Genomic DNA, 127655 nt, shown 5'->3' with positions numbered 1-127655 from the left:
GAGCTCGAAAGTCCATCATGTTGGTAGTCTTTGTGGTTAGACAACAGTACTCTGTTTCCCACTGCAAGTTATGTAGGTCACCTCCTGCGAGCTCTATATCCCACTGGAAAACTAGCTATTTTACATTAGGGGCATAAAGCTGCCAGTTGTGCCGCTACAGAAAGACTTCAGCATCTGAAATATGTTACCCCTCTGGGATTAAATATTGCTATTCTGGCCCATAAATCTTACAATGAAATTCCCCATTTAGGGAAAAGCAGAGAAAATTTTGCGGCAGATTAAGGGAGTTCTGATGTTTTGAAAAGCCCTTTACAGCTTCTCAGTGGTTTGGGATGTCAGATGTTGTACGAAGAGCAGAAATCAGTGGGCAGAATCTGAGGAAGTGGTGAGAGGTGCAATGATAAATATATACCATTGTTTCCCATTTTTTTCCCCAAAAGGTCTGTACATATGGTCTATGTTTTTGCTTTTTTTGTTGTAGTAAATTTTCTGAGTGCTTCTGAGATTTTTTAAGAAAAAGTTGTCTGAGTTCTTGCTAATTGATATCTTTAGTGTTATTGGTATGAGGCTAAATAACCACAAACAGAAATTGAACGTGGTATGAAAGTTGAGGGAGCTGCTTTGGTTTTGGTGGGTTTTTTGCTTCCCATCTGTAACGGCAGCTGCAGAAAAAGACAGACACATGAGTAAATCCTGGCAAATTGAAAAAGAGCAGCCTCTGAAAGCAGCCTGGCAAACTTCTGTAAATCACCACCACCCTTTAGAATAAAGCAGGCTTTTCTACAGCTTAGTTATATCACTGAAGCAATTTAATATTTGTGTTGAAAAGAAAAACGGTAATCTTTACACATTTTGCACTGGTAGGCATTACAGATTTGCCTTAATTTGGAACAATATTTGCAAAACTTACTTTTCAAACTGTTTTACTCCAAAACATGGTAGGTAATTAAATAAAATCAGTATTTTCTTAAGAGAAATGTGAACCTTGTCTAAGACCTTTTTTAAATGGGCAGTATTTTCATAACACAACATTTATTTTGCATAGTACTGAGGAAATTTGATCCAACAGAGTCAGTTGTTAATGCTGTCAACCCTAGCAGCGTTGAGTCGGGTTCTGAAATGAAAGAGTAAGGCATAGAGGTTCTATAAAAGATACCTGAAAATTAGCTTGTCAGCTAGCAAAGCCCTTCCGTGGACTTTGGGTAGATTTCTGTAATTCTGCTGGTTGCTGCAGGCCAGGCATACACTTGCCTCTATATGTAACTGTGAAGGCTGTGAGAGTTTGCAGCAATTGCTATTAATTACAACAGCTGGAGAGAAGTTATCTCCCCCAGCTTGCTGATAGCAAAGCCTTCCTTATCCACCTCCATCTGACAGGTTTGAGAACATGCTTCTGCAGATGATAAATCACCATAAAATAGAGAGTTTCCTTTTTTCCAGAAAACTCTGATTCCTGTTTAATGCCACCTACATTCCTCTTCTAATATGTAAAAATACCTCTAACAGTTATCATCCTGTTCAGGTCAATGAAGTTTGAGGGGTAAACGCAAAGAGATGCTTAAGCTTCAGAAGGTCAGTGAGGTAGCAAGGAGTTGTGCAGTTAAAAAAATCTTAGATTTTGAACAAAAGGAGCTCTTGACACATTTTTATTTTGCATGAGCAGCATGGGTTTGTAGTCACAGATACTCTGTGAAATCAAGTCTCTGTGGTCTTTTTTTTTTACAGAAAAAAAAGAAAGGAAGAAGTCAAAGAGTGAAAAATGAGTTATGCACCATCCCACTTTCTTTATTAGCATGGAGGAAGAAGAAGGAGAAGAGAAAGGCAATCGTGGCCTGAAGCATCAGCTAGCTCTTCCTGGGGTTAGGAGTGGTTGGATGGTGCAGAGGTTTATTTAACTGTCTATGTCTTTATACAGTCCCATTCCTATGGCATTTGAGGTCCAGATTCTCCAGAAGATGTAGGTGGTATACTGTGAATACCTTATAGATTACATGCTTCGCTGTGTGTGGCTCATGGGTACTATATTTCCTAGAGACTGACCATAAGACAAAATTTATATGCATGTGGCAATATCTGACACCACAGCACTGGTTTGTGTCCTGATTTAACGGAGAAAAACACAGAATGCAAACATCTTTCTTGGAGCAAAGATTTCCTGCAAGTTCATCTTGACGCTTCCAATCACAGTGACACATTCTGATATTCATTCACCTCCCTAAAAACACAGCAGCAGCGCAGCCAGAAAGAAAATAATTTACATCACAGAGCACACAGAGAACCTGGATAGAAGGTAGGGCGAGAGGTGACATTTTTATTTCATTTCACATGTTATAAAGCACAGAAATTTGTTATTAAGTAGATGATGTATCTGAATCCCACACTCCATATGAGTAGTAGGTAAAGAAATCTTACCAACACCTGGCAAGAAAAAGACAACCATCACAAGCATATTTTGACATTGTACACAATTTGTCAAATTTTTAATGGCAGCTATATATTAATAAGGAAAAAAAATGCAGTTTCCCTCTGTAGCAAGTGTCTTAAGCTAAAATCACACCATTTTGAGAACCTGCTTCATGTCCAGTTTTTAAATTTATACAAAATAGGAAAGAGCTGCATGAAATTAAAGCTTACCACTTAACAATGCATAGCAGAAGTCTTTTTGCTTTTAGTACCAAAAATACTTCAGCTCATTCTTACTGATAATTCCCCACCTCTATTTGTGCCAACATTAACAAATAGAAAGTCGTATTGATTGTAATGTACCACACAGGATAGGTTTGGTTTAGACTGAAATTCTCCCCTAAAAACAGAAAAGAAAAACCCAGTCGGTGTGCTATTTAACTTTCTTTTTTGTGTGTGTGCGCAGGGATTAGGACGGTTAGAAAAGGGGTCTTAGTGGCATAGAGGGTGTTTTGGATTAAACCCAAGATCTAATCCCATGGCTGTAGCAATAGTATTTTGAAAAATCATTTTTCAGCTGCTATGGTAAATGTTTCTAAAAACAGAGGAGAGGTTTACAGTCTGTTACAACAATGAATCAAAATAACTCTGCTCATTTTCCATGCTAAGTCTCAAGAGCCTTGGTAAGCACCACGCTGGCTCATTCGAAACAGGAGAAAGATTGACAGTGTAATGCAACCAAAAACCTGAAAGAGAGAACAGGTAGATTAATTATCCATTAAATTAAGACTCACCTACTCCTCAGAGTTCCACTCACCAGAGCTGGGTCTGCTTAACAAATAAACTGTCCATGGGTCCAGCACAAGTGCACCATAGAAACTTAGGGCCTGATCCTAAAATCTGTGAAGAAAAACATATGCTTGAAGTTAAGCACATGATTAGTACATTGGTGAACACTGAAATCTGGTCCGTGCTGGAATTCTTATGACGCGAATATTAAACCATCCCTCCAAATATCTGCAAGTGAGGGATCACAATTTGCCAGTCCAGTGCGTATTTCTTCTGCCATTGGTAGCAAGTCCATAGTAGCCCTGATCTTATCAGTGACAAAGACATAGCACACCTTATTAACTCCAGGTTATATATACTATAAAACATACACGATGCATTCACATGTATTCGTTTTGCATGCACATATGCAGTCTATACAAATATGACATACAAAAAGGGGAAATTAATACAAATAAGAATATAAAAACTGTAGAAGTATTCACCAGGGAAACGCAAAGATGAAAGATGAATTCTGTGGCTAGCAGACATTAAAAGATCTTCTGGGAACTTTAAAAGAGCTGTCCTTACCCTTGATCAGTTAAAAACACTGGTGGAAGTATTGGCATTAATGCAGAAAACATTGTCTAACAGGTATTTTCTTCTGTGATTAGTACAGAGGTATTATCAAATGAGATAATACCAAATGTGGCAGTCAATTCCTGTGATAATGATGAAACACTTTCCAGTTGAACAGTAGCTCAGGATGAAGTTAGACAGCTGTATCTAGAGCTAGGCTTTTTTTTGTTCTTTTTTTTTTCTTTTTGTTCTTTTTGTTCTTTTTTTTTTTTTTTTTTCTTATTTTATCATTGGGTTCAGATATCTTGTAGCTGTTTTAAAAATTGTCTAAACTGTCTAACAGTTCATGTTAACTTTCTGTAAACCTTAGAACTGTGGTGATGCTCCATGAATAGCTCCAAGTGAGACTGGAAGATCTCTGACATTTTTAAGGGCTTCTAGTTGATGAACATATAAATAAGCATCAAAGGGTAGATTTTGATGGGATTTTTAAGTCAGACTAATAACTTTGCAGCTGATAAAATGAACTGAAATTGGAAATGATAAATGTCTGGAAAAAAAGGATGATTTTGATTGCATTTTGTGCAGACCACAGGAATGAGAGTCATGTGGCAGTAAGAGGGCGAGGGAGGAGGTGGCTGTGGTAAATAAGCTCTGACTTTAATACAAATAAAATGTTTTCTGCAACTTATTTGAAAAGTAAGGGGTTTGCAGTTCACATCTATTCCAGACTGTGATTGATGCGAAGCTAGTTGTTCAACTCCTCCTCTGCTTCAGTTCCTGCATCCATTAGGTGTAACTGGTAGCAATGCCTAATGTGAAGCACTCTGAAATCTCAGGTAAATAGGATTATACTCTCAAATTGCAAACGCTGTCTCTATGTGATTGAACAAAATGAGACTCAATGAGCCCGTGTGGTCTGCAAGAAGATAGATGTCTAAATGGACATTGCCTCCTCTATGATGTTGTCTCTTCACTGAAACCTTAGTTCATGACTGTGAATATGTGCTTTTATAGATGTCTGAATTCAGTGTCTCAGCAGGGTAAAGGCAGTGTGCCCAATTACTCAGGGTGATGTCTCTAAGCATCCTAACGTTTAATTTGGACTGGCTTTCAGCTGAAAGTTTAAATCTCAATGATTTTTTTTTTTTAAAATCCTGGTAAGTCACCATCCTTTCTCCAAAATATTTTGTTTTCCTGCCTCAAATTTATAGTCTATGTTTCCCCTTTATCAGAAAGAATAAATTTTGGTGGTTTTTTCCTTTTCTTTCTTCTTTTATATATGTTTTCTTTGTGTGTCAAGTCTCAACTAGAAAATTCTAATAGGATATTAAGGTTCTTATAATTTAAAGACAGAATAATAAAAATAAAATTAAAGTATCCCTTAGGACATTTCTTTTTTAACCTTTGTAAACTAATGCCATACCTTGTATCATAGGAAAAACTCAAAGCTAATATGTCAAACAAGATAAATTCAGCCTTGTCAGAAGATCTTCCACTTTCTTGTAACTTTTTGAGATGAAATGTCCAGTGCTTGAGTCAAAACTGGGAGAAGTCAAAGGGCAAGGATGCTCTCCATTTTTCATAGGGTTTGGAGGAAAAAAAATCCCAAATGAAGTTTGCTTCCAATGGGAAACACTTTGCGAAATGTGACCTGCTGCTCTCCTAATTATATGATATGAAAAACTTGAAGTAACTTATGCAAGATATTTGCATTAATACTTAGACATATAGGCTCATTAATTCGATCTGTTGTCATCCAAGACAAAAAAAAAAAGGTAGCAAGTAAGGGCAGGTTCTTGAAGTCCATGGTGTTACTTATGTCTATAAGCTGTATCCAGTGCTTGAGAGGTGAAGTATCTCCCAAATTGTGTTCAACCAGGTAGAAGTCAGCCCGTGGTCAGTAGCTAACTGGCCTGACTGACTCTGCTGTGGAGTAATGCCTTATTGTGCAAAAATTGTGCCTGTGTTGACAGATCTTATCTGCACGACGACAGCAGACATTTGTCTGAAAAGGTTGGTTTTTATCAGCAAGCTGCAAAATAACTCAACATTTGAACAACCAGGAACAGGAAAAATCCCTATAAACATCTTTGCACCTTAACAATGCGTTTGATTCTGGCAGGTCTGAAACATCTGGGAGCTGTCTGAGTCTTTGCACTATGAAATCCAGCTGAGGGTTTTAAGGTGCGCTAGAAGTGGCTAACTACGAGTCACCTGTCAGCCGCCTCGTAAATCTGTTAGAAAGCAGAATGTGCATAGACTGGCTGGTATTCTCTATTTTTATGCATGGAATAATATAGCAGCAGGTGACTTTAATATAAGACAAGTACTTTGTGCACATTATACAGTGTAAACTCATCAAGCAGCTATTTTGATACTGGCAAGACTTCTGAGCAAGCCAGTTTTGAGGAGGAAAATAGAAGACAAGATGCATTCCATTTTCTTTGATTCCTCAAGATGCAAGAAAGCATCCAGCCTTTCCGCTACTAAAGCATTCAGAAGACCCATTAGGAATCATACTAGAGCTGAATGTTACGTGCTTCACCACTTAGGTTAGGTTGTCAAATTAAATAGCCTCTAGCTTCGTGATCCCTGTGTTTCCACTCCCACCCATTGCTTTTTGCCAAACTGTCTTTTCCAAATAGTTGCAGCAGACAAGCTTGGGGAAACGTCAGGCAAAGAAAGGGAGTATTTAAGAACAGAAAAATCTGAGAAATTCTAACTTTTAAACAACAGTTCCTACATTGTTATTACCTATATACAATATTGTAAATCAGAGGGGGGGATGTAGTGAGGCAAGATGTATTCAGTAGCTTATCATGAACTTATACTAAATAAGAAATCTTCATTACAGCATGGGAAATAGTAGTTTCCTCAAAATAAACTTTTACTTTTGTGGAAAAACCCCACTATCTGATAAATATTGATGAACTATATTTTCACTGAGAAGCGGTATGAAGAAGGCAAAGAGTAAATCCAGACATCAGTCAATCACTTTCATCTTTGTTGCAAATATGGACAAGGTACCAGTCTTTGTGGTTACAATTACAAGCTGCTGAGAACTGGACTAAGAGCAACAAACTCCTTTTGCATTTGTCATGAAACAGCTATAATTTTATGTGAAGGGGTGACCTGGTTTTGAGCCAAGTGGCCAGCTGGAAAATATACAGCCAGTTTTAGGAGCTGTATAAATCACTATGTTGACTCCTTATGAAGAAACAAAGCTGAAAGTGTTCAGATCTCTTTGAAACATTGCAAGAATCAAATTGCAGATATATCAAACCCAATGGAGGACAGTCCTATTCTATTCTATTCTATTCTATTCTATTCTATTCTATTCTATTCTATTCTATTCTATTCTATTCTAAATTTTATTTTATTCTTTTTTATGTCCTGTCCTGCCCTGCCCTTAATGTGGTAATAAATAAAAATGTGACTATGCGGTCATGAGATGTTACTCTCTGATACTCTTCTCAAGAAGTACATAGAGTCAGTAAAGGAATATGATTATGTAATGGTCTGTAATTTTTAGCTAAATAAAACAAAGTAAGTTTAACCGCTAAGAAAATGTTGCCCTCAAATCAGAGGAGTTTTACCTTGGACAGAATTCCAGATGAATTCCAGAACAGCATAGGTGTATCCTGGATTTTAAATATACTGAGCTCAGATATTGACCATTATGGAGTAAAGGGATTAGGACCTTGAGCTTCGTTCAAAGTATGTGAGGAATCAGAGTTGTACCCAAATTGTCGCTGAAGAAATGGGCTACAATATTTTGCACGAACATTTCCTAAATTATGAAGGCTTTTAGACTAAATAGATAGCCGTTGCTGCTGTTGAAGTGAGAAATACAAAGGCACAAGTAACTGTGATTACTTGAAAGAGAAACAGAACACACGGTTCCACAGAAATGGCCTAGATGTCACCTTCTTTTTTTCTAGGCTAACAAAGATATATCTCAATAATCATAATCATTACACTTCTATTCAAAATACCAGATCCAACGTATAATTAGAATAAGATGCAACAGCAAAATCTGGTCTTAGTCTCTAATACTGTGAAAGTTTGTTGGTCAACCCCAGATATATAAATACAGAATTAACAAAATTGGATTTTCAATACCGATGCTGAAGCAGGACAAAATTTGAATCAACGCTAACGCCAGTTTCACAGTGTTTGTTGTGGAGCTGGATATACTGATAGACAGATTTAATTTCAGTGATTACTCTTAGCCTCTTAGAGCCTGGAGACACATTTTTTGGTGCACAATGAAATTATTCTTGTGACATCTTTTGCAACAGTATCTTATTGTTCAAACAAGATTTGAATATGAAATGGATATATTTTTTTAACTCTACAAATTTGTGACAACTGTTTCTTTACAACAAATGTTTTGTTCCTCTGGGAGAATCTCCCAGTTAGTGGTGGCCTTTTGTAAGAATGCTTTTTAAAATGAGGCTTCTTACATCTTTGGCTGAGAACTGAAAAAAATAACCCATAGCATCTTATTGTTGCCTTGAATCTTGAGGCTGTACTTACTTCTGCAATTAGATCAGCTTTTTTTCCAGTTACTTTTCTAAATCCATTTATGGTGATGCAGAAGGTAATATGACCAATAATGGAAGATTTAGAAGACTCCCATAGAATAACTTTAATCCAATCTCAATAGTGTGTAATAAAATTCTATCCTTTAGTAAAGAGTTATCAGATCTCAGAAAATAACCTTTACAACCCTACTTTCCAGTTCTAAATAAAGTAGACCTTGTTCTGATAAAACTATTATTAGGATTTTCCTTTCTGGGAAATAAATGAATTCAAATACCCCTTTTGAAAGCTAGACATCTAACTGCTGCATGTACTTCAGTGAATTGGGTCTCCTTTCCTACTACGGACTGAAACCTCTTCAGAGCAACAACTGACTCCACTCTGCGTGTGCAGCCTGAAGCTTACAGTCAGAGTCCAGCTACTACTAAGCTCTAAATAAGTGCATTGACTCACACACTCTGACTTAGCCTGGGTTTGTGGTTTGATAGATTTCCCAAAAGCTTCGAGAATTTAGTCTGAGATTTTTTGCGTGCTTAATGCACAAGCAAGAGTGTGGGAATACACTTTTTTTTCCCCTACTTCTCCCTCATCAATAGTAAAAGACTTCATCTGTGAAATTTTCTAATGTAGACCAGCGTGCAACAGTGGAGCCACAGAGGTAGAAGTCAGTGAACGTAAGTAGTCATGGACTGAGCAGTTCTGGGATCAGTCCTACGGCTTGCATGTAAGCCCTCATCTCCATCTCAGCTTCCTTGATGTTCTGCTGAAGACCTTATCCCAATGTGGGCTACGGGCAGTATCCGTCAGTCCACCCCATGCAGCAGATGTGCTGCAGTCAGCAATGTCCTTACTCATTAAGAGCAAGAAGGGACAGCAATTGCCTCACTTTTGTACTTACTGGAACATGAACGTTATGGAAAGGTTTTTTTTTGTTTGGCTGGTTTTTTCCATGTCTTTTATTTCTTCCTTTCCACATAAGAGATGGACTTAGTTCCATTCAGACCAGTTGACCTTTAAGCTCTCAACAGGTCTGTTTCATGAATCACAATAAATACGTTAGCTAATTGCATTGGAAGCAAGAATGGGAAAAACTGGACTTTCTTATTCAGTGTCCTGTGAGTGCTGTGTGATTCCTGCCCCAAGGGGAAAAACAAAGACATGATTGGATTAGATTATGAGGACTAGGGTCTGAAAAGCTATCTCAAATAAGCCTTAACTGAGATTAGGTACTGAGGTCCAGTATTGCAATATTGAAATGCCTCTCCCCAAGTGCCATTTAAACTCCAAAGATGTGCATACCTACACCTGCATCTCTGCACCTATCCTATGTCAATGCAGTTGTGATGAGACTAAGTATTGTAGTTAAGCCAAAATCTATGTAGGATGTCAGAGTTTCTGCTCCAAAGCTTGCTCTTGTAGGTGTTCTTGAAGGAGTGCTGTGCTATGGTATTTTCTGGCTCCTTGTGGTGGTTTCCTCTTTCTTTAAAAAAAACAGACAACATAAACATGTTTAGGAGGGAATATACCCTTTCAATATAGCATACTTGTGACTCTGCCACTTGCCCAGGAAACGTGGAATCAGGCTTTGATTACATTTATTGGTTAAGGGAGTTCAAACTAACACCTCTCATCGCCTAGTAAATGGGCTTAACTAAATCACTGTTGGGGAAAATGGGAAAAACTGCGCTTCTGTGAGAAAAAGGATTTAAGAATTGTCATTTCTGAACAAGGGCATAGCAAGAAGCATGGCCTTAGCTTAGTTAGCAGAATGGCCTAGGCTTGGTCCTTGGGTTTTAATGTATTTTATTCAAAGACAGTTTTAATGGGATGCTCCTCAGGTGCTCAGAACCTGGCACAGGGTTCTGGACTCAGCTCTGGGAGCAGGTACTTCACAGCAGGTCACCTGGACACAAAGTCCCTGTGTTATTGTCAGCTTTGGAGTTCTTTCCTTTCACATGATGTTTTTTTAATTGTGCTTAGTTACTGGCCATTTTTAGAGAGCTTTCTCTAAAAGCAGTGGAAGTGAGCCTTGAATGGGCTCTCCTAATGGAACAAAGTCTTAAATCAATGTGAAATGCTCTCAGAAAGAGGTTGTCCATACACATCCTTTCTTCTTTGTGGGTGGCTCCAGAGAATAATGATCCTATTTCTTATACAGAGGCAAAAGGGCAAGACAGGGGAAAAAAAGTTGACCCAACTGTAAGCATCACTGTAAGCAGCTCAGGGGGATGAGGGTAATGCAAACACAGTTCCATAAGATGGAAGTCGCTTTATTAAAAGCATCTGGCACGCAGAGAAATGGGGTATTTTGGCACCATCAGAAACTTTATCAAGACTTAGCCATGTAAGGCTGCATTGATTGTTATTTATAGCATCGGCTTAGAGGGGGTATGGAAATTATACCAGGAACCTCATTAGTATCAGCGTGAGAGCTGTGGCCGATCTCGTTGCTCTAGCGATTGTATTCATTCCATAGCACAGATACAGCAAGCAGCCAGGGACAAATCTTCTCAGTGCCTTTCAGCCTTATTATGGAGGAAACATGTAAAAATGGAGAGCAACTACAATACTGACCAAGCAACACCTTTCAGGGACTGTTGCCTGTCTTTTCCAGAGTCACAGGCATATACTGACATCCCACCTGCATTCCTCTCCAGTGGAAAGCAGATTTCTGCTTTCTTCAGAAATTAAGCCATTGGAAAGGGGAAAGTTTCTAGAGATAAAGCTTTAAAAATCTGTGATTGTTTTCTTCAGAGGAGAGTATACTATAAACTGAAACAGTCAAGGAATGACATATGCCATTAGCAGATGTGCAAGTTATCTACTGCAAGCATTCAGTGTGGCGAAATCTGGCATGAAATGGTTTTAATTGTGAACGTCTTATCACTTTGGGAACTTTTCAGTCTTGCAGGCACTTATTTTCTTTGACTAGGTCACTTGATACCGAGCCAGGTCAAAGAGATGGCTGATTCATTGTTTAAACCAAGGTGCTGCCAATCACTAATATTACCTTTATAATACGAATACCACTATAGGTGTCACAGCTCTGACTTATCCCTCATTTTCAGACAGTATATATATGCTACAGTGTCATTTTGAATGTTTGGTGTGCTCATGGGGTTTGCTTCAAAAAACCCTTATTTGGGTCGGAGCAGCTGGTGTGTCTGTCACACTAGCTCCTGTCAAGGGAAAAGCTGAAAGAGGCTTGGTTTTCAAAGGGTTTGAAGTACTGGTATGTATATTTGAGGACTTTGGTACTTAGCATGTTTGCAGACTGTATCACCAGAGAATTACAGAGGGGGCAGACTGAACTTGAGGAGTCTCAGTCTGTATAAAGAGCAGAGCTGCAAAAATGTTATTGAAAAGAAAAATCATGGCTTGAAGTGTAGAATTTTCCCTATGTGCTTGCTACTGCTTATTGTCTGCATTTAATAACATATCCAGATTTTCTAAATTCAAACTCCTATGCAATCTGACTTTAATCTACTAGTTTTATATCAGGTAGATGAGTGGAAAAAGACATACAACAGCACTATATTTTGAAATTCTGCATTCCTGTGGGAGTCTGTTAATTTTCAAAGGTTACAGTTCAGGTTCTAACTGAACAACTGGGATAGAAGTTAGCAGTCTGAGAGTTTTAAGTATTATGCCTTAGCTGAATTTGTTTTAAATTTTTTTTTTTTTTAATCAAGGTTGCATTCTGTATTGGCCTTAATTGTTTCATTTACGAGATTCTTTATTGATAGTAGTGAACTGAGCAATAAAGAGCATATGAAATACAGCCATGTCAGTAATTGAAACATCTGATTTGACTTGTCTCTCCAGTTTGGTGCAGTCATTCTTAATTTCTTTACCTCTGAACTTTTCTTCTCTGTGGATTAATTACCCAGCAAAACTTATCCTGACAGTCTCACTCATATCTGGATTTACATTATGTTCAACCAGTGCATCCATCCAAATTTTTTCCCTCAGGCTGAATGTCAGTTTAGTACCTTTTCTTGTCTTATACTTTGGATATTACTGGAAAATCTGAAATGTCTAGGCCTTGGATATGCTATTTTCAGGTGGGATTTTTATAAGCAAATTTGTTTTCTCCTTTTTAATAACATTCTAATCTGATTTACCCTTTGCAACAATTTCCTTCGAGTCCTTAGAAGAGCTAATTAGATCTCTACAACATATGTACATCTGAATTGGCACTTTAAAGTTTATTCTTCTTAATTCTTTCCCCTTACTGTTAAAAATCAGGTAGAGAAACATCACATATTTTCAAATGACTAAACGGTATCATTTTTCTCACTGCCAGTGCAGAGATCCTTCTGCGTCATTAATGTACGACATTGCTTCCTCTCTTGGACGTTATTACATTTGCAGACAAACCTGAGGATTCCTAGGAGGCATTTTTACTGAGAAATTACCTGCAACATACATTTATCTGTAACTAACACTGGAAGAATGTCTTTTATTTCCTGATAATGCTACTTCATTTAAGATTAGGCTTCTGCAATCAGAAACTTCCAAACCCCAAAAGACCTTTTTAACTTATTCTCTTGAAAGCTGTCAATGGGTGATTGAAGTTATGTCATCTTGTGTTTTCTGGGCCACAACTGTTGAAAAGGGAATCACCCTGTTATTCTCAAATGAGCTATTAAATAATGATAGAGGATTGCATGGTTTCTGGTAACTGCACTTGAAGTGGAGCAGACAGACATTAAACATCCTGTGCCTCCCATTTATATAAACATTGGTTTGGAAATCATTAGGTTCAGTGGTCTTCAAAATCCTCAGTAACCACCTGGCTACCATTCGGAATTAGATGTACAAGCCTAACTTCAGGATATGAGTGACTACCTGGGAGATGTGGGTTCAGGATCATGCCCAGGCTATGACCAACACCTGAGTTGGTGTGACAGCTGGCAGCCAAAGGGATGCTCTTCACACATCACTTGATAAAGGCAGAGGGAGGGGAGCAGAACATCAAAGGGGCCAATAGCAAGGACATTGTATTTATACCTTGCAAGTCATCACTCCTTTCAGTTCCTTAAGAATTTATCTGGAATACAGAACCGCAAAAGAGAGGTGTCTGCTTTCCTAGAAGGAAATTGTTTCCTACCTGAATGCTTCTAAGGCCTCTGTGTTGCATATTTTGGATTGGTTAAGGATACTCACTGTGCCTAGTACCTGTACCTAAGTTAGAAAAAGCATTATTCTCCACTGACCCTGTGGGAAATGAGAGCTTCCTAAGGTAGGTGCCAACGGCTGAGATATGAATATCTCCCTTTCTGTAACTTGTTGTTAGGTTCCCATTCGAGTGTGGTCAGGGAGAGAGCAGCATTATACTTTAACTTTGGAGTCCATAAGTAGGACTTAGGGTTATAAAAGAATTTTAAGTATTACGTAGAGATTCCCAGAGATAATGACAGCCAAGGAGAGAATTTGATAAAGGAGGTAGGGGAGGAAATGCTATTAGGCAAATTGGAAATCTGGGGTAATGTGGTGAAAAGGAACAGTCTGAAGAATAGAGGAGTGTCTGGCAAATGTTATATAACTGAAATTATTCTGGCCAGCTTTGGGTAGAGAAGAGCCAAAACCCAGAGCAGGCTCTGGTAAGGACCACCCAGAAAGAAGAACTGGAATGGAAAAAACTTGTGAAGCACTTTCCAACTGTCCCAAATTCCTTTGTCAGTAATGTGAAGTGCTTTTTACCGATTGCCTTGGATGGGGCTGGAGGTGGTGAGGTAGTGTCTACGCTTCAGCACGTACCTAGCAGCATTCGCGCATGTGCAAGCCGAACTGGAGGAGAGGAAAGATGAGTCCCCAGTACTTCTCCAGAGAAAAAAAGAAGAAATTCTATTTAATTACTGAATTTTGCCCAGTTTGCCTACCAGCACTAAGAACACTCGGCTCATTGTCTCCAGAAAAGACGTTACCAGTGGAGCAGCTGTGGTGTTTCAGTGAAGCATCTAAAATTAAATCACATGAAGCTGTCTAATTTCTTATTTTTCCATTCCAGTAAAGCCTGTTTTCTGGTTCAAAAACATCTTGAGTGCCCTCAGCTTTTCATGACCTACATTCCATGCATTAGATAGTCTCGCCCAGCCCCCCACCAGTGACAGACACCCAAGGACAAAATGTCAATAATATTTTCCCAGAAATAGAGATGATGCATGTCTGAGTCAGGGACAGAGAAACCAAAGGGTGTATAAACAATACGGGTGCAGAAAGATGAAAATGATGCAAGAGCATCTGCTGGAATTTGTTGTCTTCATAATTTTACATGAACACTCAGTATATTCACTATCAAAGTGGTGTTAGTTGCCTTTCAAAGACTTGGAGGTGAAATAATTATTGTTTCTCCGTTTTAAAGATATTGTTAAATTAGGCATCTGATTTTTTCTGTAATTCTCTACTGTGTAAATTGATCTGGGCAATTGTTTTTAACCTGTATACCGCAAATGTGTGATGATGCAATTCTAATTTTTTACCTGGATACTTATTAATGAAATCTATTAGCATGACATATGAGTGTTTTAACTATATATTAGGTATATATTCTTGAAACACGTCTAAGCAGTGTTATTACCAAAGTTGTGAAGCAGAGGCACAGAGGGATTTAAAGACAAACCAGAACAACCAAACATAGTAGCTTGAAGCTGATGAGAGCTAGAAAATATGTAGCCCCTTAACTGTCTAAGCCCCCTTTTCTGTCTTGATCCATATGATTAAGATCTCACACTTTGGAACATTTAGCTTTCTTGATAGTATGAGATTAAAGATTGTGATCCGAATAGGGGGAGTGGTGTGGTGGTTAATCTGTTGTTTTAACAGAACAAGAACCCAGATGATGAACTTTAGAGGGTACAGAAAGAACAAAGGTCTTTATAACCAAGTATCCTGTATTTTTAAGTGGCCAGTAACATCTTATAAAGAAAGAGAGTAAGAACAGGGCAAGTAATCAGTGATGTGTAGTCCTTGTATTATTTTCCCAGCAAAATATTCCCTTGTGACTTGAGGAATTTGAGCTTCAGGTTGTATTTGCATTTCTGTGTGCAATAATATTCCTAAAAAGACTTGCTTTTCATTAATTTATCTCGTTACTATAAGAGGATCAGTCTACATACTCCCTGGTTTAATATATTCCCCCTACACATCTGCAGAGTATTCTCAAAGACAAGATGCTAGATTACACAACCGGAGCTGGTTCTCCCTTTGGGATGATGCCTTCCATTCAGCCTTAAATTGCTTGGCTTCTTTTGTTAGATTGACTCATGGTTGCACAGTTGTAGAGTCTTCATTCTTGGAGGTTTTCAAGACCAGGCTGGACAAAATTACAGGTGGCTTGATCGAGCATTGGTGAACATCCTGCTTTCAGAGGGAGGCTGGACAAGATGACCTCCAGACATCCTTTCCAGACAACATTTCTACGATTCTGTGATAACTGATGTGGTTGAGGGCGTCTGAAATAGAAATTTCATTTCTTGTGGTGAGGCTTTTGTAACACTTAGGACAGTGATTGGAAAATGTGGATGAATCCAGTGTAATAGTATTTGTCTCTGTAGTCCCATTCACATTAAGGAGAAGTGATTATAGACTGAGCTATAGTTCATCTACTTGTATTAGCAAATCAGTTGCACAGACTTCAGCAGAATATGCTGGATGGCTTCAGTGGTTAGATGGAAAAGTGTTTAATCGGAATTGCAAAGTGGCAACGCTCCAGCCAGTGGTTTGCTCTGACTCTGCTACAGAGGGCCTTTATGCCTCCATTTCTGTGTCCAAAAAAATCAGTGTTCAGATTCTGTAATATGCTTTGTAAATATTCTGGTTGTCACAATAATAAATTGTTTTTCTGTTTTGATGGTAAGTCTGTGGTCTGTGGATGTTTTGGATAAGCCAAGTAAATTGAGATACCAAATTCTGTTACATACACAGACAAGAAATTTGATGATCTGAACCTATCCCATAGGTCTCAGACTTAGTTTCCTAAGAGGACTTTGATGCCTTTAGACACCAGCATTTTTAGTTCATTGACCTCTCAATGCAAAGAATAAGTGTGTATGAAGTACATAGGCTCCCTTTGAACAGCAGGGGAAAATTAGGCATCTTGGAAAATACATAACACATGTATTAAGCAGGGAGAAGATTAATGCTAACCAATAGGAAAAACTAAGAATGGGGTTTTTATATGTTATGAATACTATCCCTCTCCAGAGCATAGGCTCTGGATTCAAGCCTACAGAATGGTGTATCCATTCATTTCAGAGCCTAGGGTCTTCTGTGGCTAGACATTTACATCTGTTTTTTGAAAGAATAACGCTCATGCTTTTCTTTAAAAATAGGAGTCTTGAAGACGAAAACGGTACCCTTGTTTTATATAATAGTCTTATGCTTTAAGTACTTACCACGGAAAGCACTGGTCCAGAGAGGCACTGAACGTAGGGCTTTCAACCATATTGTTCATTCCAGTGCCCTGGCCCCCTGGGCTACACTGTGGAGAACTGGAGCTCTCCCTTTCCTTTGCTGCCATGCCAAAAGGAATCCAAGGTCCAGCAGGGAACAAGGGCAGAAGGGGTATGCAACTTGTGGCTAGCGTGGAGGGGAAGTCTTGGATTTTGGTCCATTCTAGCACAGCTGAAATTTGCACTGAAAATTATTTGTACAGAATATGTGAAGAAAAGTTTTACTAAATATGCAAACAGTATTCTGTCTTTTTCAGGATTAGGATTTTCTTGAGATTAGGAATCTCTCTAAATTAGCTGCTTGGACCTCTTTGGGCACAACGGGAGGAACGGTTTGTTCCTGTACCCTAGATGGGTGCAGGGTAGAGAGCATCTAGGCAGAGATTTTTGGGCATCGGTACCTTTATTCCACCAAAATCCTCTCTTCGTGCTCTAAGTTCCTCACTGACTGTAGCTCTTCCTGGCCTCCTTAAATCTACGCTGTTTAAACTAGCGCTGAACCCAGCTCTAGCCTACAGCCTTCCTACAAAGTCATGTAGGAAGTCATGTAGGCTCCTCAAATGTATAGTACTGCTTTAATAAGCAGCCTGCAGGCTTTTAAGTTTGTGGATGATTTCCTCCTCTGATAATTGTTCTCAGATTTCCTCCATTTGGGGAAGGTGAAAAGGCTTTTCGAAGAAAAACCCAAACCAATGGTGCTTGATCAGAATCCTAGCAAGTGATTGAAACCTTTCTGTTGAGCCTTGCAGTACGAAGCCTTGGAGAGCAAAGACTGCGTTAAGCTGCTTTAGCTCAAGATAAACTTCAACCTTTCTGCTGTAGACAAGAGGAAGAATTTAATTCCATGGAGCTGAGTTTTCTGTTTGATGCTGAATGAAAAGGAAAGATTTGCTGGCACTGGTGGACACAAAGTAAAACTGTATAAAGTTAGAAGCCAAGCTAAACAGTGGAAAAAGCAGTGACTGACTCTTCTTAAGCTCAGTTGTAGGTGAAATAGCACCTTAGGTTTTCCAATCAAAAAGTCATAAATTTCTGGTTTTTTTTTTCTTTAATATAAAAAGTTCAAGTATCCAGAATGGTTTCTAATTTTCTACTTTTCTCACAAATAAATAACTGAACACTGAACTGAACTCTGGGCAGCATAAATTCTGGTACCCAGAATAAAATTCCTTATACCAGGAACACAGAGAATGAAATCTGATGTGATGGGAAAAAAGAAATGCACAATTAACAATTTGTATTTTAGGAAATTATATGTGTAGGCACATGTGGAATCTTTTAATATGCCACAGATAAATTTAGAGACCAAAATCAGGCACTCAAATCTTAGAAAATAATTCTTTGCGCACAAGCATTTTCCTTCCATTGACATCATGCAACGTTTTTCACAGCCCCACTACATCATTATGGTACCAAATGAATCGACAAAGGCCTATTTATTATTTTTCCACTGACTTCTGAGTTTTGGACTATGTACTATTCAAAGTCTTTCATTATTGATTGTGTTTTAGGCCATGTCCTAGCTGGAGGTTACTGTCATTATGAGTTAGGTGACCGGATTGTGTGAATGCTCTTTGTCTGGTTCAGTGCAACATCAGACAGGTCTGAGCATCTTTCAGCAAGAAGTCACCAGAATTCAAACTGATGTGGAGGAGGAAATTTTAGGCACTTCATCTGGTGATGATGCAGCCATTGGGACAGTTAAATCCATCAGAGGAACAATAATCAACTTCGCTGCAGAGAGGGCATTGCCATCTTAAACTACCATACCCATTTCTGACCAGGCCTGATTTCCTATTTCTTTTCTTGTAAAAGAAATAGAGATATTTCATCATATGTCATTGCTAACTCAGCAGGGTGCCATCAAGCAGTTAAATAATTTATAGCAGAAGTAAATTGACATAATTTATAGAGACCAGCTTAGAGGAGAAAAATGCACAGAAATTACCAACGGGTTTCCCAGCTACTATCTGGCAACAGCAAATGAGGACACTTAGGAAGCTGGGTATCCGTTACAGACTGAAAATAGTATGTTATGACTCCCAACTTGTCACTTTGTGTCTCACCTTCTCCAACACGTTCCTATGACTGCAGTGATTCTCCTGGGCTTCTTATTCCATGTAATTCAGCCAGCCCCAGTTCCCATCCTCCAGCAAATGTTTAAATCTTTGTTCACTCATTTTCAGAGCATCATTCCCTTCACTGATCTGTCTTTTGTCCCCTCTCACACCCTTAGCAGACCATTTCTCCTCTCTGTTTCCTCACATCCAAGTTAATGTTTCATCTGCATTTGCATCAGCTAGTTTTCTGTACCGAAATGTTATGCCCCAAAAAGGGAGGAATCTGGAAGAGACAGGTACTCTATTTCTCATTCTGAAAGCCCAGCACCACAGGAGATGCGAGAAGCTTAAGACTGTCCAGTGAGGACAGAATTGGTGCTGTTTAGCTTTTAAAACAGAAGCTGTTTCTGCCGAGCCCATTTAAACTGTGATTTCACAGAAGTTTATCTTGTAAAACTTTAGATTTGGTGGAAAATAGTGAAAGTGTGTTCCCTGTAACAAAGTGTTATTTTTACTGTGTTTCCAATACATGTTGTAGCGCAGGCATCTAGCTTCTCCAAGAAAATATCCGTATACTTTTAACATTGCAAAAAATGTTTAATTTTCCCAGTTTTGTTCTTGAAGAAAGCTGAACAGTTGCACTGTTTGGCAATTTGGCTGATACTTGCCAGTAAAATTCAGCCTAAGGCTAAATTTTCTGAGCAACATGTAAAATTTTAGCCCAAATGGTTCAGGTCTGGCAAAGCTGTAAGCTGTTGAATACAGAGTCTTGTAAGTGGAAGTGTTAGGAAAGTTTAATAGTAGGCAGTGCTACCAACTCCACCTATTGTATACCTTAAAACTACTATTAGGTCTATAAATTAGATCATGTTAAAAGTAATACTAAAACAATAACAAACATGTTTTTATCAAACCTAAAATGTCATAAAAAGCTTTACAGCCTTAAGCTGATATATAAATGTAGGTTCTGATCTTGCAATATATCCTAAGCAGCAGCAAAAGCCAATGCTTTTCAGTTGTGGTGTCAGTATTCCCACAAGAGCCTATTGGCGAAGCTTCACTACCTTGATCTGCTAAATAAAATTTCCGTGGGAGTTCCTGTGCTCTGCAGTTCATGCCCTGAAATCTCTGCTCTGTCATTATATGGACCAACTCCCACGGAAGTCAAGTTGCCCCGAGACAGTATTGAGCAATAACTGAATAAGGACCTCTGCGTGTAGAAACATTTTTACTGTAACTCTAGCTGTGTAGCGTAGTTTCTGTGATGTTTTTATGATAAGGGAAAGCAGGATCAGGGTGTACATGTGGAGGTGGGAGTGAGAGAACAGTGTAATAATTAACATCTACCAGGCCTAAATTCTTTCTCAGTTGCTGGAAAGCAGCTGTTAAAGGGATGAAAACAAAGAAGAAAGAGCACAGTTTTTTCAGACAAATAGGTCTACTAATGTTTCCCAGAGTTTGTGTTGAAACTCTGGTAGGCAAGCAAATGGAGAATGGAATGAAAAGTTAGGGATCAAAATGGGGTTTTGTTGGTGGATAAAGCTGGTGGACAAACTGTTGGAAGGATGGGCTTCTCTCGTTCTCTCTTGTTTCCTTCCCCACCCCCCTTCTTTCTCTTTCCCTCTTTCTTCAAGTCTTGAATTCTCAAAAAAAAAAAAAAAAAAAAAGAGATGGGGCAAAGAGAATTAAATGTCTTGAAATGCCCATATTGTAAGCCAGCTCTCACAGCTACCACAACTTCCTCTTGATACTTCGCGATCAACAGTGATACCCTCCCACCTCTCATTGCCCCAGGCCTAAAGAACCACATAAAGTTACCAACTTTAGGTAATCCCCAACTCTCTCTTGGGTTCCTAATGTCTTTTCTTCTCTCATGTATCTTTTCCCTTTCCACCTTATGTCCTTGCATAACATTTTTGGTTGCTTTATAAGAATCTATTTTGCCTGCCTAAGGCTCCTGTACTACCTCTGTTATCTTACTGCACAGAGACAGCTGTAAGCACCGGCTATAAGGTCACAGCAGAAGTATCAGTTTGTTGGATCAAAGAGTGTCTAATGAGATTTTGTGCTCGAGATGCCCTGGAGTGAGATGACAACTAAGGGTTAGCAACTGAGACAGGAGCTTTGCTCTTCTTTACCGCTTGCCGCTGGTGTGGGTTTATTCTGCAGAATCAGAGTTAGAAAATGCAAGAACTCTCCAGCCCCAGCTTTTGTTGTTACCTATTTTTTTTCCCTGAAGAAGTTGATTACTGTACTTAACACTATCTAAAAGACTGTCAGTGGCCAACAAGGTTCACAGGAACTGGGGAAAAAGAAATGAATACTGTTGAGTAGAAAGCTTTGCTTGATAATTTATTCCTATCTTTTATATTCTTTATTATCTCTAAGAAAATGCAAGAGATTTCTAACGGCAGTTGTTGCTAGGGGACTAGCTGCTATCTGAGCCTTTACCGTAATGCTGCACATCGCCAAGGTCAAGTTAATGTATTTGGGACTCTGGTTCTAGTTCTTCATATCAGTGGAACACAAAAGCAGACACTTGTTCCTTTTCCTTCCTAAAAGTGGGAGAAAATTTCCTCCCTCTTACTGGTTTAGGGAAGAAGCGCTTCTCTATAGCTCCTTCTCCACATTGATTTGATGGAAATAATTTCTGCCACTGCGTTGCACTTTAGACACTCTTCTGTGGGGTGATGGGTTGTTAGTTTGCCCCGCTGCAGAGAGGAGGCTTTTCCTTACCTAGATTCAGAGTTCCTGCATGTATGAATCAGATTTTCAATTGCCTGCTCAATTCACTGCTCTTATCAGTAAAGATGAAGGTGGAAAGAAATCAGAGATGAATTTTCAGTGTGGAGAAGCTTAACCACTTCTCTCACTGATTATTACAGAATAAGCCTTTTGAGAACAAACACTATTTTAAAAGAAACTTTTGAAAAAGAGGAGGATTTAGTCTTTAGAGTACAATGGGACTGTATTGAATAAATCAAGGATAATCATACTAAACTAATTCCCCCCCAGAACGCCAACTTTCCTGAAGGTATTTAGAAGACAAATACCGATGCAAATGAACTATGTTTCTAATAATGCGGATGAATGGAGCCCAGACTTATGAATTCTTGAGAAAAATGAATAAAGGCCATTTCATGCTGGCTCCTTGGCATAATGATAAAATAGAAGGTCTATACTGCTGTACATAAAAGGCACATGAGTATTCCTGAAACCTAGAGTCATCTCTTCAACCTGTCAGACTTATTTCCCCTATTCTTGCTCTGCTGGGGATTCTGGTTCTTAACACTCCTTAGGCTTTGTGTTCTCCTCAGAATGACATCTCTGGTAAAATGGAGTGGCAGGATTAATATACAATAGGAATTCAGAATATTTGCTGAATCTGGACTTTATAATAGCATGGCATGGAGTCTCATTTCAGAAATGAATTAAAAATGACTTGGATAACTACACTTTCAAGTAGGCTGGCAAGCAGACAAGGGACCATAAATCAAGGTTAATGATAATGGCAATGTACCAATTTGGAAGGGAAGATGAACATAAGGAGTATTGCAAGAATTGGTGCTAGGCCCAGCTTTACTAAAAGCCATTATTTATTGTGTTAATGGAAACTAAAGAACACTGGAGTCAAAGCAGTTGCCAAAATCTACGGAAGATGGAGAAGACATCTTGTCTAGCTTCAGCTATCTGAGTATTACTTGCTTAGAACATTTTGGTTTTCTAAATTCTCCTGAAATAAAATGAAGAGAAAAAGATACCTCAAAAAGAAGTGACAAGGCTAAGAGGAAGGATGTAGTGTCTAGAAGCACCTTTCTATAGATTTGGAAAAAGCCCAGATGAGTGTAGTAGTTAGATGACTGAAGTACTTTCAGGATGAATAAATATGATTAAATCTGGAAAAAGGTTAAATTATGTTCCCCATTGGATTTGCTTTGGACTGAGATATACAGCTGGAGAAAGATGTTTTGAAATCTTAGTGTCAATAAAGAAATTTTAACAGAGATCAAGAAGTAAAAATCAGCTTTTAACATTAAATAGTTCCAGAGTCAAGTGTTTTAGTGCTTCATATGTAAAGCTCGCATAGGTATTAAATAATTTAATTGCAACAATAATAAAGAAATGTATGTTGAATTTGAAGAGTAACAGTGTTGAATGAGAAGTCAAAGGGTTAGTTCAACAAATCATATATTGAAAGTTCAAAAAAAGAGAATCAAGTTTGGCCAAATGATGACTAAGAAGGAAAGAAAACCTGCTAAAAGTATTTATTTAAAGATGAAAACAGCAACGGGAGTGATAGCCCAAGGGGCATGAGTAAGGGGGATGAACTCAGTGTAACTATAAGCTGAGTATTAAAATTATTGCTTAATACTAAATTTCTTCAGACTCTGAAATATTTTGCAAGAAAGAAGATGGAAGCCTAATAACATCAGAGTTGTGCTTTTTTTGATGTTGGTTTGATTATTTTTAACTAGTTTTATAAAACAATGAGAGCACACTGTGGAGTGTGTTCCTATGCTAATTATGTCATGGGCAAATTAGAAGTGAAGCGAAATATGAATGTGGCTTTCTAAAGACAGAAGAAAAGAATGTCTGTCAATGGTACTGTAGTAAGTTTTGATCACACTTTTAAGGCTTGCCCAAGGAAAAATGAATGAGACAGAAGAAGTAATGAAATCAACACTCTAATCTAGTGGCTGGGTCCTTTCCCTGAAAGATGGGAACACACTCTTCCAATTTTACTGCATTTAGGAACTGTGCATCCTATTTCTACAGTATCCATAGTAATTGGACAAGATATTTAAACAGGTCTTACAGCAAGGACTGGAACTCAAGTCCACTCTCGCAAAGGAATTCTTTAAACTGAAAAAAGAAGGATTATCTCTTGGCCTAGTGAATCTTTTATAACTCCAGGGAAAGTTGGCTGTTTAGAAGGGTGTATGAAGTCATCCTCCAACAGTTCAATGTTTAGATCCCATTCCTGGGACACGTGTATTTGATATTCTTTAGGCTCAGAAAACAATTGGAAATAGGTGTTTCATAGGCTGCGTGAGTGCTCTGCCCACTGCATTAATGGATAACAAACCAACACTACAACCGCCAAAACCTTTGCAGACATTTCCATGAAGAACCTTGCTCAGTAGACATGCTGTAAAAATATATGAGAGAGATAGAAAGATATTCATTGTCTTCTGATGTAATTGATGTGCTGGACTTCTCTGCATTGTCAGTGCTGGAGCATAGGTGGCTGGTGTTGACCGGGTATATAAGTTACTGATGAAAATGGAGACATCAAAAAGCCACCATTTTGCAGTTAAGCAGGCTGTGTCGCACATCTGACTTTATATTGCTGATTCTGAAAAACATAATGTGCTGACAGTAGCATCCGCCTGGAAATTCACTGCAAAGAATAGTCACACAGTCAATAAAAGCTCCAGAGCTGACTTTCAGGAAGCAGGAGTGGAGGATTGACATTTCTGAAGGCTACCTACTTGCACTACATCACCTGTGTTATTAATCCTGAAAACCCTGTCATTGTCTGGAAACGATTCGCTTTGAATATATTCAGGAGTTCTGGACCTGTTTCCACCTGCCCCAAAACAATTCCCTGCACTGCAGGTAGTCCATTAAACAACACAGAATTCCTGTTTAGGGTTTAAAAAAGAGGCTTTTGCTTTTTGCAGTTCCATTTGGATTTTTATTGACTGGATGTAGTAGACTATTATGTCACTTGCCCTGTAAAAATACACAAGCCGTGAATAACATCGGTGTCAGAGATAAAAAGGAAAGGCCAAGGTCTGCAAAGGAGCTTAAGGTACTTAAATCCAAAACATAGATCCTTGGAACTTTTTCATAACTTTCAAAGGAACTGAATTCCCATCAGTGCAGATTTCTAGATGTCTACATTTCTGGTGTTGGAAATATGGATTTCTTTCAAAATCCTGATCGCAGATCAGTATCTAAGTCCTCTCAGGGTTCCTAGGCTCCACATGTTTTCTCAGTCTTCCTCATGATGTCCCTGTCCTCTGGGGCTTGCTCTCAGGACATGTTCCAGTTCTGCCTGGAGCAAAGCTTGGAGGAGGAGATGAAATCTCTCTTTAATCTTTGACATAGCAGTGATTAAGACACTCCATGGATGAAAATTCTTCTAGTGTCTAGTCTGGCTCAAACATTTTTGCTGAGATCTGTATATTCTCACATAGGTCAATGAAGCCTCTCCTGTCTGTAGCTCCCCTCAGTCTTTGGTGAACACCTTCTATACAAGAGCAAGTGCATGTCTAAGTGCCCTCCAGTCTGTCAGGAGAGGATTCAAACCATTGGGCTGGTGGGCAGACTGGCTTGGATGCTCTTTGAGGTTTCTTGATGGATGTGCATAAGCTGTTGAATAATCACTGGGTTGTGGAGGAAAGTGATGAAAAGTCTCTCTGTTATCGTTGGTAAGGCACTGTTCCCAGTGTGTAGGCAACACAAACCTAGCTCCCATACCTAGATGAGTGCCCTGATGATGTGGATATTTGGCAGTGAGAGGGATCTGCATCTTTGTTTAAGGTGCTTTGTGAAAAAAGTGCTGGGCTAAGCTGGGGCCTAATTCTAGGCAAAAGTTATCCTGGGTCCTAAGAAAGGGGATCAAAACGCTACATTCTCAGGAATGTGGCAAGCAATCCATAGGCCAATGATGGAATAGAAAGCAGAAGATCTGATCTAGGTTCTCTAGAGTTTGGGAAGTTTCAGATCCATGGGACTGAGCAGGAGTCCCTAACCACCAGTCTAGGGGCTGTGCTAGACTGAGTTAAAGCACTCATGCAATAGGTTGCAATGCAGAAAAAAATTGAGTCTCTGAGCAGGCAGAAGTAGGCCGTGGCTTTTATTGATCAGGGAAAATGGATGCCTGGGGGCAATCGCAGGAAAACCAGCAGGAACATCACAGAAACAGTTTTCTTGTTTCTTAACTAGGTATACCGTTACCTGTACCATAGGTCAGCCCAGGACGGATGTTTAGAAAGCTCTTACACAGGCTTAGATAGCACTTGATAGCTTCAAAATGCTGCAAGCACCCCTTCTACTGTCTGCAGGGTGTGTGGAAAGTGAGGCTGAAGAAGTGGGAATTGAAACAGCATTCTTTGGGTGGGTGGATCTGCTTGTCACCAGCTACTGGCAAGGTAGGTGCTGTGTCAGGGCTGTGCCTCCTTCAAGTTTGCATTTTTAGACAATGTGTTCTTGTCTCAGATCTTCAGATATCCCTGACGTTTCATGTCATTACTAATGATAAAAATGTCTCTGTCTTTTTTTTGCTATTAAAGACCTGCTGTCTAGCTCAAACCGGATCTTTGCTTTTCTGAGCACTCACTAATATCTACCTGGACTACCGTTAAAGTAAAAATCCATTTGCTTCTCTTTAAGTAATGCCGTTCAGATATGGTCTCTGCAAAATGTAATTTCCATCTAATGCTTGAACTAGACCTCATGAAATAAGATGCCGAGAAAGATTTACGAGTCACCAAGGCTCGAGCTAATGTGCTGATAGCTGTGGAATTTCAGATGTTCAAATAGAAGTACTCACAGCTGCGGCAGGAATTTCCTAATTTGCCAAAAGCCCTTAGAAAATAACCCTCCAAACAATGGTAACTGAAGGTTTAAACTATATGTGTGCATTTGATTTTTTTACAATTTTAAATAGTTCTTACAATCAGTAAATAATACGTATCTTCATATGTAAAGATACTTCTGAGGATGGAGCAAGAGAGGAAGAGTGAGACAGACCTTTCTGACTGCTCTGCCCCTGGGGAGTCTCCTGGCTGCGTACACCTGATGGCACCTGCCCTGGAGAAGAGCGGCTGACACCCAAAGTCCTCTGGGAAGTCTCTTACTGACTTACATTTGATTGAGACTTTCCTCAGCTTCTAAGCACAACATATATAGCGTACCAACTAGCTCCTGCCTTGAATACTCATTCAAAATATTTAGTGATATTAATTTTTCACTTAGGTAAAGGCTGCACCATCAATTTCATTATTAAAAATAACGGAGGATTTGATGCAATTGAAAGCTGATTTACGAATATGTCACATGCCAAATCCAACTTTCGGGTTTTTTGGTTCACTTAATGTTATTTCAAGACACTAAATGGACCATACCCTGTGTTGTTTTCTGCAGGGAAGATAGAGTGCAATCCACTTTTATATGTTTCATCCTTAAAGTAAGTGTCCAGAAGAGGGATAAAAAGCTCTTTGAGGAGACAGGCGGTGCTTATAATCATGTAGCTGGGATTGCTTAAGAGTGTTATTATTTTTCCAGTGTATATATGCCGGCATAATGCTGGTTTGGACACAGTTATGAATGTATATTAATAAAAAGGTTTTTACCAGCATAATTCCTTCCCTGGCCAAAATCAGCTATACAAGTGTAAGCATATGTATGTAAGCACAACTATGTTTATACCATTACCAGGCGCAGTTGAAGCAGGATAGCCTTTTGTCCAGGCGAACCCAAGTCCTTCATCTCTTCAGAATACACCAAAATGGCACCAATTTTAACATTTAGAGATTTGACCATTTTTTGTGAACAAATTATAAATCACTTTACTCTCCTCTGCATTTGGGGAATAGTCCTTAGTGAACATGTTTAAAGAGATGTCTTTCTTCCAATAGAGGCATTGGAAACATTCGATTTTTTTGCGGTGTCTTTCAAAAGCTAGTTGTGTCAAGCACGCCAAGTGTTTGATGTTGGTAGTCTGACACGAGCACTTAGAAATGTGTTGTTTGTGATCTGATTTTGGATAACACAAGCATCACCATGCTTTGATGAAGCCTTGATGTTTTAGTTCTTTAGGGGAAAGATGACAACAACATCAAACTTTAGCCAAGAAACCTCTATTGTATTTCAGTTGCAGCCAGATATCCAGCTGCAGGGTAATGAAAGCCTAGGACATTCAGACAAAAAAACCCCAACAACCTGGATGTGGACTGGCTAGCTCACACTTGGACTGTTGGTGAGTACCATCCTATGAGAGAGCGTTATAAACCTGGTAGTACTTCTGTACTAATACATGGAGTTAATTTAGGGTGGAAGCAACAGTTTCATGTCCAAACTAGTAAAGATACACAGTGGAGAGATGCGGCACAGAGGCGTCTCGGAAGAATCTGTGTTGATCGACCTGGTTGCCTGTCCATCCATGGCATTATTTGCAACTCAGGTGATCCACTAATGGTTAAGGGAAGTTGACTATGAATGCATTTATTGGTGAAGAAATACATCTTCTAAAGCAGTGGGAATTTTACTCTTAATATAGAAAATTATCTTACTTCTGTGCTCATAAGTTAGATGTAAACCCAATTAATTTTTAATCTGTGGGTCGTTGGAGGAGAAAAAAGGCAGTACTTTTCAAGGTCTGGCCCAAAGTTCATTGAAGTCTGTGGATGCTTCTCTGTTGTTTTTCATGGTCTTTTCTCCAGCCTCTTAGTAAGTCTGTGAGTGCAATGCCTGGGCTTCCATGATTCATTATATTGCTCAGATTTCACAGTGAGATGGAATGAATGCGTGATATCTGTTTGAGGAGAATAAGAATCATTAGAAAATTGTTCCAAAGCCATTTGGGACAACCTATCATAAAATGAGGTTATATATTTTCAGTCCTTCTTAGTGTAGCCAGTCAGTACGTGTCATTCCGAGAAGAAGCAGTTAGTTAGGATGATTTCCAGTTCACTGTATGTTTTCAGGGATCTGCTGCAACAAATGAAAAATCAGTCTGTCCGAGGAGGAGAAGGAGCCTACTAGACATCACTGGGTGTGTGGACTTGGACAAGTTCTACAAAACAAATATCTTCCGAGGGATCAGCAACATCAGATGCTATTTGAACACTGATAAAACAAATGTGCTAGGCACAGGCAGTTCAGAACAGGCTAGAGTAAATTTTATACTTTGCAAAACAAATGTCTTTGCAAGTGCAAATTCAGCATTCAGTCAACGCTTGTGGTCACAAGGAAGTCATCAGTTTTGTTTTCCCTCCTTCCTTTTTTTTTTCTTGTTAGTTACTTTTATTAAAAAGGTCTTTCATATTTCCTAGAAGACTCTTCTCATCTTCTTGCTATTTTTAAGAGGTATGTTGCTGCAAAAATATTGCTGTGCAAAGTGATCTCCCACAGTGTCAAACTTCTCTTCATTTTCAATTTGTTTTAAAAATAGTTCTATATTTAAATATTGGATAGTATGGAAGCACTGAACCATTTTAGTTATCATGGCCTGTATGTGACGTAGCGGTAGAGAGGGCTTTATATTTTAATCATTAATTTTTTTTGAGGGAGTAGCTGTTTGATGTGTGCCTATTTCAAGCCAATTCTACTTTCTAAAAACCTTCTAATCAAATTGGATAACCTTCTGATACAATTTTTTTTTTAATGATCAAACTTGCGATCCTTTTTATTCTGTATTGTAAGTTTCAAACTATTCTTACATGCATGAAGAAACTGCTGTTACTCTCATATAAACACTGAGACATTAACATTTATCTTCTACCTCCTAGACAGCTTGTGTATACGTGCTCCAGTACAGTTAAGTAGTTTAATGTTTAGGACTGAGTTTGGATATATGACATTGCTGTGTCTGCTCCTGTCTGTAGCTCTAATAGGAGATTTAAGGCCATATTTAGTAGAGTAGCTAAATTAAGGCTGAAATTGCAGACTTCCTAATGAATTTATCAAACTTTGGCCATAGCAAAGAGAGAAATGTGGCATTGCCTGTCCCTTAGGAGCTGTTGCCCAGCCCCAAGGCATCCCGCCTTCACAGGCATCACCGTGTTAGTTAAACGCCTTTGTGTCCAGGACAGGGCTGGAGATGGCGTGCGTTGGGCTGGCACCCAGCGCGGGGCTCGCAGTGGGTGAAATGTGCCCAGTGCCGCAGCCAGGCACTGGGAACCACCGAGCGCCGGAGCCCTCACGCGGCCTTGGGAGCCGCACCGGGGCCACCGGGATGTGCTGTCATCCCGTTAGCATGCATCATCTGGACTTCTGTCCTGAGCACAGACACCCACTCCTTCAAAGACTCAACTCAGAGATGACTTTTAAAGAATAGTTGGAGGCAGAGAAGGTTGAGCCAACACCAATCTTTTAGGTCATATCCTAATGACTACAAATTGGGCTAGGAAATGAGAAAAGTGGGCTGATTTTATCTTTTTTTTATTTGTTTGAAGGTTTCCAACTATTCCTGCAGCCTAAGAGGGCTGGCTTTGCCTCTGGGCCACTGTCATGAGGCAAGCATGGATGTGCTTGTGTGAGACTTTACAGAGAAAAGTGAGCTACCAGTAAAACTTAGCTGTTTCCAGGATTAACAGCAGCTGAATGAGAGTTTTCCACATCATACTTATGAATTTAGATTATTAGTCAATTACAGCTGACTTTTTTGGAGCTAGCCTTTAACCTCTCTGCCTGCCTTTTTCTCTGTTGGGATATATACCTCCCTCCTTGTACCTCAAAGAGGGGTTTGATATCTATCTTATATTACCTCATCCCTTCCGTCTTCCCACCAGTGGATGATTGCTCCTGGGAGAAGTATTTAGGGCTTTGTGTGGTCCAGCTTTGAAAGACCTTGGACACAAGAATCAGCCTCTTTCCTTATGGATTGCTTCACGTCCCACTTTGTTTTAGTGGTAGAAATTGTATTCCAGTTTAAATTTTCCTTTTTCCTAAATTCACCCTATGAGAGCCCGTCCAATTATGCCAGGCAACTAAGCCAAATCTAGTTCAGCAAATTGACACTGGCTAAGTTCAAGTTTGATGAGTCCAACTTCCTTTGAGCTTGGAAAAGCACCATGCACGTGACAGAGTGGTAAAACGAAGACATTCCCCTCATAGCGTTGAATGGGGTTTCTGGGACCTGAACACCTTCACACCTCGGCATGAGCCTGAGGGAGAGCTGGCAGCCTGGGCCCACATCTCCACCGCCCATCCAGATTTTCCATCAATTTGATTTCTCTTTGTACAAGCTGCTAAAACCCCGTTTTTTCTACTTGCAGAGATAAAATAAAATAACCCCCCTGTTTTTCAGCCCACTGCTACTTACCACAACTGGGACTGAATCTTTATTTCTGTGTTTCCCCTCCCTGCTTCACTTCCTGAGTCCAGGCTACAGGTAAATTTGAAATCCTCTGGGGCAGACTGCAGGCCACATGCAACATATGCTGAGCATTTTGAAGAGATTCTGGAAAGAAGTTTAGAGTTTATTAGAAGATGGAAACACTTTGGTTTCTGATGTGCAATTAGGGAATTGCAAATCTTTCATGAAAATCCAAATAGTTGGGATAAAATATTCCAACAGCCTAATACCCCTTGTAACGTCCAGGCCTGGCATTTAAATTAAACATCTCTCTCTTTCAAGGTGTGACCCTCTTCACTCTCCCCTTCACGGCCACAAAGCAGCATTTAATGTCAGGTGCCTACTGAGAAAAATCTGCTGCTTCTGCTCTACCAAGGATTCATGCGCCCTTTTCTCCTACCCTTCCCAAAAGCAGGGAAAGGGTTGCTTAAGATCTGACACTTACCTTTGTTAGAGAAACTGTTTGACGGGAGTTGGGCCAGGTTTGGATTGCTTCCAGAGCAATTCCTAGAGCAGCGACTGTGAAGGTCCTGTAGAAACACCAGCCTGAATCATTTACTTGCTGTCCTTTGCCATTCCCTTATCTGTGAGCAAACTAAAAATAGAGATGAATTATGGGGCTCCAAGCAACTATGCCGAGTGGCGCATTTGAGATGATGGCATGTATTTAGCAAGAAATGTTTTATAATTGAAACAGAAATAGTAGGAGCTAAATATAGACTTTTTAATTCATTTGGAATCTGGAGTTGGCAGTTTTGTTTTTATGGTATTTGTACTGATTTCCTTATTTGAACCAATATGAAGTGCTTTTTTTTTTTCTTTTTTTCTCCAGACTCCAAGCATTTCAGTGATCCAACATTTTTGGTACACATCAGCATGGAATATCTGATATCACAAGTCAAAATTTAAAATCAGATTTTTTCCCCCTAGACAAAGTTCCTGTGAAGAAAACGTCAAACTGGGCGTTAGTGAACCCTCAAAGGGCGACAGAGGGAAAATATACATTTTTGCCAAATCTATTCTTTTTGTTTAACTTTGATGAACAAGTCCAGGGTGGTGTTACTTTCACTCTGGTTGTAGAGATACACAAGTTGCTTCCTCCCATGCTCATCCCAAGCCAGAAGTGCTCAGAGACTCCTGAGTCTGGTGTGCACTATTTATTGCTGCCAAGCCAAGCCAGAAAGTCCTCCTGTGTGATTTCCCTCTTGAAAAGCTCCTGCAGAAATCTCTGCACCACACTTCCCCACATGTTGTAGATGTTCTCTGAGTTCTCCTGGGAAAATGGGAAGCAGTCGTCTTTTCTGTAGGACAAATGTTGCATACCCAACAAAAAGCAAAAGCATGTTGGGTGAGGCATTGCCCATGGTAGCTGGCTATTACTGGGCAATACAATGTGTGGCAGAAAAGCAACCAGTGGAATACAAAGTGAAATACCAAGGTTCCTTAAATTGCCCAGTAAATGGGCAGTGAGCCACCATGTTCCTTCACCTAACTGTAGCTGTCTAAAAGTTAGGAGTCTGGTCTCAGCTAATTGTGTCCCTCTATGCTTGGGGAGAAAGAGGATTCACCCATCTGAACACATGATTAGTGCTGCCCGTTGGAAGTGTGCCACTCCACTGACTACTGAAAAAGCCCGGATGCCTGTTCAGAGTCAAAGAATCCTATCCTAATAACAGAATTACCCACAAAAACTCAAAGATTGATGTGGGCCAATAATTAACTTGAAGGCATCCCTTTAGGAGAGACTTTTTTCTTTACAAAACAAATCATTTGGCTAAAAATACCAGCGCTGCTTCTGTTCAATCTCAACAGAAATACACAAACAAACAAAAAAAGGTTTTCATTAAGGATTGCAATTATTGAATAACAGGATATGACTTTCCACCACATCCCATTTCTAGCTGCAGGCTTTTTGAAAACGCAGCAGCAGCCCAGTTGCAGAAGTAGCATTGTTGACTGAGCTTGCTGGTGACGGAGCTTTCCAATGACAGCAAGTTTCATCTTCACCTCTCCATCAGGTCTGCCAGTGGGTGAGTTCAGAATTAAGTCAGGATGGGCAAAGACATCACCGCATCATCTTTCAGCCCTTCGAAAAAAACAAGAAGCACATACTTGGCAGCACTTTAATTTCTATGGTTACTGATGAATAACAGCCCAGCTGGGGAACTGTTGCTACAAGCCACTAGCAGAGATAATTTAAGAGGTCACACTTAAGCAGATCCATTACAAAAGCACTGTTTTTTTCAGGGATAAAAAAATTGAGGGCCGCAGGTTATACTCTTTCGATTAGTATCAAGTGGACTACCCTACTAGTCATAAATTTGCCCTCATTACTGTCATTGTTTAGAAAGTAAGAGGAAGGATGGTTCTTTGTTTAAGACACCAAAGCAGGGCTGGTGGTTTCTGGGCAAAATCTTGACCAGGAACATGATTTGCTTGGATTTTGTCACAGTCTCAGATGTTGATGTCTCCCGTGCTAATGCAGGCAAGTGCTCCATGCAGCTTGGAGAGCCTTTCTGGACAGGGAGACTTGTATCAAGGCTTCGCTTGCTACCGGGGAGACAGTGATACAATTTTCCAGTAAAGTCTCGAAAAAATAATTGAGTAACCCTGAATCAGGGGTTTGGGAGCTCTGACACAGACTTCTTGCATGACCTGGGTGAAATGGCTGGTTTGTGATTTCAGTTTTGGTCTGTATTCCCTTTCTTATCTATTAGGGTACCAGTCATGGAGCCCTGGTAACTTCACTGCAATACGCTATATCTTTAAATAATTGACGGAAGGGATGTTAGCGGTCTTTTGGGCAGGGAAAGCCTATTGTTTTGTTTTACACTGTGCCCCATTCAGGAGGGAAGTGAAGGCAAAATTCACCTTTCTTTTTGCCTGCCATGCCCTAGCTGTGGGGTCCTCTGAAGCAAATCCATTCCTAAAACAAAGGGGATAACAAAGACTTTCAGAATTTTTTTTACCTCTGCAAATTCAAAAAAGTAGTATGTAGTCAAGGAATGCAACAACCATTATTCTGTATGCCTGTGGGTAGAATTGTAAAGGACACTTTTAAAAATATAAAATAATTATTAATGGGCTGAACCTGTGAGTCGGTCCAAAGAAGTGCATTGTTGCTGTCAATGCAATTGTTGCAATTGTACATTTCATTTGATGTACTGCAGGATTAGTATCAGAAAAGATAAATGAAATCCATGTAAGTCCTTTTGCAAGACTCTTCTTTCTACATATTGTCTCTACACACACTGGAACAAGCACATCATCGAGAATAAAACCACTGACCTCAATAGAGTTTCACCTGGGACGGATTTGGCCTACTTTTGCTAATTGCGTCATTACCCTCAAGCTACGCTGAACAATTCATTAGTGGCAGACAGCTGAATTTCTAAAACTGTGTGTAACTTAACTCTAACCACCAGCCCAATAGAAACTACTCTCAGTAGCTCCTCTGGGCAACCAAGGACACCGTGAGATTGGATAAATAAATATAAACAGAGAATGTTTTTCAATTTGCTCTCCATCTGGAGTACTGGTTATTGTTCCAGCTCCGAAACCGAGGCACGTTTGCACACTATTAAAGACAGCCCTCTTTACCTTCTGCCGTCTCTGATGATCCCAGTGAATTTAAGAGCATTTCTATAGATTAGAGATTTTCCTTACTTTTCACTGCTTTCAAAGAGTAAGCCAATATGCCACGGGTTGCTTCATTTTTGAAAACCCCTGCTTAAATCTTTTTTTTGTAGTCTAAGGCAGAGATGAAAATATAATTTTTATTTTTATTTCTTTCTTCCTAAATGCCTATTTTCACCTACCAGTTACATCCCTACAAATAATTAGGCAATGCCAGGCACTGCTCCTGGCTGTTGGAGCCGAGGCGGCTGTTCGTGGCGTTGAGCTGCCGGAGCAGTGGCTGGGCTGGGGTGGCCGGGGACAGCCAGCTCCCCCAGCAGTTCCCGGGGCCATTCCCGAGGGTGGTGGCCACATGCAGCGGCCCTGCCTGGGAGGAGAGGCGAGCTCGCTGGCAGACAGGGCTTGCTCTGTGCCAGCTGGCGTGAGTGCCTGACAGCCTTTCTGAACTTGCTTAATTTACCGGCAGAGGTTTAACCTCGGGGGCTGCAGAGGTGCCTTTCACCGGCAGGCACAGGTTGGGTTCCTGTGCTTTTTTACTTTTGTCTATAACACGGCTTAAAGAGGAAGGGTATTGATTCATCCCTCTTGTGTTAGACACCGGATGAACAGGTTGTTTCCTACAGAACTTGCAGTTTAACTGATGTGTCTAATATCCAGTGTAGGACTTAAGTAAATAAATACCCTCACCCACACAATCTTAGTTGTCGCCTAAAGTTTCATTTCTTGAGACACAAAAAATGAACTAATAATCTGAAATGTTGTTATTGCTCTCACCTTCTTTCTCTCTCTCTGACTCATGTTCATATTTTTGCTCGGTAGCAGCTCTTCAGGAGCGAAGGGACCACCACTCCATCAGTGGGATATACTCCTCCTTCCCCCCGTGACAGCTAAAAAGGGCAGAGGCTGGAGGTGGATATTCACAGGCTTGTTTCTGGATCTCACCGGCGCTGGTTGGGTGCAAGTGCAGCAGATTTGGGGACATGCGGATGTAGACTTACAGGTAGCTCCTCTAACAGTCCAATTATCTCTCCATTCCAGCCTGGAAATAAGTACCTTTGTTAGTGTCTTAGATCTCCTCACGCACAGCACAGAATGCTGCTCCTCTCATCCCACCATAGACCTCTGAAACAGCTGTTATGAACCGTACCCTGTAAGTGCCTGTTTCTATTCAGTGATTATAAAGCGGTTCGAGATGATCACCTCAGCTGCACCATTCGGTCGATATCTAAGGCCAGGAGAGGCTGGTTCAGACATCAAACCTCTGTGCTACATGTAGGTCTAGATGGAGGGTTGCTCAGCTCGTAGCTTGATGAAGTATCACAGACCGTAAGTGATTTCCTCACTCGGGCATTATCCACAGAGTGAAAATCTAAGAGTAAATCTTCTGTTTCTCCTACATGTCCCTCCACACCCCAGTCTGTTCAGGGCCCTTTGGCCAATGTCCAGCTTGCAGACCGAGCCCAGGTTTTCCTCCCACCCTGCCTGACTTTTATTTGAGGAAGACCTGCGTTTTTGTTTCACAGAATTGGCAGTTTTGACAGTTTTTCGGGAGCTGGGGTTGTGCCCAGTGAAGAACACTGGGGCTTGCATTTGCACCTGCTGCTCAAACAGGTCCCAGTCAACATACTGGTTATGGTCTGGGTTTCTGTTGTCTCAGATGTGCTGATTCATCAGAGCCTCTCCCCTTGCATGCTGGTGTTGTCTTCCCCTTTCTCCTGGAACTGAGTCCAGACCCTATCATCTCTGACAGCACAGGGTTCCCAGGAAAACAAATCACCCTTCATGAATCACCTCATAAAGCAGGCATTTAATAGTCCTCCACCTCTGGTGATCTACAGAGGTTCTGTGTAAATAAAGGAGCTGAATCATCATCTTCACTAATGTTTAACTCTACCTAGTCTGCAAAAAAGAATAAGAACAGAAAAAGATTTTTATAATTATACTGTACATGGCCAGTTTCTGACCTCACCTTCACTATGCTGTCCTTAACCTCCCTCCTGTCCATTCGAACCAGCTGCTGCAAGTCCATCCATTTTAATGCTGCTCTGCATTGAATACTCCTTTGCTAATTTTTAAGCTCTCAAGCAATGTATTACTTTACAGGTGATTAATGAAATACACAAACCAATATCAGACTGAGACTGTTCTAAATTTTCTTTTAAACACAACAAATATCCAGTTTAGTGATTATAAACTGATAGCTCTTTGAATTGCAGTAGCTAGCAGAGACCCTAGTCAGAAGCGTTGCCTCACTGAAGATCTGATGCAATTATGCAGTTGACCACATGTCTCCTGCTCGCCTTCAGACGAGCGAATCAAGGAAGGTTGTGTATTGGGGGCTTTGCTGAGCGCAGAAGGAGCTGGGACCCATGGACCAAGTCTAACCTTCTACTGTTGAGCTGTAGCTCTGCTTCTGACACCTTGGGATGCACGTGGGCCTAGTTTCAACAGGAGGGACTCCAAAACCATCCAGAAGCAAATAGTAAAGACACTTCCCTGGGAATTGCATTTCAGACATCTCAAACTGAGGAGGGAGCTGGACATGGTCCTTCCCTTCCCTGAGCTGGTACTAGAAAGGAAAGTACCACCTCCTTGCTGGCAGCATGGTTTTAAAGACTCAACCTTACCCACAGAGGAGGGCTGTGGGCTCTGCAGCCTCCTGGTGTCGTGCGCTGTCCTGAAACAGGCTCTGTAGCTGCAGAGAGGAGCAAGGGTTTGGATGCATGTCTGCAGGGTGCCTCCTATTAGCAAGTCCTGCACCTCTCCTGTTCATAATATATACAACTTCCTATGTTTGTGTTCTTGCATATGATACCTCTATCACCCATAGTTGTGCCATGGAGTTTTGAGTAATGTTATTACAGTGAGTTAGTTTAGCACTTCCAAAATAAAGTCAGAATGAATATTGGCATGTTTAAAAGGTGTATTGGACAGTATAGACTGAGACAGCAAACAGTTGTCTCATTTAAAGCAGATTTCTTGCTATAACTATGTCAAGAAAATATGTTTGTCTTGTTCTGTGAAATGGTTAGAAGATTTTAGGGGCCATTTAATAATTATATACAGTCCAAGGAGATAAATAGGACAACAGAAAATGAGCTTTTCAAAATTCAAGGAAATGTAGCATGCAGCAATGGTAATTTGGCACAGAGCTTACACAATAGATTTCATTTTTTTCTTAACAAAACAATAATTGAAAACCGACTTAGGCTCTTAAATAAACCAGTGACAGCTGGGAAAATCAGCAGATTGGCCCTTTGTGCCTGTTTATAGTAGATTTTGGCAGTGAGATAGCTGATGTAGTCTCTATAGGACACGGCTATTATGTCTTCCAGATGTGCTTGACCTTTATCTTGGATAAAAAAATGTCTTGCCATAGAAACTATCAATTTATATACTCTTAGCCCAAGTCATCAGCTTCTTTAAGATGCTGAAAAACACTCTTGTGATGGTTATGCTTCCATTGCCATTCAGTACAGATGTCTAACTTACGAGTGCTTAGGTTTTTCAAACGTGAGTACATCGTTTCAGCTCAATGTGCCTGTAGAGCTCCTATATGAGGAAGATCTGTAATACGATAAGGGTTGCTCAGTACTTGGGACATTTAGGAGGTCCTTCCCTGGTTTGCTACTTGCAGTGGGTGGAAGTAGAAAGAAAAATGACAATAGCTTTTTCATGCGTTGCCTTTTATTATTTACTTATGTATACAGGATGATGCTACTGTTCTCTGGCTCTTTGGGGGAACTATATCAAACACAGTCCCCAGCAAAGAGTTAAGCTATAGACAGCTTAATGCTAACATGCCAAGTAGTTGGGAAGAGCATGGTCCACCTGGTACCCACTGGCTCTAGGGGACATGAGCAGGAGTCCTACCAATGCCAAGCCTGCGTCAATGATGTAAATTGTCCCGCTGGCAAAACCCCAGAGCCAGGAAAGAAAGAAAAGGAGCCTTGGGCTATAAATGTACTTGAGTCAAAGGAGGATTTCCAGTATGTTAATTTGACTGGGTCAAAAATGATAGTGGCACACAGCTAGAGAGGCACGAGAATAGAGTGAATTTCATACATCAGTGTTTATGGGGAGGAGAATTAGGATGTAGTGGAATAGATGAGGATGGGGGAAATGGATAGAGCACTGTGGGATGAGAGGGGAGCTGTGGGAATCCTGGGCTTAGCGTGGCAGCAGAGAGGGAGAGGTTGAGAGGGTCACATCAGGTGAAGAGAGGACTTGTTTTGATGGCAAATGAAGCAAGGCAAGATGTTGAGTGGTTCACACTTGCTGTCAGATTCTCATGTCTCTGGGCTGGTAGCAGAAGAGCTATGGCTCCCTGCTCCCAATGGTTTTGTGGCATCTGTGTAGCTCGGTTAACCCTATGGTGACTGAATTTATTGCTTTTCCTTTTCATATAGGCCAGATGTGAGGTCTCCTGAGACAGAATACAAGTTCAAGTACAGGAAGCCAGGGTGACACACTAGCTCAGAGAGCCACGTGTCCTGCTGAGTGCATCCTCAGTGCAGCACTGCGTATCTTCTACCACCTCCATGCGCTCCTTCCACCATCACTTGAGCCAGTATGTCTTGGCCTCCTGTGACCAGACAGGCTCATAGATGTGTGTCATCTGTCACATAGATGTGTGTCATCTGAGGCATAAGGTTCCCACAGGGCCACCTCATTACGTGACTTTGTATACAGATGCTTGGTGTTGGGAATTTAAAGAGTTGGAGTTGGGTGTGACAGGGTGGACTAAGGTTACAGCAGAAGAACCCTGGCTGAAAGAAAGCCTAAGCCAAGCTGCGTGAGCTGGTGGCCCACCAGTACAGTCCACTGACAACTCTGCCCTCTATATTGCTGTGGGACGGGGAAGTAAGCTTATAGAAAGGTGGGAGGTGTACAAATGATGAAGGGAAGAGACAAAAGAGGGGCTGAACAATATTCTCTCATGCCCACATTTTACTCAGAAGTAAAGCTTTTGAGATCTTGTGATACAACAGTAGGCCAGTTTCAAAGGAGTAGGAGGATTCTGGAACGTAGTTTCTGGAAGACCATGTAGCAGCATTTCTGCAACTGATTTTCTGAGGAGTTGTTTGTGGGAAATTAAAAAAGAAACAAACCCAAGGTAATTGTTCAAATTGGACCAAAACTGCACACAAATCAAAAATCTTGCTTTTGAGCCTTCGTGGCTGTCTTCTGGCTCTTCTACTGAGATGAAAATGCCAGCTGGCAGCAGATGGACGGTGGTTTCTGAGATGTTGTTTCCTGGAGATAGGAATATTTTTAGGAGAGGTGATAGGCAAGGCAGAACTTTGCTTCATCATACTGAGCCGCTGGTGTAATGTTGTTGGAGGGCATTACTTAGCTTTGCAAAGTGGCATCTCTAAACAGAGCTTTCTTCCTATGTTTAGCAGAGCCCCTGAAAGGGATGAATTCTGTCTATAAATCCCTGTTTCTTTCACCGTTGAGGAAGATGTAATGGTATACACTCCAATTTGTCTGTATTTGGGACTTTACTCATTTCACAGTATCTTTAAATCATGAGGCAAATCAGAGAAGGCAGTAAAGCAATATGGTAAAATGTATTTCATCAAAATAACAAAAATGTCAAAATATCCAAAAAGAAAATGGAATTTGACAAGTGGGAGGAGAAAAAAACTGTGTCAGCTGTTGCATTGCTGCGTAAAAAATTTAATGCAATTATACATTCGCTTCTGGTCACACTGTAGCATAGATTAAAAGGTTTTTCACATACACTCTTCCTCGGCTTTCATCGGAAGTCCTCCTCTTGAATCACAGGCTGCTTCAGTAATTTGGTAACATATGGCAGGCTGTGTTTATGGACTGATGAGCAGATGTTTCAGCCCAAGCCTCCGCAGATGCTCTTCTTGTCTGGACCGCTGGGGATGGGCAGGTGCCGCCAAACCGCATGGCCAGAGGCGCTGGGTTCAGGCCGTGCCTTACGCTTTACGCTTGCTGCGATGAGGAAAACAACAGCTTGTCTTCTTAGTACCCCCCTTGTGACTCTTCCAAAATGCACGCTGTTGCTGCTTGGGTTTAACCCATATCTGTGGTCTTTGCCAGATTTAACCAGTTTTACACCCCATCACTCACATACTTCATGAAGTTTAAGGACAAAGAAACAAGACATTTCCCAAACTGTTAGGCCAGCAGATGACGCGTGAATGTGGCCCGTCCGTACGCTATGGCTCAGCTAGAGGATAACAAAGTACTGCTTTTACGGAGCTGTTGTCCTGGGTCTCCTGCCCCCGAGTTCCCACGCGCGCGGGGTCGGCCAGCGCACACCCCGGCTGCTGCGGAGGCAGCTTCCTACCCACCGCGGGCTGCCGCTTCTTCTTAAAGTCCCTGGACCCTTCATAAGCTGAAAACCTTTGGCTCAGCGGCCACTGCTTACTATAGACTGTTCAGTGGCGGGGTTTTTTGTTGGTTTAAACGTTGTCTTGCTTGCTTTGCCGCACACACGCACTGTAACCTGCATGAGACGTGGCAGAGTTTGTATAGGTGCACCGTGTAGGGAAATTCATAAGGAAGGGCTTTAGACAGAGTTTGCCTTTGAAGTGTAGAAATAGTACAATGTAATCATTTAAAACACATTGCTTAAGTAATTAGGGAGGGTGTATGCATCGAAATGTAGTTTGCATTAACTCTTCAAGCTTTTCAAAGCATTTATAGTTTACATAGTTATATGTTAATCCACAGACAATCTATAGTTCTGAATATTCTCATAGCAACCACAGATCAACAAATGATTTCCCTGGGCTATGTAGGCATACCACTGCTATTAGGTCCTCTGATTTTTAATTAAAAGGAAATAGCTCTAAACATCTTGAGGTAATTAAAACGATACTATCTTCTGTAGGATGCATTTGTTAAAGCAACAGTAATTCCCCTACGTGACTTTATTACTCAAAAATATAACTGCAACTTCATTAGACAAATGAGATTATCCAATTTTTTTTTCATAAATTTAAAACGTAAAATATGCTCGCAGTTCTGCTGCAATTCTTGAATGTCATAAGAAAATTCCCTCTCCCACATTTTACAGTGTAACTCTTGAGATAATGATCTTATTAACCTTCATTATAATTCTAATTGATATACCACATCACAAATAGTTCCTTATTATCTCTTTGCCATTCATAATGCTTTCATAAAGAGTTGATTACTGTGGTGATGTTATGATTCTGTGTTGAAAAAATATACAGACACACCTAGCTTTACACATTCATTTCTGGCTGAATTCTGACAAAAAGAAGTAACAACCAGAGGGAAAACTATTTGACTAAGTCTGCTTAAAAATTATTTATTTTTGCATCTGAACACACATGCATGGGTTGAGTTTTGTAAATAAGTGTGTGTCTGTGTATGAAATCTGTATCTTTAACACGAAAATGTTGCAACACGTTGCAATGAGCCGTGGCTTTTAGAAGTTTTTAGAGAATAATATTATTCCAGGTGTTGCCTAGAAACATATGGAAGCAAAAAATAACTGAACAAAAATTGCAACAGATGTGATTACTTAAAGTAGCGGTTTAAGGAGAGACTTCCACTGTGGATGAAAACTCACTGTCAGTCAGTCTGGTCCTTACGTCCACGCTATCTCTAAATTTTAAATCTCCTTTGAGTTTTCTGCAAAAACTATTGACTTCCCTCTCTCTTATACAGTAAAACTTCCTCATAGAAGTATGTACCCATTATTTCCTTTTCTCTGTCCTTGGCAAATGCACCTATGTCCTTATCATTTCCGTGCCAAATACAAGAGATTATTTGCATTTTCTTTTAGCACAGGACCTTGGCACTGTCCCTTGCTTTCTGTGTCTTTCCACTGTCTTCTATATTAGATTAAGTGTAAGTTCTTGGTCTTTACTCTCAACACTCATCATAGCCTAATCCTAATTTTGAAATATTTCATTCACTGATAGGATATTTGCTCCAGCCTCCAGGATGCCATCCTTGATGCCAAGTGCTGGCTACTTATTTTCTCATAAGCTTCCTTTCCAAATTAGGAAGCTCTCAGAAATTTTCCAGAGAAGTTTCCCATTAGCTTCTTTCACATCTCACCCTTAAACTCCCCTTACACCATGTTTATAAAAAATTTGGCTAAAAATGGCAACCGGAACATTGAGATTGCTGCACATAGTGCTAGCCAGTACTGACATATTAATTTGTTCATGGTGCATTATTTCTTGTCTTCTATTTAAATTGCAGGGTTTTGGAGATATATTTGTGAGAGCTTTGTATAGCACTTAGGATGGTGGGACCCTGATCTGTGATTTCATCTCTCATGCATTACAGTAAGCCCTTCTCCTCTCTCCACCAAGAATCTACAAAAACATGTGATGAAAAAATACTAGATTTCTAGAAGAACAGCCGTGCCTGCCTGTTCCAGTATGTTAATTACAATTTTACATTGAATCTGTATTCAAGAAAATGTCAGATTTAAGGACTAACACAGATATAGTTAATCTTGTCTTGAAGAGCAGCATTTGACCAGATGACATCTTGGGTCACCTCAACTCTTATGATGTACAAACATCTATGAATGAGTCTCTATGGGACCTTTTAATTGTTTTTCTTGAACCACTGTTGCACCCCTGAATTTGAATGCATATGAGAGAATCATTCTGGTAATTCAGAGGTAACACAATGGTTCTGAGAAGTGGTAAGACGCACCTCTCTGCTAATGATGATGCTACCATGTTCCTCCCAAATAAAACATAATCGATCATGTTGCAAATTGAACATCTAAGGAATGTACCTTTCTGTAGAAGTTTTAGCTCTCTATCTGAAACAAAATACAGCATGACTCAACTCTGAGCTTTCTTAGGTCAACATGAAAAAAACAAGAAAAGATTTTTTTTTTCTTTAAACATCTAAAATCCTGTCTTGTGAGATTAGCTGGTGAATCAAGTTTTGGATAATATTATTATGGGAGAAGTCAAGCAAACAGAAAGATGACTCAAACAGTTTAGTGCCAGGACTATTTCTTAACACGGAGGAAAATCATCCTCTGGTTGCATATGGAATCCTCCCACAATGAACAGGGAGTCTGGCAACAGAAATAAAACTACAAATGCTCCAACTTTTGCTGTGGAACTGGCCTCACAGCTGAAGTATAATGAGGAGACATCAGAAAAACGGACACTGAGGAGGAGAAACCATAACATGGCTAAGCAATGCTGTGCCTATTTCCTTGCTTGTCAAAAGAGACAACCTGGTAGATAGAAAGGTAAAATTCTCTTTAATTCTCCCTCCCCATCAAAAAAACCCAAATGAAATCCAAAACAAAAAGTGAGCCAAAAACGTAGAGGGAAGTTCCCTGAACACGTGCTCTCACTATAACCACGATGGATTATGCAGGCTAAGGGTGGATTTCTCCCACTCAATACAGCAGGCCAGCGCTGCACCACCTCCAAAGTATCATCTGGTGACTGTCGTGGGGCCACCCTGGAACAGAGCCCACCCGTTGGACCAAAAAGTGGCTCTGACTGGATCCGTGCTGATGGGTTGTGCCTTGGATGAACAAAACTCAGTGCAACTAACTGCTGTGAAAAAAATATATGGTTTTCATCTGCTGTAGAGCATAGCTCAACCGTGCAAATATTCGTGTGTTGAGCAAAGAACTCCCTGCCGCTTGCTCAGTGTCTTAGGCGCTTGTGTATTTCTTCCTTTTTATGATCTTGTCAAAGATCGGGTGGTGGTACCCTTCCTCAGGTGGGAAAGGTAGTTTTTCTACCAAAATATTGTGAAAATTGTGGTCCCACTGCCCCGCGCTTCTGGCTGTGGGATTTATCTACAGCTTTGGACTGGAACAGGATATGCAGTTTCTGTGGAACTGGAAGACATTCTTTTAATAAGAATTTGTAAAAAGATCAAAACAAGCACAGAAACCCAATTACACCCTATATGTTTCAAAAATAAATTTACAACTGGGAATACTCACCAGGAAATATGTTTTTCCTGGCTCCTCCATCACACTAGTGAAATACAGCCAGTGCTCAGTTCTGGACTTTGCAAACACTCATCATTGATAAACTAGATGGAAAAAGCCAAGTGTTTGTGTGGGCTTTAAAAAAATCATTATTTAATGACACTCAGAGAAGTACTTTTTTGGAGGGCAGTTCAAATGGCACCAGCTGTTCTGAAAAGGAGATTTAAAGGATCTTGGTACAGCTTATAACAAAACCATAGACGGTTTTTTGGTCATCCCAAATAATGTGTGTATATGCACACACTTTCCTTCAAAGTAAACCATTTCCTTAAATCTCTCCCTAGTGATTGGACACAAATTCGATTTGTTTTGACATTCAACATTTTGTTCCACTTTCGGACAAGCCGATAATACTCTAAGACAATATTTTAAGCTCCTCTTTGACATGCTAAACATTGAGTTCGTCCAGTTTCCTGTTGTACCACACTTTTCTCCAGCTTTGAAGTCAATACTGCTGCTCTTTTTTATATCCTTCACTGGCTTGTGCCCTGAGGAAGCAGTAGTCTGGCACCTGGTTTCTGCGAGCAGAGACAGAATTACTCGTAGAAATTTTCACTTTCCACAACACAGTTTCCGTTTTCCAGGCAGGCTGGCATTTTTATGGGTCTAACTTTGGATGTGGCTTTTTTAAAACTAGGTCTGGACAAGAAACAATTCTCTGATCATGTCAAGGTTGTAAGGATCTCACGTTTTCTTACTCTTCCTGTAACACTACTGTAACCTGTAAAAAAATTGTAAAACACATCCTTCTCTCCCAAATACATCAATGCAGGTCAGTTGTTGATGAGAACAATCAGCCAGCGTGGAGAGGAAAGCATTCAGCTCGTCTCAGCTCTGTCTGACCTAGAATGACAAAATCTCTCTTTATCCCTATATTTTTGAAGGAGCTGTTGCATACTCGGATCAACAAAACCAGCCTGGTTTAAACTTATTAAGTATTTAAGACTATGCTGTATGTCAAGTCTGTTTTCACCTCTATTTACCAGTCCACTAATTCTGCACATTTTAGTAAAAGAGATTTTAGAATTACTTCCACCTCGCCAAGGAAAATAATAAGCAGTGGCAGGTCCAGGATTATCCTTAATAACATCCCTAAAGCACACGCAATGATTTCTCCACTGATGGCTTTCTGAGATCTTGTTAGTCAGGAAGTTCCTAATCCAATTAAAGTGTGTTCTACTGATAGATAGAATGCTGATTTTTTAATCAGAGTGTCATGTGACACTAACTATGGCATCTTAGAGGTAAATGTGTACATCGTGTGTCACATATATTCAAAAAACAGAGTTTGAGAATACCTGGGAACTCCTCCGAGAATGAAATCAGGTTTGTCTGACAAAGTCTACTTTCTATAAAATTTCTGATCGATATTTATTGTATTACTATATGCTAATTATTTTATTAGTTGAATCCTCTTTCAGATTTTCCATTATTTTGCTTGTGATAGAATCATGTTCACCACTTCTTTGTCCTTTTAAAATTTTGGTATAATATCCAGCAAACTCTAATCTGGTGGAATTTCTTTGATACTCTTAAACGTAACAGAAATGAGTATGAGTAGGCGAATGACCTTCCAAGTCAAGTCTTCACAATCTTCTGTTGCCAGTTATATGGGTCTGCTGACTTTAAAGTGTTTACCATAGCACATGATGCTTAACATCCTCCTGGGTTACTGAGGGACTGGAAAGTATTTCCTCACATCGCGGTGATAAAAGCACGTAAACAGAACAAGAACTACTTGTTGAGTACTTTTTTTGCCTCGTTATAAACAATTTTATCATCACAGCTTGTATTTTTGCTATAGGGAATAATGACTATCTATAGATTCTTGTTTTCATTCTTACATTTTACAAAAATAACGGATTACACCGTTAAAAAAGGTTTCATTCTCAGGCAATGGTTTTCCATTGCTTATGTACAGGTGGCCCCAAAAGACCTCGTGGAGGCGGCAGGGCCAGGGTGCGGTATGTGCTGTACGGCATATTGGCAGTAGAGCTGCTTTTCTCCAGATGCTTTAGGAGGTGTCCTGGCCCATGGATCACTCATTGATATCACAAGGCACGTCTCTATCGCAGTCACAGGTCTGACCAAACTAGAGCTCCATGTTGGTCCTTCCACGGGCTGTTTTCCAATTCCTGGTTATCTCCCCGTGGCACGTACACTGCAAGCAATTACCCTCCTAAACAAAATTATCATTATGAATTGGGGTGTTTTCTCTATCAAGGAACTTACAATTTAAAAATATAAGGAGGAATAAGAATGGATATTTTATGATTTGGCAAAAATGAGTTTTTAGCAAAGCTGTGAGTACAGAGAAGATGACAAGCAAGTGAATGAGTTGGGGAGGGCACTCTGCAGGAGGATGGAAGAACACGGGCAGGTGAAGGGGGCTATTGCCCACTGACACTGGGTCTTTGGAGTCTTCTGCAGATCTCAGCAGATGCTGGATACTAAAGTTGACTATAGTTCCCAAACAAAAATATAAAAAATATGTGTAAATTTGCTTCAGGAAATCTACTGGGAATTGTCCTAGCCACACACTTGCTGGTCTATTCTTTGACAAACACAGTGAAGAAAATCCTGATGGAAACTGCATTTATTCAAGAGAGATTCATGCTGTGGCCATGCTGAACAAATGCAACCAGACCACAGAAATTTGGGAAAGAAAAAGGCAAGGTAGCCAGCAGAACTATTGCTCTCAGCAAAAACTGCATTCATCCCTCTTGCTGCTTCTGAAAGGAAATGATGTGAAACACTCTGCTTGTACTTGATAAACCTGTGACTTGACTTGCTTGGAGAAGAGTGGAGCTTTATGCTTCTGTTCCCACTGGCAGCGTTGTGGGCAGCCTGCTGTGATCACAGCTGACCTTCCCGTGGCTGGATCCGTCTGTCTCAGATTATACTATCACATGGGTGGCTCACGCAGCGAGCTCGCCTTTGCTGATGGTGCTCCTTAGGCCAGTGAACCGAGCTAAAATGATCTGGAGCCTTACTCCGATCTCAGGCTAACGAGAGTTGGGAATAACAAAACATTGCTAAGGCCCATGGAGGTGCAGTGCTACAAGAGGAAACACAGCCCTCCGTGATGGTCCATACGGTTGCATCTGAGAGGGAGACCGGTCATGCTGATAGCATGTGCTAGTATTAAATCACCACTCAGGTTTGAAAACACATTAAGTCAGTAAAGAAAATACATGGATAAAGGCAAACAGAAGAGAAGCTTGCTACCCTGCAGAACGCATGATAAATCATTTATTACAGTGGGAAAGAGGCTTTCAGACAGAAATGGCAGCGTATGAGTCTACTTATCTCTGCAGAAAACAAGCACCTCTGGGAAACCTCTATCCACAGAACTGCAGCTGTAAAGACCCAGTAGGGCTTCCATCTGGCTCCCTGAGTCTTTCACCTGACACCATCCCTCCTACAAAAGGTGGTGTTAAATATTCATGTATTTATCTTGCCACATCAGCAAGGGAGATGTGTGCACTCAGTGTCCCGATGCACATGAACAATTTGGTTTTTTTCTGATAGAAAAAAGCTTTTTTGCTTTAACTGTCACATCAGCAGAAATATCACATCACAGAGGAAACCAGTTTGAAATACCCTTGGCAGGTAGGTGGTTTGACAAAGCCACAAGGAGGAAAAATGCCCCTATCCGGGAGACAAGCCATCCCGGGCACAGGGGAAGCAGTAGGCTGGGGCTCTTTCAGGCCTCCGTGGACGCAACTTTCTGGTGACAGCTTTAGCTGCCTTCTGTGGCAGCTGGAAAGGACAGATTCCCATGGCCAAACTGTTTTGGACTGAAGCTATTTGACAGCCTTTGACCCAGCTCCCCAACCACGTTAAAATGACACGTAGAACTTTGTTTGGCGTTTGAACTGGGAGGGAAATGACTCTTCTGTTCTGCCAGAGGCCTTTTTTATTTAATGTCCTGTAGAGAGGAACAAACTGCATATAATAATGACATCTTGTGGTAGTTGTTGAATTATTGCTCTATGATTTAGTAGAGAATTGGATGCCAAATTTCATGACATCTTTCTCCCCCCATGCTGCAACTCTGCAAGTTCACACTTACAATTTCTGCTGCTCTGAGAAGCTGGATGTAGAAGACCTCTAGAACCTTTGGCTTACTGTTGACTTCAGAGGAAAAGGACATTTTGCTCATTTGATTATGCAGGTCTGGCTTAACATACAGGTCAGAAATTCATCGTGATAACTGATTGAAGAATGGTTATCCAGATATTCATACAGAAAATATTAGAGTTTTGATAATTATTGCGTGCAGAATGGCTCTGGCCCATAGAATGAGCCTGCTTTTGTTGCGCCATGGCTTTGTGCTGGTTGTGAGAGTAAACGGGGATAGCCTTTGCTGGCAGCACATAGAGCCCAGCAGCTGCTGAACACCTGGCACTGAGCTCGCAGTCTTGGTGAGCAGCCACCGTCACCCCATGGCAGGGGTACAGAGATGTGGGGTGTTGTAAAGAGTAAATCCCCAAGGCCTCCCAGTACCCCTGCTTCGATTTTACTTATTTCAGTTTTGGTGCTTGGGTGTCTAACTCCTGCCACTAACTGTGTGGGTATCCAAGGATCCCATGAAGCTCTAAGCTTAGTGCAAGCTGTGTGACAGCTCGTATTAGTGTCCATAATTGTGACATTTTACTGAGTATCCCATTTGGCCTGCCCATAATCATGTTCTACTGAGACACTCTGCAGTGCTTGCTCCAGTCGAAGTCAGCAGCTTTTCAGACCAAACACCACACTTTCCTGCCAGTTTGTACAGTCCTTATCAGCTTTTATCAGGGAGTTTGGATGTTGACTAAATAGTCATAATAAACAAGATTAGCAGGAACAGCTTAGGGATGTATTTCTACAGAGGTGTCTGTTTTTCTTGTGGTGTATTTGGTGGGTATCTCTGGGGCTCACCGGGTCTTCAGTTCTGTTCTACTGTGACACAGATGATTCCTCAGGGTTTTTTTTTGGATGAAGGTGGCTTAAGCTACATGCCAAACACCTTTGTTTTTTCTTCTGGGCTAGAAAGGCCTCACAAATAGACTTATAGTCTATATGCAAGACTTATACACAGCTCTGCTTCCCAGCTGTGAGGAAGGAGGCAGGGAAAGACCATATAACTTATGAAGAGCTCAGAGGTGATGGTGAAATTGCATGCATGTAAGACAGTGAAATAATGCTGCTGATCAATTGATAGTACAGCATGTGGAGTGACAGATCAATGCTACTGGTCTGTGCATTTTACGTAGCAGGGCATCTCTTCCCCATGTGCCCCTTTGTCAGAGATCCCGGTGTTCACACTGGATATTGGGCATAATTTCTCTGCCTACTTCCTTCAGGTCTGCACAAATGCAAGAGACTTGCTGGATTCCCTAGAGATACAAAAAATAGATGAAGATAATAATGAGACTGCATTATTCCCTAATATCTAACGATAGGTATTTAGCTGTATTGATCTATTTTTTTTCATGGGATGATGCCACCTATTGGACATCATTAAAAGAGGCAAAACAGTTCAAAGAAAATAAATACTTTACACTGGGTTTTTTTCAGCAAAGGCGGCTCAATTTTTAACTATTTCCTACAGTTCAACAGCTAGACAAAGAGCTTCTATCGGGACATCCTGAATTATGGTACCTCATTAGACTAGAAGAAAGAAACAGAAAAACCACAGGCAACACTATCTCTGGCAAAGAAAATGAAGTTCAGAAAAAAAATACAGGTAAGGTTTAACAAGATAGTTTTTATCCATTTTTCCAATGGGACTATAAACAGTTTCCGCATTTTGATGTTTTTGTTTGTTCGCTTTTTTTTTTTTAACTGAAGTGCGTTGAGAGAGATCATCTTTAATTGACCTTGAACTTATGGCAGTAAAATTATTAATATTTAAGATCAAGAGGTCTGGCTAAGAAGTTATCTTTACTAAAAGAACATTCTTTTCGACTAAAAGCTAACAGTCTGTGATTGTTTCCAACTTCCCACTTCTGAGCTAAGATAACACACGTCGTGCCACTACGACAGGCTCCACCAAGAGCCATCTCTTCATACAGTCATATTATTTACTGTTTGATTCCTTAGAATTGCGGCAGTTAGCAAGCTACCTAAGGAGTCTATGCCTCCAGGGATGGATATCTGGCTTTGTTAACATTGAAATGGTTGCTCTTCCTCACCTCTTTCTTTCTTTTTTCTGAAATGATGTATAGATTGGGTCTCTGCAATCAGCTGGCTAAGAACAGGGGAGCAGAGGGGAAGATGCTCTCCAACTGTTTTCTCACTATCATCATAGTTAATAAAGCTTCTCTCTGGCCTGTCCTAAATTGTACTTGTATTACTACGCACTTGGCATCCCCAGGTTCTCTGACAAACTGCTCTTAAAAACACAAACAAAAACTTTAAAAAAAAAATCTGTTTAGTAAATAAAAGTACCTTGAGGTACTCTGAGAAATCTTTTTAACACTGGGCTTTCAATGCATTCTCCAGCCATGAAATGTTTCCTGAACTGTGTCAGATTTAGATGGAATCAAAGAAGTCTCTACAGAACTACTTGGTCACATTGTGGCAGTCTGTGAAGACTTACAAACTTTCATATATTGACACTGCAACAATAGATGAAATTATAAAACCCCGCAAGGACAAGGGTCTGATTCAGCTCAAGTAGAATTCAACACTCAAGTACTGAAATCAGTTATTTAATAACCCCAACCATAATTCATCCTTGATTAGCCATAAATAACACTCAATTTTTTAACTTACAAAATAATCTCTTTGGCTTGATAGGATTGCTCACAACAGTAAGGGCAACAGGAATTAGGTCTTATCAGTACTTCAGTTCATAGACACAATAAAGGAAAAAATTAATTTGTTTTTCACAGCATATCTAAAACATAAAATATTTTGAATTTTCAAAGCTTTGTTAGTGTCTCTTCCATTTGTGAATAAAAATATTTGATAGTTAATATAGCTGAAAGAGAAATATCCTAATATGTTCAATAATGCCTACCACTGTTGTATGTTCTTATAAGACCATATTTATAATAATTCATTTGAGTATATTCTGACCTAAACCACAGATGCAGTTTCTATGTGTGTCAACCTATCCAAGGCTTGATACTGGTTTTGCAGTACTGAAAACGTTATAACCAACCAAGAACGTATATAAGACTTACAAGTTTGCATTACCATACATTTTTTTAAAAAAGATGTATAAATGAGTTGTTTTCAATTAATTTTACCTATAGAGTATACACAACTCAAAGACACATTATCTAAAATCCCAATCCTCTCTTGCACTGAAAGAGCAGTCAAGTAGTTTAACACAGAGGCATATGAAGTAAATCAGAATAGCTTCATAGACTTCAAAGGGGCTGTCGGAAATGATTCGTATCCCTTAACACAGGTTTATCACTGTTGGTGTTCTTGATGTCTTTTTTCTTTTTTCTTCACATTCTCTTTTATTTTGCTTTTGTTAAGCTTATTCATAATCCCTGGTGGGAAATGTTTTTTAATTATTTAATTTCTGTAATATGACAGTAAATTCAAGAGACTGATTGGAACATTTCTTTCATGGAAACTTTGCAAAGCAGTGATCATAATGAATCTTTATTTTTTTGTATTTAATTGAGTAAATATGAATAGTGTGCAGATGTGTTGCTCTTGCTCCTGTCATTATTATGTTAACAGTCCCTGAGACCAAGTTGGACTCGATTTCAAAGTTATTTTAAAACTTGGCACTTCTCTATGAAAATCTCTTTCATTTTCAGTGTTTGACATATGGTCTCATTTCCTCCTGATGTTTGAAATATGGTATCCATCTCAGGCCCATCCAGCCTCTTATAAGTTGTTTGGTTTACAATCTTGACCTCAGCCTGCCTGTAACAGGTTTATTAATACAAAATTCTGCCCACCATGAAGGTCTGTTCAGAGCTTTGCTGCCTTGAAGGATCTCTGCCCACATATTTTTATATAACTGCAAAATAATAATAAAAAAGGATTAATTCATACAGACAATAAAACAAAGAAAACTTCTGCAAGACAAATTATCTAACTTATTGGTTGAAATGAGATTGTGATTGAATTTCTAGATAACAAATGTGAATAATTATGTACAGGCATAAATACAAAGATAAAGCACAAACCTTGAAGTACTGTAAACATCAGATACCTGTGTAAATCATTTAGAACATCCTTGGCATAAGAGCAGAAAACCAGTAACCTTTATAATTTCTTGTTTTCAACTTGACATGAGTTGTGTTATCAAAGGTAGAAATTTGGAAACAAGGTTATATTAAGCTAATAATTGTTCTGTCCAAACCTGAAAACTGTGTCTGACAGCACTCGTGCATGTCGATTTTTACCTTTATTTCAACACGTTTCTGGAAAGTAACGTAACTTCTCTCCCAGACATGAACTGTTTGACCTAAGCATAAAAAATTCCTCTCTCATAAGCAGAATGTTAATCATCTTCATCAATTTGCAATTTTACGTGGAACGGTTAAAAAAAAGTACATGGGAAGTAAATTCTGCAGAAGTATAATTTCAGCAATATTTGGCAGTTCATAATTAACTGAAGCTTAAAACTTTAAATAATGTTATAGAAAGATGAGGAAAGGAAGGCCTTATTTTCAGCAGTAAGTTGGAATACAGTATAATACAATAATAAGATAGTATAAAAGCAGTCAGTGATGTGCAAAGCCTTTCTTCTGCATCAAAAGATGGCTTGGCCCTATATATTTGTGATTATTTAAATAAATATTGAAATATATTTAATATTAAATATATTTTTACCTTGATTATGTGGGCTAGTGTTACCTATTTATCCCATTCCAAGTTTGATTTAATATTGTCTAACTATTTCTAATTAATCTTGAAATAAATGTGGCAATACCTTCGCATACTTAAGCTGAGATTGTCAAAGCTTCTATGGGGAAATGATGTCCACACCATCAAAGTTTCTTTTAACGAGAATCTGAATTCTTATTCACTGCTTAAAGCTGCCCATAACAAATTTGGAAACTTTTCTTCTGCTCCAATTATGATCTGTGGCTTGTGGTGCAAGGCACTCCACTGCAGTACAACATGGGTTATCCTGAATTAAATTCATTTTCCTGTTATGCTTGGATAATCTATTCTTTACCATACTGTAATTTTTACTAAAATGTTTGCATCGGTTTTTAGAAGTTGCAAAGATAGCAATGAATAGACAATTAAATATAAGACAGCCAGGAGACAAGGAACTTTATTAAGTATTTTCTTTGAGTGAGGGATTGGCAGCCTTTTTCATATTTCAGTTGAAAATATTTACACAAGTTGAAAACCACAGACTTAGAGGCAGTTCAGAAAACCTTCCTGAATTCCGCAGAACATGGGTTTAATATCATTGCTTGAAATTATTTTCTCAATATGACTCAATGAATTTACAAAAACCTTACCAAATATTTAGTACATGAGGAAGTCAGTAATGTTTAGAGTCATATCTGCGTGTCTCACACATGATATTCCTAATATTAATCTCTAGTATTAATCTCTAATATTAATAAGTCTCTGTGGCTTCTGTATTTGTGTGAGCTAAGAGCTAGCCAAAGAGGAGCTAGCCAAATCCATTACATGACAGCTTTATCAGCTGCTGATAAGAACTCTCCAGTTGACTGCTAGAAAGGGGGTAATATTCTAGGAACAGATCACTGTGTACTTGCACCATATTTTATATTCCTGCCTATAGCATCTGCTCACAGCTTCTGTTAAAGACAGAATAATGGGTGAGAATGGGCTTTTGGCCAATACAGATATTCTTAACATTCTTACAGATGATGTTCCTTCTCTCAGAGTTACCTTTGGAGCTTCCCTCCCATGACCTCTTTCATTAATTCGATCCTCAAAAATCTACAGAAATGGAAACAAAGTTTCCAGTGATGATTATAGTCCTCTTGTTAAGATGGCTGGATATGTAGAGCTGTCCTTTCCTCCTTTATTTGTAGAGACTGTGTTACCAAAGTAATCATTCTCTTAGGTCAGGGTCTAGTTAGAAACATCTGGGCTGCCTTCTGTATTGCTTGATCACCATGGGAACGATGGACAACTTTAGACTTGAAGACACAGACAGAGAATATTGAAAAGCGTTGAGTACACTTGACTCAGCAATCCTGTCAAACTTCCTGGCAGTCTCCCCAGGCTCTAGTGATTCTCTACAGGGTCTATCCACACTAAACCAAACTACCGTACTGTGACACTAGTCTCTACATAATAGTTATCCCACAGCTTGGCTCTGCTGAGTAGGGTTGGCCAGTAAGCAAGAATTTTGGTTTGCTGAGGCTTTGGAATGAAATACAGCTCTTTAAGTATGTCAAGGAAAAAAAAGCAGAGAGGGACCATGACCTAGTATAGCCAAATCCATGGTGCACCCACATCCTGAATCCTGCTTGTAGGTCTGGTTATGACACCTCAGAAAGGATATGGCAGAATTAGGAAAGATAAACAGAAGGAAAACAAGGCCTGTCAGAGGAATGAAAAGGCCCCCACAGATAGTCAATGTATACGGACTGGGATTAGGAAGTATTTTTTCACAATACTCAAATTATGGAAATTATGGTGTCATGGAAGCCAAAAGACTGCTGAATTTGAAAATGGATGGGAAAAATGAATAGAGGATAGATACATCTGTGGCTATTAAACAGAATGATACAAATACAAGCTATGGCTTGAGATTTCTTTTAAACCACCAACTGCCAGCAGTTGAGACACCAGCGAAAGAACACTTCAATATTTCATCTGTTTCATACGGTGTTTTCCTTGGCCTCTGTCAGTTACAGAGTATTCTGTGAACTGGATGCAGCATGGCCATTCTTATTTTCTTGATTCAACTCTTGCTTTGTGTAACTTAGACTATATAAAAAAGTCTGTCTCAGCCTTAACAAGGATGGATTATATATTCATTAAAGCAAGGAGAGGTGCTAATGAAACAGCATCCTTCAAGCCTGTATTAAGATTACTGACACCCCTTGGGTAATGCTGTACCTTGCACTGGTTAGTACAAGATACTCTGTCATATCCTAGAATTCCCACTGGATAAACAGAATTCTCAAAGAATTGTGCAATTTCTGATATATTTTTTAACTGGAATGAGTTTTACATTTTCCTTTCTCTTATTAAAATAAATATTTTTATGAAGAATTAAAAGAAAGAAATAATTTCTACACCATTTATATGCACATCACACAAACTGGGTGTAATATGAATCCCAATAAAGGCAGCAAAAGTCCTAGGCAGAAAAGAAATACACCTTACTACCTCTCCAAGACATTAAGCTATATACTAAAGGAGTCTTAGGAGATGGTATAATTTATTTTTTTTTGTTCAGCAGCACAGATGCCCACAAGAGCAAACTAGAGGAATACTGTATAAGTTTCCCATTGAAGCCTATCTCCAGCAAATACAAAATGTCATTTTTTCCTGACATCAATTTAACTCTGGTACTTTCCACTGAAAAATTGTCTTCCTTTTCTTTTGTAGCTGTGAAGTTCTTGAATAGGTTATAACTATTTACAGGCAATACCCTTCTTAATGATTAAACTTACAAATTTTAAAATGGGTTTTCTTACCTCTCCATTAGCTTTACCAATGGGAGAGTTGAGAATGAAGTCAGGAGGAGCAAAGACATCAACCAGGGCAACCGCATCATCTTTCAACTGTTTAAAAACAAAAGACATACATTTGGCAACTTCTGTAGTTGTCTATGGCTAGCTGTGAACTACAGACCAGCATAAAGATTATTTTCATGAAGTACCAGCTATTGGTAACTTAACAGAAATCCACAATAAAGAGTCTAGATTTATTTTGCTTTTTCAATTCCCAGGGTAATTGCCAAAAGAGACTGTATTTTAAATGTTTTCCTCCTTTGCTTACGGGTCTTAAAACACTTTTTAACCAAGATGGTACTGCTTACACACATGAAAACATATACTTTTGAACTTTAAAAACATAACGTCCAGATTCTTCTTTGAAATTTTGCTTACCTGCGAAGAATATAATCAAGTTTGAAAAGCTTTTGTTTTGAGAAAAAAAATTCATGCGCTAACACAATAATGAAATAAATAGAACTGGACTGCAGTACTTCACTGGCAGTGAAGATTGCAAGGCCACAAACGATAGCGTGTTATTTTGTAAGATACAATGTTTTTTGTTTTTTGGTAACTAAACTAGGACTAGATTCAGGGTCAATGAGTTACTAAACTTTACAGGAAGTTATTCAGAAACTATTAATGTATTATCCTGCTAATTTACCCCTTGAAGTACAGAATAACTGATATATCTTTTTTAGTATTTATATACTATATTATTATTTAATCACAACAAACAATATTGAAGGCTTACCCTGTAGCAGAGCTCCAGAATAGCATTCTGAATAAATCTACCAGCTTGTTCACCTGAAGCATAGCCACCTGCAAACACATTCACAAAGCAGCTTACACCAGTTAAGATTACACTGATACAATCCTTTTACAAAGGAGTTTATCAGTTCAGTATTCAAGAGACTAAACAGATGCTCCTGTGTAATTGGATTGACTGTCTTTCATTAATGAGTTGACTGCAAAACCATTAATCTAAGACATTTGGATCCTTTTGCATTAACAAGCTACACTACAGCATCTTGCTGCCTATTCCCCATCCTCTCCCCCAAACACTGGACCACAGCAAAACTTGTGAGCTCTCCATCATCTCTGAGCCAAGAGAGAGTCTTTTGGGTTAATTTCTCGCTCCGGATTCCTGCTCCCGAAAATTTTGTCCAGAATGATTGTTTCGTATTACACAGGCAATAAGAAAAATGCTCTAATCTAAATCCTAATAAGGATTCCCTCCCCCTGCCAAGATACAACATGGAAAAAAAAAATCCTAATCTTTAAGTTAGGACTTTTATAAAGTGACATGCACGGGATATTCAAGGAGCTGATCTCACCTTGGTAGAGCACAGCCAGATGTTTACTTAAAGACCAGAGTCCATACAGAGCACTGAGATTCTTAAGCACTGGCTGCAGAGTAGATGGTATGCTGGGATCACGAGTGTAGTCGTGGTATCTTTGTAAGACAGTTTGTTCAATAAAAGCAATGGCTAATGATCGACAGTAGTACACCTTAGGAAACAGAAAAGAAGGACACTGAGTAACAAAATACAAGGAACCAATCCTCAGCTGGTGCAAAATGGCATTGCCCTGGTGAAGTTAGTGGAGATTTGTTGATTTAGATCTGCTGATCTAGCCTGAGATTAAAGAAAGTCTAAGAAGAAACTCTAGGAGAAAATTCTTTCTACAATGTCTTTGCAAAGGTTAGACATCAAATGCCTCATGAAATGCCTCTTAGAAATAAGATCCTAATTTTCCAGTGTGTTCCAGTTTGGGTACTCTCTTATACCAATCCAAAGGGAGCACAGATTGTATACCTGTCACCAGTGTAATTTGGCAGTTGCACGCAGACTGTATGGGCTCGAGTAGCTACATCAGAGAGAAGACCATGCAAAATCAGGTTTGCTGACTTTAGGATCATTAATAAACCCATATAATTCTAAGAACGTAAAGGTAGGTTTACATTTATTTAATACTATGCAGAGTTTTATAAAGAGGATAAAATCTTCAAAGTGGTTCAGTAACCTATTGAAAACTTATTACAGTCCCTTCAAATAACAAATGAAAAAATCTGATCATGTTAGCATGAGTGGATTCTGTTTATGGATTGCAATAGATTGTGGTATGTTTTGAAAGAACTACCCAGCTAATCCTTGCCAACTATCTGATCAGAAAGGCAAGTCACCAGCTATTGTTAATATGGAGTATAAAACCGTAAGTGATTGTACTTGCATAGGACTTGTCAACTTTTATATACTACACCTTGGCTGTATCTTGGCATATGTCCTACCATGAAATAGACTGCTGACTTCTTGTTGGTGAACAGAAGGGGCATATGAAACCACTGCTGTTGTGGCTGATTTGTTGCAATGCTGTAAACTGGTGTTTGTTTTCAGCCCAATTGTTCAGGTTTTTTTTTCATTTAGAATTATTTGATTAGTTTTCTTTTTTCTTTTAAATACTTGCATCATCCTTGCATTTAAATCCACAGTGGCATTTAAAAAAGGCATATTCCAAACATTACTGTCTCTCTCTTGATAGCTGTTCAGTGGCATACTTACATCCAAGCTCAGATACAAGTATGAACTGCAAAATACACATCTATTCTCTGCAGGATTAGGGAGGACTTCTCCCTTACTAGATGGACTTTTTTAGATATGACTGTCAATTCCCTAGTCAGAAGGAAATAAGTCTTAACATTGCAAATGAAGCATTAAGAATTAATTCTCTATTCTTCTCCCCTATAATTCTATTTCCTTCTTCACCTTTGCTTGCACTTCTATATTGTTTCTATCAAGCTATCCCCAAACCAAAATAACCTAGGAATCTCTTCCAGATCTCCCATAGCAAGAACAAATATATATTAGTCAGCCACTGGGCTGACAGAAAAGTGCTTCTTCATGCCCAGAAAGTTTTAAATCAAATATGTGCACATCTTTAAAGCACAGCTTGTAAATAATTTTCAGATGTTTTTGAGGCATACCATTTAAAATAAAAAGTCCTAATGTCCTGAAGATGAACTGTAGAGCGAAAAGAAAACCTAATGACCTCAGGTGTATCAATGCCTATCTTAAAAGCAGTTCTGTGCCTAAGTATCTTTAAATTTTAGAACATTTGAACATAAAAGAGAAGAGAACCTTCATACTTCTGAGCAAGCAACATTCTCCCTAACACACTGCCCCTGGCACCAGCCTTCCAAGAGCTGGCCAACTGACAGGCGATCCGACTTGAATTTCTGGCAATTCCCATTCTGAATTTGACCCTGAAGACATTCTCAAATAAGCTGCTTCTATGGTAAAAACAGGAAAGATTTCCTCCAATCTACAAGTGGTTTCATACAGACCATCCCCTGTTGAAGCTAGGCTGGCTCTTTCTAGGTACAAAGTTCAATATTCCTTCCTGATGTTTTTTAATGAGCTTTGGAGATAAGGTGAATGACACTGACCACCTTCAAGGAACAGATCTTAGTGACAAATGACAAGTATTCTTTCCTTGGATGTGAGCCAGTTTTTCTCATGGAGGTCACAGAAGAATTTGGGGAGCTTGGGGATATACACTGAAATTTGGAGTTAAGCCATTCCTAGCTGTTAAAACTCTTTGGTGAGAGAGTGATCTGCTGTATGTAGATTGTCAGTGTTTCCTGCTCAGGTTCCAATGTTGTCAGTCTGGTATCTTTCACGAGTACTTTGCACTATAGAAATTAGAGATGGAAAAGACCTATTAGGTCACCTAGTTTACCTACCTGCCAGAACAAGATTCCTTCCTACAGTATGTATTTGGCCACAAGAGCAGATGGAGATGTAATAATCAGATGCTGCAGTAGATTTAGTAGTAGTAGATTTAGTTTTCAGAAGTTGTGCTATCAAAATTACAGACATCACCCAGCACATGCCTGCAATTTTTCTGAAGCGAAATATATCCTGGAAGACTTCTGCTGATGGTAACTGTCCTCCTGCTATCATGTTCAACACAATGCACATGGACAGGTATTACATTTTATTAGTTATTTGACTTGCTGCTTTATGCTTGAGGAAATTGTACTTCATGACACAAGAAGATAAAACTAACAGGATCCGACAAACTTGGATGAAAATAAGTAAGTAAAATAAGAAAGTTGAATGTGTACTACCTGACAGTTGTTTTTTGCCTCAAAATCACTTCGCCCAGACTGCCTCTCCTTGCTCAGCTTTTGGTCGCTTTCTTGTAGCAGGTAGCAAACCAGCCATTTATATGCTGCTAAAGGAACTGTGAAAAAGAGAAAACCAAAATTCTTAACATTCATATTTATAATGCAAGAAGTCACATACAGATTCTACTGCAGTCTCAGTTTTTGTTACCTGAGATGAAAAGTGAAAGTGTTAATTAATCAATCCATTAACATGACACTTTGCCCATTACTGTAGATGCAATAAATAACATCAGGGTAAGATAGTGTGCCTTGGGGCGGGGGGCCCTCAGGCTGCTCCCACTTTAACGGTTGGACTTGATGATCTTAAAGGTCTTTTCCAACCTAAATGATTCTATGCTTCTATGATTCTAAGACAGTCAGATTGTAACTGCACAGTGAAGACATACCATGCCTGACCACACACTAGTTCAAACTGACCCCAAGCTAAAAGACAAGGTATAGCCACAGCTCAATTTAGACTTCTGACTCGATGGAAGTTTTTTAGCTTTTTATTTTCTTCCTGTATTAAGACTTAGGTCTGCAAGGTACTCAGTCTCTTCTGAGAATACAAGAACAGAAGACAGTCCACATTTTGTGGAAGCACATGACTTCTAACATTGCGAAGGTGGCTGAATGTAATCGCATTTGAATGACCTGTTTTGTACATAAGTGTGTTATATTTTTAGAGCAGCCTGGAACTATTAACAAAAAAAGTACTTCAGCATAAAGTCCTTGTATGAATCCTGCTTGCTTGTGTCTTAGCTTAAGATTTAACGTAGAATATTATTTAGGCAATTGTGAGTGTTCACATGCTGCCTAAATTCAGGCACCTAAATTAACAGTCAAGTTTCTGACAGAATGGAACCATAAACAGATTCAGGTATTTTTAAAACTATAGTCTGGTTCAGTAGGTATTACAAGAGAGGCGAGAACATGTGCTTAAGTATCAGTTTGTGCTCTGCTGAATTTCACAAGTTGGAGACATACAACAAAGAAGAAAGGAAGCAGTTGTTTTGAACTACTCTTTTTCTTAAAAGTCTTTGTATTTTGAAGTTATTCAGATTTTACCCCACAGCTATTATGATACTACCTCATTTGGTACTATGCATCATTATCTGAAGTTCAGCTTTTTTGCAATTATTTGAGCACTGAAGTGGTTACTGAATTCTAGGAATCAACTCGATTGCCCCTTATATATTAAGACTGGAGCTTCTTCCCCCAGTATGTTCTCAGTTTCACAGATTCACTTTTGTTCAGTGCCCTGTCACTATCTCATTATCTGCTCATTTATTTGTTAATTTTTGCCTCCAAGGATCAATCTGGGCTCACAGTGATACAAAAGTGGGAATGGCATCTCATGTCATACTTGTTTTGATTATAGCAGAGTAAGCCAGGAAAACTGCAGGGAATTTTGTTTCACCATTATTCATTTTCCTCTATGCAACCAAAGGCAACTGTCAAAAGCAGACATACTTAGAGCCTTTTCAACATATTTCTAAATCACTTGTATGGTTTTCTAAAATAAGATATTTTAGTGACGTAAGGTAGTGGCAATCAATGCCCCCTACAACAGTTTCACTTGAAAACAACAATACAGTGGCAAAAAAACTAGATCACAAATGCTATTTTAAAGGAACAAAAATGGAAGAAAAATATCTGATGCTATCCTCCATTCCCGAATTGAGGCTGGGGACAATAGGACATATTTTGAAATGCAAACTGTTCTTAGTAAATTGAAATGCATATAATACAAAGAAAGTCAGCAAATAGTAATATGACAAATATCTAATAACTAGCAGAGGTTGAATCTCAAATCTCTGGATCCTTTCCTCTGGAAAGGAATTTAAGATTCTAGAATCAGTTTAACAACAGCAGAAGGCTACCTGAGGAGTCCATGCAATCTTCAACACTAGCGGCTGCGAATTTCCAGCCAAGGATATGACGGTAGTCTTGCAAAACATTTATTGTTCCAAAAGGGGATTCAAAAGGAACTTTATCTGAAATACCAAAGAAAATAAAAACGATTTATGGGAAAAGAAATCAGAATCTTTGGAACTAAAAGCCTATTACAAAGCCATGCATACACTTGATAGACCAGATGCAATTAGGCCACAATATTTATTTTATTATGGCCTAGTCCAGCCAAATGATGACTGGAGGACAAGTGCTGAAAAACCTGATATCACTGCCTATAAGCTCCATGAGATTCAACTCCTCTTGCTGAGTTTTCCAGTTCTGTAAGATGCTGGTGAAACTCACTGCTAGAAAATTGAAACAAAATCTAGAGATCTACAAAATGTACTGATGGATATTGCTACCAAGTTAGGCGATATGAACTGGTTTAAGTACAATGAGCAGAGAGTACTCAGACTTACGATGACTTTAGGAGTAGTTCCATTGAACTAAACTGCACTTCTCAGGGAATAAGATACTACTTAACCTGATTAGGGATGGCAAAACATCTAGCTAGCTGCTGCAAGACTTAGGAGAAAGAATATTTCTTGCAGCAAATATCTGTGTATTGTGAATGTTATCATATGATGGAGTCTGTAGCACATTATTTATGCTCTACAAAATGATTAAATGACTGTCAATTGCTTTCAGTATGAAATTACCTCCTAATTCCATTAGCTACACACTGTTGGGTCCAGCATAGGATTCCACAATGAAAACTTACCTCTTATGCAATTCATCCAGCTCATTAAGTAGTTGCTGGTTTGCTGAAGCAGGACGTTGTTATCTCCCTCATATGTGCAGTTTGGATCATTGTCATTTCGGATTTCACCCAGACGATTCACTTAATAAGAACAAGTGCACCATTTAATATATTGCAATGTATTAAAGGAAGCTAAGAGGGATTAAATAATTATTCTGTGACAAAATGCAAGAGAGTTGTCTGTTCCTCTATGTATAGTTATTGTTACCAACAGATGAGCTTGAAAATTCACTGTTTAGCTTGTGAAAATGAATATACTGGAAAGATTTTAGAAAAGTGTGGCATTCAGCTTACAAGGGGAATTTTCATCTATAAAGTCTGCATCTTTATTTTTGGAACTGAGTCTGAATCACATGTATAGTCTGTCCAAATGCTGGTGCAGATGCTGCACGGGTTTAGGGTTTTTTTGTGGTATCAGGTATGAAATGAACTTTAAAAATATGGAGAGGAGGAAAAAACCCTTTCTAAAAATATTGCTAAAATTCAGATACCATGACACAACAACAGTCAAAGAACACATCAACATAACCATTCTCTTTCTGATCAGTGCGTGCAGTAGTCTGTAACTTACTGGCAAGGTAACCATGTCCTCCACAAGCTTCTCGGCACTCCTGGGCTGCCTGCTGAGCAGTCCAAGACAACAGTGGTTTGCTGGCAGCAGATAAGGCATGAATCTCACGTCCCGAATCAGTCTTTGTGAAAAACAAGTTACAAGTGAGTGATAACTTTTACACAAAGTAAGTTTGTGACCAGTTAAAGCCATAGCTACATGTTCTGCTTTATAATGAAGAAAAGAGTAACTGGCAATACATACATAAAATTTTCCGAGATGTATGCAAGCATATTTTTTGCTGCTGTAAAAAAACCCCTACCACAACTGAAAACCCTTCAGCACTAACTTTCTTATATGGCACAGCAATAATTTGTGCCAGGTAATGGACACATGGGTACATCTTAGCTTAGATGTGCCAGCTGACATGGCATTGCATGGAGTAGTTCACTGCTTGCTGATCTTTCCCTCCCAAAGATGGAGAGGCGATGGTTGAAGGTGGCACGTCCAGAGAAAGCTTTGTCCCCTCTGTGACATAAGCAATCCCTCTCTCCCCAGACAGCAAGAGGATATTTATAATATTTACTGCTTTACATGGTTTTCACTGATCTTTCAGGTATCGATATTGCAAAGAGTAGAAAAACTTAAATGTACCCTCTCAATTTCCAGAGAATCACAGTAGCCTGCATTTACACTAACTCTGTTGGCCCTACTTTGAAAATGTGCTTGGAATTCCAGTTTTTGGAGATAGTGAGTTGATACTACCAAAGCTTGTTTAAGAGTAACTCCCTGGTTGTTTTTGTTTGTTTGTTTGTTTTTTAAGATCTCCTGTAGAACAAAAGGAATTCATAAGGATTACATTCTTAACATTGTCAACAATCAGATTCTTTTCTATCACAATTTTTTTTCTGATAGCCACTGTTTTGCCTAAGATTAGTGACTGCACTGGAGAACTCCAGAGATAAAATATCAGATTAAAAAAATCAAACAATTCTTCTGTGGTTTGTGCGAAGAGGAGAAATTAGAATACCCGGCTATTAGTACACAAATCCTTCATAAGCTTTATTTTAGTTGAAAAAAGCCTGAGTGTTTAAGTGAGATCTGAGCAATACACAGCCAGTGTGTAGGCCCTAAAAATGAATATTGTCAAAATTTTTAAAATTAAATAAAATTTATATGCTATAAAAAAAACACATTGCAGTTATTTTGGTTGAGAATCAGTCCTTGCACAGAGACAGACAGATCAAACTACTTCCTCTGTAACAGGGTGATTTCCAATGGTCTGATTGTGGATGAGAAATTCAGCATTAAGACTCAAAAGTCTTAACTTTTTTCTAAATTAAAAAATATTTATCCTAATGCATGAATGTGAATTGCAAACTCAAGTCAGACTCACAGAGTCTGTGCAGGAATTAAGAATAGTATAATTTCAGAAAGTCTTTGATATATGCCCCCTGCAGTATCATTTACAACAGATATAAGCATTTGCATTATCATCATATATTTATGATAAACAATTCTGCAAGGGAACATAACATTAAATCCCACAGAAATCAATGAAACTTTAACCACTCCGTCAAAACTAATTTGGATGCTTTTCTGAATGCAGCTTTAATCCTTACTTTGTATGTCCCATATTTCTGAGACATTGCTCTAGCATTTTCATTGTTAGATGGCCTAAGACTTCTAAGTAGGTCCTTCATTTAACAATTTCCAGACATTATAGTAAGAACTCAGCAAAGAAGAAATGTGTAAATATCTCACCTGTCTCTGACTCCTTTGCTTTGTCAATAAGCCTGCATAAAATTCTACGAAGTTCTCAAACAAGGATTTGGAGAAATAATCTAAGGCATATGCAGCAGCCAGATAAGGAAGAAGACGCCATTGCTAGAATAAAAATTAAATAGATTTGATCGCAAATTAGTATATATTTTTATAGTTATATATATGTAACTATCTTGAACCAACCCATTCGTTTTTACTTTGTTCAAATTGGAAAACTGTTTCATGGAGAAGAGAACTTAACAATAACCATCTATAAACATAATTAAATGGAACTAGTCTATGCACAAGTTACAGTTACGTTATTCTAGTTCATGCATTTTATGTATTTGTGACAAACATTCTGTTAAACCAATGCAAAAGTTCACTGAAGCTTTGGGGACCAAAGACATATTTTTACCCTGTGTTTACACAGCGTCTGGCATGCCGGGGCCAGTCATCATTCATGTGTTTCTTCAATACCAACATGACAGAGGTTGTAACTGTTTCACTTGCTTGTTCATTGCTGAATGTACGTTAATGCTGGTTGCATTCTGTGAAAAATACAGGGCTGGGAAGTAGAGAAAAAAGCATTGTTGCTGCTCCATGCAACTCAGAGCCCATGAAGAAAAAGAGAAACTGCTTGAGGAAGCTTTTGTGGCAGAGCAAGAAGGGAATGAGAGGTTCAGCAAGCAGAGCCCACAGAACAAGCCAAAACTGAGAAAAATTGAGACTTGAAGAATAGCAGGAAGCAGACCCTGGCTTATTCAGAAGAGGTGGAAAGAAGGCAGCTTTCACCAGTTTGTGGAAACCTATGAAATCTTTTAAAGTTGCAAGACTAAATGCAAACCTGGAAAAAAGCACCCACTTTGCAAGGACAAACTGGGCAGGTTTGTTTTCGGCACTTCTTATATATTAACCTTTTCATTCAGCAGATCTGAGTTTTCTCTATTTCCCAGTTACCCTACATACTCTTGTTCTATTTTTTCAGAGCAAAAGGTGTTTTTCATCTGCATAATATGCAGAAAAACCTTGGTTACATTCCTCTAAAAATTAGTGCTAGCTTGAGACTTCTCCACAATGAATGTCATTGATTTCTATACTTTTAAAGCATAAAGGCTAAAAAAGAGAAAATTAGCATAGCAGCAAAAGAGGGACTGACATTTTTAAACAAATACTAGTTCCTACATCTGCAGTACTTTCATGTGTGCACAGAAGACAGTCTTTCTCTGAAAAGGTTACTGTTTTAGAAGATAAATGTTTCTAGGTACTTCAGAGAAACATGAGTATTTTGGGTTTTGCTATTCCAAGAACTTATGTCAAAAGCTTGGTCATGCCAGGAGAAGATCTTGAGTTGGAATGAATCCCCACAGCTGCACTAGTATGACACTTCAGATGACACAGACAACTTCAATTTCACTAACTTCACTGTTGCTATTTTGATCTGCAGTAGCTCTGAATCTGAGTTTCATTATATAAAAGTCTGTAGATGTGAATTCCAAAGTATTTACCTGTGTTTGGTATTCAAGAACAGGTATTTCTTCATCATCAGTTGGTCCAAACTGACGGCGAGCTGCTGAGAAGCGAATGGCTATTGATAAGGCAAGCTTTAAATTGGTCATGGAAACCGCTGTGATCAGAATTCTGCCAGTGGACAAGGATCCCAGAGCTGCACTAAAACGCTCTTTAACATCCTGAATGAATAAAAGGCACAGACTGAATGGTGATGCTAAGATTTCATTTACATCCTCCATAAAGATACAACTCTGGTAGCATGATCAGAAGCCCAGAAGATGGCTAATCTTGTTTCTTGACACATTCAGATAAGGCATTCAGGCAAGACTCAAAGCAGTTTCTCGAAACTACTTTGGGATCAGCAGGGTAGCCCAAAGAACAAGAAGTCAGTAAAATCAGTAAGGTGAGTTGAGACATCTCTGAAAGGCAATTAAAAAAACAGCATTCTGACTATCTCGTGAAACCGTCAACAGCCTTGTTTAAGTCCAGGTATCTAGTACTTCCCAAAATGAGAGGCCCATGCTCTATCTCTTAACCTACTTATACCTCTGTATATTTAATGAACTGTATTAATGAAACAAAACCTTGATTCATACCTTGATTGAACTTGAGTACTTCCCCTCAGCTGTGACATCTCCAGCTATATTCAGTATGTTTTCTTTAGGTATCCTGACATTGTGGAACATGGCAAATCTGTTTAAACAAAAACACAAACAATGTAAAATCTACTAGACATAGTCTGAGGTGTCTACATTACAGAAAAAAGGTCACAACAAAGACACGATTGCACAATGATCTCAGGCATATCGGTGAACTGGAAACAGTGCCCATCAAGCCAGGTAGGTAATTTTAGGAGAGTACGCCTGGGAGAACAAAGGCTTTCAGACTCAGGGCAACAGAGGAAATTCAAGATGGGAAATTATTTGTTATCACTCTTCAGTTTGTTTTTAAAAAAAAAAGATGATGCTTAGGAAAGCAAAACAAACACCCCATTGTCTCTAGGAGACCATTTCAGCAGCTTCGTAAGTAAAGAAGTAAACAACTAATGGAAGGATGAGCAATGTATTCTGTTTGAGGGGAGGGACAGGTAAAGTTACTTATTAGAGACCTTATACAGAGGCAGTTTTGACAGACACTTTCACCGACAGCCCAGAAACATAAACTGAATTCTCAGTCTGCATGAGTTTAGGGAAGTTACTTAGCTTGATATCTCAGCTATCGAAAAGCTTGGGAAGATGAACAACTTCCTTCTCCTGCTTAGAACCTGACTGGGCCATTCTGACTCCTAATAATTCCCTGCCACAAACAATTCTGCTGAACCACGTGCTTTACTGAAGTGTTGTTCAGTCCAGTCTGGAGACTTCTTTGGAATAGAGACACTATATATTTTTATGAGTCTAAAATACAGATCTGTGAGGATCGTTCATGTTATTGCAATACAAATGAGGACATAGCTGAAATAGTGCCCTGAGAAGGAACTGAACGGAGAATTTTCCTTTGTTTAAACTCAAACTAGGATTTCTGTTCCCTGGAACGTGGCATCTTAAAAGGGAAGAGCAAGATAGCCTTTTCTAAATTGTGGCACCCTAGCAGCAATAAAAAAGGAAGTTGTTAGAACAGGCAGAATGTCCTGAGTATTCATATTCTTCAGGAAGAAAGTGTATGAACTGTTTCACCCAAATGGGCAATACAACTTGGCACAATAGCAGTAATATCAGTTCCACTCATGAATATCTCAGTATCTAATAGCACTTGAAAAGCTGTATTTGTAATCAAAGTAAATTCCTTTTTCCTGCCAATACAGGCTGATCTATTTAATAAGGCTCACGAGAGCCAGGTCTTTCACATTAATAAATTACATAAGGGCTGCACTGCTGCATGTGCTTTAAAATTACAAGTTGTTTCCAAGGAAACATATCTGCATACTGAATTTATTCAGCCTTAGAGATACACAGTATTTTCAGACTTAGCCACAGAGAAAGGCATGCTATCCTAACCAAGAACCAGCTGCCTACTGGCCTTAACGATGCTAAAAAGTGCTTTATTAAGTGCCAGTTTCAGTGAGACAACATTACTTTGTAACAGAAGCACGTTCAGAATTTCCCAAAATCTGACTTCCATCTTTGTTAATATTTTTTTTCGTATCACTGAAAATAAAAAATCTCATTCAGAAAAGATCTTTTGGTTAAATTCACATTCTCTGTTCCCTATATGCCAAATAAAATCCATCACAACTAAAACTGTATAGCAAGTCCAATATTTTTCAGTAACAGCATGCATGTTAGACAAACTTATCTTTATTATTATTATTATTTCTCATTAGTTACAGGAGAGTGTGTGTGGCAAGGCTTAGGTCCCTAGTTTAGCACTCTCTTTTCCTAGTTACTGTACATCCATAGAACTACGAGAAGGTACTTCCTCCTAGGAGCTTACAATCCAAGCATAAGGCAAGAAGCTACAAATGTGTTCAAACAAACAGTGAGGCAGACACTAACTACTGAAGAATCCTTTCTTGATATGGTACTTGCCAGTCACAGCACGTTGACAGCTAAGCATTGGCATTGTTTTATAAGCCATTAGAGCAAATGAGAATTTTAAGGAGGAATCAGAGTGATGGAAGTAAGAGAGCTTCAAGGATGTTTATAAAGGATCCCTCCCAAACAGGGAAAGATTCATGGAAGAAAGCAATGAAATATTATTTTTAAAAGCTACTGAATAGGTGATAAAAACTGGAATCATAAGCCAGACTAAAGGAAGAGCTGACCTAACAGAGAGATGATACAATCTTTGGGGCACAGATTAGGAAGAAATTTCAAAGGGCTCCAGCTCTTGGGACTTCCCTTTGCAAACACATATTTGGACATGTTTAGTCCTGTGTGTGATGAACAGTAAGATTTGTGGTAGTAATAACAATGAACAAGATGGCAAACTGTCCTTTTCTGTTTTACACTGTAGTGATTAGTTCAATTCATTCAGAAAAGCTGTGCAGTTGTAGAAAACTACTTATATTGTTACGTGCTTGAAACTCCAGAGTTCTTAAAAAGCAAATTCAAATCTACTAATATATTAATCTATATACTAATAACCTACGTTTAGGAAATTCAAGCCTACTAACATTGAACATGTGGCATATGTGTGCCAAACAAAACAGCTCCCAAAATCATAGAATCATAGAATAGTTTGGGTTGGAAGGGACCTTTAAAGGTCATCTAGTCCAACTCCCCTGCCATGGGCAGGGACATCTTCAACTCGATCAGGTTGCTCAGAGCCCCGTTCAACCTGACCTTGAACGTTTCCAGGGATGGGGCATCCACCACCTCTCTGGGCAACCTGTTCCAGTGCTTCACCACTCTCACTGTAAAAAATTTCTTCCTTATATCTAGTCTAAATCTACTCTCTTTTCATTTAAAACCATTCCCCCTTGTCCTGTTGCAACAGGTCCTTGCTAAAAAGTTTGCCGCCATCTTTCTTATAAGCGTCCTTTAAGTACCGAAAAGCTGCAATAAGGTTTCCCTGAAGCCTTCCCTCCTCCAGGCTGAACAACCCCAACTCTCTCAGCCTTTGAATGACCTAAACAGTTTTACCCACTTTTACCTGTTGTGATACAATCCCAAATAGTTAAATCTAGCGGAAGTCTTTTGTTGGAAAGAGTGAAAAATCTTGTAGAAAGTTTTATTATAATCTGTCTGACATAAATATAATGTAGCTAATTCTGTATCACATAGAAGATTACCTAGAATTGTTTTGATTAAAACCCACACGTATATCCTTCTTATAATACTTTTTCACAGCTAGTGAACCAGAATACTAAATTTCCAATCATTATATAACAATCTATTTTCTTAAAGTCAAAATTAGTTCACATAACAGTTTTTGAAAGTTTATATTTTTCCCTTGATATTGTCCATTACAGATACATTATTTCCTTCTTTTTCTGTAAGCTGCTATCAATATAAACGCATACAAGATGGCAAAAACTTTAAAAAGCAAAAGAGAGAGACAGAACTAGCAATTAAAAATCACACAGAAAATTCCCATGCATAAAGAAATCAGATATATTGCCCATAAGCACCAGTGTTGAAAATAAAAGCAGAACCTTACAGGACCTGGGAGTTAGGTGACCTTGTGAGATCATTGCCAACTGCTGTTACGCTCCTTCTCCAAGAACTTTGCTATTTGAAATTGTTAGACATACTGGCCAAATTGAACTTGATATCGGAACATATTAAAAATAAATAGTAAGATTTAATGAAGTCAACGATCGTATTTCTAATGGTTATTAGCCTAGAAAGCATAGTGAATAGACATGGACCACATCTGTCAACGCATTTAGGGGAAAAATCTCCTTAAAGAATTCAAGAAATATCTTACAATAATGGAACTGTATACACAGTCATGGGGATATCATGTACCAGCAAGTTTGGAAAATGGCTAAATTTCACATGGTGATGACAAGACCATAGGTTTGAAAGCTACCCTACTTAGGGCCTCTTCTGCATAGCAAATAGTGTGACTGAAATTAAGACCTCTCAGCAAGACAGACAGATAGCTGTTACTTTAAATATATATCATAGGGCTCTATAGCAATGTGCAGTTTTGCATCATGTGGCCCACAGGTAAAAAAAAACTGTATCACACAGACTTCTACCTAGATTAGCCGAGCAGAGTGAAGCGCTATTCCAATAGCAGCATTCTTGTTTGGGTTCTTTGGCCAGTAGTTTAGGGAACATTTCAAGCAAAGTTAATCTTACTGACTTTAAATCATGCAATGGTAATTCATCTGGTGTGCAGTAATGCTGATAAAAAAGGAGCAGCTGGAAAAGCTACAAGCTCCTTTTGCCAGTACTAAATTAATAAGCTGTTACCTATAGTACAAATAGCTCAAACATTCTTTGGTGAATGTCAGACTCACTAAAATGCCTTTCCTGCCAGCTTTTGTTATTGACTACGTTAGAGATGGTGCAGTGACAGTTCCTTCAATCCTTCCAGCCAGAAACAGAAAGCAGGTGAACGGTATTGGAAGGCTGTGAGTGAAGTGATCTCACGGCTGTTTATGGGATACAGTAAACCTTGGGAAGAATAACACTTCAGAGGTTTGGTGAAAAACTTGCAGAAGGAAAGAAAACAGCCACATATTCCAGACTGAAACTCACAGAAGAGTTAGAGTTGAGAAGAGTTACAGAGAAGCTGGGGAAAACTGCAAGGCAATGTTTTAGCTCGAGTTTCTACAATCAACGCTCTAATATAAGAATGCAGCTCTGTAACAGTAATGCTCAATAGCAATGATAAAACAACATAGCATTTTATAGGCCTCCTAATCCTGTCTTAATGGACTTCATGGACACACAGAGACCCACTCACCCTAAAGTTCTTACAGTCTAAGTGCCAGTCTTGCAAGGAGTCCTGGATGTGCAGACTCCTGCAACTGTTGAGAGCTCTGCTAAGGAAGAAAACAGGTTGTTTGAAGTTCACTGCAGATGTGAGGCTGTATTTTTGTGGGTAGTAAAACAAATGCGTGACCAGATCTGAATCCACCTTTCCCCATTAGCACCATCAAATGCCTGTCAGTGTGGCTATGGCTACACAGTTTTGAGGTACTTGTGACAAAAATGAGGGGATAAGGCAGCACTCTTTAGCAATGTGACTACATCTTTTCAATGTGCACAGCACTGTATGTACACATAGAGTGTCTAACCTTGACTGTAGAAACAAAGTAGAGAGTGCAAAACAGGGAAATATCAATGATTACACTGCAAAAATCACTGTTTTGACTTAAACTGCAAGATGTGTCTTGCAAAATATTTCGTTTAACTCAAAGTGGCACTGTTCACAAGGATTGAAGGATTGATGGTACTGTATTCAGATAATGTAGGTACAGGCACAGGCATTTTTAACATTTATTTTTATTTTATAGCTGCTTCATTACTATTGGAATTGTTTGTGACTCTGGTCAGAGGCTGCAGGAGAACAAAAACGTTAAACGAGCATAAGCTTGTTGATTTGAGAAGCACGACTGATTTCTACATTTGCTTTCTTATTCACATCCGTGTAGTGTCCCTTTCACTGTACTGCAACAGCCTCTTCTGTGGCCTTGCAGTGAATCAGACCTGACAAATGATCAGGTTGAAGACAGCCAAATTTTGGTTTTTTTTTTGTCGGATTAGTTTTCAGGCAGTTCCAGTTCCCTAGCCGAGTCCCCTACACAGCTACACAAATGTTTGTCCCAGCACAAAGAAAAGGCAGTGTGGGAGTAGAAGCAAACAACCAAAGCAGCTGAGTATGGAAATTATCTTCACCAAACTACTGCTTCAGACTGTAAGATGAAGCTCCAAAGACTATTTAGGCTTCAACCATGTATTTCAGCTCCTATCTTCCTAGTGAAATAACTGCAACCATTGCAAAATCTAAATAAGAGTTAAGAGGATAAATACTAGGAGACAAAAACCCTTCGAAGGACTAGACTTTCATTTGTTCTACCCTTAAACTAGCAGTAGGAGAATCTTAATGTATTATTGGCACTGATACTGAAATAGTAACAAAGCAAAAAAAATATGAATTAACCATTTAAAAGGCATCTTTGCCAATATACAAGGAATTTCACTGAGGGCTTTCAGAACCTGCAATCTCTTTCCAGGAGGGATTCTTTTACACCATTTATTGCTTTTCTGCCCAATAAATCCCCTTTTCCCATTTCCTCTCGGGTGTTTTGTTTTGTTTTCAGTATCCAGAAAATTGAATCTGGCCTCAGTGATTGCTAGAGAACATGCTAAATGTCTTTGCATGTTGTATGTGTGGAGGGATTGATTACATTTTAATTGTACATGAAAGGTTGTTAAAGAGCTAATAAAAAACTTCAGTCTTCCAAAGTCCACCATTATGATTGGATACAGCTAACAATTCTTCTTTCCCCAGAAAGATTCTTTTCTCCCCTACAAACAATTCAGTTAAAATAAACAGCTTTCTGTCTGACAGTGGTTTGCTGTATCTTTGATAGCTTCATTTCGCTAGTTCTTCCCTTATAGTTTTTGTCTGCTCAACAAACTGCATATACGTTATCAGTAGGAACGAGCTCAGAGCATGTTTTACAAAGACAGGCATGTTAAGCACCACTTCAGAAGCACACTTGTAACTGATTTTTCAGCTCTTCCCCATGTAGATTCAGTTGAGCATCATTTCTATTTCTGGAGCGGGGAAAGCAGCAATTTGCTGCTAGTTACAACTGGACATGAAATTGGTTACCACCGATTCAGTGGCAATTGTTTACTGACTTGCACTGCAGTAACGGATAATTTTGGTAATGTTACATTAGCCAGGGTAGACAAAAAAAAAAAACACCACAACAAAGGGAAGAAACAGAAATGCACATCAGCACTTACCCAAGCTCTTGCTTTATGTCCCTCCTCTTATGCCTGCCATGTATTTTATTGAAAAGCCCCTGGATCCCAAATACCCAGAGTTTTTTTTAGTGGTTGTTTTTTTCCTCAGCTACTTCCATTTTGAGACCTCAGTGAACAGCACATTTCAAAGACTGCCAGAGCAGTAGGAACAGGTGGACATTTTTGTATTATAAAAATAAAGATTGAAGCACTTGCATCCCCTGGTGGCAGTCTGATTTGTTTTTCTGGTAACAAAATACAAAACCAGTCTAAACTCCCCATAAGAAAAACTGGAGTTCTATCTTTAACCATTTATGTATTGATTACACAAATTGTTGTAAATAACAGAGAGAAAGAAAAATATTTTAAAATAGTTTAAAGTGATTTTGTCTTTTTTGTCAGGATAGCTGAAGTTACAAAGCCTTGCAAAACCCATGTGATTTTCGGACATTACAATTATGAAGCTATGAGAATTATTTGGAAAAACAGACTTAGAAGGAGCAGGTTAGTCAATTGGATTTACACTGCAAAAATTCCCACATTACTTCTGAAATTCTTTCTCTTACTGAAAACATTACACTGTTAGCAGGAAACCAGTCTTCAGCCAAACGACCCAAGAGATTAATTGTTTTCCAAAGCCAGAAGGGACAACTACAATCACCTACTCTGTTCTCTTTCGTAGCATAAATCAATGGCATTTTCCAAGGAAGCTCTGGAATTCCTTCCCCATGTCCTACGTAAGTGTTCAGGAGCTTAACTCTCTGTACCCATACTGAAAATTGGTAGTATAAACATCTTGAAGTGCAGGAACAAAATCTGACATCTCAGATGTCAGACTCTGATCTTCACTCTGACCATTTATCCTGAGTGTAACTACATGGAAATATATCTGATTTACTGTCTATGGTAGTTGAACCAGACTTCTCACATACATTCAAAAACACTTGTAATCACAGCATAATGGAATGTTTTCTCACCACCACGTACAACAGGCTTCTATACTGCACAAGAACTGCAGGCTGCGCCTTCTCTGGGATAAGCTAGGATGTAAGATTACTAAACTGCTTAGGACAACACCTTGACAAGGCAGTGTCTGGTGGCCCAGGATGAAATGTTTCCCTGTGAATCCTGGCATTTTGCAGATCATGCAAACAACGGTCCATCTTCTAGAGTGGCACAGCTTGTCCTCTCTGCAAACAAATGCAGAGCTATGAAGCTACTACCTCTCCAGTCCCCATCCAGGCCTTCATGTACCTCTGAGAAGCCATGTGTACAAGTCCTGATATTTTTGACAGCTCAGTGTGAGCAGGAGGGTTGAAAAGTGAAAACTAGTTCTCTAGTTCTTGTGAACAATGTTGGCATCTAACCCCAGACCTCTCCAAAGAAAATAGCTGGGGTAGATCAGGAACACAGGCACCTACAGTTTTCAGCTGAATGAAGGGTATCTACTAGTAACCTTGGGCTCCCTCGTCCCTCTATCTTAATCTGCAGGTGCTGTCTTAGACTTAAGCTTTCTAATGCAGGGACTGTCTTAATCTATACTTAAGAGATCTAGATCCATGATTGGGGCTCCTCAGGGACTGCTGTTAGCAGAAAATAATAGTATTTTTTAAAGCAGCATATGCAAAGTAAACAGGAAGATTAGAATGCCCTATGATTGCTTTAAATGACATGTGATGTCATAACTAAGATAAGGGATTCCATCTGTCATTAAGATAGGAAGTTTTTGGTATCTCTTATTTACAGTGTATTATGTAGATTATCATTTCAGGTTATTCAGTTATTACCGTTATTGTAAGAAATGCTCTATTTTTTCGCAGTAGATCAAAGGATAAATGGATCTTAAATTTATGCGCATTTTGATGTTATGTGACAAGCACACTCTTCTCCTTCCTCGTGTTGTGCATAAAACTATGCTGCAAATTAAGAACAAACAGCAGAATCTGAGCATTTCTACAGAAATATGAAGCTGAATTACATTTAGATTACTCCGGCCCATGTTGCTGTGCCATCTGGTGGCTACTAGTTTGTAATGCAGATACAGGCAAAAATACCCACCAAAACCCAAACCCCCTTCTTTTCCAGGCCTTTTCTCACATTTTTCCTCTATGAAACTTAATTTTCTATGGTTTTTTTCTTTATTTCGACTGTGTCTTCAAGCAATAGAGCATCAATGAGAATGATCTACATAAATAAAAGTCAGTGCTGTTTTTGCCACTACAGGCTATTTGGGACATGAGGAGGAGGCTGGCAGAGACTACAGAAGACCTACGACCTTCTGGAAAGCCAGTCAAAGCCATTACATTTGAAAGCAGGAGACCTTAGGATGTTTATACTTTGTTTACTGGAATGGTGTTATGAAGGACAATACAATCTGTAACAAACTGAATCATCAGAAAGAGGTAAATTTGAGGCATAAAGAAGTGACCCTCTTACTAAGTCTCTGTCTTTACACAGAGCTATGTAACCAATACAGGGGTTTAAATCATAATTTTTACATAATGGCTGTTTTAATGCAGAAATCTACCTCTGATTCCTCACTGTCTCTCCTCCCCATCAGGCACCTTTGGTTAGCAGGGACACAGTAAGGCCACTGAAGTCTGTGACTCAGAACAGGTACTTTATTTCAACCGTACACAGAGAAGACAGAAAAAAATAACTAACCTTCTCCTTCTCTTCTGCAGTGAACAGGATTAGTCCAGAAATCCCATGGTTTAAACAAGATACCTAGTTTCTCTACTGGGTGTCATTAATCTTACATTTTTATTAACAATAAACCTTGTTTGTGGACCTCCATTAGCCTTCCTGTGGGCTGGAAATCAACAGACAAAATAATTAAGGGCTTACACCCAGATGGGTGGAGAGGCTGATAAAGTTCTTTACTCAGAACTTAATGGATTTTTTGGTTTTTTTTCATTGTTACTGTTGCAGAGTCTATGACTGCAAGAATGCTTGGGGATATTCACAGACTATCAGTGGCACTTCATATTCTAAAAAGTGAGAGAAGCAGAAAGACTATGGTTATTCAGATAGAAAATACTGAAATTCAAGATTTTTCAATTTGGGTTTTTTTCAGAAATACCACCAACGTAAAACCACTAGCGAATACCTCAGAAGTAAAGACAGAACTGACACAGGAGGATATTTGCACCACTACAGTGTGACACAATCCAGAATGTTTCCTCCTTCAAATGGATTGACTTACCCATTATCCAACCCGTTTTGCCCAAGTTTCTTTCCTATGTCACCCACCATCACACCTGGTATTGGTAGGAGAGTTTTTGTATCTCGAATCTGCATAGAAGCGGAACAAAACATTATTTCAGTTGTGGAACAATGCAAGATATTGGCTGAACTTTTCAAACAGTAAAAATATTCCCAACTTGTATTCTATTATTAACATAAAAGAAAGCTCTCCGGTTTTTTCCAGCACATAATCTGGGATATAACTTGTACTTACATACCCTCTCATTCAGGACATAGATCCCTTAATGAAAATTACTTTGGCAATATGACACTAATTACATCACTATGTTAAACACGCCTTAACACTGATGACTGCTCTCATCAGACTAGCATTGAAATCTTCTTCAGGTGTACACAGACATAGTAGGAATCAATGGAACTTTTATATAACAATCAGCTTTGAGATATTCCCCGATTTTGTAATAAATTCTGTTCAGTTTGCAACTAGTTCATTTTACTACGTACAACTTCTCTACTACATTGCCATATTTTCTGATGCCTTTAATCTTATAAACTGATCTCTGTGGTACAGAGATTGCAGATTTCATGCAGATCAGCCTGCAGCATTGGCAGACATAAATCATCTTAAGCCTCATCCAAGACTTGATCCAGGTCTTGATATAGCATAGGTTAGTTCTAACTATATAGGTAGCGTGATAATCTGGAGGCTTTTCAGTTCTTTTATATTTTTCAGAATTTTTTGCTGAAAACTGACAGTATAAAACTGGCTGTACAACCATCATAAAATCAGTGAACATTTAAAAACAGTACACCTGTTACAATTGCAATACATATTGAAGGCATTAATTAAAGAATCTGCTGGTCAGTTATAAGTAACAGCATAACAGAAAGTCTTTAATTTCAACCCACTCCCCCCCAAAAAGAAAAAAAGATTTCTACCCTACTTGTACAATAAAGGAATGTAATCCTTGGCACTGTCCATCAGGAGTATAGAGCTGGGCGTACACAACTGCATGAGTGGCATGTTTCCCCATATTACCAACCCAGAACTTTGCAGCTTCAAAGTCAGGAGTATTGATGATAAATTCCTGTAGCCAGGAAAGAAAGGAGCAAATTATATAAATCATAAAAATCAACACATGGCTATTTTCTTTTTTTTTCATGACCATGGTAATGTTTTGAAAACACCCATTAACTGTCAGGGTTTCATTCTGTACTCCACTCCAACAGCTGAGATCTCTCTTATTGTGTTCAACTTTGGAGAATACATGTAGCTAGGAAAAATTTAGAGCTGAAAAAGTTCATTACTTCATTCTAAAGCCTGAAATTCAGCCTTTTAATTGCTCATTTAAAAAAAAAATTGCAGTTAAAAAAAGTAAAGCAAAGTGATGGACTCAGAAGCATTTCCTAGATCTTATGTTAAGCTGAGCTATGAGTCCACATGAGGGACTGTGAGGGGTGTCTCAGCTGTGAGGGCCAAAACCTATGCAGGGACCACCTCCTCCTTATGCAGTTTTGTACGGAAAGGAAGCCTGGTTGATGGTGTGAAAGGCAGCACACTTCCCAGTTTGGACAACTGGGGGACCATGAGTAGTGGGAATTCTGAAGAACACAAGTATCCTGAAATTTAGACATAGCTTCAGCATTCGGATTTTTTGATTCCAAACAGTGTGCTTTCTGGCTGTAAAAGAAATCTGAACTCAGAGCTTCATGATCTTAACAAAGATTTAGTCATTCCAGTCACTTTTACTGCAGTGCGCTCATCACCAGCCTAAAACTCAATTTATTTAAATGGAACTTTTCATGCTGCCAATCTCACAAGTTTGGTTTTTTTTGTTTGTGTTTTTTTTTTTTTTCCTGGAAAGGGATCTGATAGTCCATGTTGCATAAATGCTCACTGAATTGCTTGTATATGAAAAAATGCAGACTGGAATGCTGTCCTACTGAAGAATATAAAATCTTACGTTTCAAATCTATGATTCTCATTTCTCATACTTTTGAAGCCACCTCATAACATGACATTGTTTGTTGACAGTAATAGCACCCAGTTCTGCATATTACAGTGCAATAAAATGCCAGAGCCTTTTGGGGAAGATGATGAGCCTACCTTATTGGGATATGAAATAACACATTTTAAATTCAGCTTGGCATAAACTAAGCATGTAGATGACAAAGAGAAAGTTCTATCAGTCTGCTCTCTTACCTTCTATTTTCTTCTCCCTTAATGTAAAACTACAATGAGTTCTATTCATTTACTGAAAATATGTTAGGACAATGAATTTATTTCTGCAGTGGTGTTGATTTCAGAAAACAAATTATTAAGAGTAAGCACTATCCTAATGGAAAAAGCAGTTTATTGTTTTCTTCTTTGGGTCTCTGATAGTCTTGTTATCTCTTTTTTGTATTTCTTTTTCTCATTCTCAGGAAATAATCCTAATCTTTGTTTATAAAGCCTTCATATTTAAAGACAAAAGACAATTTAATCTGCACGTCCAACTATTCCTTAAGAGACACAACGGAGGAGAAGGATGCTATCCTTATTTTATATCACAACCAGAAGACAAAGCAAGAAAACAGAAATTGCTGGGTTTATTGTAAATATTTGTAATAATATAAATACTTGACTTTTTTTTGCATTTCGAGTTGAACTTGATTCTTTTTTGTTTATCAAAGAAATCCCTGAATCATTCTGTCCTGTTAGTAAATAACCGAGCTTAACAGTGTCAGACATTATTTCTGTACATTAAGGACTAACCTGAGTGCTACGATCAAATGTGGCAGTAGTCCGTATGCCTTTGGTATTAGTTCCATGGCTGAGTTCAGTCAGAGCAAAACAACCAAAAATCTAAATAAGAAGATATAAAGCACAGTTCAAGACCACTTTATTACAGCAATTAAAACTGTAAGAATTTCAAATGATTGTAAATTCAGCTGTTGGAAAGTAACTTGCAATTGCAAGAAACCAATCAGATGTAACCCTAAGGCTAGGACATCATGCCTGCAGTCAAGTAACAGGTATTTTTTTCCTTTGCTGATGGCTGACTCATTCAGGCAGGTACAGATTATTACACCGACTAAGTTTTCAGCTGTCTGGGTTGAAAGAACTGTTGCGTGGTGAAAACTGGCAAGTCTGCTTGCATTACAAGCAGTTCTGGGAACTCCCAAAGTTAGGGAAAAACCAGAATGAGGCTATTTATTTTTAAAATTGCAAAAAGCCTACATTATTGAAGGGGATAAATTTATATAATATCAATATAAAGATACACTTGGTTTTCAGCAACATTTGGGAACACTGCCTCCTTGAAGCCACACTGAAATGTGCATGCTGCAACCCCTTACCCTAGACTGGTTTGGTCTTAGTACATACTCTTCAGTAACAAACCTGTGAAAAGCAAGTGAGAATAAAAAAAACCAAACACCAAACCAAAAAACTGAAGCCTCAAGCAAAATTATTCTGACAAATACATATCCTAAGGCTTTTGCTTAGACTGAGAGTCATTAAAAGAATTCATCCTGATCTTCAGCATGGGGTATCCAATCAGAACTATGTAGCAGTATATTGTTGTCTAAGAGCAGACAGATAAACACACAATTTCAGAAAATTAAATAAGCAAGGAAGGTGAATGGTTGGCAAAAAAAAAAGATAAGAATTGATAAAGAATAAGAAAAGAAGCATGAAGCTCAGTTTGGGTGCACTCAGCATATATATCTTGCAAAATTAAAGAGGGTCAGGCCAGACAGTGAATGCTGCCCACATGGTCAAATGGCATAGAGAGGAGAAATTGTTTAGGATCGGCTCCTTCTATATCTGATAGGCTGCACTTATTCTGCAGGGTATTTGGTCCTGAGTCTCCACTGGACTCCATGTGGTATTTCTGTGGCATTAAGACATTATTATTTTCCATTTTATAGCATCAGAATGGAACTTTTATAGCACCAAGGCAAGGATATGTGTTGCAGACGTGTATGATGTAGATATGGGAGGTGGGCGTGTTTTAGCATCCAAAACTTGCTAGGATACTCGTAAATGAGTGTGGATGGAGATTAAACTGGTGTAGCGTCATCCGTACTGCCTTTTGGGAGTGTGCTGGTTTTGGCTGGGATAGAGCTGATTTTGTTCGTAGTAACTACTATGGGGCTATGTTTTGGATTTGTGCTGAAAATGGCATTGATAATATAAAGATGTTTTCGTTATGGCTGACAAGTGCTTACACAGAGTCAAGGCCTTCTCAGCTTCTTATGCTCTACCGACTGAGAAGGCTGGAGATGCACAAGAAGCTGGGAGGGGGCACAGCCAGGACAGCTGACCGAAACTGGCCAATGGGATATTCCATACCGTATGACATCATGCTCAGTATATAAACTAGGGGAAAGATAGGTGGGGGGGCCACTGCTCAGGGACTGGCTGGGCATCAGTCCGTGGGTGGTGAACAATCGTTCTGGGGTTTTTTTTCATTTGCATCACTTGTCTTTCTTGGGTTTTATTTCCTTCTCTTTTTGTCATCTTTCTTTTAATTACATATTATTATTATATTTTATTTCAATTATTAAACTGTTCTTATCTCAACCCATAAACGTTCTCATTTTTACTCTTCCGATTCTTTCCCCCATCCCACTGCGGGGGGGGAGTGAGTGAGCGGCTGTGTGGTGTTTAGCTGCCTGACAGGTTAAACCACAACAGTGGTCCCCAAACTTTGTCTGCATGTTAACTTGGACAGTCTAAAACAGATCCAGGAAGTGGCATAATAGCTAGCAGTGAGGATAGTCAGGGCTCAGTGCTTAAATCTGCTCCTTGGTCTTGTCTTTTCCTATTTAGAAGTACCTAGGTAAGCAAATAGGTCAGAAATAACACAAGGGTGCAGGTGGTGCCATGGTTCTGACAGTGCCCATTTCTCACAAGTTATCAAAAAAAAAATTTACCTCCATGCTATAAACTTTTTTCACAAAGTCTGCAAACCTCGTAGAAGCAGTCAAAATTGTACCTGCAAATACCTGTAAAAACAGAGAATTATGAATGACATCAGTGACCCTGTGATAGAAAGCACGAATTGCACATGTGTAATAATTTGTAATAGTGATGTCCACTAAAGAGACCAGGGAAAATAGGCTGCACAGTAAACTACTTAGACCATAGCTGGAGGAGGTAAGTCAGGATTTGATCTTGTCAAGGCCCCTTTACAGAGGACTGAACTCTAACCTGTTCAAGTCTTCATTGCAAACTCTTAAAAATGCTTAATGAGCTCACTTTCCACTTGTCCTTCCTGATGTCCCCTTGAATAAAGTAAAACTTTAAGACTATTCTAGTTCGTTTTACTGCAAATGGATTGGGAACTGAAGGTAGCTGCTTCCAGATCAGACAAGAATAGTTTTTAAAGCTACCTTCAGTTTTTCTGGATGGATATTCACATAACAAAACTATAATTTCCAGACTCTCCCCTGCCATGTGAATAGTAATAATTAATTAATTCAACTAATATTATTTGACCAGCTATGTCAAGTATTCTTTCTGAGAGACTCATCTAGGGAGCAACTGATGAACAGATGATGTCTGACAGCCACTGATGTCAGTGAGAAACTTTACACTGGTTTCCATTCCTTCTAGATTCTGCCCTGAATCAAGACACCGGGGGTTAGGCAAGGAAGTTTCTGATACCTCTACCTGTAGCAAAGACATCGCCACGAAATAGGGCCCAACCACCAAGTTCTTTGGTTGCTACTGCCCCAGAGAGGAGGCACAGGAGTGGACAAAAGAAGGTAGAACTGTAGACATCAAAATATCTTTCTGTAGTTCTGTCTATGCTGTTCCACCTTTACTTTCCAGGTGGGATTCCAGTGGAGACAGGGCTTAATGACAAAGATCTACTAACTTCATCCCACAGCTCTCTGATTCTTCTAAAGAGTTAAACTGAATTCCATTTTTTAAAACAAAGGACTGGGAAAAGATATAGCTTTAATAAAACAGGCAGAAAGCAACAGAATTATGGTATTACAAGACACTTAAATTCAAATATACACCACTATACCCTTTGAACTGTACTTACACCGCAATGTAAGAAATACTGGAGACATGGAGACCAGTCGTACATTCCTATACAGATCACCATATTAAGTATCTTTAATGGGTTCTCTATGATCTCTTGCTGAGTAAGAAAATCATACTCAAAGAGCCTTTTACAGCGCAGGAATGTCAGCTCCTGATATTTCTCACGGCACAAATCTTCTCCAGGATGATGTGCAAAGAGAGGATCACTTTCCAGAGCAGAGAAGATTCTGTTCTTGAGGAGGAAAAAACTGATATGAGAATGTTAATCTAAAAGCATTAACAAAACAAATATTCTTCTAGCATAATACTAGGCCTCAAACTACAATCGTTTGATAGAAGATGTAGATTTATAAAGCCAAAACTCCAGAGAATTAAAAAATATATTTAAATGGTCTGTCATTATACATACAGTTCATGCAGCTAAATTTTATGAAAGCTCCTTCGTCATGAAGTAGTAAGTGTGGGACTGATTCACTCTGAATGTAAGAGAACAGTATGGTAAAACTTGCTTTTTATAGCAGCTTCATTATTTCACTATATGAAGCTGCTGGCAGGATCTAAAGGGCAATGGCCCTCAGTCGGAGGATAAAGGTAAAACTCTGGGGTTACATTCAGTTAGAAATATGCCATAATGGTAAAGCCATTAAGCTACCACAACTGCTCTGTTCCCAGGTGAAAGCAGAAATGTACTCAATTTAATGGAACCATCATATGCAGCCATTCAATATGGGGATATGCATCTTTTAATGTTTTAATTTGGATCTTTTTTTTCGTTAGATGATATATTATGGCATTTTTTCACCTCAGTTCTCTGCGTCTCCAAGATATCCACATCTTCTTAATTGTCGTTCATGTAATATAGAAAAAAGGATGCAGTGCCTTAGGCAAAATCTTTTAAAAAGGTTTTTGAAGTCCCTTCCTCATCTCTGAAGAGAATGACACAGTAAGAAGGAAGAAAACCAGATGATTTCCTGTGCTTTTCTTTGAAAGGTAGGGTCATTCCCTCTCTCTGTATGAACAATACTATTTGCCCCTACAGCTTTGAAACTCCCTCAGACACAGAGAACTTGTGTTTCTTCTATGCTCTTAAGCATATTAGTCAGATGCAGAACAAGGCATTTCTGATTTCTCTGATCCACCTTCTAAGATTTTAATAATTACGGTGAATGTGCAAGATGAGCTTAAATCAATGTAAATCTATACCACCTTCAAAAAAGCCAGTTCTTTCTCCTCCTACATCTCCGAGTCATGCGTTCCCACACCACCTCTTGTGCTGCAATTAATTTCTTTTTTGGCAGGGTTAGCTTTCAGCGAGGTAGGCATGCTAATCTGTCCAACTGCATTGCCACATAAGCATTAATGAAAGCATAGAAGATCGTAGGAAATTATGTCAGGTCAAAGGAAGACAGAAATACTAGGTTTGACAGAGGCATGAACTTAGTTCAGCTTAAATGCATTGTAAAACCGTGGCATATATGATTTAATGCAAACACTACAGTAAAGAAATATGATAGAATATAGTTCTTTCTCAGTTTGAAATGAACACTGAAGTTCTGTAATGTAGCACCTGCTGGTCTCCCCTGATGTTCAGTAATGAAATGAGCCTTATGGGACAGCAAAATAGGTTGCTTCAAAGTTCAGTTCTGTTCTGAAAATTGGATGTGCAAACCCAATTCCTTCATGCTCCATATCTACAGAGTATTATTAAAGTAAATAGTCTCCCTTTGAAGATCACATACTTGCTTCTACTGATAAGATATCTCAAAAATTAAAACATGCTTACAATTCTTGCAAAGTTTACCTTAAGCTGGATGATATCTTCGCCATCTAGTAACACTGCCATCTCCTTCCAGTTGAAGGAAGCTTTCTTACGATATTTGCATAGCGGTCCTTTAGGGAAATCTGGTAGCAAAGTATCCCATGAATTTTGGTTGCCAGTGGCTTGTTTCAGGTTCAGTGTGGATGCCATTGGTACCTAAACTGCATCAAACAAGAAAAGATACAGCACAAACTGAAGCACTGAAGATGTCTAATTTTTAATAATAAAAAGAAATCAAAAGGGTTGTTAATTAAATCCATAGACTTTTCAAATCTATGAGTATAGCGGTGCAGAGCCAACTAAAAGCTTGCCCTTCCATTTTTCTAATTCAATTGGCTTGGTACAAGCTAAGAAAAAAAAATGCCTTTGATCAAATGTAAATTAATTACATGGTCTTTGTTATTAAAATATGAGCTAAACCTTTTAAAATAAGCAAAATACGAAACAGGGACACCATTAGTTAATATTGTGTATAAGAAAGGGGGGATGAGCTAAAAGAATCAGTCAAGAAAATAACATGTTTTAAATAACATAATGTGAATAACTGTTACCTTGTTTCTAACTTAAATGCGAAATAATAAAATATTAAAGCACCCAGACGTGCTTACAAAGCCCTGTTCAAATGCAGGAGATGCCTGTACTATTTCCACATCACTAAACATTTAAAAAACTTTTAACTAAATGGCATGTTGGTTATGTGTTAAGGTTTGCTTTTACATAACTGAAGTGATGAGCCATTGTTTGTGCATAAACACGAGACAGAAGACAACAGGCAAACAGTAGGAATTCTGCCCTTATCTTCCACTGGTTGAATATATGAAAGAGTAAGTGGATAATAAAACCTTTATTTCATGTACACCGATTGCAAGAAACAAATTTCTGTAAAATTCTGAACATTTGCATCTCCTTTGCCTAATTTAATCTTGTCCAGAACTGGGTTAGCTCCCATAGATCCACTTGGCTATGCAAGCACTATGCTACCTGGGTATATCTGCCCAGGCCATTAGGAGTATGGCACAGAAACAAATAGGTGGCTTTACGTAGGAGAAACATAAACACCTCTGGTCCTGTATACTATTCCATTGCTTTGATATGGTGAACATTTAGAATTGTGAAACTAGAACAATATCAACATGTTGTCCACCACTAACATTGACTTGAATAGAACAAGTGAATGAGACAAGCATTTCATTGCAGACAAACCCTGTCTGCAATGGGTCTGTAAAAGGTACAGATTAAATCTACATAAATGAAGTCAAATAAAACTATCACAGTAGCGACTTCTACAAAACACATAACACTACAGGGCTTTTCTTCTACATGGATGATGCAGTTCTGGAAAATCGTAAGCACGTAGGTATGCACTTCTTTTAAGTGTCATATTGCCATACTCAAGAATAAATTTAAAATAGTACAAAGTATGAACATCGCAACCACACATAAACTTCACTCTTCCTTCTTTCCTCCCTAAAGTTTAAATTTGCATTTCTGTTATGTGCTGGCTTATAACATTTTTAGTCTGTCTTCCCACTAAACATTTTTTTCTGAATACACTCTTTTCTCTGCTGAGTTGATCTCAGACTCTTGCGTATATGACCAAAAGCAGTAAGGCTCCATGAAGTCTGCTGTCATTTTGTTGTGTATATCTATGGGTCATGCAAGTGCATTGCAAAGCTTCACAGAACCAGCAGGATTTCAATATCAGTAGGTACAACCGCACTGGTTTTGGAGAGAAGGGGAATCTCACTTTGTGTTAGAACCTGGCCCAAAGAGTAAAGGCTTATACCTCTGCTGCTTCCAGAAGCAGATGTCGGAGTGCCCTCTGCTGCTACCTGTTCATATCCCACCCAGCAATTTCTGTCACTTCATGCAGATGGCAGAGATCTGTGTCATGCTTGTAAGATGCAAAAATGATCGGGCAGGGGAACAGAAGCTGGCCACATTATAACAAAGGGACTGGCTGGAAGAAGCAATTCTCAAAGGTACTGGGAGGACATCCAGGCGCAGGGCTGGCCAAGGGCTTAGTACAGACTATGTACAGCACTATAAAGTACAGAAACTACTGGTTTGCCATTCTACCTTTTCCATCACTTTTTCTTCCTCATCATCTTGATATACTTCCTTGCTACATTTCTTTTCTTTCAACCTAATCCTCTTATGGAGGTCATTTTCTAGTTCTGGACAGTACAGACAATAGTAGAAGAGGATGGCAGGATAGTGTTTCTACATGTGACTTCCAAATTGGTTCTAGGAAGGTGCAGTTCAGTATTGAGCAACAGGTTTGGAAAGAAAAGGGGGGGGGGGGGGGGGAAGGGCATCAAGAAAGAGCATTTTAACCGGGAGCCAAATAAACAGACATTACTCTTCTAACTGGAAAACAGGTAAATCAGGCAGAAGTTCAAGGCTTCTGGCTCAGAACAGAGAAAAATTTACATCAAAATATTGCAGTTATTGCATCTAACTTTATTTACATTGCAAATCAATGAGATTGCTCAAGTGAGAAAATCTGAGCATTCATAAAAAAGATCTTGTATTTCAAAAAAATCACAATTTCTCCCTCTGCCTTCACACAATATTTTAATGTAATTTGGTTCCAAGCAAACAGTTTCAAAACTAATCAGGAAAACAAAACAGGCAGTTACAATAAGAAAGTAACAAAGGACTGCCCTAAAGAATAACTCAGCGTTAATTGCAGCCTTGTGCTGATATTTTGAAATCTGCCTGTGGATGTGGCAGTAAAAATTAATGCATGTTATTTTCAACTTGCTGAGAACTGCTGCAGTTTCTCTGAGAAATGCTGAGTTGGAAACCTTTTTGTGTGGAAGGTGGTCCTGCTAGTAATTAAAATTCACAACTGGACAACAACAACGGTACGCAAATCACAAGGGAATATTTCAGTTTGCAGTGTATTACCGTCAATTATCTTGTGTAATGATGATGCAGCTCAGATACTTGGTAGCCCTCAAGAATAACGATATTGTATCCTTATTCTGTCAGAAACACCATCACTCGCAAATGCAGAGCCGCTAGAAAATAAAATAAAAACACTGGTGATGGCAGCTGCCCACAGAAAGACGACACCGGAGAGGTTAAAGGCAGGGAAATAAACCGCTTCTTTAAGAGTCCCGTGAAGTTTCACCGCACAACCGCTATTTGAACGGCCTAAATTCAGGGCGGGGCCTCGTTTCTGCTCGGAGGGGAAAAAAAAAAAAAAAAAAGACTGCGTAACGTACTGGTTTTTACTACCAAAAAACGTACCGAGATTTGTTTCCTTGAAGAGTGGGGCTGCTGGGGGCCTGTCAGGTTGTCAGTCAGCGTTCCCAGTTTTGAGTCCGCTTTCAGAAAGTGCTTCTACGCCGAGGTACCGCAGCCGCTGTCACAACGATACGGCCCTTCCTCAAACAAAAGCTATAAATACGGTAAAAATCCTCCAGCCTACGTTTGCTTCTGAGAGCAGACGGTACCCCGGGTTTTTCAGCTGCAGTTCGGCGTCGCGGCAGTTTCTCACCGCGCCCCGCAGGCGGCAGGTGCGGCTCCCCGGCGAGGGCTGACAGGAGCCGCTTCCCGCCCGCCCTGCCCGCGACCGTTGCGCCGTGAGGCGGACAGCCCGCGGCCGCCTCCCTTAGGGCTTCAAAGCGCGGCCTGGGGCGAAGGGACGCGAAACCTACCTGTGGCCGCCGCCGTCCCCGCCTCAGGAACTGACGGGAGCAGCCTGCGACGCGCTCCGCCTCCTTCCCTGCGCGGCGGTGGCGGGGCGGCAATGGGGCCGGTGGGGACGGCGGCTGTGCGGGATGGCGGCGCCGCCCTGCCTCACGGGTTCTGGGCGGCGGTACGCGTCTGGCTGGAGAAGCCGCAGGTGGCCAACAGGCGGCTGTGCGGCGCCGCCATCGAGGCGGAAGGGACGGTGCCGCTCGGGGAGGCCGGGGAAGCATCTCCCTCCCTCGCCGCCGTGTGGGCAGGCGGGAGCGGCGGGGGGCAGGAGGGGCGAGCGGCGTCTGGCGGGGCTGCGGAGCTGGGCCGGCTCTGGACGGAGGTGCGCGGCCAGCTGACGACGGGGCACGGGCACCTGCCGGCGCCCCTGACGCCGTGGGGCGGCCCAGGCCGCCGCTCCGAGCTCCGCGCCGTGCTGAGGACGCTGCTGCCCCGGGGGCGGCCCGTCGGCCCGCCCGCCCCGCCGACGAAGGAGCTAGCGGTCCAAGGTGAGCCGGAGCCCGGCCCCGAGGCGGGGAGAGAGGGCGGGGTGCCGGGCCCCGGGCCCCCGCTCCTGCGCGGGGGCGCCCGCCAGTGCCGGGGTGCTGCGTCTGTTGCAGAGCTGTCCCATCCGAGATTGTCCCGCAACTGAGATAAACACCACTTTTTTCCTACTTGTCGGAGTGCAGATGGATTTTTGTCCTTATTGTGTGCTTAGATTTTATCTTTTATTTTTATCTTGTGGTGGTGGTGTTCTTGTGCTAGGAAGTGTCAGCAGTTGAAATACAAATTACAGAGGTCAAACACCTGTAGGACTCTGGTTTAAACAACCCCACTTCAACCTGAGGAAAGCGTAGTAGGGGAAGAGCTAATGTGTTCTGTGTAAGGTACTGCTGAGATGGGAAAAGCACTCAGGGGAGCCAGGTGTCCCGCGCCTGAGGAAGAGGTATAGAAAATGGCTCATCTTTTTGTCTTCCTTAAAAAGAAGAGGCAAGAAGGACTGTCATCGTGCAAGCTCCTGTCATGAGTAAGCTGCCCACACAAAAACGCTGCTTGTAGTGCAAACCTAATTACATGCTTGTAAGGAGTGACGGTAGCCTTTGAAAATACAGAGTTAATGAAAAAAAGTAGGCAGCTGTGGCACCTGCCTGGCCAAGTTGAACTGTTTGTGTCAACTTTCTTATTGTTTAATATTGCTTAAAAATGAAGCTTGACTTGTTTTTTTTTTTACGTTGTATGATGGTAATATGTTGCAGTAAATCCTACTAATATAAACAAACTTCTATAGGGTAGAGGTTGACACCTTTTTAAGATAAATTTTGGAAAAAGTGTTGATGTGGATTAAATTCTAATAGTAATGTTTAGAAAAGAATCAGCATTCCAGAAACAATTAAATTTACAATTCAGAAAGACCTATAATTATTTATGGGGGACAGCTGACTTAAGATGCTCTTGTGGCCTATGATTCTTACTCTGATCCCTTTAAAAAAAAAAAGTGTATGTTGCAGTTTTGATTTATTTTTTCTTTTGACGTTAAGAGAAGATGTTCCTGAGCTACATCTAGAGAGCCTATCTGTAAGAAAAAGCCGAGGAGAATAATTTTTTTAATTAATATATTTAAAATAAAAAACTGTTAGAGAGGGAATCGGCTAAGGATGGGCTGAGATAGCAAGACTTGATGTTTGCTCTATTGCTAATTATTCTTTCCTGTCTCACTCTGAAAATTTTGGAATCCATTGAAATTTGATTACTTAGCCAATATAGCATTCTTAGTTTGAAGATTTGCAGTTGTCAGGGTATTTGTTTTGATGATAATTGAAAAACCATTTTCAAAAATGAGCACTTAATAAGTTATTCTGAAGAAATTGCCCTGGATAAACAATAGGTAAAAAGATTTTTGCAACTGGTTTATGCAGTGATAATACATACACATCATATGCCATAAGGAATATAGTAAATGCTTTTAGAGTCACTTTATAGGAAGGATATAGGGAATGAATTAAGAGATTAAGATTTAAAAAAAATCAGTAGCATGTGAGCACTAGGCTTTATCATACCATTCATTTTTTGCTGCAGTTGCATTTCTTTTTATTTGTAAATTATTTCAAAAGGGCACACTCTCCCTCTCTCTGTCTTTACTTGTGTACGAGTTAATTATAGTACGTGCATGATTGATATTAGAGAATGAAATGTGACAAAAGTTGCAGAATACCATCTCGAAATATGGTAGAGGCACTCAAGTGCATTGCCAGCTGTTTGTCAGCCCATCTAAACTCTTCCAAAATCTCTAGTGTCTGGAATCTGTCACTGGATGTAAATGTTTTGCTCCATAGGTGATAGATACCGATAAGATCAGTAGTGCGGTTGCTGAACATAACTTAATATATTAACATAATACATGCACCTTCATCTAAAAACAGGTCTTCTCAGGTAGTCTCCCTTCAGAGTTATGAGATACTAATTTAGGGATAATGTGTTTTTTCACAGTGCTTAGTCCAGGAACTCTAATTGGGAAAGCTGCATGACGCTAAACCAGAAGTGTAGCTATACTTAATTATAATCACACAATAGATCCTGTGTTTGAACATGGCAAAATTGATAGATACTAATAATATTATTGATTTTTTTTTTTTATATTGCACTGATTGTTTATCTAATACTGGGGTGGTATGTAAGTCTCTGTTAATTTGGAATGTGCTTCCCAGGACTCCGGATTTACTGTGGGGTAGGGGAAAGCAGCAGTTTTGTGCTAGAAAAATCTCATTGTCTAGCTTTTACTTTATTAGTTAAGTGTAAAGAAAATGAATAGTCTTATCGGTCAGCCGTAGGTATTTTGGAAACATCATGCAGCAGAATGCTAAATTTTGAGAATTCAAACAGTTCAGTAGTTTCAGATGTCAGGCACACTGAGAAACGGATCTATTCTTAGCATTGTGATTCTTCCTGTGTTGTCCTAGATCTTGCTTCAGTAGTTCGCACTTAACATAGCAAGGAGACGAAAGTTTATTTTGGTTCTAACCAGGATGGCTTGCACCATGGAATAATGTATCACTATTTACATATCTTTTCAGATTTTTACAATGGAACTGTGACCTTTCTGCCTTTGGAGGAAAACAGTGAAGGAAAATACCAGATTAAAAAGTGCAATATTTATCAAATTCAACTTACACAAATAAAAGATGAGGAATGGTAAGTGCTGGGAGTGAGAGAGGAAGCAAACCCTGAGCTACTGCAAGGATCACACCATGTTTTATTAGTGGTATCTAGATGATTTGGTTTGCGTAATTTCCTGCTTGATTAGTAAGTGACAGTAGTGGTGTGATCTTAGTGCATAGTGTTCAGTTAAAAATGAAACATCTACAATACCCAAATCAACACAAAACCTGTTTCAACTTTGAATGTACACATTGACTGTACATGTGCATTGTCTAGAAAAAGTATGCATATTCTGATCGCAAGGAACTAGCTATACCTGTGAGAGAGGTCAGGTTCTGTGGGTGTTAGTAAGGTTGAGGGTCAAATTGGAATTGCTGTTTTGGAACCTACAGTCATCAAAAGACCATTGCAGCTTGGTCCTGAGCATCTGAGGGCATAGCTCTAGTGAAATCTAAATAAAGTTAGAGATGATGAAATAATGAAATGTGCCAACTGATATATTTTCCTCCTAAATTTTCCTGTTGTTTTCATGAATTCACTTTTACTAGTTAGTCTTTGGATATATTGCTAAATTAGGTTGTTCATCATATGCGAGTCCTCAGTCATTGTGTTAAATGTATCATGGACTTTCATATACAGTGTTTGAATTGGCAGATAATGAGTTGTCTTAAAAAATTCAGGGGAGGCTGTTGCATTATTCAGTAACTTCACTGTTTTATTTTCCTTTTGTTTTTGTGTATTACACTTCTGTTTGATCTGCTGATTTTTTTCCACTTAATCTTTCTTTTCTCTTTTTTTGAGGTAGCTGAGATAATGAAATACACTGTATTTATACAAAGTTTTAATTTTATTTTTAAAGGTGTGTGTCTATTGTAGCTCCATTTCCAGAAGATTGGTTTTCAGATGGAATTGCATATCCCAAACTAGCATGGCTTGGAAATGAACTTTTGTCCAAACTGGCTAAATGGTCTGTAGAGCAAAAGCCCAGTGAGTTTAAAAGTACACTCTCGCTCATTTCTGTAGCAAAATACAGCAAAGTTTATCAAGACCTTAAAGAAAAGTACAAAGAGATGGTAAAGGTGAGTTTGGCAATAAATGCAGTAATAATTGTTTTTGTTGTTTGTTTAGTGAAGCTGCTTCTTTCACTGAATTATTTTTTTTTAATAAAAGAAGCAATTTCGTTGAAGTGTATGTTTTATGGTTTTGGGTTTTTTTCTGTGTATGTGGGAAACAACCAATTTAGTATTTGGAAGAACTGTACTGGAAAAGCAAGATTCGGAGCCAAATTCACACTAAGGAGGAGTTAAATACTTCTCAGAATGTTTCCCTTCAAATAAGAAGTAAGCAATAGGTCAGTGGATGTAAATACTAAGTCATCCACAGTAGAAGGCATAAATAAAGTACCACCTTCTCCAAAATGTGAAAGAGTCTGGAAACAGCACTGGTTTGTAAGCAGGTTAAATTTCCTCTTACTCTTTTTAAATTTAGATGCAATATTAATATGTCTTTCTGAGTTAGAGGAGCAATGTTGTAATATTGTTTTATCCTGGGAATCCTGAAAAATGACTGTGATCATCTTAAGTGCTCTTATGAAGTAATACCTATATCCTTATACACGACACTCAAGCTACAGGCAAAAAAATTGGTAAATGCTTCTGTAAAACATATTGTGAAAATGTTGAAAGGTTTTACTGTTGATATTTCTGTACTAGTAAAAAGCTACAAAAGAGAGGAAAATTGGACTTGTGGGTAAGGTGATGGTTCAGTCTTTAGCTCTGCAGTAGACTTAGTGTAGTGTTCAGCATTTTAATTTTTGTTTCAATTCCTCATTTACAAAATAGGGATAATACTTCCACTTTTTGTCTTCCTACTTCACATTTTGATTCTTCATGTTCTGTTGTGCCAGGATAATTCCATGCCTGTTACATTGTGAAAATAAATTTACAAATCTCATTTTATCAGTTGCACATAACAGGAATGATACAAGTATTTTTCTTTTGAAAGAGTTAAGCAAAAGGATGAGTGCTCTGTTACAGAACAGATGCAGCAGTTTACTACTTGTGAGCTGCACATGTGGAGCCATAATGTTCTTGGAAACTTATTGATTGGATGACAGCAGACATTCTTTACACCATTATTCTTTTGTGTAACTTACAAAATCGAACAGTCTTTATTTACATTCTTTGTGTATATTTTTAATGAGTTAAAATGCAAAATTTGTGAAGTGCAGAAACCTATTGAAGTGGATGAGTATCCAGATCACTCTGACTGCTTTTTGAAGTAATTTCAGATGGTGCAGAAAATATTTTTTTCTCTATATTTTTTTTCTAAAGGTGTGGCCTGAAGTGACAGATCCTGAGAAATTTGTTTATGAAGACGTTGCCATTGCCACTTACTTGCTGGTAGGGAACTGCTTTGCCTAATACTATTCTATAAGGTTCTATTTCCTAATAATAGAAACTCTCTAAAGAAAATCAGTATTTTCATTTTATAGTTGTTGCATTCTTTAAAATAGAATGACCTGAAGTTATTACAGGCATACAAGGTAAAAGGAAGGGGGTAAGAGAAAGGGTGTGGGTTTCTTGCATTTTGGTGTGGGGTTTGTGTTTTTTTTGTTTGGGTTTTTTTTTTTTTTTGCTTTTGCTCTCATTTAAGCAGGGGGACAAAGTTCTTATTACAATGTTTTCAGGCGTAACTTAAACTGAAAATGGAATTCATGTCTATAACTATTCAAGTTGTGTTCGTATTCTGACCTTTGGTAGTACTCTTAACAGCATTTCAGGGATTTACATATAATAAGTGATTATAGAAGGTAAGGATTTTATAACAGAATTGGAAAAAAAAATTAGTGTGATAAAGCAAAGGGAAAATCAGTTGATCTGTTTTTTATACTGCCTTATACCACAAAAATCATCACAATAACATTGAAAATTAATTTTAGAAGGATACTAAAACTTCTTTGTGAAGATATGATAAAGATTTGCAGTTCTCTGTCACAGGAAGTTTATGACCTACACAGACAAGATGTATTTTTTTTTCTTAAGTGATAAAGCGAAAAGCACTGATGTCACAGAAAAATAGTAATTAGACGGACTGGTTTGGAGATCAGAAGCTATTGTTTTATACCTACTTCTATGACTTGTTAATTTTATGCTAAAGATTTTTCACTGGTTTGCCTTTCCCTGATAAAAGTTCAGCTCAAATCCCATCTTCAAATGCAGTAAGGCTAACTGTAGATTCTAGGAATGCAGATAAATGCTTGGGGCAGTTTTCTAAGGCACCTAGCTATTTAAGAATGTATGAAAATTCTGCCACCTGCGGTCACGAGAAACTTCAGCTTTTTAAACAGCATCAAAATTTGTCACTATGTAGGCACATTGATTTTTTTTTGTCTGCTATCCAGACTGCAGTTAAGAGCATGTCTCCCTTCAAGTATAATGTAGATACCTCTTGTGTCTTCTCTAAATCAGTATTTGTAAATAAGTTAGCTCATTTACAGAACTTGTTGAGGACTAATTTATTTTAATAATTGACTGTTTAAACTTAGAACCCCAGTTTCTTTTCCCATGAAGATTTTTAAAATTGTCTCGGGAAGCCTGACTGACCTAGGCTACTCTCAAAATCTTGATTGTCACATTGGTGTGACAGAACTTTTTACATCAGACAAATGATCATGATGAAGTGGTCAAATAGTTGGATCGTTGTAGGTCCTTCCAACTGAACTATTTTATTCTATGGTACTGGCTTGTGGAAGGAGCTATATAATGGACTTATCTTTTACTATTTTAGTATTACTGTTACCACCATGATAATATTGTATGTTGAAGATTAGTTCCTGTATGTTAGGAATTATAATAATTGTAGCCACAGGAAAATTCTATGACACTCTTGAAAATGTTTTGCAAATTTTTATGCACATGGGTGTTAGTTTACAGTGATAACGTGTTTTAGCTGACATAGCAGTAATGTTCAAAAAGTTATTAGTCATCTAATAGTCATGGCTTATATAAATGAAAGCTTAAAGTATGGTATTAATAACCTAACCTCCTTACAAAATTTTCAGATATCTATATGATGGTATACAGTAACTCATTATTCATAAGTATGTTAAACAGGTGATTAAGAGAAGGTAGGTCCAGTGTTAAGTTTTTATGGATTTACAGCATCTAGGTTGGTATGATGGGAGGAGGGCACATCTGACCGCATTTTGCTCTGCAGTCACATGAAGGTCTAGGCACATGCCCAAAGAAGTAGCTATTCAGTTTGCATCATGAGAAACTCGGCAGGGAGTGGAGGATAGGTGTGGTCTGTGTAGGAGGTGATTAGGGATTTCTGGGTTACAGCCTGGAGTGCAAAAGTGCAACGATTGGTACATTTAAAAATGTAAACACAGCCTGATAATCTCATGGATTATCTGCAGTTTCTTTCCCTCTAGCAAACTGACACATTAACAAGCAGCAATGTTACAAATACTAATTTCCGTGGTTAAATACTTTTGATGATTTTTGTTAGTCATAGTAAAAAAATAAGTGTGCAGAGTTGATGAATGTGTGCTCTCTAGCTTCTCATTGAAGGAAAAAGAATTTGACGGTGATAGAAAGAGGCTAATCCATGCCCTGCAGACAAACATTCAGTTATTAACTAATTATGAATTACATAACTATGTAAAAGTAACTACTTATATACAGAGCAGGGACTAGAATTGGGCTAAAAGCTTTGGGGTCCCTTTAGCTGATGTAGAATTTGGGGCAGCTGACTGTTGCTAGGTTTGTTTGGTAGAAAGTGGTTACATGTACCAATATATAGCCAACGGATTACAAAGAACATTTTGGTTTTTATTTTCAGCTCTGCTACCAATTCTTTCTTTAATACAGTGGATATAAATGCTTCCATTGTGTTACTTGCAGAGGCACTGTTGAAGTTTACTTGCTACTTCCCTTGCCTCCTCTGTTCATCTCTTGCACCCTTTGTTTTAGCAGCTTATTTTACATTTATGCTCACTCTAGCCCAGGGTTGTATAGCCTTGATTAATTTCAACTTTAAGTGACTCAGAAGAGAGTGGAGGCTGTGCTTAGCACTTAGAGAATGATTGATATGCTGCAACATAATTCCTGCCCCTCTCCATAAACAGTTTTAGTGTTTTCTGGGTTTTTTCCTCCTCTAAAGTTACTTTCTCTGTGAGTACAGGGATGTCTTCTGTCACATCTGCATTCTCTCTGAGCTTTCTCCTTTTGTTTCCAATAACCTTTGCTGCTTTCTTACAGAGAAACTTGAGAGCAGAAGTCTAAAATATTTTCTTTTCTTGTCTTAGATTCTTTGGGAAGAAGAGAGAAAAGAAAAAGGGTTGACCAAGAAACAGTCATTTGTAGATCTTGGATGTGGAAATGGTCTACTGGTTCATATTCTAAACAATGAAGGGGTAAATAGAGTGCTTTTTAAAATAATAATTAAAAAATAGAGATAGTCAACATTCTTGTTATGCTTTGCTTTTATCTGGCATGCAAATAGTCAAAATTCAGTTAATTCATGTTGCTAAAATAGGATTTTGTCACTCTAGTTACCAGGAAAAAATCCTAGCAGAGCTTTAGCTTTCACTTATTTATCTATTTTTGTTAGTGCAATTCATTTCAATTCAAGGCTGTCTTTCTGAGGTAAGAAACTAAGAGGGAAAAGAAAAAGTAATGGTGTAATTCAGTTATGCTGTAGACAAAGCAAAAAGGAATAGGGAATCTGAACATAAAGGTTCTCTCTCACAAGAGCCTGTAAATGAGATGTTTTTCATGAACTTAATTTTATTGAAGTTGAATTCTACTTGTCATGTCCTGAAAATGTTTTTCTATATCTTTAAAAACAATCCTGGGACTTGTTAATTGTGAAAATGCCTAACAACAGACTGTGCTTTTGGGAGTGAAAATGTAGCAACAGCAAAATTCAGTTTCTTGAGACATAGTTTCTGAAACAAGAACAAAAAAAGGTCAGTGAGATTGAACAAAACCCACTGAAGTTGGGTCTGTGTGTTTCAGAAAATTGTATTTTCCACTTTTGGGAGAACATGGTAAAATTTGTAAAACAAATTAGTATCTCCTATTAGATCAATAGATGTCATTGGGGGAAGAAAAAAGTCCCAAGTTCTCCTAATGCAAGCTTATCCTTGTGTGGCCAGAAAAATTTGATCTAATACAAGATCCTGTCTTCCCTGAAGATGTTTCTTTTCGTACATCATTAGGTCATCACTGCTGTAGCACTGACAAACATTGTTGAATGTCAAAAAATCATGTGTATGAGAGTTTTGAGACTTTTTTAGTAATTGATTTTGTTCAGCTCTGCACAGGGTTCTTGAAGTTCAAATACTGTTACTTATGCATTCTTTATTTCTTGCTTCAGTTTCTAGTCTGATTTCCTTTTCCCATCAGTTCACACAGGGAAAAGTGTGTTTGGACTCCAACAGCCTAATTGACTTCACTAGTTGAAAGGTGGTTGTTCCAGCAAGGACTGTTTAGAATAGCACTCTTCTCTGAGCCCTGGGGGTGCTACAGTAATACTCACCTTTGATATTTTACAAACAAACAAACAAACAAAAAACAACATTCTGCTTTTACTTTTGTAGAGATCCAAATTTTCAAGAGCCGTCTCAGTAGGTGTGCCTGGGTGAAATTCCAAACCAGATATATTCTTAGTGTTTCCTAGTCTTTCCCTTCATATTTAGAAGGGGAAGAAGGGATTAAAAGTATCAAACTTCTGCCTGAAATGGTGAAGTTGTGTTTCATTATGTGTCTAAATTTTAGTACGAATGAAATAATCAGTGTTAATACATACATTTAGTTAGCCTGTTTGACAACTTCTGCTGAAAGTAGTACTTAAAAATGATACTTCTTGTTGTTCAAATATTTCAGCATTCAGGTAGAGGAATTGATGTGAGGAGAAGAAAAATATGGGACATGTATGGACCAGAAACTCATTTAGAGGTATTATGCGAATGTATGTCAATCTTACTGATTTGTAATTTTATTGATTTGTTCACTGCTCAGGTTGTGTTGACGCAAATGTAATCAAACATACTGGGTTACAGACAGTTGTCTAAAGTGATCTGTGTGTTTGGTGTGATGCCACCCATATGTCTTGCGGGACTATAAAGTAAGTTGTAAAGGGGATTATTAGAGCAATGCTGTATCATACCCTTGCATGTTTGCAACTTACTTATTTTTCAGCTGAGAAGACTAGTATGATTTCCTACTGCATGTACAGACATGCATACCATGAAACAATCTCTGATTTTACTGGAAGAACAATGTTAAGCAGCTTTGTTTGCACCACTGTACCTCATAAAAGATACTAGTATCCAAAGTTATGAGTAGTTTATTCTTGAAAGTGATTCTGACCTTCTAGTGCTATGTGCTGTTTTGGGGACAAATTGTTGTTGAACCTCAAAGGAGCCAATCCTCTGCTCTACTGACCTTATGGTAAGTAATTGCAATAATAGCCTTCAAAAAAACAAACAGGAAAATGAGTCTGAAAGAGGAATTATATTTCAAGTTCCACATTAGCATTTTTATGAGAACAGGAACAATTTGAGCGCAGGAACATTCACTTTAACAACTTTAGTTGTTCTTGGTCTGATACTTGTTAAAGTGTGGTACTGATGAACAGTTGCGCTTTGGAGTGAGGTGTTTCTGGTTTCTTGTTCTCTAGACTCCTAAAATTTTTCACTCCGGTCTCTCAAAAATTGTCAGCTTCCTATATATTAAAAGAATTTTTCGCCTGTAGTTAGTTCTCGTGTAGTTTTGTTTAAAAGTTAATTCAACATATCTTTGAATGCTAACAACTTAAATTAAATCAACAAAAGAGCAGCAGTTTTCACAGATGGGAGGTGGAGCTTTCAGAGTCTTGTGCAATCTTCTCTTTGCCACCCTGCCATTTTGGGTACACATTGTCAAAACTGCCAGATTCCTTTGCTGCAGTCTGCAACCAGATCTCACAGAAAAGCTTCAAGAAACAGTCCAAAACATCAAGCTGTGGTGCTCCTTCGTTCCTGTTGTACTATATTGTCACTTTTGATCATACCAAACAGCATCTTCTCTCTGCCTTCATGTTATTATATTCCTTTTTCTGCCCCTGTTTCTGTATTGTGGAAATCTTTGAATTTTGTGCATTCATTTCATATTAAGGTCTGGCTGTTTATAGTTTCTCAGATTTCTTGACTCATAGGGAAACTTCTGAGCATCAGCTGTCCCTCACTGCAGCATGAGGGAACAAAATAGAAAAGGGTGGATTTTATCTGTCTTTTTTAAAAGGAAAAAAAAAAGAATTCACAGAGAACGCTTGAAAAAGCCAGACAGAAACAATAAAAATATCCAAAATATGCATATAAGGAAAGTACTAATTTATGTGGGAAGGAGTTGTATAAAAAACAGGAGGGTGAAATGATTTTGCAAGGAGAAAACACCTGCTCACAGCCTTTTGTTATCCTCGAAGCTAATTTTGTTTTGATCTTTACTTAAAGCATGAGTTGCAGGATGAATATTGCCATCTGTGACATTCAGTGCCAATACTAATAATATAAGTGAATGTAACAGGCGGTGCTCTGCATCACCAAACTGCTGTTAGACATGGGGAATACAAATTTGATTATGGGTGACTGTCAAAATGTGGAGTATGACACTGATAATTCATGCTGTGTCTAAACTGAATGATCAAAACTGGAATGTAACGTAGGAGTAACTTGTTTAATCAACCATAAGAAAACACTTATCAAACACTTGGTTTAACATCTACTAATCTGCCAAAAAGAAATTTGTTACATACATTATCTAGAAATGTATACACATAACTAAAAATAAACAGAGATACAGTGTTTAAAGTGAACAATAATACGCCATACTGATACTTAAAACACCTAACAGTGCTTTCAGAAGAGGGGAATTGGGATGTAACAGAGGTAGTTTGAGATTTCTGAAATTTCGTATTAAGTGTTGGTATTTTTAAATTCCTATACAGGTACTATTTTGCATATACGTGTGAATTTTTACCTCATAAAACATGCATTTTATATATAAAATGGGAGTATGGGCATCATTTTCAGGGCTTTTCTTAAAAGTCTGTGGAGATTCAAATTTAAAACTTTTTTTCAGATCTTCCCAATAATTGTTTTGAGATTCATACATGTTTTTAGAGAACAGTATGTATATGTACTTCTGTAGTATCAACATCTTTTAAGTACTTTCTTTGCTGAACTTAGTTGTAGATGAGAAAACGTGTGTGTGAGAGGGACAAACATTAAAGGCACTCCAGAACTTTTAAAATTTAACCGGTATGAAGAATTAATCCTGTTTGGTGGTTGGTTTTGGTTTTTTTTGTTTGTGTGTGGGGTTTTGTTTTGGGTTTTTTGGTGGTTTTTTTTTCCTTGTGTTGGTTTTTTTTGGTTTTTTTTTGTTTGTTTGTTTTTTAAGAATATCAGAATAGGATATTCTTGAGACTAATAACTATTCTGTGAGTCAATATTGTGGTGGGAAGACTTCTGTGCTGATGTCTCCACAATCCATATATATTGAATTTCCACAAGGCAAAATGCTATTCTAAAGGCTAACAAAGAAGCCTTCTTTCTCTAACCTACTGTTTCCTATTTTTGCTCCTGATTTTGCACATATCATAAGGTAGTCTTGACACAACTTGGAAGGGGATGGAACGGCAACGTAGACAAGAGGGAAAGTGTTAGGCTGGATTAGGTTTGTTATACATGAATGACAGGGTGTGAAGAGTGATGTTCTGTATATTAGGATTTGATTTGGGAAGAGTCTGTGTAGTATTGAAGCTGTGTTCTGATTAATTGCTGTGTGAGTCCTAGGACTGTAAGACATAACAAATTAAGTGACTTTCTGAAAAATTGAGTCCAGGCATACGTGTGACAGAAGGAGAATGGCAAGAAATCGTAATCCAATGTATTTGTTTACAAATATTTAGGGTGCCAGATATCTTAATCAGAATTGTTGTTCCACTCTTTGACCAATATTTTGTGGGTAGCTGTTGCTAAATTACTTCTTTAGCTATAAAAAATTAACTGCCTGGCAAAAGTGCAGATTGAGGAAAATATTATTGGTGTCTGTGGTTCTCATTTACCTTGTATTTGTCAGCTTGTGTGATTTTATATTGTTGCTTAGTACTTCAAATGCATTTTATTTCTTAATAAGGAAACCTCTAATAAAATTCACTTAATGTGTTATTTGTTTTTTTTAGGAATCTACAATCATGCCAGGTGACAGTCATCTCTTTCCAGATACTGACTGGCTCATAGGAAACCATTCAGATGAATTAACACCATGGATACCTGTAATTGCAGCTAGGTATTTGCGGAGGGAGGGGAGTGGGAGGAAAGGAATTAAAAACCAAACCAAAACATAATTACCTATGTATGCTCAGTGAAAACTGTCACTTTTGCAGCCACAACTGCTGTCCTTGCAGGACTTGCTGCTTTTGATGCCAATGGATTATTTTTACAAAAAGTTTCTCTTCTTGTGGAGAAGCACAGATGTAATATTTACATTCTTATAGAATTCAGTACAGCATTTTGCTTTTGAAGTTCAAAAATCAGAACTGATTTTTATTCTTTAAATGTGAATCTGTTGTCTTTTTTAAAATAAAATTGCTGTTGGTTCTGCCTTTCCTTGAACCGTTGTGCTCTTCACAGCCAGCTGCAGTAGTTTAATATCTAGAGATTTAGTCCTGCAAACCAAGTTGGCACTGTAATTTGCTATAGTAAATGCTTTGTGAAACAGTATTTTTGGTTATGCAGATAGATATTTATATGTTCCTCTTAGCATATTATTTCATGAAGCTCTGTCACTTAGTAAAAATGTCCATTATTTCTTGTATCTGATGGGTTATTTGTTAAATTTGTGTGTTCTCTGAAACAACTGTCCATTCAGCAGTTTGTTATCCTTTTTGTAGGTCTTCCTATTTGTGTTGCTACTTTGTGCTGCCATGTTGCTTCTTTGATTTCCATGGAAAATACAGCCGAAGACAAAGCAAGAAAACTCAGTACAGAGAATATCTTGATTTTGTTGCCCAAGTGGGATTTGTCTGCGGCTTTCATGTGGAAGAAGATTGCCTTAGAATTCCATCAACAAAAAGGGTAATTTTGGACTGTGTAGGGCTTTTGTGGTTTTTTTTTTTAAGCTGCTAGCTGTCTGAAGCATGTGGATGTTTGTTCATTATTATTGTTTGTTCATTATTATTGTTGTAAGATCAGACTATAGTCAGTTGCATTACTTGAGACAATATGCTCTGAAGAGAGACTAAAAATACTCATTGTTTTCTTGGGTAATCTGCTCGTAATGTCATAGGTACAATCCTAAAGAAAGAATGGAAGGTTTTATGGTTATTTCTTATGCCACCCTGTAGGATGGAAAACTGATAAAACTCATTTTTTGCCTTAATTTTTCCAGCTGCCTATATTGCTTATTTGTACTTAATTTTGCTGTTTTTCATGTCCCATGAAATTCAAAGTGAAATATTCTGAGAGTAGGAAGAGGTGTCCAGCTTTAATTTTGTAGATAATCTGAGGATCAGGAACAATCTTTTTGTTCTGTGCTTGTATGGCATGATGGATTATGGTTTGATTGCTGGATTTCTTCTGTGGCATCAATACTTTACTTGAAATCTAAAATTAAAAAACCCTCAGATGTTACTGAGCATTGAGTTTGAATGGGTATCTCCTGTAGGTAGATTTAGAAGCCTGCATAAGACATCTGCAGGTTCGGGGGCTATGTGTAAGTATGGGACTCTGTATAAATAGTGTTTTACCTGTTTCTACTAAAATAGGTGTGCCTTATTGGAAAAAATAGGACCTATCCACCTACAGAATGTGCTCTGTTTGACAAGCAGATAACACAGTATATTAATAATCGTCAGACCTGTGCTGGGGTCATGTGTGACAGAGGAGTTGGATTTAATCATAAGGATCACTCTGATGGTGTATGCAAAGAAGCAGGCTCAGAACTTCCTGAAAATGAGACTGATACTGCTGGTACAATTTGGATGCCTGGATTTCAACCCAGAGAAAAAGTAGAACAAATCAGGAATTGTGCTTCCCTCCCTCGGGATTTTGTAGATGATGTGGTTCTCAGTGTGGCAAACTTGCTGTTAAATGCAACCCCACAAAAATCAGGTTCTAATATGCATGGTGAAAATATGAATACCTGGAATCAAGGAGGTGAGATTGTCTTTGTACTATCTTCTGCTGGTAGAGGATGTCTTTTCCAATGAATTTAATGTTTGTAAATTTAGTAAGTGAAATAGATTTTAGGAAATACAAAGAACAGTACAGTAGCAACCAAAGGCTTCCCCCCCCTGCCCCACTGTGTTTTGTTGCACACTGGGATGCAAATAAGGCATATAAGAATATTTTGAAATTGGTGTGGGGTTTTTTCCCTCTACGCTCAAATACTATGACAGAATAAATTTTTATTAAAAAAAAAACAAAAACAAAAACAAAACCAAAAAAAACCCCAAAAAACAAACCGAAACAAACCCAGAACTCCTTCCCGTTTACCAAAACAGAACACACTATATCTATTTGGGGAGAATATTAAGTTTCTTTTTGGATAGTTACATAATAATTGGCTATAATTCTGTAAGAATTCTGTAAGGAGTGCTTTGAAGTGCCATTTGGTTACAACACAATTAGGAATTTTTAGTTTAGTCTTAGGAAGAAAAAGAATAAGAGCTGCTGTTAATTTTATAAACGTTCAGTTAATTCTAACTACTACCATCTTCCCATTTTCCTCCATCCATTTTTATTATTTACTCCGTGTAGTTTGTCATATGTTACTGTTACAGGAGATCCTTTGAGTCATTCTCTCTTCTCTCTAACTACATGCATGTAAACAGTGCTTATCGCAATAAGGGTTATATGCTACTGTAAAAAAAGCAGGGAAAATAAAAAATTTGTCTTACTGTGGAAATTCTGACTTGAGTCCTGTAGAATGAAAGCTGCAATTTTACAGACAATATACATATAAAATGTATATTGCACATGATATTGGGAGTATAAAGTTGCTGCAGTACTAGTAGATAATTCATAGACTCTGATCATAATCATTAATCTCTATAAAAGTTAAATTTTCTTAGTATTTTATGTGTATACATTTTTAATAGCTACCACATTATTTATTGCAGAAAGCCTTTCCTTGAAAGAAGTAGCAGAACACTTAAATAAAGAGACTTTAAAAAGGCTAAAGAGTGAATATGGAGGCCTTCAGACACTACTCAAGAACAATCATCAAGTATTTGAAGGTAAAGAAGGGGTTTTGGTTTTTTGTTTTGTTTTTCTTTAATCATCTCTTTTATCTCCTCTACATGCAGTTAAACTCAACTGAAAAATTACTGTGGTTGTGGGGGTTTTTAACTGCTTTCTATACCTTTGTGGAAAACTGAATATTCTTTATGTGCCCATTGCTCCAAGATACTGTTAGTAAAAGTCTCTTGAATGAGCCATCTATCAGCAAAGTGGTGTTCTAGACCAATTGTATCTGAAAAGACAACCCTTTAACTACAGTGGCTAATTTAATGCTTTTGTTTGACTTAGAGAATTTTTATTTTTGTATAAAGTACTGATGATTTTGGGGCCATCAGATGCAGAGCAAGTTCACTAAAGCATTTAACTGAGATTTAGTTTGGCCTTACCAAGCCTCACAGTGTAAGTGCCAACACAAAATAAAACTAGATTCCAAAAGAACCTCTAACTGTGATGCTTGATGAATTTATTTAGCCTGTGGTAGCATGGCAGAAAGAACTCAGTAGCAAGTTTCTGTGGTTGGCTGGGTTTGTTGATAGCTATTTTTTGGTTTTTTTGTCTGTTGTAATGTGGTGGTGGTGTGTTTTGTTTGGTTGGTTTTTTTGGTGGTGTGTGGTTTTTTTTTTTTGTCAGTGTGGAGTTTTGCAAAAGTAAGGTCTAGCTTTTCAGTAATGCAAGATCTTCAAGGTTTTATCAGAATTTAAGGCTACTTCAGATTTGGAAGTATGTTAACTACTTGTGTCCCAGCAATTTATGTCTGCTGAAAAATGTTAATTAACTAATCCATGGCAAATCATCCTGAGTATGCAACCTAGTTGCTGCCAGTGGTTAACTTAGCCAAGGATTTTTGTATGCCTGGCAATTATAAAATGTGAAGCCATACTGAAATCCTTTTGAATTACCATCCGTTGAAAAGAGTTGGTGACATTGCATTCATTATGTGTCTGAATTTGATTCCCTGTCATTAGGGATAGGTGGAATAGATTTGCAACCTGTTACATAGAATGAATATTTTAATTTGGCATGGATGCTGTCTGCACATTACCTCTGAAGAAAGACTAGGATTAAGGCCAAATCTTTCTCAGTAATTTACGTCACATGGAAAGTCCCTGGAGCTTCAGTAGGGACCATTTGATTCTTTCCTTCAGTAGCATGTCGCCATAGCAAGAGACTTTTACCAGCGGGTGGTCTGGAAGGACATTGCTCGTGCCAAAGAGGACAAAGAAGAACATGGCTACAGCTCTTTTGTCATCTTTACTCAAGTGTTTTTCTTTCAAAGACATGGAAAATGGATTGATGCACGTGCACACACACACATAAAAAAGAAGGGGCTTAGAGTAACTGATCTGTGGCAGTTTCTTTCGATCAGGCATCTTGTCCAATACAGAACTGATCTTCTAGGAAAAAAATATGCTTGATCATAAATAGCACTATACCTACTCATTTTTCTTCATCTTTTGAGAGAGATTTTAAAACTCTGCTGAACCCACTTCTGGATTGGCTTTGTATGAGTCCAGATCTATTTGTGTATCACAAGGAAACCTGAAGGGATGAATTCATCCAGGCCTGAATGTGTGACGTTAAGCTTTCACTGGAGTCGTTACCTTTTGTGTAGTGATTATCAGAATGCAGAATGGTATCAGTTAACTATACTGAGCTACAAGTGTGTGATACAGAAAGTATGATTGAAGCAGAATATGAAAGTAGAGCATGGCAACTTAGAAGTGGCAGATTCTTCCCTCCTCATTTTCACTGTTGCTTTTTCATCTACATTTTTTCTTTCTCTCTTACTAACTTCCTTTTATTCTGTTTTGTTTACACATTTGAGGAGTTGACAGAGGTTCACAAATGTGTGTGTGCAGTTTATGGTCCTAACACAGCAAATGAATTTTAAAAAAAGTGCCAAATCTTTATTAACCAGTGATAGTTCACTGTTGATTCATGTGAAGGATTAGACTTGTCATCCCTTTGGTGCAGTGTATTTTTGGGTCAGTGAACCATTTCTTTGCAAGCACATTTGTGTAGTGAAAGTAGTAGAAGACTCTTATTAGATTTTTGCTGGTAATCACATTTTAAATGTGGAGTAATGAAGTTTTGAACGCGGGAAGGATTACAGTTCTTGAAGCTGAAACTTCTTTGTCAGTTCTTGCAATCTAAATTCAGAGGATTTTAGTCTAAATGATCCTAACTGCTATATTTAAAACAAACAAACCTCTGCAAAGATGATACAAAGGTGCCTCAAACTATTAAGCATCACAGTAAAACATCTCACAGGGAAATCAATTACTTCTTCTTTAGACTGTGTCTGTATTATCTCGGTTTGTTCTGCACTTCTTTCTATTTCTGTATACAAATGGCACGTTTGGTTTTGCCTGAGTGATCCATTTGTAGAATATATATTTTATTCACAGAATGTCACTATGCATTTGTTCCAGTAAAATTCCCATGGCTGTCTATTAACAGCTGCATTGTTGTTTGTTTTTAAATCTTAGTTCTAAATGGGAGAGTTCATATTCGTGACTGGAGAAAAGAGAAACCATCAAGGAAAACTAAGCCTGAAGTAAAACGACGACTTTCAGCTGAAGCATTTAAAACACGTCTCTGTTGGTTTTTCATTCATCATCCTGATGGCTGTTCTTTGCCTTCTGAATCTTGCCCATATGCTCATGGGACTGAGGAGCTAAGGCAGTCTCAGATTATTAAAAAGAAAAAACATATACAGTAATAAAATGCTGCCACTTATATTTAAGCTTGTGTACATAACTGAATCTATGATTGACTTCGGGACTGCCTAGTGCATGAAGATCTGTGCAATATGGAGGGTTTTTCCCCATTCCTATGCATCTTATTTTCCAGTTGGTTTACAAGTTCTCCTGTATTTTTAATTCTTTAAATTTTTTTATTAACATGGAAAAGGTATAGTAAAATATACTTTTGGATTTTGTCATGGCTTGTCTAACATGCATTTATGAAAGTAAAAAAGTTTAAAAACTTGATTTCCGAGGACACTCTTCATGATCCTCAATCAGATCAAATGTACATGATGCAGCATTTTCACCTCTGAAAATTAGTTGTTTTGTTCCGAATTTTCCAGGAGGATTTATGCTTTCTTATGACTCACAGTGGCTCTTGGGAGTCAGAAATTGGAGAGATTTCATTCTTTCCTGACCTGACATCTTCCTCTCTATGTTACTGTGGAGTAATACTACATATTGGTCAGACACTAGTCCTCCTTTCCTTCCTTTTCGTACTGATTCAAAATGAGTGTTGGTTTAAAGAATAACTTTCTGGGAAATTACTGTGGAGGTCTTCACATGTAGGTGTAGGTTTTTAGGGCTCTGTAGGCCACACTGTCTTTTCCCTCTTTTTTAAAGTAAGGAGTAACAGTAGAAAATGTATTTAATAATATTGTAGGGAATTGTAGGGTTTCTGCTTATCAGATAATAAAGGAATGTCTTAGCACCCTGAGCAGGTTCTGATTTTCTTTGGTAGACTATTATTTTCTTTAAAACATTTAACTTTTAAAGTTAAACATGCATCCAAAGCAGGGCAACGAAGCTGGTGAAGGGTCTAGAGACCAAGTCTTATGAGGAGCAGCTGAGGGAACTGGGGTTATTCAGTCTGGAGAAGAGGAGGCTGAGGGGAGACTTCATCGCTCTCTACAACTACCTGAAAGGAGGTTGTAGCGAGGTGGGGGTTGGTCTCTTCTCCCAAGTAACAAGCGATAGGACAAGAGGAAATGGCCTCAAGTTGTGCCAGAGCAGGTTTAAACTGGATATTAGGAGAAACTTCTTCACTGAAAGGGTTATCAAGCACTGGAACAGGCTGCCCAGGGAAGTGATTGAGTCACCATCCCTGGACGTATTTAAAAGATGTGTAGACATGGTGCTTAGGGACATGGTTTATTGGTGGACTTGGCAGTGTTAGGTTAACGGTTGGACTCGATGATCTTAAAGGTCTTTTCCAACCTAAACGATTCTATGATTCTATGAACTTAGCAGAAATCCTAATTATTACTCAGCGACAGTCATTGAAGTAGTGTCATAATTCATATCTGTCAACTTCTAAGTACTTGCAAAGTTCAGTATCTGCTGTATAAGCTCTGAGACAAGGAATCTTGTTGGTTCTGGCCTAGCTTGTATACTGACAGTGTGGAAACTCTGGAGTCCACTGGAGACAAGACTTAGATTCCAAATCCTACTGAAGAAGGGGCAAGGTTTAAAAAAAAATTGTTACTAAAGAAGAAATGTGGAGGTGAGAGCAATGACATAGAAACTGATGGCAGGATGAAGAGGTCTACGGGTAAGAGTGAATAAGCCATGTGAGAAATCTTTAAGAGCTCAGGGAATCTGGAGAAAAAAGGAAAGAAATAATTGAAGACAAAGTAGAGGAAAAATGAAAGATGACACTGGAAACACTTTTCAAAACAGTTCCAAAGTCACTTTTTTCACACCCTAACTTTAAGCCAACAGGTTGCAGTCCATTGCATGCAGAAGAAGCAGGGTCTAAATCTCCTGACAGGATGGGAGCAAAGAACTGACTGAAGTGTTGTATGTTCCCCCTTCTCCTTTACATTTCTCTTCTGATCCTGGAAGAAGCAGCTCTTGCTAGATAACAATGTCCCTGATAATTGCAGCAGCGCCTTACTTATGGATCACTTACCACATTATCCAATATGCCACGTAGTGCAGCTACCTGGCCTACCTCTAACAGGAGCTGTGGTGGGCTCTGAGCCTTCCCCCATGGCTCTGGTCTGCAGTCCTGTATACCACATCCTGAATTTAGCACTAATTAGTGCTGTGTTGCAGTCATAGAATTTACACATATTAAAAAGAAGAGATACCCTCAGGTGAATCACATTCTAAGGGGCAAGTTGGATGTGGTTCAGTTAAGGTTATTGGACTATGGGAAAGAATAGTATAAGCCAGGTAAACTGCAACTTCTATGAAGCACGGCAGCACAGTAAGGGAATACAGTTGGTGGTGTAGTTACTGTTATAAGAATCTCAGAAAAATATTCAGCTTATTGAGGGGACAAGAGTTGAGAAAAGCCATGGAATTGTATAAACTTGCATGTAATCAAGTGATGATGTTGCCTTAGTTAGCCTTTGTTGGCTTAGTTAGCCTTCTTGTATGCAGCGTAAGAAGAGTTCTAAAAGATGCTTATTTACTGTGGTAAACGTTCTGATATGTTTCATGAGGGGGAGGCCCCTGTAAAATCAAGTTCATGCTATCTCCAGACGGAGATTGTTTCCAGATGGTGTGAAGAGCAAAAACAGACTTCCAATTCTTTTCCAGTCATTGGTGTCTTCCCTAACGATTCACCTTGGGGTAGGATGTGTTTGACTTGAAATAGGTGATTTCCTGAGCTAGAGTTCACCTGTGGAGCCCCTCAGATGGGTTCGCGGGAAGTCAGGGTTAAGCTGGAAGAAGGTTGGTTGTATTTTGGTTTGGTTTTTTTCCTTCTTTCAAATAAATGTGGAATGAAATACCCGCTTGACTCATTGAAGTCACAAATATACATGGTAAGATTAGTGAATTAGTTTTAAAACTACCTTTTTTATTATTTGTGCAATGCTATGATAACTAGCATAGCATACTATATTACTGTAGTACACCGCCTCCTTTGTGTAGACTTTGTTTCTGAATTCACCAGCATGTGGATCTGTCGCAGATGCGTGATGGCGGTTCCCCTTCCTGTTTGGCATCACTGCAGGTGGCAAGCCAGGCAGCAAATCTCCTGTAATTACAGAAACTTCCGTGTTGTTTGGAAAAGTGGTAAGAGAACATTTTTGCATACAAATGCCAGCCTTATATAATTCTGCATTTAAATGTGAAGGTAACTGCTGAAGGTGTAAAAGAGCTCTACTTTATCTAAAATCTGTATCTTGTTGCTTTCTCTGTGATCCACAGTCTTAAAATGGCATTAATACAATATTCGGCTTTGGCAATGAAGTACTATACAGAGTAAGAATCAGTTTCGCTCTTGATAAAAAAGCCCTTGGTCCACAAGGGATTCAGGCGTAAAGTCTCAGTCATTCAGGTGACACTGTCATTTTACTCCTTAGTTTATTGGCATCACTACCCATTAGTTAATTTGGCTTTATTTGAAGCCTATTTTATAGAGGTGAAAATACTCGCTGGTGTAGATACCTCACAAGAGTGAGAATATAAAGAGAAGTTAGATGTCAGGTTGCAATCAGAAACGCTGGGATCTAGAGATTTTGTATTTCTATCTGTAGATGAGCTACGGTTTCATTAAGTCTATAGAAATATTCTAAATTAAATAAGAACAGAAAAATCTGTGTTTATGTTCTTCCTTAGACCTCAGTAAAGGACTGAATTTTAGTTTTTCATCAGATCCCTAAAACTGAAAAAACCTACAAGACAATATTTTTCTTATGGAATATCTATATATAGCTTCAGAACAGCCTATTTTCTGGCACTTTTCAAACCAGGAGAATTTTCTGTGTATGTATCATTTGGATTGTCTGTTTATGATATTACTGTCACTACTTCATGTTATAAATTATTAGCCTAGATTTAGAGCAATTCCTAGAGGAAGTCTTACAGCTTGTCTGACAGCAAATATAGGCCTCTAGGTATGCTTTGTAATAAAATTAGGCTGCTTCTTACGGGTTTTGGGACTTGTTTGTTCAGATTCAAAGCTTTGAATGATTATTAACTCTTTATCTTCGGTGATCTTAGCATGTTTTTATGAGCTGGAATCTAGTTTTAGTTATATAAAGTAGGCAGGAGTAAGCAATCAATAGCTTTGGTTAGGGCATCATAATGGCAAATATTTCAGAATCAACAGAGATGAAATATAAAATCTGTAACGGTCCTGCCAAGTGATAGCTAAAACAAATATTGAGACAGGTGTCCACTAAAGTGTCTAAATATTTGGCATCAGCTGAAGTCAGACATTATGTTTTGTTATTGCTGGTAACTTCTGTTTATATAACTGAAAGAGTATTTTCATGCAAAAATTGCAATTAATTGGGAATTCACCCAGAGTGTAATGCTGGCATGTTACCACAAGGAATACCTTTCACAGTCACCTTTTTCTGCTGTTGTATCGTGCTGGACCTGTGAGTAGAATCTTAAGATTTTTCCTCTGGGATGTTGGCACATTTCCTCTTGTGGAAGCCCGTTTCATGACTGGGCTTTGCGTGTTGTGAGTAGTTTTTAGTGAACACTGTTATTTGGATCTGCTAAGTTTATGCGTTTCGTTTGTGTTACAACTTCATATTGTTCATATGTTCATATTTATCAGGTAGAAATACGTAAACTGCTTTAGTGCTCATTTACCATCTTCTTATAAGCGCTGCTTTAAGCCACTTCTAACTGGGTGCTACTACAGTACTGCCAGATGAAATCTGCTTAGCTTAGCAATTGCAACCCAGCTCCTCTCATCCCTCTACATTCTTATTATAACGGGTTTCAACAGCTCTAAATGGTTGAGTGTAGCTTTGGATTCCTTTGTGGCAGGAGCATCGTGGCAAATCTTTGTTCAGGGATCAGTGGATCCATCTGCATTAGTTTCTTGGTGAGCCGCTCCGTGCTTTGCACAAAGCTGTGTATCCAGCCATCCCGGGTATGTGGTGCTGTGCACGCCCAAGGGGCAGGCGTTGGCTGCTGAAGCTGAGTGCACGTGCCACGGTTTGAAAACACCGTCATTCAAGCTGCCGGTCAGTCTTGTTGTCTGACAGCTAGCCAGACACACAAAATCAAAACAATCTTCTCCTGGAAAGCCTGCCCTGAATTTTGAATACTTTGGTGACTGTGTCACTGTAGTAGCAATGAGGAAGCTGTCCTCGCTGCTAATTGATATCATGAGTGGGGTGTACACAGAGATACAACAGCTGTGAAGTGAGAGTCTTTTTGCCTTGGATTGTAGGCTTCGTGCTAGTAGTTTTTAATCCAGTGAATAAACACGGAACTGAGAGAGGAAGGGAAAAAATGTTTGCCCTTTTCTCAGGTACAAAATATTGAGAGAGCAGAGAGTTTTCAAGTTGCCTGTCTTTTGCCAGTACATCATGCTTTTTTTGTTTTCTTTGAATGTGTAGCCTTCTCAGGGGCAATGCTTTTACTCTGCAGCACCATGGTATCTTCACTGGCCTTTGGAGCATCATGAGGAAATCCATCCAGTACAGGCATTGCTATCCTTATCTCTGCTATTCTTTTCTGTAGAAATAATGATTTTGGTCTTTTTTTTTTTTGTCTTCTATTTTATTTAATGTTTGTTTTGTCAGATTGTTTCAGAGACTTTAAATCCCATAGTGAACACATCACTTGTTAGCAATGATGTGATAATGCTGTGAACTTAAATATTGACCCTTTCCATTGAGTTTAGCCCAGCAGTCATATGCTTTCTTGTATTTGGAATCTAAGCAGATAGAGAATGCTTTCAAGAGAGAGAAGTCTTCGGGTTTTTGAAAAGCTTTAATGATCAGGTACTTTTGCCCTTTCTTTCGTTGTTTTACTGGCATGTCTCATCATAGATGCTGATCTCACTTTTAACAGTAAGAAAAATGCAGAGAAACTTCATTAATGGCCTGTGGAAGTACCTCGGTGTGAGGGCAGAATCACTTGAGTCGGATATTTTCGTATTATGGAATATATTGGTGCTGTGCTGCTTTCCAGTATGGCCAGCAGGTGGGGAAAGTGTGAAGAAGCTGCAGAGAGGCAACTCCAGCAGCAGCTGCGTGTCCCCGGGTTCAGCGAGTCCTGGGGCTGCTTCTCCAGCGCTGGGGAAAGGGGGCTGGTGGCTGCGTTGCATTTCATTAGACATTGTAAGCAATTGGTTCTTGCATCATTCTTCCAGGGCATTCCTGTATTTTTCCCTTGAAAAGATAACCTGCATTTACTTCTCCCTAGGATTTTCCTTCTGTATAAATATAACTGCCTAAGTGAAGTAACGGAAGTATATTACAAGTAAGTGGTGTTATTTTGATAATTGCCCAGATTAGATGAAAGAAACTAGATTATTTCAAGTCATCTCTTGGCAATCTGGAATGCAAATTATTATTAAGAAGCTGGGTATTTAAGTAATGTTGCACCTTTGTGGCTTTTTTCCTCTGAAACATTGCTTTCTTCTCTAAAAATGTCTGTGGTGGTCTAGGTCTTGCCGTGGGTGGGAAAAGAAGGGCAGTTTTTACCAACTCTCCTCTTCTGGTGAGTTAGAAGGTCCTGAATTGTCCTGATACCTCCCGATAAATAGAGCGAGCTGTCACAATCTTTCCTTTTCAAAGACTTCTTGGAATCTCTGTACCTGTAGTGGCCAAAAAAACAAACCAGGAAAATGCCTCACAGTGGTACAAATTAGTGTCTCCTAGGAGTCCTTATGTGAAGATGTCTCTTTATGGTACAGTTAAGTGCCTTTGCGAACTCTTCCATTTCTTTCTCGCTCAGTCAACTTTTGGAGGTAAAATGACCATTGCAATAGGAAAAGGTGTTTAAAGATATTTACGAACTTCATGCCCTCAAAAGAGTGGTATAAAACGAAATGAGTCGCTAACTACTAAACTCCAAGTGTCTCAGTAAAAATAATAGACGTGCCAGTTTGCTTACAGATGTTCAGCAAGAAAGGGTGATCAGCAAGATGCTGGCTGAGCACAGCGAAAGTTACCTTGTTAAAGTGTGTCTCAGGCATGTAATTACTGGTAGCTCAACTTACTGCGTAAGAGAGCTTGTCATCTTTCTTGCCCTTTGTCACCAGATACTTAACATCAATTTGCATCTGAGACAGAGCTTGCAAAGCTGATTTGCGTGGTGTCTCAGTCACTGAAACACTCCGTCTGTTTAAACATTGATGCTTTCCTCAGAAAATATTTATTCTTTGAATTTATTTGGAGTTCCTTCAGTTTGTACTACCATGGTTTGTTTGTTTCTTTGATGATACTGTGTCATGTTGTATTGCTGCTAAGGCTTTGGAAAGGGTCATAAAGAGATTAGGAAGCAGTAATGTGATGATGAGAGTGAAAGAAAATGGGTGACGTTCATGTTAGCTACCATAAGAACAGCCAACCAAGCAGTAGCAGTCCCTCTCCTGGGCAATCAGAGAAGGAACTTCCACAGACAGCAATTTAGCAAAACCCCAGAGAAAGAGTGACTTCTGGGTAGAGATTTTCTAACTTTAATAGTAATAAAAAATACTATAAGCCACTATAAATGACACTTGATGGTCATTAAAGAAAGTTCCAGTGCTGATCTGTCACATCACTGCCAACCTGGAGACAGGTCCACGGAGCCATACTTCAGTGCATCACCGTTGGAATCTGCTCCTTGGTCATCTCTTTGACCACAGGGCAGAGGTACCACTGCAGCTGGACAGGAAGGCCCACCGCTCCCGTGCCTCACTTATTTACAACCAGCTTCTGGTATTATGGAAAAAGGGCAAATCACCTCTTTTCTCCTCTGGGTCCAGAAGAGGACCCTTTATTAAGGCCCTGTAAAGGCAATGAGCTATTTTCTGTTAACTTCTTTGAGGTACAGGATCAAGCCTTGATGCAGGTTCAGGTTCCTTTGAACACCTTTGCTGCCATTACTCATCTCTCACAGCATTCCACCTCTGTACTTCAGTAGATCACAGGCTTAATTTTGTAAAATCCAGACATATTTTGTAATTTTGTCAACAGGCAATCAACTTTGGCTGGAAATACTATTCTTAAATGTGTGCACTTAATGGGAAGTGGCTTTTTATGTGTGTTTCCTCCACAAATGACAATTGTCAATGTTTAATCAGTGATGGAACAGAATCTGGCAGCTTTACACTATTTTGATGAATAGGGGACTGATCTTTCTGATGAAAGAAACAGGTTATGCCCCAGCTAGTTCTCTGAAGTACTTTGCTCTGTGGATCGTTGTTAGACCTTCTGTAGGGTCAGGATAAGTTTGCTGCTCTTTGCACAGGAACTGATTTCTGCCAAGCATTGTGACATTTTACAGATAGCAATGTCTACATCTGTGGAGAGTAAAATAGGGAATCAGCAGTATGTTCTTGGCAGTGAAACCTATAGGTTGGTTTCCTCCTCCAAGTGGGTGTTGAAGAGAAAGGGAGGTAAGATAGATCCCAGTAGGAGAGCACAACCAAAGGTTTTTAAAGAGGATGAAAAGCAAGATTGCACTTGTATTCCTTGGATCTTTCTGAAAGAAATAATTACTGCCTACGTTGCAGAGTATATGTCCACAGGAGTAGTTCTGGTTGCTGGCTAGCTGACACTGAAAATAGATTGCACTTTTTGTTACTGAATATGTCAACCATTTCAGCATTTTCCCCTAGCAAGTGGAAGGTGTGCAGGCAGAGATGAGATCTGTGTGTGCTCAGTTCTTTTTAAGACTTTTTTTAGCATAAGTCAAGCAGCTTTGGGCAATTCTCCTTTGACTCATTAACTGTCAAAAGCAAATGTTGACGGGAGGCATAAAACTGTTTATTTCAGAAGAGTATAGCAATATGGAAGCATCCTTCACATGAATCCAGGCTTATACATAAGCAAGCACTGACACATTACACGACGTATTTATAAGGCAGGGAAAGAGATAAAGAACAATTCAGTTGCCTAAACACGAAGTGCCATTTGAGATACTGTTGTCTCATCTCATCTCCTGGTATCTCACCAGGTCCTCTGCTGCCTGGGTCTCCTGGCCCAGGGGAATATCGGGCCTCCATTAGGTCCTTTATTATGATATCAGCCTTGTGTGAATATATCGCATGTCCTAGGATATCTCAAGTGGCATGAGATACTTAGTTTAGACTAATGAATTAAGTCCGTGTAGATGAAAATAGCATGAAGTTTGTTCCTAGCTGATTGAAATACAACCTCTGAAGACACATTAAACCTGAATGATGCATTAAGAGTCGTTATGCACAAGTTGCTAGTCTTAGGAATCCTAATCTGTAATTTTTTATAAAATGTGGGTGATGGAGTAAAGGCTATGCTTATTACATTTTCAGCCTATGCCAAATGGAAGATACTGTGAGCTCTTTGGGGTGGATGGTGTTAAATGAGTGTTTAAAATGGAGAAGGTAAGAGTTTTTAATGTGAATTTTGACAACTGTATTAATAACAAGAATGAATAATTAAAGGTAGGGATGAGCAAAAATGGGTGAATGACTTCAGTTAAACGTGCAGTTTTTCATGAGATGTTTGGAATCACTGTGTGTGTGAATACTTCAGGTCAGAAGCAGGATTAGTACATGTTCAGTACTAAAACATGTTATGTAGGTAGGTTTTAAATGCACAGTGCAGTGGTATGTATATTATGAAAGAGGAAATTAGGTCTTACAGTCTTTGATTTTGAGCTTTGGTATAGCGAGTCCCAAGGTGGCTGTGTAGCCAGCAGTATGCCAATGTTGTGCTACTTGTTACTTTCTTTGAATAAAATTATTCTGATGCAGAACTGAGTTTTAGCTAGAAAGGACAGTCCCTGGCTGGCAGGAGGCAGTTTCTGGAGGAAGAATGAAAGGGAGAGACACAATTATAATTCAAAATTATCTTGATTAATTGCATAAGTGATTTGAAATCAGTGAGATGAAATCCAGTAACTTCAAGTGCTAAAAACATGGGGAGAGATGTGTGTTTGTAGGCAGGGAGGGGGCATTAATCATACGACATGGGGAGGTACTGATTGGGTGATGATATTACAATGGATCACAAATTGAACAGGGATCAATGGTGTTTGCTGCAAAAGAGGGATAAATCTAATTCTGGGATTTATGAACAGGAAGATGATGCATAGGAAGCAGGAGGTGAGACCACAGGTGAAGTAGAAGGTCCGAATCTGTACACTGTGACTTAAGAAAGATGTACATATATTAAAAGAAGACTGCAGGAGATCCATTAAAAAAATTAGATATTTAAAGATCAAAGGGCATCATCTTCAGGTGATATAAATCACTTCAGGCTCAATAACTCCCAAAGAACTAAGCTGATTCACACTAGCTGAGAAGCTGATTAAAAGAGTTATTTTTAAAATTTTCTTTCTAATCTAACCTTGGCAATTTACATTAACTTCTCAGTGCCATCAAGTTTTCCCCAAGGCTTACAGGATAGAATTATTTGAGTGTCATAATTTTAACTCTCTCTCTCTTTTCTTTCATTTTTACTTTAAACTGAGCTATAGATTTTTTTCCAGTTTCTATTTTAGCATTATTTAAAAATGAACACAGTTAAAATGGAAAAAAGGAAGTACTTTTTAAATACAAGGCACAATTAACCTCTGAACCCCACTGTCTCTTGATATCATTGCTGCCAGAAGCTTAATAGGATCAAAAAAGGGTAATAGATAATGAGAAAATCTCCTGACATATTAAAGGAGATTAAAATAAAAAAGACTTCAGGGAAAAAAAAGGACATAAAGCTACACGCTTTAGGACATAAGATAGCCTTTATATATCTGAATGGAGGAAGCTGGTTTCTCAAAGAGCATGTTGTCCTACAGTTGCCCTTAATGGGCTTGTCTTACTTTGAAACATCTCCTGTTACCCCTTGTCAGATGGAGGATACTGAAGCAGATGGACACAGGTCTCAATGAGTCTGGCAATCATACTTTTTCCTAATTTAAATTCTGTGCAAAATTCTGTGCTCCTGCAGCTAACCTCTTAGTGATGTGTAAAGGTGACTTGAAAGGGCTATTTAAAAAAACAGCAAAGGCAAGCTTCTTTTTTTGTCTGTGTATTCATGTCTGTCTGCATATTCATATCATATTCAGCCTCACCACCATGTTTCAACATCCTTTATGTACCTACGTGTTTAATTTTATCAGAGGCTGGGTCAGTGGGATGAAGAAAGGATTCTCCGAGGGTTGATCTAGGAAAAGGTGGACAGCAATAAAGAAAAGCAGCAAAGGAAGAATGTAAAAGCATTGCTTGGGTACTTAGGGACAAAATTATAAATGGCAAAGCCCAGCTGCAGCTAAACTAAAGATGGTAAGAATGGATTCCAAAAATGTGCTAGCTACCAAAGGAAGTTTAGGAAAAAATGTGTCAGTGAACGAGAGCCTGGTGATAGACGATGGGGAGAAAACTGGAATTCTCAAGACCTTTTTTTCCTCATTGTTCATAGGCAAGCTTGCTCCCTGACTTCTGCAGGTACTTCTGCAGTTTGGGAAGGAGATGGCAACCAACAGGGGGGAGCAACAAGTTAGAGACTACTCAGAAAGGCTGGATTTTAAGAAAATCTCTGGGGGTGGTTGGGATTCACCTGAGCGTGCTGGTGCAGTGACTATGAGGCTGCTGTCTGTCATTTATCAAAATTCATGGCAGGCAAGGATGCAAGATTGGGTACCCCCACCCTGCATTCTTAATGGATGGCTTTCTCAGCAAAGATTTGCAGTAGTCTGCTTGCATGGATCCTGAACTGAGCTGATTTAATACCATGATTAATTTTTAATAGTTCTTTTCTTCCCCCAAGCCTACGTACTGCTCTTTGGATTTGTCAGTGACTCATTCCTAATAGCCTAACGCTGTTGGAGCTATATTCTAGTGACGAGATATGTGAGCTTTGTTTGATTTCTAACATTGGGTAGGTCTAGGAAATGTTATCTTTTGAAGGGAGAGCCTGGTTTTTCACCCTTACTGGCTCTTTATGATGATCCTCCTTAGATCCTTCCTTAGAATTAACAGATTACTCTAACAATTGAATAGCCCAAAATGGGACGCTGAGAAGAGATTTTACTCCTGCGCTTTTTGACATGCAAGTTAAACATCAGATGTGGGGCGTTTCTGATGTAATCTGGACCTTATGGAAACAAGAAGCAGTTAACTGAGTTGGACTATTTGGTTGAATTAATAGAACTTATACGCATTTAAAATCTTTTCATAGTTCCTTTCATACTTACTTGCGTGGAAAGCCTTTTCCAAGCCACTTGAACAGCATCACAAAATCTTTTTGCAGCATCTTGCAACTATTTGAGGAATATGTTCATGCTGCTTCTAGGTTGTGTGAAAATCATGTCTGACAAAACCTTGATTTTGGGAATTGCATCTTTTCCTGTGAGACTGAACCAAAACAATGTGCCTACAGTGATTTATGTTAATAGAGGATCTGGCCTAATTTGTCTATTTCTGGCATACACAGAGTGGAGGCTGTGTGACCTTTATGCTGTGGTCTGACTGTCGTTTTTACTTAAAGCTCTTTGCAAATAAATGCCCCAAACCAGAGAAAAGAATGGGCTGAGCTGAAGAAAGTGAACCTTCTGTTTCAATTTCAATTGTTACTTTAAGGGCTTAAAAACTTTGTAAATATCACACTTTTTCTTTTTGTGGTCCTTAGCTCAATGTGAAAAGTCTTCAGATGGCAATGAGCTTCAAGCTGGATCTCTATTACCTTTGATTGCTATTATAGCATCATTAAGCTATAACAGATTGATAGAACTAAGGGCTGTAAAAGGCCTGAGATTTTCTTCCAAAGATGTACTCTGTCTTGATTTGAGGGTCTCGGTGCTTAATCACTCTTGCAGTTGAAACTTAGTCTTGTTTCCAATTTGAATTTGTTCAACTTGACCTGTCTACCACTGCTTCTTGGTTTGCCTCTGCTTGATTACAAATCCTGTTCAAGGATTCAGCATCCATGTAGGTCTCTTCTTGAGAAGGTAGGCAATATAAGCTTTTAGTTCTTTCATGTTTGTGTCTCTTCAGTTTTGTGCCATGATTTTCCAAATGTGGACCCCAGAATTGGAAGCCACGTTTCCATTTCAGTGCTGTCAATAAACACACTGAAGTCAAATCTTATTTTTCCCAGGTTTGTATACTGAAGGAACATATTAGTGTTTCTTGTGTCTTTATAGTACTCAGACTAATGATAAAATCATTCCTTTTATTATTTGTTTGTCCATTTTAACTCTAGATTCATTTTAAGTCACTGCTTTGCCAATACACCCTCCATTCTGTAGGTATGATTTGCACTTTTCTTTCTAGATGTATAATGTGAATGTGATTTTATTAAAATATTTTGTGGACTTAATTGTTTCATATGCTGAATTACTTCAGATCATTCTATATAACTGTTCTGTCTTTGCTCTTTATCATTCCACCTGTTTTTGTCATCTGTAATTGTTTTAAGATTGCATTTCAAAATCATTTATGAAAATGTTATATATTCCGAAGTCCAGTGCCAACCCTGAGGAATCATATTAAAATTACTTTGGTTCCACGGTGTTTTCCCTTTTGTGACTATTTCTAGAGATTTGTGGGCCATTTTTTAATTCACTTAATGTGTGCTTTATTAATAATGTATAGTGTTAATTTTTAGATCAGATTATCATATGCTTATGCATAAGTCAAATGCCTTATAGAAGTCTAAATATACCCTCACAGTTATCTTTTTTTAAAGAGAAAATTGTGACCTCATCAAATAATTAAACAAGATATGGTCAATAAGATCTGCTTTCTCTAAAATCGTCATCACTGGCTGTAATTATATTCCAGCACTTATTTTTTAATTGATAAACCGATACAGGATTTAATTGAGAATTTGCCCATGTTAGATTAATTGGCTTGTACTCATGCTGACTGTCCTACTTGCCTTTCTTGAAGGTATGTGCACCAATTAGCAATCTTCTGAATTTGTTAAAAATACACAGCAGAGGCAGATATCTCCTCAGGTAACTGTAGCACGTCATTGATGTGTAAGAAAAATTTTGAACATGTCATCAAAATATTTTATCATTGAAAAAGGCTAATCTGGAGAAATTATTTTTATCATATGGGACCTTTTTTATTTTAATACTGTTTTCAATGGAAGAAAAAATAATAAACCAAAATACTATGTTAGTAGTTAAGGTGTTGCTTAATACCAGCCTAACCAAAGCATTTCCTCTTGTAAATGAAATCCTTTGTCTTGTGTAAATAAAGAACGTTAAATATAGTTCACAGCAAATCGCTGGTAAAAGCAAGATGACAAAACGTGGAACAGGAGCATGATAGAATTATTATTTTTGTCCGTATTTTCATGCCCCTTTGAAGTCAAATCAACTTGCATATAATTGAAATTCAGAGTATGTGTCCTTGATTCAAGGATAGATTGAGCAGCTGGTAAGGATGGCAACCTCAGTCTTTGTATTGGCAGAAAATAAAACTGAATCTACTTTAACCAGAAAGGGGCAGTGAAAATCAACAGCTTACAACTGAGAACCAAAGAGACAGCAGGGAGAAATTCAAATCTGAGCTCTTCTGAGGCATCATCAGAGGCGGGTGAGAGGCAGCCTGGAACTGAGGGGGAATGGGCAGTCCCCAGAGACGACCGGATTCGAGCTGCAGCTGTCATGCAGGTGGAGGAGGAATTGTCTAAGCCAAGAGACTTGGTGCCTTATCAAGGAAAAAAGAGCACTGAAGGGAAATCCTTAAAATAAACAAAATACTAGAAAAGGCAAAGGAACAGCATGACAGAAGCATGTGTTGGCAAGATGAACCCAGAGCTCTTGCAGCTCTGGGAAGGGAAAATGAAACTATGGATAGAGTATGAAACCACAGGCTTCATTTGACGTTAACACAAAATTAATCTGGCTAAAACTCTTGATGGAGGCTTCCCAGCTGGAAGAGGACCAACCACAAACAGGTCACCTGTGTCCACCAGAACAAGAAGAAAGCTCTCATGGTGGTGGGCTGTGTACTTTGAATGCCAGGATATGGGCATGTATATGAAGCTGTCATGCTGGCATCAGGAAATGGTGTTGTCCAAGACAAACAACCCATAGCAGCCTGACCCAAGAGGAACCCACAGCAGAGAAGGAGGAATGGGCAAAGTCGGTGCTATGCAATAGCACTGTACATTTTACTTTATTCTATGTTGCTATATGTTCTCCAGAAACAGGCAGACATATTTCTGTATGCCAGTAATTATGATGTTTGTTTTCTCATTAGTGATGCAGGATGAAAGTTTTTAACGTATGTTGACACTTAATTCTCTTGTAAATTGAGGGCTTATGAAGGGATTTGGCTGTCTAGATACCTTTAAAAATCTGTTCTTTCAGCTAAAATTTATTGAAGTGGACAAGCCTGTTTCTGTTTACTTCAGCGAGCTTTGAATTGGGCCTGCTTGATTATCTGTTTTAGCAATTTTAGCACTCGGGACTTTTTTTTTTTTAAGTCAAATCGCAAAAACAGTATTTTATGCTATTCAGTGCTCAAGGTAATTTGATGACAGGTAACACCACTGTTTCAGAACTGACATGTACCTACTCCTCCTTCAAAGAGAAGAATCGATGTCAACTCCACAAAGTTGCTAGGACAACACGAGGGAACTTATGAATTCTTCTCCTCGAGGAGCAGCACTTTTCTTGCTGCTGCATTAATTACATTACTCTATATTTATCGCAGTTCAGGAGAAAAGTGACAATTAAGCTATGACACTTCTCTGGAGAATTGCCATTTTATTTAGAAACAGCATGAAGTTGGGGGAGCGCATAATCAAAATGAAATGGAGACCCTTGCCACACTGTGCTACCAATTATACTTTAGATAAAGAGATTTTTCTGTCAGTGCCTAATTTAGGAATTAATGTAGCTTTTGCTTTAGAAGTGATAAGAGAAGTTTTGGCAATGCAAAGTTTGATTTTAAACAAAACACAAGAATCAGAAGTAGAGAGTTACCTAAATTGTATGCTTGTGCAGGGAAATGTAGGATAAGATCCTACTACCAGGGATACTTGAAAATGTTCTTTGAACTTCTTGTTCTCCTACCCATGAAGTGTCAGTTCATCAAAACTGTGGGAAATTCTTCAAGAACAACCTTTTCCAACCCAAAAAATATATACACCTTTTCATGATTTATCAAAATATCCTGTTTCACTTACTTGATTTCTGAAATCAGCTCCTTGATTTATTTTACTTTTTTTTCAAAAGAATGATTTATTTCACCTCAGACATCTTTATGATAATGTTTTGGATAGACCAAATATGAAATATTCTGAATGTCTCAAAAGAGGTTTCAGGTGATTAGTTGGAGGAAATGTGTAGATTCTCAACTTTCTGCCCAATGTGAAAAGGAGGAAAAAATCCCAAGGGTGGGTAAACCCACTTCTCTGACAACCTTGCCCCTCTACGTCTCTAGGCAGTCCTATCTGAGCTAAGGAATCATGCTGTCTGATTGCTGAACATCATCCCTAAAGTATGCACAGGTGGTGCTCTATAATACACTTAATTGAAGGATATATATGCACCTGCTTACTCTCTTTCTGGAGCAGCATGGCAAGGAAGCAATCTTCAGAACTGTTGTGACAGTAGGGGAGTACCTTAATTTATTGCTGGGCTAGGCTGGCAGATAACTCCCTCTTCACAGGGAGCAAAGAGAAAGCAGGGAAGGATGTGCCTTTAGATGCTTCCAGAGCTAATCTTCTAAAACTTGAAGGATTAAAGCAATTAAACTCACTTCTATCCTGTTTGATCGTAATTTAAATAGCTGTGAAAATAATTTAAAATAACATTTTTTTAACCCGAAGCATTGATAATGTGGTACTTGCAAAAAGAAAGGGCATCAAGTAGAGGACATAAGCAGCAGTATCAGAGCCAGAACAAGCTATTTTTTCTCAGAATCTTGCTCTAATTTCTCTACACTGCTTATTAGATAGCACTGAATATGTTGTAAGGGCTATCATGGTATCCATGTGCACTGTTACTTTTTGAATGTTTGATCTTCTTTAATTGCTGTCATATGATATTGTATCTAGAATTGCTTCAGTGCTAATTGTGTAGAGGGAGATGATAAGATGTCACAAATATCTAGAAAGGTCAAATACACCCACGATCCATGAAGATCAGTACAGCTTTGTGAACAGATTCTAGTTTACGTTTTTGGACTATTTCATCGCAAAATGAACCCAGTTACTATATTATGTTTACCAGTTAACAACAGGCGAAAAAAATCAGTACCATGCAAATATACTTGTGCAACTAGGGTAGTCCTGTGGAAGTAGAAGTAAAATAATCTTTGTCTCTAATTTACTTTGAGACAAAATTGATTTTGTTTCCTTATGTCTTCAACTTGCATTATGAAGTCAGGTGACAACACAGATTATACATGAATAATAAACTTCACAAATCAGAAATCTAAAATAATATTTGGGGCTCATATGTAAAGTTTCGTACAGATATTTGAAACTAGTTTTGTTTTGTGCTCTTAGTTTTGCCTTACCAATTTGTGACACAAGACAGAGGCCTTTCAAAGTCCACTTCAAAATAAATAAGATTTGCACTGCTTAGTTTGGCATCTGAGAATCATAAGCTTTGAAAGAAGACCTAGCTACAATAAATGACATTGGATACACTAAGTAAATGTGCTTTCAATATTTAGAGTTTCTGGCCTTAAATTCTTTGAACATATGTGCTGATAAACTTAACGTATTACTCCTTAGAAGCTTTGGGTATTCTTATGTCATGAAATAATTTCAACAGATGGTTAATGTATGACCCCCAAATTTCAGTGGATGTCAGCAAAGATGTGCTAGATTAGGTTTATCCTTGGCTTAAACACACTGAATCAGATCTTGCCAGGTAAGAAATGGGCCTGTGTAATCTACCCAATTGGGGTGTTCCTATCAGCAATTTATGTACATCCAGTATTCCTGTGCAGTACCGCAAATAATTTTGTTCAGTGATATATTGCAAATAGCTTTCAGTGAAAAAATTGCATCTGTTACTTTATGTGTTCCTCTTCAAAGATATGTACTTCTACCCAGCATTTTTTACAAATAAAAAGGAAACCTGCCATGTTAATGATATTTGCGGATAACATGAAATTTGAAAGAGTTTTGAAAGAGATGGAGAAATAAGTCAAACAGGAAAATAAGAGCGAATCAGATACCTGAAGAAGATAGCCAAGAGTTGATTCCACGTCGTTGAATGCAAGAGGAAAAAGAAGTGGTCCAAACAATGCAAAACTCAGTGGTAGGGAGAAATTTTACACTAAACACTGAATGGCAGAGTAACAAGTTTAGTTATTTTATGATTAGATTTCCGAAATGATTTTCATATCAGTACTCATGCAACTCCAAAGCAGTGGAGAACTTATCCTCATAATACATTGCATTATAACACCATGGCATTATTTTATAGATTTTACAGCTGAAAAGCTGGCACACATGTAGATGTATTCTTCAGAGAGCAGACCATTCTTAAGGAAAGCAATTTTCTGGCTTAAACCAGACAAGCTGTTCCAAGATGCATTCATCAAGTGAAGCCGTGGTACTTCTTCCAGACTGAAGCACGTAAAGGTCCTCTCCGGCACACCATGAAAAGAAGTCGTGTTACTTTAGTCCTGATATGAATTTTAACCATAAAACTGTTCAGCCGTTCTAAAAAAAATGGAGTGGACAGTGAATTATAGGAAGAAAGATCTTTTTATGTGTCTCCAGTAGTAAGACATGAGGATATTTAACCTTGGATTGAGAAGATATGCCTCCTTTTTCTGTGACTTTTTGGGACCAGAAGAATTCTATTTTCAATTTTCAACATCACAATACCAAAAATAGGCAGACTGTTTTGCAGTAATTAAGGGGAAAAAAAGCCAGGAATTAGCAGAAGAGATGAAAAATAATTATGCTAAGAAGATTTTGTGCTACTTAACACCTAAATAAAAGTACAGTTTTTGAAGTTGTTAAACACCCAAAATCTCCTATTCATAAGCCTAATGTAATAGTGGTTTATAGATGTCTAATAACACTATATCATTATTGTTATTCAGTTTCAGTAAAAGGATTGCCGCAGCCTTCAAGGTAGCCAAGATTTCAGCTGCATAGTTAGCAGGAAAAGGCATTTACCCAAGGAAGAGGCACCAGCTTTCTGGCTAGAACACTTTTTAGACACATGGGTGTCCTGATGTGGTATGTCCAGTTTGGAGTAGAAACTTGAACCGAAATCCGCTCAGTTCTGGGAGTGGGGTGACTGAGCCATCTTTCTACAGGTGTTCTTTCTCTCAGTCTTTCTTCTTGGTGTTTTTCTACTTTGTATTAAAAATCTACAGTTACTTTTCAATGTGTTTTACCTCTGAGGAATTAGAAAGGAAATCATCTGCTGTTCTTTTTTCCCCCACAAAAACTAAATTTGATTTGCTCTATTTTAGACTTACTTGTAAGAAAGCTCACTAAAGAGTGTTTAAAACACACAAAAAAAAAAGGAAAAAAAAAAGCACCTTACTGCTAATTAATTCTCATTCCCACTTTCATCTTCTTGCTGAGACTATTTTGTCACTGCAGAGGACAGGATCTGCT

At 38.7% G+C, this 127655-nt stretch overlaps 2 protein-coding genes across 14 annotated transcripts; one reads left to right on the top strand and one right to left on the bottom strand.

The window, feature by feature from the left end:
• Positions 1-47797: 47797 nt before the first annotated feature.
• On the bottom strand, positions 47798-89074 carry ACOX3 (acyl-CoA oxidase 3, pristanoyl). Of its 9 annotated transcripts, none has more exons than XR_012673449.1 (19): positions 88576-88979; positions 85300-85478; positions 83497-83730; positions 82376-82447; positions 80211-80300; positions 78400-78543; positions 77454-77542; positions 67469-67565; positions 66869-67051; positions 65361-65483; positions 63618-63738; positions 63008-63127; positions 62214-62327; positions 60292-60407; positions 57500-57674; positions 56917-56984; positions 56145-56231; positions 51304-52516; positions 47798-49922 (listed from the first exon to the last, which is right to left on the bottom strand). XR_012673449.1 is itself a non-coding variant. In XM_075148640.1 (19 exons), exons 3-19 carry the CDS (start codon positions 85465-85467, stop codon positions 52397-52399), a joined length of 2121 nt encoding a protein of 706 aa, XP_075004741.1. In that variant the 5' UTR covers positions 85468-85478; positions 88576-88725; positions 88986-89074; the 3' UTR covers positions 51219-52396. The 9 variants fall into 9 exon arrangements, 7 of the variants coding, with proteins under 7 accessions (XP_075004741.1, XP_075004743.1, XP_075004742.1 ...); XM_075148640.1 differs by lacking the exon at positions 47798-49922 and adding an exon at positions 88986-89074 and having other exon boundaries at positions 51219-52516; positions 88576-88725; XM_075148642.1 differs by lacking the exon at positions 47798-49922 and adding an exon at positions 88986-89074 and having other exon boundaries at positions 51219-52516; positions 88576-88690.
• Positions 89075-89077: 3 nt separating this feature from the next.
• Positions 89078-108447, top strand: TRMT44 (tRNA methyltransferase 44 homolog). 5 transcript variants are annotated; one of them, XM_075148648.1, is made up of 11 exons: positions 89078-89516; positions 92079-92196; positions 93023-93242; positions 94497-94565; positions 97475-97582; positions 99057-99128; positions 102394-102500; positions 103105-103288; positions 103978-104368; positions 105334-105450; positions 107944-108447. In XM_075148648.1, the coding sequence occupies exons 1-11, from the start codon at positions 89078-89080 to the stop codon at positions 108174-108176; spliced, it is 2058 nt and encodes a 685-aa protein (XP_075004749.1). In that variant the 3' UTR covers positions 108177-108447. The 5 variants fall into 5 exon arrangements, with proteins under 5 accessions (XP_075004749.1, XP_075004751.1, XP_075004750.1 ...); XM_075148652.1 differs by lacking the exon at positions 89078-89516 and adding an exon at positions 89635-90034; XM_075148650.1 differs by lacking the exon at positions 97475-97582.
• Positions 108448-127655: the final 19208 nt, after the last annotated feature.

The sequence above is a fragment of the Calonectris borealis genome, chromosome 4 (assembly GCF_964195595.1).
Source record: "Calonectris borealis chromosome 4, bCalBor7.hap1.2, whole genome shotgun sequence".
In the NCBI taxonomy this organism is placed as follows: domain Eukaryota; kingdom Metazoa; phylum Chordata; class Aves; order Procellariiformes; family Procellariidae; genus Calonectris; species Calonectris borealis.
The sequence above is the reverse complement of the archived record's forward strand: the minus strand, read 5'-3'. Positions and strand labels throughout refer to the sequence as shown.

Excerpts from the sequence above, each read along its gene's own strand:
- ACOX3 (XM_075148640.1), bottom strand. The coding sequence starts at position 85,467 with ATGGCATCCACACTGAACCTGAAACAAGCCACTGGCAACCAAAATTCA. Across the intron at positions 80,301-82,375 it reads AAAAAGTTTATAGCATGGAG|ATTTTTGGTTGTTTTGCTCT; the intron begins GTAAATTTTTTT and ends CTTCTTATTTAG. Across the intron at positions 52,517-56,144 it reads TTGGTAAAGCTAATGGAGAG|TTATATAAAAATATGTGGGC; the intron begins GTAAGAAAACCC and ends ATTATTTTGCAG.
- TRMT44 (XM_075148648.1), top strand. The coding sequence starts at position 89,078 with ATGGGGCCGGTGGGGACGGCGGCTGTGCGGGATGGCGGCGCCGCCCTG. Across the intron at positions 99,129-102,393 it reads GACCAGAAACTCATTTAGAG|GAATCTACAATCATGCCAGG; the intron begins GTATTATGCGAA and ends TGTTTTTTTTAG. Across the intron at positions 103,289-103,977 it reads GAATTCCATCAACAAAAAGG|GTGTGCCTTATTGGAAAAAA; the intron begins GTAATTTTGGAC and ends CTACTAAAATAG.